General features: G+C 41.2%; 5 protein-coding genes across 6 annotated transcripts in view; 4 read left to right on the forward strand and 1 right to left on the reverse strand.

Moving 5' to 3' along the window:
- Positions 1–9,693: 9,693 nt before the first annotated feature.
- LOC145391346 (neuroendocrine convertase 2-like) lies at positions 9,694–32,465 on the forward strand. Its single transcript, XM_080265945.1, has 14 exons — positions 9,694–9,711; positions 10,374–10,535; positions 11,521–11,643; positions 13,166–13,303; positions 20,003–20,953; positions 21,568–21,711; positions 23,374–23,551; positions 25,473–25,645; positions 26,686–26,937; positions 27,283–27,383; positions 28,777–28,900; positions 30,306–30,409; positions 31,239–31,381; positions 32,278–32,465. The coding sequence occupies exons 1-14, from the start codon at positions 9,694–9,696 to the stop codon at positions 32,463–32,465; spliced, it is 2,799 nt and encodes a 932-aa protein (XP_080122071.1).
- A 4,304-nt stretch (positions 32,466–36,769) lies between these two features.
- On the forward strand, positions 36,770–48,171 carry mRpL47 (mitochondrial ribosomal protein L47). 2 transcript variants are annotated; one of them, XM_080266107.1, is made up of 7 exons: positions 36,770–36,800; positions 38,103–38,279; positions 39,783–39,947; positions 41,528–41,624; positions 42,881–42,998; positions 43,163–43,313; positions 46,886–48,171. In XM_080266107.1, the coding sequence occupies exons 2-7, from the start codon at positions 38,158–38,160 to the stop codon at positions 47,031–47,033; spliced, it is 801 nt and encodes a 266-aa protein (XP_080122233.1). In that variant the 5' UTR covers positions 36,770–36,800; positions 38,103–38,157; the 3' UTR covers positions 47,034–48,171. The 2 variants fall into 2 exon arrangements, with proteins under 2 accessions (XP_080122233.1, XP_080122232.1); XM_080266106.1 differs by having other exon boundaries at positions 36,799–36,892.
- Positions 48,172–50,718: 2,547 nt separating this feature from the next.
- On the forward strand, positions 50,719–67,399 carry Phb2 (prohibitin 2). The gene is made up of 8 exons (XM_080265975.1): positions 50,719–50,880; positions 56,135–56,255; positions 56,460–56,601; positions 59,196–59,279; positions 60,608–60,733; positions 63,663–63,770; positions 64,897–64,974; positions 66,605–67,399. The coding sequence occupies exons 1-8, from the start codon at positions 50,754–50,756 to the stop codon at positions 66,707–66,709; spliced, it is 891 nt and encodes a 296-aa protein (XP_080122101.1). The 5' UTR covers positions 50,719–50,753; the 3' UTR covers positions 66,710–67,399.
- Positions 67,400–72,883: 5,484 nt separating this feature from the next.
- KdelR (ER lumen protein-retaining receptor) lies at positions 72,884–98,214 on the forward strand. Its single transcript, XM_080265976.1, has 6 exons — positions 72,884–73,026; positions 75,276–75,376; positions 77,144–77,302; positions 90,407–90,553; positions 91,285–91,390; positions 96,726–98,214. Exons 1-6 carry the CDS (start codon positions 72,936–72,938, stop codon positions 96,758–96,760), a joined length of 639 nt encoding a protein of 212 aa, XP_080122102.1. The 5' UTR covers positions 72,884–72,935; the 3' UTR covers positions 96,761–98,214.
- A 9,025-nt stretch (positions 98,215–107,239) lies between these two features.
- The window catches only part of sNPF (short neuropeptide F precursor), a 255,613-nt gene continuing 218,673 nt past the window's right edge, over positions 107,240–144,179 (reverse strand). Inside the window, exons 3-5 of the mRNA XM_080265977.1 lie at positions 123,492–123,652; positions 120,017–120,112; positions 107,240–107,367 (exon numbers count right to left, since the gene is read on the reverse strand). Coding sequence (XP_080122103.1) covers positions 107,338–107,367; positions 120,017–120,112; positions 123,492–123,652 — 287 coding nt within the window. The 3' untranslated portion in view covers positions 107,240–107,337. The remainder of the gene's footprint in view (positions 107,368–120,016; positions 120,113–123,491; positions 123,653–144,179) is intronic.

The raw sequence follows: 144,179 nt of genomic DNA on the forward strand, positions 1-144,179 counted from the left end.
ATTTACCTGACATAGCAGTGGACGCGGTTCATTCACAGTGTTCGGAAGCTGTTTTTCCACGGAAAAAAAAAAAATAGGATCCAGAGGGATCGTATTCTAACACTGAGTTAATGAACTGTTTATAATACTCGACGCATGGCAGCCTTGGAAAGATTAACGGTTTCACTAGAAGGCTATGTTCAGATTTTGGATAATTTATGTTAACAGTGGAGTTCCTATGACTACCTTGTACCTGAATAAATGCTTCGTTGTTAGCTGCAGCAAAATGCTAGAATTGTCTTGACAGTTCTGGCGTTAGCTGGGATAAATTGCTAAAAGGACACGGCCATGAAAGGGGTTAAAAACAGCAAGTAAATAATGTATAACTACAAAAGACTGTGGTTTGGTGTAAGTCACAAGGCTTGATGAGACCTGCACGTTTGCTTGTACGCTTTCTAGTTAATGGCAGGTAAACTGTTGATCAAGGTGGCTGGACGGTGAAAGTTGTTTATGGCTGCACCTCTCAGACCAGCTCTTGATAGTTTTGTTCATCTTTCCTGGCAGGTTATGTACTGACAACAAAAAAATGTATGCGATTGCAGAAAGTCCATAGTAAAGGCAGGATATATTTTTTACCCGATAGAATGTAAGGGAACGGAATATTTTCCTCGAATGGAGAGATGAGGACAAGCGTATTCCACCACAGTCTTATGGAGGATTGATGAATTTATTCTGACACCTAATTTAAGAGAAGGCTTAGGTAATATTGTAATATCAAAAATATTTCTTGACTGAACAAATATTTTTCGATATTTTGCTTAACAAGCAGAGTTTGACATGATGTAAAATTTAATTAAACCGTGTATGAGACTTTATAGCGAACATACTGCTTAAAACTGCACATCTGACTTTGAAACGAAAGTATGGGGTGGATGACATCATAAATTTACGACATTATCAAAGACGGAAGAAATATGCTCACGTTTTAAAAATTTGTTTTAGTGGGAGACAAGACAATTTCTGCCCGACTTGGACCATCTTCAAGCATTATTCCATTTGAATGCTTCACGGCACTTTGACATCAATACACAGTTCCCAAGTCTTTTATGACCTATTCAAAGTTTGGCTATGTGCGAGCTTACGTAAATACATAACGAGAGTCAGCGAGAGAGGATATTGATATGTTATCAGTGACAGCTTCCTCTCGCAGCCACCATATCCACAAATGCAATTTATATTCCCACACAAATACACGAATAATTTATGCTTAATATCTCAGTCTTTTACCTTATCTTACCATGCATACTGAATTACGTGAAGGCGAAGTAAATAATGAGGGTAGAAATGAGTATAAATAAATGAGCAGATTAGAGTGTGGGCATCCGGAGCTCCAATCCGCAGCTTAGCATGTCAGTAGTGTTGTGTCCCGCTGTGGTGAGGATGGAGGCTGCCACAGTGATGCAGAAATAACTCCACCTCCAACAACACTACACTGTAAGTAAAATACAGTACTGTTTGTGTAATGGCCACGCAACGCAAGTCAAATTAATCATGTAAAAATTAAAGTTGGTAAATACAAATACTTGTCAAATGGTGAATCTGCATTATTTTTGCATGTCTTAATTTCGCCCTTAAATTTCGAAGGGGGACCTAACTATATGTTTTTACTCAGGCCAAACTATTTCGCTATACATATCTGACGCCAGATATTTCATCCGTCATTGGGAAATTTTTCGGGCTTTGAGTAAAGGTTGTGATATTATCTCTGTTACAGAAATTGTACCGATTTTATGAAGGGAATATTATATCGTATTATGCCAAGCGATATATTACATATCCCTGACAAAGTGGAATAGCAGAGATATTTCTTATATATACACCACATTACATAGGCGCTGCGATCACGGCATATGTATGTGAGTTTGGCGGTATAAGAGACAGCGCGGAAGATGGCGGGTGAATATATGAATACTGTAGCAAGGAACAGAAAATGACGAATCAAAAATGGTGACTAATGACAGAAATGAATGGATCAAGTATGTAAGGAAACGTATTGCACGTGACGGAGGTTTTCTTATCTCTTTTAACTTAGTATCCGATAGAGTGGTCTCTATCTAACAGACATTAAGAGGCATTTTTAAAATACTGTAAAAATAAAACTTAGGCTTCTGTGGCGGAACAGACAACTTCCAAGGCTTTAGTGATATGTAAATTGAGAATGGCGCAGTTCATCAGGAACACTATTGATAGTACTGCCATTTTTTTCGTGCGTTCCTGTCCCTGTTTCTGGGTTTCCTCCCATCCCATGTATTAACAGAGATGATGATGGAGATGATACTATGATGATGATGATGATAGCCGCCACAGCTTTGCTTCCACAGGGAAGTAACGGTGGTGAGAAATTACGTGGCTGCGAGATTTAGATAGAGGGATAAGGTGTGTTGAAGATTTAGATATGATGATAATGTGCGTTAACCACTTAACTACAGTTTTGAACTTATCATTTGATTCAGTTTACAAACAAGCGTTTTATATTCAGATGAAGGAACTTTGGCATTAGGAAGGTTGAAAAGTGTCTTAATTAACTTGTTTACTACCATTGGCTAAGGTTGTGTCCACACCAAATGCTTGCTGGTGAGGGCGGCTGGGGAGGGGAGTTTTACATCACTGTACGAGTACCCTCTAGAAGGGGCTGTACTAGACGCGGGCGATGCGAGCTAGAGCTGTGGGTTAGAGTGATGTTGAACTCCTCCCCGTGACACCAAGCATGTGGTGTGGATGCTACCTAAAATAGATATTCCATTGAAACTAAAACCATTCGATTTTATTTAGCTGAAGAAGAACAAAGCAACAGGGTTAGAAGACAGACTCTGAGACATAGTGCCATATTCCAAGTTGTATAGGAGGCTTCGTGGCACGTCTTCCTAAGAGATATAATTTTCATATTACACCTATGTTATCTGTACCGTTTTCATATAGACATGTCTTGCATAAAAAAAAAAAAATACAAGAGGATACTAAGGTTTAATGAACGGAATAAATCCCTAAGGAAAAGAAGTTAGGAAATCTTCAAAGCCACTCAGAATGCAACCAGTATTTGGAAATTAATGTGCGACCAATGTAAATGCTGGATGTTAGGGACCACTTTTTTTTTTTTTTTTTTTTTTTTTTGTTATAATCTCCATAAAATGTTTAAAATGCTTACGGGGAGAAAACTTATTTGAATAATTGAGGGATCCAGTATCGAGTTAAGGTTAGGTTAGATTAGGAAAAGCTAGTCCATGATTATATATTTTTTAACTGTAAACTAATTATCTAAGCTAACCTAACCAAACCTAACCGTAATAGACAAATACTTGACTCCAGATGTATTATCATTCACGAAATCAGTGGGAACTGGGATGAACTTCACACACACACACACACATCTCATCGGACTGAAAGGGTGTAAATATTCACTTCAGTTTTATCATTTTAAATGTCGTTAAACATGGCCGACATCATAATGTTTCTACGGTAGACTATTTTGGAAATTCTCTTGAATCCAGTTACGTAGAAAGATCATAGCGACAATTTTCTTTTCATGGGATTATGAGGAAAACATTCAACTTTTCAGAAAAAAAAAAAAAAACTACTGAGCGGCTCAAGTAGAAACGTGACTAAAGTACACGAATGATCACAGAAATAATAATATTTTCTGGTGAAACCAAAAATTTTGACTTATTTCCATAACCACAAGATCATGAAATTGACCTTGTTACTGTGGCTTCCTACTTCCTGGGTTAAGCTGTCTCAGAAATGCCTTAGGTTTGCTGGAATGAAGGTGTTAATGAAGTGAAATATCATGAATGACGCCTTAACACTCTCATGGTCGTATTTTCTTCTGTAGATTATTCCTGTTAACGCCAGACGATTTTATTAAGCTGAGAATGAACCATAGGAGTGTAAGTACTGGAATCATATAGCCTCAGCAACATAATTAAACCATTCCTTTTCTACTTGAAGTTTCTCTTTATAAATAAATAACAGTATCACTTACCAACAAGATACATTTAGAACTCAAAATCACACTTTATTTATAATATTCATTCCATGTAGCCTAATATTGTAGTTTAACCCTTCAGTCCAATGACGAAAGTTTACTTTATCAGTGCTAAATCCAAGCGATTTTACCCAGCGTAGGAAACACCTCTCGTAGTGAAGAGATCAAAGAAGATTACACCCAACCTCTTCAGTTAAAAAAAAAAAAAAAAAAAGTCTGTGAGACCACCAAGAATAAAATACAAACTTTGCCGTCGGAATAAAGGGGTTAATGAAGCAATTGTGTATAATAATGTGTTCAACGACACAAGGGAAGCAGTGGCAGCCTGACACCCTCATCAGTGCCGTAACGAACTTTGAACTTTATTTATGCTGCTACCAGTCCATTTTATTCAACTCAGGAAGGGCCTCTAATAGTGAAGGGGCTAATGTGGAGTATAGTTCAAAAAGGGTTTCTTAGGGTGAGAAAATCATCTGAAGGTAGAATGGGTAGAGCGAAGAAAAGAATGAAAGAAAGAAAAGAAGAGGCACGGGTTGGAAGGGGTTAAATGGGTAGGTGTTTTAAATAGGTGGTTGGCACTGGTTTTTGTTATTTTTCAGGAAAGTTTTATACCAAATATTATTTTTAATTTTAGGTACTTTTAAAATGAACTGTAGGTAGCACAGGTGACCGACCATATACAGACTGAGAGGTAGGCTGCTGAACCAGGCTCCAGTGACTTATTCTCAGATCGTCTGGTGTTAACTGTAAAAGAAAACAAAGAGTTGTTCTGACTATAAGAAAGTAAACACACACACACACACACACACACACACACACACACACACACACACACACACACACACACACACACGTACTGCACTGTGTCACTACCAAAAACAGTCATGCCGTAACCAGAACCTGTTATCATGAGAGAACCGGAATCGACAGGTGTTATAACGGCACTTGTGAAGGCGTGAGGGGAGGGGAGGGGAATTGGAATGTTGTCTTGAGCGACACTGAGGCGTGGCATGAAGGTATGAGGGAGGTGTAAGGGCAGAGCCGGTACTGTACGAGCAAAAGTTCGGAGACAACCCACTACCAGCTTTGTATCCTGCCTTCTATATTCCTCATGTTCCCCCGAATGCACTCCTCCTTCTCGAACTCTTCTGTTGCTTGCTTCATATTGCTATCACATGCTAGTATTTCATGTAACACCTTCTATTGCCACAACTGACAAGGAAGAGCACACTTTTGATCCCGGTGGTACAGTCTGTGAAAAAAAAAAAAAAAAATCTTATATTTCACTGCGTCTGTTTCACACTTACGGCATGGTCAGTACCTCCATCCCTGACGCTTGATTTAAGACAGAGTCACCTATGGGCAGAAAAAAAGTAACTGCTTTCTCAGCACAGGGAGATGTCCAATAAAGAGCAGTAAGAAATATAATAGATGGACTATTTGGCAAACTATAGAAAGTCCTAGACATCCATCGCCTTTTTCGACGTCCTTTTTTACTATTAAGTCCAGGGTAATTCACAGATAATTTGCTTATTAAGTTTTATTGCTACCTATAAAGCTGGTTTGCTGGTTTCCCCTAATTACAGCAACAGTTGTACGGAAAAGTTGTGATACTTGGAACGCATAGCCGACATATAGTGAAGACGTAGATCCATGCTTTGGCTGACGTAAGAGACCTCGTACCAGCTCTTCCCTTGCAGTGAATTAGGCATATCTGCAGGACCATCCCAGGGACCGGCCTAGTAGAGCCAACCACTGGCTAACTGAAGGCCCGTCTTGAAATGAGCCCTTTGCAGCCCTTGTAAAGTCTCCCGAACAGTTACACGTGACTTCCTAGGACCCCTTCGAATGATTCTCAAGGACTTGAGTCGTTTTCACAAAGATTTTTAAGTTAAATATTTAAATAAATATTTTATAATTCTTTATTAACATAAAAGCAGATTTTAAAGTGGCTCTAGGGTCTTTTGGGGCCCTTTTTGGCCAAGAACCTCGAAAACTCCGGCAATAAACAGTGTGGCTGTTCTAATACTAAATATTTTCTTGTACAGTATTCATATCCTACTGACTTAGGGATAATTTGCATCAGTAATAGCAAAGGGAGCGATATTCAGATGTAATGTGTCAAGAGATTAACTAAGGAGAAGGTGCTAGGAGACCTTTTGTACTGTTTAGAATACGACCCACTCTGTTGTCCCTGACTTTACCTCACCACCACCATCAGCCAAAGTAGTCCTTATGTCCCGTAAGAGCTGCCCAGTTTCGGTGCTGTTCATATGACCTACTCACTGTGTCTCACATTCCAGGATTTAACTCATGAAACAAATGACGTGGTTTATTGATATGCTTTTATAATCTCGAGATGTTTTTATTCATCAAAGAATAACTTTTGAGACTGGAGGCATAAGAGATTGTCTTCATTAACGACTTCACTACTTGATGCCATTCCTAAGCTGAATATAAAAAAAAGTCTCGTAAGAACGAGAATTTAGGGAAAAAAGAATAAAAAAAAAAGCTTTCGGTTGAGAAGTTAGGAGGGTTGATGTCAATATACTGCAAGAGAACCTTTTCCTAATTATGATAAATAAAGACATGATGAAACGAAGCTGCTGCTCTAGGCTCTGTCATTTTCATTATGATAAAACTACAACCAGACGACCTTCTCAATTATTTTGCCAAATTCTAATAATAAACTGCTTGATTAAGTTTGTATTTAACATCTTCAGTTCGGAAAGCCTTCCTGAGCTGAATGATATCGTCTAGCGGTGTTAGAAATAGTGTAAGAGACGTAATCACAGTGAAGGGGTTAAAGAGATAAACGCTCATTTGAAAGTCACTTGTGCAGCTTGAATGTGTTACCAGGTCTGATAGTGTAATGTTACTTCAGGTAGAATAACAGAACTGGAGGAAAAAATATCAAGTTCATGAATATTTGTCGCTGAAAGACGACACACCTGTTTATTGTACAGTGTTTTTTTTCTCTCTCTCTCTTTTCTTCTTTTGTTTTTAAGTGCTGAATATAACGGACTGAACACCGGTGAAAACTGGTGAACGCCGAGAGTGTTCATGTCTGTGGGTTTTTGCCGTGAGTGTAGACTACCGTTGTGGCAGCTGTTGCCCTTATAATGTGTGTCGGCATTACTGGCACATCCTCCGCTCTGATTTGCGACCAGACTTACGATCAATTCCCTGTCGCAATTGGAATTATTTTTTCAGGAAGGACAGGAGACATGCAGGAGATGCCGTACTCCCCTTATGCTTCCTTAAAAAAAAAAATAAATCAGTTACGAGAGGGAAGAAGGTCGACGATTATTAAGCATCAATTACATCAATTTTTGCTTAGTCTCAATCTTCCCCTACAACACTACAGGCAACGGACAGTGTTACATCCAGGTACTCATACTGCTGAGTGAACAGGGAGAAGAGGGAAGCACACTGAGTGAACTAGTCTAACGAACTCGAAAAATCATATTCGGGTTATTCTAGTTGCTAGCTGGATATGTTAACCAATGCATCGCCGGCTGACTCGTTTACAAGACGGAGTTCATTTCAAGTTTATTGGCGAAGCCGGATCCGTCGAATCCACGTCCACATCATCACGCTTCCTGGCGCCCTCCAGCGACGTCGCAAAATCGGGGGAAATTCACAGCACTGGGGTCGTATTTATAAGTTGTGCATGTACTCGTATAGGCTTTTCTCTTCTCTCATACAGCCACCAACACCTCACAACCTGCCTGGAGTGAATGATATGGTGAAGAACATGAGAAAACAATTTCATTCTTGGTAATAATTATCTGCTGTGGAGATTTGCTTATCTTGAAAATGGGTTATGAGCCTTTATAATTACGACTCCCTACTAAACCGACAAGGAGGCCACCATTGTCTGGCCTTCCCCTGTGGTTACGTGGGTCGTCACCCCTGGACACACACACACGCACACACACACACACACACACACACACACACACACACACACACACACACACACACACACACACACACACATTACTGAATTACTGAAGGCTGTACTTCATCCAACTGTTCTAGATAGCAAATTCTCTTCTGAGCTGAATAGAATCATTTATGTGTAGTTAGAACATGAAAAGCACGTCACCTAATTGAAGGCATATTCCTCTTCAGTTTTCTAGGACGAACGCCGCGGAGCACGTGACCTTAGTCACCTTCTGACTCTACCCACAAGAGGCTCCCTCCTTGCAAGCCTCCAGGTAACGACTCTTCCTCACTAAGTATCTCCGAGAGGAACGATCAACTTGCTCCAACCATAAGTTCCGTGATTGTCCACTTGGTCTCTCCATCCTGGGTCGACCCTTTCAGATATCACCCCATGAGCAGGACCAACCTCAGGGAAACGCGGCTCGTTTGTTTTCACGTAAAGGGCGGCCCTAATAAACGCTCCGCTTTACTCCGTCGGACGATATCTCATGTATTTTGGAGACGGTTCAGTCAGTATTATCAGTATCCACAGCACTGCATTTATTTATTTCCTGTCCCAGATGCCACGAAAATGCCCGAACTTGTCGACTGAGCAGTCCCTGGAACACATACAATACTGCCACGTGCGTTTGTATTGGAGCGGTATATACGGGTCATTATCATGTGTTATGTTGGCAATTGATATACAGTATGCTGGGTCAGTCTCAGCTAGTATTCACAAGTTGCAAACTCGGTCGTACCAGCGACGCATCCTAATTTGCAAAGGCGATTGGTACCAAAGGAGTCAGTTTCACGCTCCAAGGTGCTAATGAGTGTCCGTAACCTGTATTCTACTTAGTTAAGAGGGACCCCTAGCACCTCCTCCGTAGCTATTTATTTTTGGATACGGTTGATTAATACGTTATTTAAATCGTTTCAATATCACTACACTCTGGTTTAAATAACGGCTCACTCTATTCCAGATGTCTTACGGGATTAAGGAGTCTGGAGAGAGAGAGAGAGCGAGCGAGAGAGAGAGAGAGAGAGCTGTTGTTTATGCTGAGCCTATTGATATCAGAATTATTTAAATAACACGGAAGAGGATATCAAGATCTCAGTTTCGTCCCTCTGTCATTCTTTCTCTTCCATCCCGTGATTCCTTCTTTATTCTCGCTGCCTTCAGGGGATTTTATTTAGCTTACGGAGAGAAATATTTGGTAACAGTGTGCATGAAGACTTTAACCCTTACACTGAGGGTGATGCCCCCAACGGGTAACGCAAATCGTCAGGAAGCAGCTAAAGTAAACGTTTAATAAATTACGTCATAGTGAAGGGGTTAATGGCAGCAAGAAGCCACTCCCAAATGTAAAAAAAAAATAATCGTGTGGCGATAGGAAGAATGAAATTATTTGGATATAGGTCATCATCTGAGAGTTTGTGGAGAATGTTATCAATTCTGTCATAACGAGAGACCACTCCCAAGCTTAATTATATCATCTGGCGGTAGCAAGCATGAAGTACAGTAGTTGAAATTGCTCGCTACAGCCAGACGATTTTATTTGGCTTAGGAGTGGCCTACCGACACCGTAGCGTTGAAGTCTCCGCCAACCCTCCCACGACGAGGAAAATCGTAACTATTTCCTTCCTGCTAACTCCAGATGATCCGTAAATAACACTCCACTAGAAGCTCAACTGTCAGTGCCTTGTGTCATGCGGATGCGGCTCAGTCTGCTGATGTGGGCATGGGTGTGGCAGTCAGAGTAAGAAATAAACGATGCAGGGAAGGCATATAATGCCGAGCCGCCTCTGCAAAACATTAGTAACAGCCTGGCAGACTGGAAGATGAGCTTTATCTATAATTATGATATATAATTATATATAATGTGTAGGACCTTATCCTCTCATGTTCAGACCTGTTCAGTATTCACACGAAAATTGATGACGAGTAATATCAGAACAAACCGAAACGTTATAATAGTTTACCCTCATACATTATCGAGAATACTTTCTTCATATTGCGAGAATCTGAATAGCTTTAACCATATTTCCTTTTACAGGTATCAGTTCACCATTAGAAGGCTCTGACCCGAAAATGACACATTTTCATAGTCCTCAGGGGACTGCCATCACTCCCTTGACCCCCTGCCTCGTAGGCCTATAAAGGTGTGTGTGTGTATGACTGGGCGGGAGGAAGATGGGTGATCGGTGATGGGATAGACTGGCGTTGTAGGTTGATTGTTGTTGGCACCAGCTATGTTTTAACTCAGAACTTTCTCCAAGCAAAAAACAAAATAAAATAACAAGAAGGAAGTAACCACACGTCGTTCTTTTACACCTTATGTCTTTGCAGGTTAAACAAAAGAACTTGATACATGTGCAGAAACAGAGCTAAATTCATTAATCAGACACATGTATTTTACAGAGAGACGAGGAGCATGGACATGAACAGGTGGAAAACATGATAGTGGCACGGTGGGTGATGACGTGGGTGTGGGTGTGGGTGTGGGTGTTGATGGGCTCCCTGACTCTTACCCTCGCCCACAGTGCCCGCAAAGACCCATACATTGATCCAGATATCCTTCAGGTACTTTGCTATCTTCACTACGGTGATATCTTTCTTACCTCATTATCGCCACCGCCAGACGAGTCAAATGAAAAGAAACCGAAAATAGCCTAATGAAGAGATTTTTTGTTGTTGTCTTTTTAGTATTAAAGTCTGGTCACTATGACCAAAAAAAAAAAATAATAATAATAATAATACACTAATTCATTTATATTCCTGTTTATTTATTGCATGGCACAGCATAAATATACGTGCAGCAGATCTAGGTGACTGACCACGTTGCTGATATCTTCTACTTTACTATTTATTTTCATAGTTTCTACATCCTCCCTATTCCATGTGAAGGGAAAACGAGGATACGATGGTGGTGGTGATGGTGGTGGTGGTGGTGGTGGTGGCGGTGGTGGTATTAATGATAATGATGTATATTTCTACTCTGATTATTTAATCTCAGTGAGTGATCACCAGCTCAAAAGTTCATTGAAAACTACTGTACTCCAACTCTCACAATGATAAAAATACCTAATGATCATAGAAAGAACGTAATTTTAACCACTTTAGACTGAGGAAATATTTTGTCTTATATAATTGCTGTCCGTAGATTTTTTTTTGTTCAGCTCAGTTTTTCTTTTTTTTTGCGGGGGGAGGGGGGAGAGTTACATACAGCCTTCATCAACCATTCCAAGGCAAAAAGTTTCACCTGAGGTGAATAAAATCATGAGGTACAAAACATAAATAGAAAAGTATGTCCTTTGAGAATGCTGATAATGATGGTGATGAAGATGTTCAAGATGATTATAACTGATGATGGTGATGCGATTGATGATGATGAAAATATTAAAGATAATGATGGTGAAAATAAAAATGAGAGCAAAGGAATGAAAGGTATTTACGGTACTAAAGATGACGCCATTAGTTTATTATTAATATATTACAGATAAATGATGATGTTTTAAGATAATGCAGATAATGATAGCCTAACACAATTTACATACATGACGCACAGAGGGGTGAGTGGCGTAATGGTGTGGGTGGCGGGCTAAGCAACCACCTGGCCTTGGAGTTGGTCGGGGACGAGGAACAGGCCAAACACCTCGCCGCCAAGTACAACCTTCACTACGTACGCCAGGTCAGAACAAGGTCTCGAGTTCACGTGGCATTACCAAGCTTCATACCACCTATTCCTTACCGAATTATTTTGCATAGTGCATTTTAGCTTTTTAGCTTAGAATACAAAAAGTCACACTTGAACTGTATAAAATCCTTCTTTGGCACCAAATACAAAACTGGTAAAGATTCCTTTCGTTTTGAAAGGACTCTCATGGACAGTTTTTAATCTTCAGAATGTAAGAAACTATTCCTAACCTGTGTAAAATCTGTCTGCCGGCGACAAGAAAATAATATACGAGATTTCCAACGCCTTGAAAGGTTAAATGTTCAGTTGCATGTTCTTCACATCATTATGTCATCGACATACATTGCATAATATCATAAACGGTAATGTCAAGATGCCACATGTAGAAATAAAATGGGAGAGGTTTAAGGGCTTGCTCGAGAGAAGAGTAGTGGAATGATGGTGTGATGTGCGATGTTATATTGTGGTGGGATGGAGTGGTGTGATAGTGTGGTGTAATGCAGTTGTGTGGTTTGACAGTGAAGTGAAATAGTGCAGCTTAATGTAATACGACGGTGCACATTGATAATATATGGTAGTATACAGCGTGGTTCTGCTGTTTGATAGTACAGTTTAATTGTAAGTGTAATTCTGTCATCTACCCAGAGTCGAGACAAATTATTTAAATATTCTGTCCCAGCTAACTCTAGACGATTTTAGTCAGCTGAGGATGAGTTGTGGGAATCTGAGAGTGCTGATTGTCACCATTAACCCTTCAGTGCTTGGAACAACTCTAGTATTCTATTACAACTAACGCAGGAAGATTTTATTCAGCTGAAAGCAAGTATGGGGGGCTGGGAGTGTTAACAGCCTGTTGTAGTGTGACGTGATATTTTTACTGGATGATAACGCTTGCTGAGTGTGATTTGGTGGGATTGAAAGTGTAAGGTTTGATAATAGCCGTCGTTACCATTAACACTGATTAAGCCAATTAATGTGTTACTTATCATGGCTGATAACCCCAACTCTTACTCCGACGTTCAACACACATTTTCACTTTATCATTACGCTGCTACAAAAGTTCCCGGTTCCATATACAAGTATCTTCCCGTGAAAGCATCCCATACCCACATCATTCAAGAGACTGATGTACAAGTATTACCGCAGTCTGTCCCTCATTCCTACTGTTTTTCTTCCTTATGTTATGGGTATCCATCTTCTTTAAATACTTCCTTCTGTGTCCTTCAGAATACAGTATGTTTACTTTACATTCAGGGACAGGTTTGCCTTTGACTCTACTGAATCTACTCCACAGTTAAGGGATGTCCGTCACTTATAGCTCTAAAGCATCACATCACAGGTTAAAGAAGCATACTTTGCCTATGCAGCATTAGAATATTTACCAGCAAAGCGGTATTTTTCCCCGACTGTCCAGTACCTATCATCTCAACAGGTCTTTACACTGAGAAGTAGAGGAAGTGAAATATTAGTCGATTTTTTGTTTCAGACTGTACAGTGTGTATCATTTCCTCAACAGGTTTTCACAGACCCTCCCATATACCACCTCCATAAGCCTCTAGACAGCAGCAGCAGCAGAAAAAGAGGAAGAGGAGGTGGGAGGCAGAAACGGTCTACTGCCTCTCATTTGGTCCGCTTGCTGGCTCAAGAACCTGGGGTTAGTCTCGCCCGTGCTATAGACTCCTTCGATCCGATCGCGTGTTTTGTATTATTTTCTTGTATAGTTGGATTATTATATTCAGCTTAGGGGGAAATAAAAATCAGGCTGTGAAGGAGTTAATGAAGACTGCCTCTAACCTCATCACTACTAATGCTTCCTCCAAATCTTAACATGGTAGTCTAGAGTTATAAGAATAGGAGAAGTCGCTTGTACTATTGATTTTTTTTAAGGAACATCAGAATAATTACGAGACAAACTGTAAACGGGACATAAACAGTATATATATATAGATGACGGACGCTCATATCTCGGGCACCATTGGAGATATCAAGCTGATATTTTTTTTCACTCCTGGCATCATGGGGAAATAGGTTTTTAGCAATAAATCATTGAAATCCGGTAACTTTGAAATTTTGGCTGAGATTCCAGGATGCCAAAGGCCCTCATCGCGAGGATGCCCGGCGCTAGGCATCTCCGCTAGTATTCATATAAAACTGAGTTGCAATAATATTTTTTTTTTAATAAAGAAATGGCCATTGATACCAAAGTAAAAAATTACCTGCTATCTTTTATAACCAAGCAGTTGTCACTATAATTCAAACTCCACCTGAGACATGCATTTTATAATCACGAGCAAAAACAAAACAACTGCTCTTTCACTAAAAAATGACCACCGCAGTCATTAAATTATATGGCATTTAGGCTTTGTTAATAATTAAGTCCTTTTAATTACACACATATCACAGTTATAAAACTGTCTGGAGGACACTCCAAAGGAATTCTGTTATATGAAATAGAATAGTAATTGCGGTGGTTAATGACGAGAAGTATTTAACCCATTGGAGTCCGGTGTCCGGAATACTGGACAGAACCGGGGTTTTTAAAGTCTTTGTATAGTAGGGAACCCCCGGGTAGGGACCTATGAGCTTCGCGACTATGAGCTGATAGGCAGGGGACGGTACGCTTAGCACCCACGCAGCGCCCTGCCTCGCCCAGCACCCCTGGGATCCAATGGGATATATATATATATATATATATATATATATATATATATATATATATATATATATATATATATATATATATATATATATATATATATATATATATTTCCTTACAGTGCACATCTCACACACCCCTAAATAAACGCGCGCTTGCGCGCGCACGCACGCACGCACACGCACGCACGCACACACACACACACACACACACACACACACACACACACACACACACACAAAGTTGTACGTGTACACAGAACAGGCGAAACTTGGAATGTGACATCCGTAGACTTTCAGGCAGCAAAATTTTTTAGCGAATTTATAGCCGATCGAAAGTTAGGTTAGGTCACTTTGGGCAGGGTTTGGTCTGATTAGGTAATTTTTGGTTGGGTTGGGTTCAGTTCGACTAGATATAGACGGATTAGGTTAAATTGCTTTAGAATACTTCGGTTTTGATAGGTTTTGGGTTGGGTTTTATTTGGTTGGGTTAGGCTGGGTTAGGTTCGGTTGGATTAGGTCATTTTAGGCTTGACTGGGTTGGGTTAGGTCGGGTATGGTATGGTTAAGTGAGACTGGGTAGGATTAGGTAGGGTTAGATGCGGTTAGGCTGCGTCAGAATTGGTTAGGTTAGGTATGTGGAGGTTACGTGAGATTGTGAGGTTAAAAACAATAAGACTGGGTTAGATGAGGTTAAGTTAGATTAGGTTGGGTTAATTTGGGTTGGATTAGGTCATACGAGGTTAGGCAGGGTTCAGTTAGAGTAAATATAGATAGGTTAGTTGAGACTAGGCCTATATAAATTGGTTTATGCATTACGGTCTATTGTTGGTCCGTCCTTCCAAAGTCAAATATCACAGGAGGTGTGTGTGTGTGTGTGTGTGTGTGTGTGTGTGTGTGTGTGTGTGTGTGTGTGTGTGTGTGTGTGTGTGTGTGTGTGCTCGCTTCGTGTTTCGTCTATTTTATATATTTTGTGTATGCCTTGTGTAACTAAAACTTTGTTTTTACGTTTGGCTTCTCGTGTGACTGAGGGTGGACTGCTTAAGAATAGCGCCCTTTATAGTTACGATTGCCTCTTCCTCAGTATAGCATATGTTTTTTGTTTATTTAGCTCTCTCTGGACGATTGTATAAGAGCTTCGTGGAAAATACTAGAACTAGAACGATGGCAGTAGATACAGCCTTGTGTACCAGATATCCTGCCCAAGTTTCATTAGCAGATATCTTGCCCAAGTTGAATAAAGTCGTCGGAAGTAAGAATAAGCTTGAAGATACATTTCTGCACTGAAAGTCGTTGGATATGCCTTGTTTTATGTCTTTTCGTATGTGGCTGCGAGATAACAGACTCAGGTTCAGTCTTTTATGGCAAGCGTTAATAGATATATATAATAAATATATATATGGTGAGTGTAGCCTATACACTGTATATACACTGTATATGGCTAGTGAGGGAGTGATCGCCCTCTGCCTACACAGATCAAAAGCCCTCGGGAGCAGGGGGGTGGTTGCTTTCTCAGGCAGAGGAACTCCTTGAGAGTGAAATGGCTGGGAAGCATGCCGGCACGTGACTGGCTACAGCATAGCTGGGTCTTTCGGGTGTGGGCAATCAGGCAAGTTAGCTGCCTACTGCGACTGCAACACAATGGCGAGGTGTTCAGGAAGTTAGCCAAAGAAACCTTGATGGACTCTGAGAGAACAATAATGGCCCCCAGTCCCGTGCAGCCCTTAAATGGGCAGGGGGTGCTAAGAATCTCACGGTTGCCTCAATTACAATCTAATTCCTTTGTTAATGCAAAAAATACAATTAAAATTGGTAACTGGAATGTTAGAACGCTAAATCATGACGGTAAAATCGATGAGTTAGTGAAGGTTTTTCAAAATTACGGACTTGATATTTGTGCTCTGACAGAAACTAGATTAACTGGAGTCGATAAGTTGGATTTGGAGGATGGTATACGTTTATTGATATCTGGCCGACAGGACGGAATGCATTATCAGGGAGTAGGATTGTTGCTGGGTTGTAAGGCAAATAAGGCTTTATGTAAGTGGGATCCTATAGATGAGCGATTGTTATACGCACGGTTTAAATCAAATCATGGCAACATCAGTCTGTTTGTGTGTTATGCACCAACTAATGATGCACTCTATGAAAGGAAAGACACATTTTATGAAAAGTTGCAAGAAGGAGTAGGAAGGGTACCTAGACATGATGTTTTGATCTGCGTTGGAGACTTTAATGCGGTAATGGGCTGTTCAAATGAGGGATTTGAGGCATGTATGGGTAAGATGGGAGTTGGTAGTAGGATGAGTGAAAACGGAGTGAGGTTTGGAAGCTTCTGTCTAGCAAATGACTTAGTCATCTGGGGCACACTCTTTCAGCATTGCAATATACACAAGACAACTTGGGTGTCGCCGTGTGGAAAATATAAAAATCAGATTGATCACACCGCTATCAGTAGGAGGCATAGAAGTTCTCTGCTAGATGTTCATGTTAAACGGGGAGCGGATATTGGTAGTGACCATCAACTCAGCATTGCAAAAATAAGGTTTAAACTTAAAAATCAGAAGAAGGAAAAATCTGGTGTTGGTAGATACGATATTGTTAAGCTTAGAAGGGAAGGAGAAGAAAAGGAGGAATTCAGATTAGAATGCAGAAATAGGTTTTTGGTGTTGGAAACGTTGGAAGAGGGGGAGAGAAGTGTAGATGAGATGTGGGAGGATGTGAACAAAGTTTTGCATGAGACTGCTGAATGTACGATTGGAAGGAGACATAGATTCAGAAGAAAGAAATGGATATCAGAGGAAACGTGGGATATGATTAAAAAGAGAGGTGAGGCTAAATTGAGGAGTGAGATGCAATGCGTTGATGAACGAGAGATTGAATTAGCAAGAGTTTCGTACTGGAGTTTCAATTCAGAAGTAAGAAGGTTAGCTAGGAGAGATAAAAGAAGATGTGTGGATGAAAAGGTTGCAGAGACTGAAATCTTAATAAACAAAAATGATGGACAGAGTCAAAGAATAGCATATGAATAGATTAGAGAACTGAGTGGTAATGCAGGTAAACGCAAGGAAATACCAGTTAGAGACAGGGAAGGAAATTTATTGACCAAAGATGGAGATATTAAAAATAGATGGAAAGAGCATTTTGAGACAGTTCTTAATAGACCACTACCACCAGAAGAGGATATACCGTCTGCTCAGGAAGATTTAAATATAGAAACAGGAGAGTTGAGGCTTACAGAAGTGGAGAAAGCAGTAAAACAGTTAAAGAATAATAAGGCACCAGGGGAGGATGGTTTATTTCCGGAAATGTTTAAAGTGGAGGGGGATAGATTAATAATGATCTTGACCAAGCTATTCAATAAGATATGGGTGACGGGGTTACTACCATCAGTTTGGAAGAATGGTGTAATTGTTAAAGTTCCGAAGAAGGGAGACCTGAGTGAATGTGGTAATTGGAGGGGAATCTCTTTGTCACTGATAGCTTTGAAAGTTTTCAGTAGAGTGTTGTTAAATAGGTTGGAGCCGGTGGTTGAGGGTATTCTGAGGGATGAACAGGCTGGTTTTAGAAAGGAACGTGGTTGCAATGATCAGATCTTCATAGTTAGGCATTTGATGCAGCAAGTTAATGAAATGAGAGTACCGTTAAGTCTTTGTTTTGTTGATTTTGAAAAGGCTTTTGATAGTGTTTCGAGAGAGACTATGGGGAAGATCATGAGACATTATGGAATACCAGAGGAGTTTGTGAGGGTCATTATGAACATGCATGAGGACACATTTTGTAAAGTGATGGTTGATGGTTGTCTGAGTGATTCGTTTGAAGTCAAGTCCGGAGTAATTCAGGGTGGTGTTCTATCGCCTTTACTATTTATATTGGTCATTGATTACATTATGAAACGCGTTGGAACAGAAACCGGTGCAGGTATACTTTGGGGAGAGAACAGGAAACTTTTGGATTTAGATTATGCAGATGATATAGTTTTGATTTGTGATGGGCCAGAAGAGATGCAGAGAGTGTTGGACTGTTTGGTGAGTGAAGGTCGCAAGGTGGGTTTGGTTATTAATTGTGGAAAAACTGAAATAATCAATATGAATATGGAAAATGCGCAGGAATGTGTAATTGGAGGTATGGTTGTAAAGCAAGTTGATAGGTTTAAATATTTAGGTACTTATTTAGCCAAGGATGGTTCTTTGAACTTTGAATTCGAGGAAAGGTTAAAGAAGGCTAATCAGGCAATGGGAATGCTTAAAAATATGTGGAATAATAACAATTTTTCTGTGCATACAAAAATCAAACTTTATAAGGTAATGGTTAGGAGTATCTTAATTTATGGACACGAGTCTTGGTACGGCACAGTGACTATGGAAAATAAATTCTTGGTGTTTGAAAACAAAGCACTTAGAAGAATATTAGGAGTTAAGTGGTGGGAAAGGATACCAAATAGTAGAATTAGAGAAATAACGGGAGTGCAGCCGCTCGATGAATATGTTAGGTTCTCACGATGGAAGTGGCTAGGACATGTGTATAGGAGACAGGGAATAGTACGAGGTACACCAGGGTGGGTGGCACTTGGTAGGAGAGGTAGAGGAAGGCCAAAAGAGACGTGGGTGAGGACAATGAGACGGGAAGCTGGAGATGAGTGTTGGGGAGATCTTGAGGAGTTAGCACAAGATAGGATGTGGTGGTGTGAGTTCATCGAGGCCCTATGCATCCCCGAGGGTGCCACAGGAAATGATATATATATATATATATATATATATATATATATATATATTCATTCAATCAATCATATACATACGCCATATATATATATATATATATATATATATATATATATATATATATATATATATATATATATATATATATATATATATATATATATATATATATTCATTCATTCATTCATTCATTGCCAGACGCCATATATATATATATATATATATATATATATATATATATATATATATATATATATATATATATATATATATTCTTCCAGCCATTGTTTCAAACAGTATCAGTGTCAGTACCTATCAATCACTAACTTGCTTTGGAATTTAAAGGAAATCACTGGGGCGACTAACTTTTCCCCCCCGCCCCCCACCCTCTCCAGTCCCCATTCCTACCCTTGCGTTTACAGTAAATTTAGATGACACTCAAAGAACACATACTTCCGCCAATGCCAATAAGATTTATGATTCATTGTTGTACTTCCTCTTGCCAATCAGACGAATACTTTTACGGTTTCACATAGTTCATTCAACAACCTAAGTCTTCCCTGTTACACAGTCTCAGAGAGTGCATGCCTCCTCCAACGCCAGCAAAATTTATGTTTTATTTCTGCATCCGGATCCGGATCCACCTCAGAATCTTATCAACACTTCCTTGACCTGCTGCCCAACTATCCACCAGATTTGATTAAATTCTGATGACACCTTTTTGAGAGATCTTGTACACAAACAGATATAAGTGAACACATAATCTCCGTCCAGATTCATTGACAGAGGTAAAGACTAGCAAACACACATACTGTTCATGTCCTGTATTGTTACTTAAGTATAGAGAGATAAATAGATAGATAGAAAGAAAGATAGATAAATATATATAGATAATTTTATTCACTCATGCATATCAAATTTAGTAACATATACCAGTATTTTGTTGTACTGTATACCTCTGGCGTACCTTTTTGCAGGTCAGATGGGTAAACCAGCAGAAAGCCTTCGTGAGGGACAAGAGAGACGGACGTTCTCCCGCCCCTTCCGCTTACCACTACATCCCTGCACAAGTTCAGCGCAGCAGGGCCTTTCTAGACAACCTACTAAGGGCCCGACCAAGAGGCAATATTGTGGGAAGCAGGAGACGGAAAGGAAAGATGGAAACAGAGATGGAGGACTGGGCAAGGGAGGAAGAAATTGGGATGGAGAAAATGTTGGCAGAGACAGAAATACACCGCTCTGATAAGACAACAAGTGAAGAAGAATGGAGCAGAGGTAATCAGCTAAGAGAAAATTATCTGAATGGCAGTAAAACGAAAACATTACCTGTATTTTCCTCACAGCCCAATACTGAAGCAAGAATACGGGTAGAAACTGTACAGGAAGGATCTCATTCACAGTCGTTGGGGTCAAACTATCTCTGCTCAGCCAAACTGAAAAACCAGACAAACGCCTCACTTCTCAAGTCACTCACGACTTCATACGCCAGACACCAGCACTCACCGAACGTTCATAATGTTGCTAAAAGAATATATTACCCTAGAAGTGAACCAGTGTCACTGAGCGAAGAATCTAGTCTAAACGGAGAAATAAAATTTCGAGGAACCATAAATGAACCCGCGTCCTATGAAAGCGAGGATGGTATAGAATCAAGAAGCTTCCAGAGTGACAGACAAACAGAATCGGGCAGTCTCCCTTCCAGTCTTCTTAGAACCATACCTGAGCCAGTTTCTAGTAAAAGCGAGGATGGAATACAGTCAAGTAACTTCCAGAGCGACATAACAAAACTGAATAATCTCACTATTAAGGATGGCACAAAACCTGCATCTTCGGCAGTTAATAGCAGTGACATGAAGGAGAGGCTGGAGGAGCTGGTGAAGTCTGTGTTGGAATTCAACGATCCACTGTATAAGGATCAGTGGTATCTAGTAAGTGTACGAGAGAGAGAGAGAGAGAGAGAGATTTAATCTATAACACAAGATACTGTAAAAAATATAATAACTTCTTGCACTACTTTCTCTTGTCGAATACTGAAACATAACAGTATGCAGGAATGTTGTAGAAAGCAGGAAGGACTATCAGAGCAGGCTAGAATATTATGAGGTAGTAATTTTATTGTAGGGAACAATATTACAGTGTCGTAAAAGTGCTGTGAGAAGTACCCTGAGATAGTTTGGTTATTGGGAGAAAATGGAGAGTGGAAGACTGACGAGAAGAGCGTATTAGAGGGGGGCAGGGAATATTGAGGAGGGATCGGATGGTACTCTGGCGTCAGAGGAAGGTGTGACTTGGAGACGGTATGTGGCTACTACCCTCATGATTAAGGCTTCTGGTTGTAGACAAACAGACAAATGTTAAGTAGTTAAGCCTTAAAACGTCATGGATATTAAAATAGGTAAGACTATTAAAGTAGGCAACGCCGTTTCACCGGGCAATATTAATGTAACACCCAGGATAATTCTGTATATCCCTTACTCCCTGCCTTTGCCTTGCCCTCCCCCTACCCCACCCTTACCCCTGCTCTTGACTCGCTCCTCCCCAGGTCAACACGGGTCAGCTGGGTCGTGGTGGGCGGGACTTGAACGTGTCTTGGGCGTGGAGTCGAGGGCTGACGGGCCAGGGCGTCGTCGTCTCCATCCTCGACGACGGCATTCAGACCACCAACCCCGACATTGCCGAGAATTACGTAAGCACAGAACATTTACTTTGACGTTCTTCGTTTACTTTATCACACATTTCACCTTTTTTCTGCATTTTGTAAACCAGGCAATTATTTTTACATTGTCTTTCTATTTCTTAAGCTATATTCGCGTATCTTGCTGCCTTATTATTTGTAAGCCCACAGCACATCGCGTTTTTTTTTTGTAAACCAGCATTGCTGTTTACACGTAGATCCTATAATTTCACGTATTTTCCTACATTTGTCAAACAGGATTGCTATTTGGTCGTATTTTGCCATATTTTTGTGTGCCAAAAGCTCCATTTTCGTTTTTTTTTTCTTCCAGGAGAGCTTACTTTTATGTTTATTCCAACATTTTTAATAGATGAACATTTATCTTTGGTTTTTGGTGCATTTTATAAGTCAACTATGTTTTCTTCACGTACTTCCTACGGTTATGTAAACCAAGAGCACTTAATTATATTCCTTTAGTTTTAACCCAAAATCATTTTAGTTTGTGAGCCAAGAGCAGGTTTTTCAAGCCTTTCTTGCATTTTGTAAGCGAAAAGATTTGTTTGCACGTTTTTTTTTTTTTCTCAGTTTTACTTTCTGTAGGTTACTTTCACGCATTTTGTAATATTTTGTAAGCCAGGGTTCCAGCTTTTGCTTATCTCATGTATTCAGTCGGCCAGATGTAGGCTTAGTAGTGTTGCTCTTTTCGTATACTGTGTCAATGTTTCGTGTTTCGCTTAGGTGTGTAAGTCAGGAACTCTGTTCTCACGGATTTCCTGCATTTTGTCGTTTTTAATATTCGGCTATTTCGTAAGCCAGAAGCATCTATTTTCACGTATTTCCTGTTTTTCTGTTTTCACGTTATCTTTAACTTTGCAAGCCTCTACATTATTTTCACGTAATTTGTTGTATTTGTGAAAGCCAAGAGATCAGTTTTCAAGAGCCTCCTGTGTTGCCTCACTCTTGTAATGTTTCTGTAGATTATAAGCAATAATGTTTTCGCTCATATCCCGTACATGTTTAATATATTTGTTTTATTCTACAAGCCAGGTGCACAGTATCCACGTGTGTTTCTTGCTCCCTCCCCAGGTACGTGAAATGAGATAGACTTTGCAGAACAGACTGTCTGGCTTAATAATCCCTTCTAACCTCCTCACCATCATCATCATCATCCTCCTCCTCTTGTTGCTGTTGTTGTTGTTGTACTTCTTCTTCTTCTCCTACTTCTTTTGCTTCTTCTCCTTTATTATCATCATCATCATCATCATCATCATCATCTTCCTCTTCTTCTTCGTCTTCTTCATTATCATCATCATCATCATCATCTTCTTCTTCTTTCTCTTCTTCTTCTTTTCTTCTACTTCTTATTCGTTTCTCCTCCTCTTCCTCCTTCTCCAAGTACAACTACTGCTACTATTAATCCTAATCCTAATCCTAATCCTCCTCCTTCTCATCACTCCCTAACACCGGAGCACCCTTCCTCCCCAACCCGTCCATAGACGAGTAATGAGATAAAGACAGAAAAGAAAACAGTAACTGTCTGTCTTAATGACCCATTCTTCTCCTTCTCCCCCTCCTCCACCCCCATACCTCCTTATGACCCCTCCTACACCCACATACCTCCTTATCACCCCTCTTCCACCACCATACCTCTTTATCACCCCTTCTCCCCCACAGGCTAGTGAAGTGAGCTACTCCGTGGTGCGGGACAGTCAGCCCCTAGACGACCCTTCCCCCCGCCTGGACCCCCCGACTTACAGCAACTCGCACGGCACCTACTGCTCCGGTGTGGTGGCTGCCGTGGCCAATAATGGAATCTGTGGCGTGGGTGTCGCTTACCAGGCCAGGGTTGGAGGTAAATACTGTCGGTCGTATTCAAGATGCTACCATAGGCCTACTGTTTTGTTTTATTCTTATTCCTGTCCTTATTCTTATTCCTCTTCGTCTTGTTCTCCTTTAGTGCACGAGAACTGCATGGTCCGTAACATCCTTTATTTCGATTACTTTTTTCTTTAATTTATTCTAGTCTTTCTATCTCAAGACACTTTTCTTCGGCGTCTGTTAGTGGCATGATACAGTAGGCTTAACTTCTCGTTACAAGTCGTCTTTTTTACATCCTTTCTTAGTAATAAATCCACAATAAATTACAGAAAGAAAAAGCTTTAATTTTAATTGATTCACGTGAAACTGATTTGCTTATTTTCAACAGTTAACAGTACCAGTTGTACAGAGAAAAAAAATCGTGACGTTTTGGTACACATCCCTGAATTAGGATGGGAACTGCCGTATATGTGGTTCATATAGTAAATACTGCAAATTCATGCAAATGTATAGGTGAACATGTACATTGTATGATATATATTTTTGACGCAAGTCCTTGTCTCACTCAGTTCAAAGTCACTCCTAGACAATTGTCAACGCCTTTCTAGCCAGGGATAAATCACTATATATGGGACCATGTGAGAATCAAATCACGTCAAGGTCACATACTAGATACTGGCTAGTATTCTCGTCGATAAAGGAGACTTCCTAGCAAATTATCTCTACCAGTTTATTTCTGTATCTAATACGTTACTGTCTTCTTGTAAGCCATCTATACACTCTATGTCAGCATTTAAAAGATGTAGGCAGTATGAAAGGAAAAACTTTGGTGTAATGTTCAAAATAAATTGCTAAGGAAGAAGTGCTAGAGAGCTAATACGAATAATACCAGAACTGCACCGGAAACGGCGAAAGTTTGAAATACACACAATGTAGAAGGTTAATACTCTTTCTCCTATATTGACACTAACCTTAATATAATCGTGTGGCGTTAGATCGAACAGACTATTGCATTAACCCTGCCCTGTCCACGAGAGGATTATTAGTGATAGTATTAACTCTCAGGTTTCTGTGACTCACTATCAGGTGTTAAAAAAAAAAATCGTATCCCGTTAGATGCAGTAGAATACTAAGAATTATCCCGCTCATGAGAGGTTTAACAAAGAAGTTAATTCCCTCTATGCCAGTGTGTGGGAACTTTTTATTATCCGTCTCAAAACTGCCTTTGAAAGACTTTTTTAAGATAAGATCTGATCATAACTTCCAAGCAGGAAACTGTAATACTTGTAGTCAGGGAGGTAACTGTTGACACTGATGTCTGCAAAACTGACGAATACAGTGACGTTGCTGAATATAATGTGAGTGTCGGTGTGCATGTGAGAGGAGAGGATGGGTAAACACAGTGTACAGGTGGTGCTTGTGGGCCTTTTCAACCATCTCAGGGTCGAGACAGCGCTAGTATTTTATTCCAGTTACCGCCAGCCGATGGCAATATTACTGACAGTGTTATATGAGGCCGAGTGCTGATACCGATGCTTTTTACTGTCACATAGTCGGAACAAAGCTTTTTTTTTTTTTAAGCTAACGCCAGACGATTTTATTCAACTGAGAATGAATCATGGGAACTTGAGAATCCTGATGCAGAGGGAACTTGAACTTGGATGTCACTGAATGTTAACCCGTTCAATGCAGTAACCCTTTTTTATAGCTGCTACTTTCTGACGGTTTTACCACCCGTGAGAGAGACCTTTAGAATTGGAGGAGTCAGATATAACCTTCACCGATGCCTTCAATACGGTAGGTCTCTCCTTAGCTTAATAATATCGGCTGAAATGAACAAGAATAAATATAATAAACGTCATTGGAATGTTAAACATGTGCACTGGTCGTGGACGTTGATAATGTAGAGAGAATATGCAATTAAATGATGGCATTGGACGTTACTTCCTCAACAGGCGTGCGGATTGTTGACGGTACGGTGACAGACATCCAGGAGGCGACGGCCCTGTCTCGCCATGCTACAGAGGTGGACGTTTTCAGTGCCTCCTGGGGGCCCCCTGACGACGGCATCAGGGTAGAGGGACCCGGCAAGCTGGCTCAACAGGCCCTGCACTACGGAGTCACAAAGGTACCCGCGCTTTAACAATCGTTTCGGTGTGTGACTTTGGCATGCGAGTGCGAAAAGTCAGGAGTGCGAGTGGTGGAAGTGAGACTGCAGAGGAATGTGTGCGGTATGCTTAGACTAAATAGGATAAAAAAAAACATGGAGATTCGTGAAAGATGTTGAGTAAGGAAAACCTGATGTAAAACGGGTGTAAGTTGATGCAAAGTGGTTCCTCTGACGACGGCACCAGGCTGGAGGGCTCCCGCAAGCTGGCTCGACAGGTCCAACACTACAGAAGTAGGCTCGCTTTCATCGTTTTGCTCCTACTGCAGCATTCACGAACTGTGAGGCATGTGAGAGTAGGCGGTGGATACTTCGAGTGATTCACTATATCAGAGTGAGGCAAGGGTACGTAATGTTCCTATGATTGTTCAGTATATCTTATATATAAAAGTGATGTGTGTGTGTGTGTGTGTGTGTGTGTGTGTGTGTGTGTGTGTGTGTGTGTGTAAAATCGGACCAGGGAGGAGAGGGGGGGGTGCCTCTGAGTGCTGCTGAGCTCCCATTCCCCATAGGCTACGAGGATTTTAAATTTATTGCAACGAATAGAAGTGTTATTGGAGTGAGTGGTGTACAGTACATAAGACGGTGATGTAGATGGGTCGGCGGTGTTGGTTTTTGGTGTAAAAATTTGAGAGAGGAAGTCGTGGAAATGAAATTGTGAAAGGCTTAGATGAGTAAGCATGAAGGCTGAAAGATGATGGGAAGGTGCGTTGTTGTCCACATTAACGTATGAGTATGAGATTCTTGTAAGGTGTGAGTGAAAGTCAAGAGTAAGAGCAGTGGACATGGCTTCAAAGGAACATGTGTGCATTGCGCAGATTGAATACGCACAGGGGTTATGAAAGGTGGATGTAACGTGGATGTAGGGCGATGTAAAGTTGATATAAAATGAATATAAAGTGGATGCAATGTGACATAAAGTAGATATAAAGTGGATGCAAGGTGATATACAGTAGAGAGGATAAAGAGACCATACAGTGGATGTCGTTTTGGTGGTGCAGGGTCGTGATGGTCGTGGTGTGGTGTATGTGTGGGCAGCTGGCAACGGTGGTCTGCTCTCCGACAATTGCAACCTGGATGGGTACGCCTCCTCTCGCTACACCCTATCCGTGGCCGCCCTCACCGACACCGGCACCTCCACCTTCTACGAGGAGCCCTGTGCCTCTACCCTGGCCGCTGTGTACATAGGTGGCGCACACACACTGGAGGCAGCCAGGGAGCTCAAGAGGAGTCGCAAGAAGCAGCTGCGTGTGGTCAGTCTCGATTATGAATTTGCCTCTGTGTGTGTGTGTGTGTGTGTGTGTGTGTGTGTGTGTGTGTGTGTGTGTGTGTGTGTGTGTGTGTGAATAAGTACTACCAAATATTACGTGTGGATGGTCATGCCTATGAGATGGAGTCATGATTCCCAGGGCCTGAATGGAGATTGAATGAGTGTGTGACTCATTTCGCTGGACATGCTGTTGTTAGTTCTTCTGTCGTGTTTTTCTCTTTCCTTGCTTTCTGGCCCCTGGTTCACCTCATTCTTAGATGAAAAAAGAGGCCAGGAAGATAATGATGATGATGATGATGATGATGATGATGTCTGATCTTGTATACAGGTGGTGCCGGAGCTGGACGGTCACTGCAGCCAGGGGTTCCAGGGGTCCTCAGCAGCGGCCCCCCTCATGGCAGGGGTGGTGGCCCTAGCACTGCAGGCCAAGTGAGTCACACCACACAACACAACACACTACTCCACTACACTACTACACTGCACACCACACTAATACACCACTACACTATATAATACCCCAATACACACTACTCCACGACACACTACTCCGCTACATTTACTACACTACCCCACTACGCTACTACACTGAGCTCCACTACACTACTACATAAAACTGTTACTAATTGCACCACACATTAAACATCATCACACCACAGTACTCGACTGCGCTCTACTCCACTACACTGGTACACTAAAATGCACTACACTACTCAACAAGTTACAGTACACTACTCCACTAAGCTGTATTACACTCTCACATCACCACACCACACCACTCCACACCACGTACCACCACACCACGACACAACACACCGCAGCACAATACAAACACATCGTATAAATGACGACGCAAGAAAACACTGGCAGACTCTGTCACTGCCACATTTCACATTTTTGTCCAGAAGGCTAAAATATATTTATCATAGTGACTTGCTACGCAAACGAAACTGGACGGAGGTTATGCATTCACCCGTGTCTGGGTACAGGATGTCTCAAAGTATTGCCTTAATATATCAGCGAGATCTCGTAGTTAAGTGGGCAGTGGGTCATGGAAGTTTATTAAATTTTGTGGTGGATCAGGATAGGGATGCAGGAACAAATAGTTTTTATTGACTTAGGCGGAGGTATGTGCCCTCTGATACCGTGTAACAGGACTGCCTATGACCTTAGAATCAATTGATTATGCAAGTCCGTAAGAGTAGGAAAGAGGAATTACAGCAGTAAATCGTAAATTTTATTTGCGTTGGCGAAGGCAGCGTTTTCCGAATGCCCTTTTAGTTCATAGATGTGATCATTCTACACCCCATACAGTATGTAGTCAGCAACGACAGAAAGGTCGGGTTTTCTATCATCATTACGTGCTTCAGAAACTATCGTCAAAAACTCAGGACTTCCCACCATTTCGTGCTGTCAGTTTTTATGACCCATAACCTCTTACCTGCCGAGCTTTCCCTTAGTTAAACATTATCGTCCCTTAACTGCAGAACAAAGTCTAAAATGCAAAGTCAATGAGATCACGGTTAGATACAGCAAACTGCCAAAGTTAACTACTATCACAGATCAATTGTCCCACTCATTTGTATGCTTAAACATAAAATACATTTTCCATTATCACATCCAGCATTCCCTTCACAAGTAAACCGACATTAATTAGTCTGATATTTTTAATTTGTTTTTACTTGTAATGTCCATCCTGAACTATATGATTTACAGCCTTTTTCACCTTTCTCCTAACCTCTTGAACTTTTCTCCTGCTCCACCCTGCCGTGCCCACCTCTGTGGTGCCGTGGCATGGCGCTGTGTCGTATGTGTGGCGGTGCAGCCCTCGCCTGACGTGGCGTGACGTGCAACACCTGGTGGTGATGACCTCAGCACCCACACCCCAGGCACTCCTCGAGGACGGCTGGTCCACCAATACTCAGGGCCGACACTTCCATCTGTTGCAGGTGACTTTATTTTACACAAAAATAAAGAACCAAAGGATGGAAACCTGCATTTTTTTTTTTTTTTTTTTTTAGAAAATTATACAAAAGAGTCAAACTCAAGACTCTCTCTCTTTTTTTTTTTTTTTAATACTTGAACACATTGACTTTAAAAGACTGGAAGTCATTGGCAGAGGGAAATACAAATTGTAAATGACAGTTCCGGAGTTGGCATTTGCATACATTAAGGACTGAGGCCGCCTGTGAACTGCAGGACGTCACTTCCACTGTATTCTTGCCATCTCTTGAAGGTTTTATTCATCTTAGGAAAGATTTTTCGTAGTGGACGAATAAATGAAAGCTATGTTAAACCTCTCTAGTTCGAAAACTCTTTCCTAAACTTAATGAAACAGAAGAATTAATGAAGGATTTCCTCGTAGTACGCTAGCTAACGACAGACGAATTTTACGCAAGGAAGAAGGAACCAAAGGCGAGAAGCCCGCGAGATTATTCCCTCTAAGAAAAAATAAGAGCCAAATTTATTTTATTCAGGTTAAAAAAAGATCTCTCATCCGGAAGGCATTAATGAAGGCATTATGTCTAACCCTCCCGTTCCGAATTTGAATAATATCATCTGATTTTAGTAAGAATGAAACAGAAATCTGGACACATCTCTAGGTATTGGTGCTGAAGGGGTTAATGAATGGAGGACATAATCCGTCCAGTTCAAAAAGCCACTTTAACAACTATAAGGTGACTAAAATCTCCTGGTGATAGCAAGAGAAAAAAGCCCTAGTGAATAGTTGACCTTTTAAATCTATTTTTGGTTATCATTAAGCAATTTTATTTCTCTTAGGAGAGCTCTAGCGTAGTGAAGGGGTTAATGAAAACTATGTATAACCCTCTCCCTAGTATGAAATGCCGCTCTCAGGCTGAAGAAAATTGATTGGTGGCAGTAGTAATGAAATACCTTGCTGAAGGAATAATAATAAGGTCACATCTAACTCTTCCACAAGAATAAATAGATCAACAAATAAATAAATTAATGAGTGAATGAATGAATACTAAACAAATAAAACTGTCCGATGGTTGCAAGACTAAGATAAAAATGTGATTTTGTAGGGGGTTCAGTGCTAAAGTTTGGTAAGACAGCTTATACTGAAGGAGTTAATGAGTGCTGTATCTGAATCGTTGCAGTTAAGAAGCCTAAATAATTTGGTCTGGTGGTACGGTAGTGAGAATTAATTCTGAAAAAGCAACATATTCCATGGGACTGGTGCAAAAAAAATCAAATCAAATCAAATCAAATCAAATCGCCTCATACTAGCAAGAATGAAACTATATCTAACTCACCCTCCACCAGAAAGTTAAATAAAAGCTTCTGGTAATGGCAAGAATGAGATAAAACTCCTGGCATTATAATTTTCAGGGTTTCGGTGCAGTGAACGCCGGGAAGCTGGTAGAGGCTGCACTGAGGTGGAAGAATGTGCCGCCGCAGAAGATGGTTAATGCTTCGGTATTTGAAGGTTACAGGTGAGACAGAAGGGGAAGGGGGAATTGTGTGTGTGTGTGTGTGTGTGTGTGTGTGTGTGTGTGTGTGTGTGTGTGTGTGTGTGTGTGTGTGTGTGTGTGCCTTTCATCATTACATTATGTTACTCGATTTTTTCCTCCTTCATGTTCCTCTTCTTGAACTCCCGTTTTTTTTCATTTTTACTCTTCATTTCCCCCGCTCTTTGTTTTTTGTCTGCCTTCTGCCCTTTCTCTCTCTCTCTCTCTCTCTCTCTCTCTCTCTCTCTCTCTCTCTCTCTCTCTCTCTCTCTCTCTCTCTCTCTCTCATCGTCACCGCCCTTTTTTTTTTTTTTTTTATCCCAACCATCTGTATCCATCACAAACTTTATTAATCTCCATTTTGCCTTTCCACCCACGTCTCTCTTATTTCTACCATTTCCCAATCCCTTTCCTTTTTAAGATCTTGTTATAATCTTCTCTCCCTCACGTTTATCATCCCTGTCTCTCTGTATTGTCTCAACCATCTATCTCCATCATCATTTTTTTTTCTATCAAAGGATTTAGTGGAAAAAGACAAAAAGCTAAGCAGAGAAGTGTCAGTGGTGGTTGATGAAAGTTCCATGTCAAAGGTGCGCTATATAAGTTAACTTTGTTTTTAGTTAAGGTGTTTGACTTACTTCTGTGGCACTTTATTTGTATACCATGGTGCACTGGGGGTTTCTTCATCATGACCCCTACCCACTGCAACTTCTTCCTTCCTCACCACTTCCCTCTGATCTCCCCTCATCCTCTAGGCCTCTGTGCTCCCTCCCCCCACACCCCCGCTCTCATCCCACCAAACCTCGCTCCCCAGGCCCTTACGCCCCCTGGAGTGGGTGAACGTGACCTGCGAGTTGCCATTCCCCGATATGGTGGCGGTGGAGCATGTTGTGGCCACGATCTCCATCAGTCATCCAGAGCGACGCCTTCTCGAAATTTTCATCGTGTCTCCGGGAGGTGGGTTTGACACTCAGGAAGAGCTTTATTAACTCCATCAGACTCATGACCTGTTTTGTATCTTATTATTGCAACTATCAGACTATTTTCCTCATCATGGTGGAGATCCTTCGAACGAGACCAGATTAATATGTTGCCCTTTCATTAACAGGGGTTCTCCTGAGATTATTAAGACAGCAAAAATAAACTAAAAAGGGCGTCAGTGGATTTAATGATTTAATATTCAAACTGTGATTAACTCTGTGGGCATATGCTTTGCTTCGGACACTGCGGCAGATTTACATGTTTATGAGACTGAAACAACACACCTTTATCATGTGGTCCGCTAATCAATAATAAGAGATTGTTTCAAACCAGAAAAATCGAAAAGTGAAGTTTTTCATTGAAAAATTAATCCACACTTGGAAGAATGTGTTTATTTGCCTTGAACTTCATATAATTTATTCTTATTTCCCATAAATTAATGGAAAATACAAAGCAGAGTATGTTTCTCTTTACCTATTAAGATTTAATAAGTGGAGAATGTAGTGACAGCGAATTTCGTTTATGATTTGTGACATTGTAATATAAGCCAATAGCTTATTAATGTATGTATGTATGTATGTAATTAAAAGGGCTTCTAAGCCAAATTAGCCTTAGGTCTCCTGTACTCCTAGTCTGCACCTGCAAACGCCTAGGGTTCTGTGTCGTCCCTGACCATGTTGACGACCGTGGACTGGGAGAGGTATACCCAGACAGGTGCAACGATATGTTCGAGTTTCACAGACGTCAGCAAAACGTATATACAGGCAAGTGAGCTCTTAAAATGAGCTCTTGCACTAAGTCATTCTCAGACACCTCAGACACCTCATGCCTTTTTCGACGTCACCTAAATCAGACGCATGTCTCTTCCCCAGGTACTCAGTCTCAGGTCCTAACTCGACGGCCCAATGACCAGAGCACAACCGGGTTCAGGTCGTGGGATTTCGTATCGGTGCATTTCTGGGGGGAGACGCCGAGGGGAAGATGGCTGGTGGCGGTGGGCAGTGGCTCCAACCAGAGGGGATACCTGAAAGGGGTGAGACTCCAGTTATTTGGCACCTGATGGAGAGGGATAAAAATGTGAGGAAGTAGTATTAGCAATATGTATAGCTGTAGCAGAGTAGAACTGAAGTAGGAGAAGGGGAGGCAGAGGTAAAAAAGGAAGAAGTGGAGATGCAGAGGAAAAGATGTCGGGTGAAGAAACAGAAGACGGATTGAAAGTGTGAAGGAGGAGGAGGATGGAAACAAAAAGTATATGAGTGAAAGTAAAATGAAGTCGAACCAAAGGAAATGGAGTTACAGGGGTAAAGGAGGACGATTTGGAAACATGATAATATGAGAGCAAAGGGGAAAAAAGACGGAGTCAATGTATGTGGAAGAAGTAAAATGAAAGCAAAATATGGTTGACAAGAAGGAAAGATGGGAATATTAAAGAAAAGTAGCATGAAAGAAAAGGGTAAAGGAAGAAGAGGAAGAGGACAAGGAAGAATAGGAAACGATGTGACTGGTGAGTAGTGGGCCAGCTATGGTTCCGGAACTGGAGGTAACGCGACTCCAGCTGTTTGGCACCAGAGAGAGAGAGGGGGAGAGGGGGATGACGTGTGAGGAGGATGTAGAATGAAAGTAAAAATGGGACTGAGAGAGAGAGAGAGAGAGAGAGGTGCAAGTGCGGGGAGAAAGTAGGATGAATGCAAAAAGAGTGGAAGAGATGATGAAGGGAGATGAAAGCATGAGGAAAAAGTAGCATCAATGTAAAGAGTGAGAATAAGATAGAGAGAAAGGAAAGGGAGGGACAGAAGGAACAAGTGGGTAGTCAAAGGGGTCACCTGAAGAAGTGCGAAGCTATTTGGCACCTGAAGAAGAGGAGCAATAGTGTGAGGTAGCCTAGTATCGTGAAAGCAAATATTATACATATATATTAAAAGTGTGGGGAACAGCTAGGATGAGAGTACAGAGCAAAAAAGAAGAGATGAGAAGAAAGTGTGAGAAAGACGTAGCATGGAAGTGAAAAGAAGATGAAAAGAGTGAGAACAAAGTCTATATGGGCTTTTGATGAGAACAAGGCGAAGAGGAAGCTGGGAAACGACCTGACAGGAGTAAAGAAGGAACTGGAAAAGAGAGGATAAGATAAAAGAACACACACACACACACACACACACACACACACACACACACACACACACACACACACATTTATGTAGATAGAGAGATAGATAGATAGATATATAGATAGATAGGTAATAGTTAGATAAGAAGGAAGGGAAGTATGGAAAGGAGAGGAGACTAGTAAGCTGTTAATATGTAATCTTTTCGTACATTGTAATGAGCCTGGTGATATCCAAAGACATGATTTCCAGTAATGTAAATATCATCATTGTTATGCTAATTTTATTTATATGATTTTACTTTTCTTGGGGGGGGGGGGCGAGCAACTGTCATGTATTCACTCAGTCGGACGTTTGTCTCGCGCATATATCTGATATTAGGAAACCCTGAATCCTCTTTAGCTAAATCCAGCTTCCTTGCCAACATATGCTCAGTCGGTGTGTTAAGTATGGCCTAGTAAGGGTTACTGCTAAGTTACAGCCAGGGACAAAAGTTTGCCCTCTCTTCTGCTTCGTCTACTACACACAGAGCATGACCGTCACTCTCCTTCCTGACACATTATATCTAAACTCCTAGATGAGCAGAGAACAAACGAAGCTCCTCTCAGCTTATGGGAATATTAGCCAGCAGAGATGTACGAAAAAGAATGGGTGAAATGTTAGACAAACTTTTTTCTCTGACCATACCATAGGTTGATATCTCCCTCGTGAATCCGAGAGAAGGTGCACAGTGCAGCAAGACATTCACATGTCATTTAATAAGCTTTTCCATTAGAAAAGGAAGCTCATTTATGACGTATTACAATTACCTTACTCAAGAATACGTCCATGAAACTTAGAATTCTAAAACCCACACACAGAGTGAGGAAGTCGCTGAGATCTACACTCATTTTATTTTGTTTTGATTTGTAGCTTTGTAGTATCGTTCAATGAAATCCACAGTCAATAAAATCATGATTAAAAAGTCTCCTTGTGTTCATTTTATATCCCTCATTTTCAGCCTACTTTAGGATGCACCATTTGATGTTTCGGGAAAGATGTCTGCAAACCCTCCTAAAGAAGGAGTCTAATGGTACACGTACAGTCCGAGTCGAAATAATGACGTCACTGCCATGACACCCTGACAACTATCTGCTGGCTCCAAATAAACATCCAACATGTGGCTTTTACAATGTCGTCCTTTACATCTTTCTTATCTGAGGAAGAAAATTAACGGAGGTGAAAACCACTAAAGTGTGATCATGTATGATTTGTTTTTTTTTTTCAAAAGCTGTGATAATGTGTAAAGGGTAACATCAAGGAATAAGTCTACATAACTAAGGTGTCTGGAGTTTGTGTGTCAGGTTTAGCTAGAAACTTTTTCTTAACATCTTATGATCTTTCCCCTTTTTTCTCATATGCACAGTTACCAGCATTTCATGCATGAATTTGGCAGAATTCTTCTTTCCGTTGTATTTCATTCCAGTTTTTTAAAACTTAAGTTCCCTTTCAGCATTCTGTAACTGTCTGGAGGATAATATTTTCTCATTCAAGCACAGTTCATAACTTGGACATCGCTAGGACCTAGTTTAGGCTCCCTAGATTCTACGTTTTTCCTCATCCTGTGCAAGTTTTCTTATGTCATTTTTTTCTTAATTTCGTCAATAGGAAAACTTTTGTCAGTATTTCTTTTAAATTATGGGTCTGTTTCCTTCCTTGTAATAACTAAAATGACAGCAACTTATTGGCGATGAAGTAGATTTGTGGGCTTTAGTTATTAGCTTTTCCCACGTTTTACTCCCGTTTCATCCCCTTCAAAGCAAAAGAAACTCACTTCAAAGCTTCTTACTGTTTTTTTTTTTTTTAAGTCTGTAACAAATCCGTGAACCATTTTACCCCATTTGCTTTGCTGTTATTGGACAAATGGCGTCGTCTGCTGTTTGTATAGACCTTTTCCAGTGACGTCACAGAAATCACGTGGTTTTGTTTACGACCCCATATTGGACGGCAAACTCCTCACAGTAGTGGCTGTCCAGACAGGGCTGTCAGAGATTGAACTGTCTGATATATGCAGAAATCTGGCTCAACGCCACCAAGATCTGTACAGAAACATGATAAACTGTTTGAGGCTGGACGCTTACACCATATCTAGGAAGAAATTTACCCGTTTAAAGTACGAGAGAACGAAACCAGATCTCAGATATGGTGATCTCTATCACTGTACTGTATGGTGAAAACCCCATGAAAGTTCACCAGGGCATCCCTCAAAGTAAATATGTGTAATATATCTAGCTGGAATTGACATACATGTAAATCGTCTTGGTAATCAGTAAATTATTGACGTGGGGCCATGGGGGTAGGGACTCTATACACTGACTGGGAATCGAGTAGTTGATGAATGAGTGGAGGGTGGGGGCGTGGGAGTGCGGGAAGGAGGTAGAGGAAGGGTGGGGGGTTTGAATGGCGGTGGGATTGGGGTTGGTTTGGGGGTTGAAGGGTGGGGGGTGAGGGTGTGGGAGAGGGTTGGGGATGGGTGGTAAGGGGTGTTACAGAGTTGGGTGTAGGCCGTCGGCTGCAATTCTCCCTCTTCACGGCAGCTATCCACTTCTGTTGCCTTTCCTTATTGGCTGGAAACCGGCAGAAGTGTACCCCAATTCCACTTTTCTGCCATGTCCTACAGTCGAAGGCACAACAGTGGAATATCATTGTGGAATCTACAATTCTCTCACACTAGACATCCGACAATTTGCCGTCCAGTATGGCATCGTAAACAAAGGTCATATGACCCGTGACGTCACGTGGAAAAGAGAACCAGCACATGGTTGTCATGGGTACGTGACGTCACACTTCGGCACTTCGGCTCTCACGTTTCATTTCATAGTTGGTCTCCGTCCGTTCCATTGCGGTTGTTTTAGGTGTTCTTCGATATCGTTCCGTTCTTCCTCTACCGTGATTGATTTTGAAATATTTATTGTTGCCCAGTAGCCATGTGGATTGACTACGATATTCAGTAATTCATAAATAATATCGATAGTCATGAGCATGTTTCGGCTGATTCACCCTTATATTACAGGTTTTAAAAAAATTCCTTGATTAATAATACAAAGTACTGTACTTACAAAAAAAAAAGAAAAAAAAGCTCAGCTGAGGATGGAGGAACCTTGATATCACCCTAAAGGTATTCTTGAGCTAAATAGCATTGTCTGAGGGCAGCCAGAACAAGTACCCGTGCTAAACAGGTAAGTTCCGATCACGGTATTGTTTACATTAGCACGATGAGCTGAGGCTGAGCGTCATAGAGAAGAAGGAGAAGAGTTAAGTAATCGGGAATTTCTGATTCTTCTTATTATCATTATTATTCTCACGAAACCTGGATACAAAGCAACACAAGGAACAGAAGAAACTGGTAATCATTAAGTTCAGTTGCCCAGTCGTAGAAGCTAGGATTATTACACAAACCAAACTTAAGACTTACCGTACCGGTAACCAAACTGAATACTATATAGTGTTTTGGTCGTTTCAAAGTATGGCATCCTTTCCTGCTAACCTTGGCAAAGAAGGAAAAAGAAGGTAAATTTGCAATTTTGGACGGTCAAGGTTTCTCTTATTTTATTTCTAACCTGATCTAACCTTACCCTACTATATTAATTAACCAAACCGATCAAACCTAACTACCCTAACAGATAACCTAGCTTAAGTGAAGGGTGGAACTCTCTGAAACTGCAATACCAAAGCATAATATGTTGCTATCCAGTAAGGTAAGGTCTTGTTATAATTGGTTTGATATACAGTTTCTATAAATAGGCTGCTCAACTTAAGAATTACAAAAACATTTGAAGATGGTAAGAACTAACTCATGTCATACCCATAGTGCATATGTGAGTTCCTATTGACTGAGGTTTCAGTTAATACTGGTTAACAGTTCATAGCTGCATAAGTATCAGATGAAAACTGAGGAGAGCTGTGCATATAAGCCTACAGTACTGTACAGTAGTTTACAATGAGTAAATTTGCACATTTATGTGGTCAAAATTATTCTAATTTTATTTCTAACCAAATGTAACATTACCCAACTAAGTTAACCTAATTAAACTAACCTAACCAATCAGACCTAACTATCCTATCAGATAACCTAACCTAACTTACAAGCCTAACTAGCCCAAGTGAAGGGTGTGACTGTCCGAAACTGCAATGATGCCCTACAGGTATGTATGATAATGAATTAACTGTAGCCTAATGATCATAGTTACTGGTTTATAAGGTTGCAGAAATGTGTACCATAAGTTTGAAGATCCATCCATCCATCAGTCATCTAATCCTGTGTTGCCCCCTGAAGAGTGTAGGAGCCCGGGACTAGGCAGGTTGGTCCTGATATTTAAGATGAGAGTGAAATGTCATAGAAGAAAAGTACTGTAGCTATATTATATTGATGATGCCCTTCAGAAACACCATATTATTGCAGAAATGAAATAGTCATGTGTATATGTATATATATATACAGTACTATAATACCATATTAAGAAAATGAGCATCATTTTAATGTTTACCATCATGACTAATTTGTTCAGCCCATTTCAAGGCCTGGTTTCAACTAAATCACCTCTCCTTTCTTTTAGGGTACGGTAATAAAGTGGATTCATTGTAGTTTATCCACAAAAGTTTAAAGGAGACATGGCTGGGCTGAGGAGAACGTGCCCATTGGCATTCACGGTGCTGAGGTTGACAGAGCATCAGTTAACTCCAAAATTAACATATTCACCGGACCTTGTATCTACGTCCGTTAACTATTTCAAGTAAGTAAGTCAGTGCTATGAAGGCCATGGTACAAAATAGGTCTGAATATGAAAGTTGCATCAGGATTGCCTGGAGATTTCTAGTCCTCACAGTAATGTATGGTGATGATGATGATTTCACCACATTAATGAATGGTTGGGGTACTTTAGTTTTGCACAGGTCTGAAATGTCAAGAGTGAGGGCAGTGTAAATGGAATGTGTGTGCATGCATGAATATGCATGTGTCACGTGGATGGGATAAGAAATATAATGATCCATGAATGATATACAGTAGATAAGGAAGTCTGTTGATAATGGAGTACATGAGAGTATGCATAGATAGTATGGTCATATGAAGACATTGGGTATATGGTGTTGGTAAATAGAGTGGTGATATAGGCATAAATGAGTGATTCATTGGATATATGGTATTGGTAAATAGAGTGGTGAAATAGGCATATGTGAGTGAGTGTGAAGGTGGAAGGAGAATTCACAAGCCAGAAAGTTGGATGAATAAAATAAATAAGTTTATCAGGAAACATGGTATCGTATGTAGCTAAATTGAAGAAGCTAAAAATTGACATGGGATCATAATGGTTGGATGAAGTGTGTATGGAGAAACATATGACAAGACTTTGACACCCTAATGTGATAGTCAGTGGAATAATTGTTGGACAAGCATGCATGAAGTGCAGTTATAAGGAAAAATACCAGAGAAATATGGGAAGATGGATATGCTTGTGAGGTGGAGCCAAGATTCTGACGTATTTAATGGTTTGGAAATAATTGTGTTGCCCATTTCACAGGGCATGATGTTGATAGTTCTCATACCTTTATACTTTTTATTTCTTTGTTTTTGGATTCTGCTTCATTATTAGGGGGGAATTAGGGTCAATATTAATTTGATGTTACACTGTTTTGGTATACCTAGTAAAATATGAAATATTTTTTTTTCTGTATTTTTTAATGATTAAGTGGTGAGAAAAGTACTGTAGTCTGCTGTTTAAAATTATGCAGATTTGATCCTTGGCTGGCACAGGAAATATCTTGATTATTAGAGTTTCTTATTAAAAAAAAAGAAAAAAAGAAAAGGCTGCTGTAGATGAATTGCTACTGTCAACCTTGGAAGGTACTACCATGAGTGGAATGTGTCTACAAGCTTGGTAGCTAGCCTCCTAGTCATCATTCTCAGATAGGAAACATTCAGCCATGAAGACAGGGTTAAAGTTCAAACTGAGACTAATGTTGTTACAAATCTTAATATGCATCTGGGATATTCTGTTTTTCCAGCAGTTTCCACCAACTGTAGTGCAGTTGTTTTCAGCACTTGAATTATCATCAGTTCCACAGAATACATTAGCTGTATCATGGCCAGCCTCAGTATAGAGATTCATTTAAGAAAAAGCATGGCATCATTTTAATGTATGTATGTAGTACAGTACTGAATAATGCTAATGTTGAAAACAGTAACTACAAAAAATATATCAGGAATTTTACTCAGTGCTAATATTCTAATCATACAGAACAGTGAAGAGTGTAGCAGCAATACACAGCTCAGCCAGCCTTCGAGGCCTCTCTGAGTTTTTTGATGATGAAAAGAACTGGGGGGAGAGGGAGGTAAAAGTTGGTCGGGCCTGGAAAATCGACGAATTGCGCATTAAAAGCAATGAAGATTTACACAAGTTATGGTAAGAGAATGAATATTCTGTACAATGCTCAAGTCAAGATCACATTTTCTTTAGTATTCCTATTTTTCTCCCTTCCTAATTTATCATGGCTTTAGAGTTTAGGAAGCTTTCTTCATCATTCATGAAATATATGTAAGCAATAAGGTGAGATGTGTGTAGTAGGAATTTATATTTTAGGTAAACTGGTGAAATTAATCCTCAGTTACCAGTACTGCAACGCAGTTGCTGACAATGAGCCAACATGTGGTTGTTGCATCCGGGCAAAGCTAAGCAGCTGTGGCATCCTTCTGGGAGCCAAACCTTGTTTTTCCCTGTACCTTGCCATGGAAAGGACCTTGGTGAGGTGCTGTCTACCACAAAGGGGTGCTGGATCCCTACACAGCATATTTACTGTACAGTGATCCTTTGGTTGTCGTTCACTTGGTTATAGTGATTTTCATTATCACTGCTAGATGAAAATCTGCACTCCTGCCATTATCACACATTTGGGGGCTAAAAAACTACGTTATCAAGCACTTGAGTTGGGTTCTGCCAACAATGATGGTGTACCTTTTTCAGAGAAACTAAAGGTCTGTTTGGAGTATATCATGTACAGTACTGTGTATAGATCTTTATGACTGGAAAGAATGTAGGAGTGAGACGTGGTGTGGTGAAATGGATAGAGCGTATAGAGAAATTTTTAAGATGGTGCTTTGTATAGTTGACATTAGTATTCAGAGATGGAACAGACACACAGTGTTGCTCTGTCCAGTAGATATTAGTACCTGTATTCAAAGGTGGAACAAACCTACAGTGCTGAATAAAGTTTTCAGTATTGAGAATTAGGGTAACATCTGGGGAGGAAAGCTGCATAATAAGGAATAAGATATTGGAACAGTACACTATTGAGAAGGAAGGAAGATAAATAGGAATGTCAGAAGAAGTACAGTAACAGAAGCCTGAAGAGCTAGACCAGCATTAATTGGAAGTCCACTGCAGACTGGGATTTTTCAGTGATTCCCTCTGATAACTCACCCTCACCTGCCTCCTGATATTGCACAACATTTTGTTCTACCCACATTGATCATTAAGGATCTGTCTCTATTTATATATAGCCAGACACCATACTCCCGTTAGGAGTGGCAACAAATAAATCACCTTCATGTCATCCTGTCCCTTGCCATTTCACTGCCCTCCCCTCAACTTATGTCCCTCTCTATCATATACCTCTCCATTCCATCCATCCATCCATCTCATCCTTAGTCTCCCCCTCCCTCCACCTGACTCACATACACTCTCCTCATCAGTCTCTCACTCTCCATCCTCTCCACATGGTACAGTCTGAATTTTCAAGATTCAGTGTGGTGTGCTATCAAAGAAAATGGCTACAGGAGGATTACATAGGTGATTGACAATCAGCTAATGAATTGAGTGTAGTATGTTCCTTGTTAATTCATGCAGAAAAATAATAGTCCATTATTAATGTTGTTTTGACAGGTATGATGGCAGAGCACAAGTATGGAACAATCGTTGTTTTGATTTTGTGAGATAAACTAAAACATCAGAATGAAGATCCAAATGACAAATTTTCACTTCCTCAGGTTTGTGTTGCTGAAAGAGAGGAATATGTTGCTGACCATGGAACATGATGCAGCAGAAGAATACCGTCTCTTTCCCAACCCAGAACGGAAGGACAAGGTACAGTATTGCCTCCATCTACTTTGCCATTTGCCCTTTTTGTTTATTAGTGGTTGATGGGCTCACTCATCACAGCTGATTGAGATGTTGGAAGTCACTGATAGGCTCAGAGATTTCAGGATGATGGTAGTGCACAACACAGGTAAGCTGCAGTCCCTCTGGAGTGAAACTGACTGCATGTTATGGGTGCAGAGGGAGTGGCATATGATTTTGAAAATTAGCCAGTCATCCCATACCTTCATCAACACCTACCTTGCCCAGCCCCAGCCCCGATGCCTGCCTGCCCCATCTCAGTCTCCCAAGCCTAGCACCTCTGCAGCACCCCAGCTCCACACAGCCTGCCAATGATGACTGTTGAGGGAATGACTTTTAAGGGGTACCAGGCCAAGTCTCAGCCCTAGCAGGGTTAGAGACACTTCTCATTCCCCATCCTAAAGCCCTTCACCCTCAGATATCATCATCCCCAATACTCAAACATTGCTCCGTTCTCTGTCATGGTTTGTGATCATCACTTGTTACCACTGTGTAGACTCTAATTAACCATTTTTTATGCCCAGTGATGTTCCTAGAATTTGTATAGGTACCGTGCTACAGTGTTAGGTGTGATCAGGATGGGTTAAAAAAATTTCATCATCACCATCAGCATCCAAGGAACCATTAGGTATATTACTCATTGTAATCACCGGAAGTGGGAAGGAAGAGTTATAAGAGCTGACAGGAAGGATGGGAGAAAATATGAAGAGAGGACGGGAGAAGCAGAAAAAAGAACAGTTAAAAGGAAGGAAGAAGTAGACAGCACTACATCAAGTGTGTGGATGATGGTGCCTCCACCTGCCACCAAAGAGCAAGTAAATCTTGCCGGTGAATATACTGCAGGACCCATGATGTTTCTGTAGTGTAGGTGCAGTTCAGAAGTTCCATTGTAATTGCATTTCAGCACAAGAAAACTTGAAATTAAATCATGATTACCAAATTTGCTTGGATTTTTTGTGTATTTGCTGTACTGTAATGTAATATCCTTGTTTGGGATGCTCACCACACATAGTTAAAGAGGATAGTATGGTTGTTGAAATAAACGAGTGTTGTACAGTCAGGGAATCAGCTGTATTCCCAGGTTGGAAGATTATTTAAAACCAGTGAAATATAGTCAGTCTTAACAGGGCTAGTGTGTTTCTCAGATGGTTCAACTTCTGCACACTGTATCTACTAAACTTTATGAAGATACTCTGCCCTGACTGTACCTTACATTATACTAGGTGGAGGAAAGCATGAAGAATTTGGAGGCAGTAGTGAGGGAGCGGAATGAGGCATACTGGCAGCTGGAAATTGGTGAATCAGCAGACAGACCTTCAGGAGTTGAAACTGATCTCTTAGGTGAGTCATTGTGTGCCCCAGCAACTGTTCTTATGGTATAGTTAGTCGTCAATATCAGTCACCTTTTTTGACACCCTTTATTAACTCTCAGTCACTTTTATACATGCCCTCAGCAATACAGTACTCATATAATCTCATCCTTACCCATTCTTCTTTATGCCCAGGCCAGAGGTCGGTTAGAAAGTACACAGAACACTTTATACCGAAGTTTATGCACAAGTCGAGCGCAGAGAAGATACATCGTGGTGCAGCAGTTGTCAAGTTCCAACGACTTATGCGAGAGAAGAAATTTGTGGAAATGCGAAAATACTATAGGTAAGCAGTGGATGCCAGTTGAAGATTCTTTTCACCACAGACTGGTAGGGATTCCACATTGCTGACTAAAATCATTTGTTATTAGCCAAAAGTAAGTACCTCCAATTGGTGCTGTTTAGGGTAGTACTTACCATTGGCTTTTTTTTTTTTTTTTTTTTTTTTTTTTTTTCCCCCAAGAAATATTCATTGACTTACTTTTTTTTCCTTGAATTCCTTTATGCTTTATATTATTTTTTTGTGGCATTCTCATTTTTCCATTCATTTATTTTTGTTGTCTGTTTTTGTCACTATCATTCTGTTCTAATTGAGGATTTTTTTTTCCCCAAAGGCTTTGATTGGAGATATTAACACACACACACACACACACACACACACACACACACACACACACACACACGTCTACACACGTCTATTGGCATGTATCCAAGGCATATCGGTTCATGTAAATAAACATTTTGTCTTAGTGCACCATTGTTTGCATAGCTGTGTGGCCCAGGCTGGTTAAGGTTGCCATTTAGGCCTGTGCCATTCCTCCACATGGGAAATTGTGGCTCACAATTCCCCCAGTGGCAACCCCCCCCCCCACCACCACCACTCCTTTCCCCTGTCAGCCCCACCACCAGGCCCCTCACACACTCACCCCTCCTTTCTTGACCATGCATCAGTAAAATGGTAAGTCCATGTATTTGTTTGGTGTTTGTAGCATGCCCAACTGCTGTATTTTGTAAAACTGGATTTGCAATTTTCAGAAATTCATTTATGGCCAAATTATATGCACGTGGAGGTTACAGACCTCCCACCAAGTACTCATGAGGGGGGGGGGGTTATGGTAGAGGAAGCATAATTAGAAATGCCCAGCAGGCAACAACAATCAAAGTTTATGTGGATTTAATAGAAGTAAAGATTTGCATACCTAAACTTTGTTTGTAATGAGACATTTCTTAGTATGCTTCCAGTACCATATGATTTCCAGTCAGAAATGAGTGGGGAAAAAACTGTTGAATTGGAACACAGTGATAGAAAAATTGAAGGTTCACAATAACTCAATAGAAACCCCAAAACTCCACTTATGAAAATATAAAGCATATAATCATATTAGAGGTAGGCTGTACAATAATGCCGATTTTGTGTGTGCTGTATGTAGAGGAGAATGTATAGAAGTAGAGGTAGGAAATTATTAATCTGGCCAGAGAGTCTCTTAAGTGTGTGCAGGAGTTTTGTTAGCTGTTTGTAGGACATATATTTGCTGGAAGTGGGGCTGGAGCTTGCTCAGTATCAGGGGTAAGGAGTGGAGGGTATTGCTGTACTGTAGACTTAGGCAGTGAAAGAGGAAGTTATTCGTAGGCTCAGACGTACAGAGACAAGAATGATTTGATGAAAGTGTAGCGCATCCTTGAATGCTATGCCTGGGATGGGTTAGGATTGCAAATGAAGAGTTGAGAGAATTTATTAGTATTGTGATGAGAACAGGTAGATTGAGATGGTATGGGCATGTGGAGAGAATGGAGGATGGCATCTGGGTGCAGGGGATGAGAAGTTTGAACATTGAGGGTAGAGTTGGTAGTGGCATACCAAAACAGTCTTGGGACAAGGTTATAGAGTTTGACCTCAGGGATTAGTGACTGAATGTAGAGGCTGCTAGAGATTAGGCAGTGTAGAGAACTTCCATCAAGGCTGATGCATGCAGGCATGAATAAACAAATGAACAGCACTTACAAGGAAAATAATTAATTACATTATTAGGTGACCAAGGTGGACACATGCAAGCACGTTGGAGCCTTCAAAAATGAAGATGATTATTTTAAAAAATATATATATATGATGATAATGAAAAAAAATATATATGCTGGTAGGTGATTGTCCAACATAACCCTTTGTGTTAACACAGCCCCATTTGACGGTATTTATTTATTTGTTTCTCAGACAGAGAAGGATTGTGAAAGGTTTTGCACCTGTACAGTGTTGATGGTAAGCTGCAAGGTGTCATCAAAAGTTTTTATGATGGTAGTGAGGCATGTGTATGAGTAAATGGACATCTAAGTGATTGGTTCATGATCAGTGTGGGCGTGCGACAAAGTTGTGTGATGTCGCCATGGTTGTTCACTATATATGTGGATGGGGTGATGAGAGAAGTAAAAACTCAGGTAGTGGAGAGAGGGATGGCTTTGGTAATGAATGGTGATGGATGGAATGTCTCAGATTTGTTGTATGCTGATGATGCAGTGCTACTTGCAAATACCCGACAAGAGCTTGGTAGACTAGTACAGAGATTTGTGGATGTCTGTAAGTGCAGTGCTTCGAGGGTAAATGTAGAAAAGAGAGTGATGGTTATTGAGAGAGAAGGTGGCTCCCAGTGTGATGTTACAGTGAATGGAGAGAGACTGGAATTGGTGAGAGAGTTCAAATACCTGACACAAGGAAGGAAAGTAGCCTGTGTAATAAAGGCCTTGATAAGAAACAGAGGCTTGAATGTTGCAGCAGTGCGAGGCTTGCATGAAGGAGTGTTTAGTGCCAACTTTTACATATGAATGTGAGACTATGGTGTGTCATGAAAATGAAGTCAGAAGTAAGAGCACTGGAGATGGGACTGCTGAGGAATGCATGTGGCGTACAGAGACTGGATAGGATACAGCATAATGTGGTTTGTGAAAGATTCGGAGTGAGGAAGTTTTTGGACACCAGAATCAGAGAGAGTGCACTGAGATGGTTTGGTCATGCGGAGCGAATGGATGACAATAGATTAGTGAAAAAGGCATATTTGAGCGAATTTGAAAGAGGGAGGAGGCAAGGTAGGCCAAGAAGGTCGAAGGATATGGTGGATGAGTGTGTGAGGAAGAGAGGTATGGAAGTTGGTGAGGCTAAGGGACTGACAGGAAACCGAGCTGGCTGGACAAGAGACTGAGCAGGCTGGATGAATTTTGTGTGGAGAAGCTTATGACCAGGGATTTGACACTGCTTTTTAACGCGACAGCGTTTGGATTGACTCTGTCAGATAGGTATATGTGAAGCTACAGAACATGGTGAAATTTTATTGGCCTATCTGATGGAGCCAGGATTCTGGGGGCTTGAATGATGAGTCATTGGAAGTGTGACCCATTGAACTGGGCAAACATAGGCTGTCTGGACATTGCTACTCCCACCCTGCCGTAGGGTAGAGGAGAAGGTCCATATGATGATGATGATGATTAATGTATGATTCCAGATAAGGTAAAAAGTCAACAGTCTTTCCCATATCGCCTTCTTCAAAGTGAATGGGCTTGAGGCTGGGCAACTTTTGGCCAGTACATTTAAGGGTAGATGACCAACTTACTTCCCATGATGGTATTACATAATCTAAAAAGTTCATTCACCTCTTGGAGATGGAACCTGTGCAACTTAGACAAATTTTATGTAGATTAGACTTTTTGAACCTAAGTGTTAAATATAGCTGTCATTAACCTCTGCATTGTATGGTGTTCTTAAGCTGAATGAAGACCATTGGATGTAGCAGAAATAAACTAAAAATGTCACCAGACATATTTTTTATCACAGTTTTTGGCACTGAATTACTTACCGTAATTAACTCTTCACAGGCGTGTACGTGGGCATGTGCAAGGGCTGTGGAAGTTGTACCCAAACATGGATGCTGAGGCTGCCCAGAAACAGTACCCGGAGGTTGATGTTCAGAAACTTAGAAACAGCAAAAAGGCCAGGGGACACCATGATCAGAATTTAGATTGATGTAGGCATGGCAAAGCTGGAAGAATTAACTCATGTACAATGGCAGATTGTAGTTATTTTATTCTTGCTTTTTCCATTTTATATGTTTATAACCAGATGTCATAATATTGGAGGGGATGGCAGCAAACAAATCACCACCATATATTCCTATCTTCTCCCATCGGGCAGCCCTCCCGCTATTTCATATCACTTCTTTATACAGTAATCCCTCTATTATCTGGATGACCTTTACTCAGATAATCCATTAACCGGACACTGTGGTCTGGCTGTTCGAAACCATTATTCATACATATTTTCCATAATATCTGGACAAAATGATGCGTCTGGGTAGAAATTACGGTTGCTGCAGGGTATGGCACTGCAGTGGTGATTGCTTGTATGTGGTTGATGGTTCCGCTTGACCATGGTAATTACTTGGCTGTTGTTTATATGTCCGCTTGACCAGATTGAGTAGTGTTAAACAATGGGAACAAGTGTTGTACGGTGTTCTGTAGTGACCTTTTACACTGGCTTTCAAAGTTAGGGTATGTACGAAGGAGAGCCAGGGGGTAAGTCCGTTATCCGATGGAGCCATTACCCTGACGTGCCTTTGGCTCTATTACGTCGGATAATCGAGTGATTACTGTATACATCTCCAGCCCATCCCTCTGTCTTATCTGTGGATTTTTTCATGCTATAACCATGCCATTCTGTTGAGCTTAGAAGAGGCTTTCTGAACTGATTAGATCAGATATAGCATTCATTAATCTCTCTACAATTAGAAGTCTCCCCTAAGAACAGTATAATAAAATCATCTGGGGTTAGCTGGAATGTCATCAGACTGAAGGGGCTAATGACATAGAAGAATGGTTTAACATCTTGAGTCAGATCACTCTCTCTCTCTCTCTCTCTCTCTCTCTCTCTCTCTCTCTCTCTCTCGATAATTTTATGACCATTTGTAGTGAAACAGTAACAGTATCTAATCCTTAGTAAATATCTTTCCTAAACTAAACAGAATTGTCTGATGATAGCAAGAATAAATTGGAAAACTTCTGCCTGAAGAAGTTGAAGGTAAGAGCATCTTGTGAAATTGAAGAAGAGTTTATCATAATAGTTTTGTTGTATTATATGGCAGTTATAAAACTAAGAATCATCACTATAGTGTCTACTGCAAACCTTGTTACCTGGAACAGAAGTGTTATGAGGATACCTCATGCAGTTTACCTCAGTTACCTCCTCTATGTGTTGCCCTAGGTACATGTTTTGCCTACCAACCCGTAAAGAGTTGATGGACTCCTTAGTTAGCTAATTCCAGCTGCCCACTCCAGAATTCAAACAATGGTGCTAATAGGCCAGCAACTTTGCAGTCAGTGATCTTAATTCTGTGCTATATATGCAGTCTTTATTGAAAATGATGAAGATTGAATTAAAGGCCTGTCATTTTTCTTGTTGCATACCCTCAGCCTCTCTGGCCACAGATATTACACAAGGGGTATGGGTATTACCTATGGGGTGGAGGGTCACACAGGGGTGTGGAGCAGTACACAAGGGATCACAAACAGGGAACACTACACAAGGGTCTAGTATGAATTAGGACACACAGTGGCACGACATTCTGGACAAGGGGGTGGAAGGGGTTCACACAGGGTCTTTAGCACTGGGAATCATAGGGGGGAGTATTTTACAGTGTAGGCTGGGTCGCCGGCAGGTGCTAGGGGTGCACCCAAGGCTACGGCACAGATGGAAACAGGTGACGGCCCCGGTGTGGGAGGAGGGCTGGCAGGGGTGCGTTCCTGGTACAGGTCTCATATGATGTGATCAGGGGTCCGGGTCGAGCTGGAGGACGGCGTGGTGGGTGACCCTTTCCTGGTGGGGGCCCTGGGGGTATGATGGCCCTGTGGACTGGGGCCGAACAGGGCTAAGGGGCGCGTGGCACGGTGCCTGCCCTTGGCCGTAGCAGGAATCCTGGAGACAGGTCTGGGCCCCGGGTCAGCTGCTGGGCGCCCCTCATCGTCATGGGGCTTTGGGTCTCGCTTGGAGGAAAAGGCCGTCAGGGTCTGACTGCGGCCGCTTGCCCTGGGGAAGTCCTTCAGCTGCTGGGGGCATCAAGGGCTGAGCTCCAGGGACAGGATGCCTAGTCTCGAGGTGGGTCTGTCCCAGGTACTCTCCAATGGGGGCCCTGTTGGGGAGCAGTCTCCACCCTTCGTAGAGCAAGAGGAGCAGGAGGGGCATCTCGCTTGGCTGCTGGAGGAGTGGGCCAGGCAAGAGACGGCACCCTGATAGGGAGCCTCCGGGGTAGTGGAGGAGGGACAACCGGTGGTCTGTCCCTCAGTCTGGTAGGCCTGATGGTCCCTGCTGAATCTCTACTCTGGGGCAGAGGAAAGAAGTCTGGAGGACACTCCTCCGCCTGGTAGGTCCGGGGGTTGCTACCTAGGCTCCCTCCCAGGGTAGTGGTCGAGGGAGATCCGGTGGACACTCCCTCGGGCTGACAGGTCCGAGGGATGCAGCTAGGGGACCACTTGTCCCAGGGACAGTAGGAGGAAAAGGCCCAGTGGGCCTTCTGGCTTCCGCGGCAGGTCCAGTGGACTCTGCTGCCCTCCTGCTGTCAGGGGGAAACGTTCAGCTGGGGAACGACAAGTGGTCTCTTCCCCAGTGGCAGATCCGGTGGACACTACCATGGGCCTGCCACCCTCCTGGGGATCACAGGTGAAGGTCATCGGAATGACGGTCCAAGACGCCTGCTCCTGAAGGTGGGTGGCAGAAGGAGATCAGGTGGACACTCCTGTTACAGTAGATCTGGTGGATACTACTGTGCCACTGCTTCCCATGGGTATAATAGGACAGTGAGCTTTGGTGACTGCTCTGCTTCTAGTGAAGGCAGGTCTGGTGGACACAGTGTCCGAGGGCCTACTTGCGACTGTCAAAGGGCAAGTTCCACCCCGATTCTGGCAAGTGTTCTCCCCATCAGAGGGTAATGTACCCAGTCGTCGTACTTCCTGGGGGTCCGGCTGCGTGGAAGAGGGGCGTAGGGTCGCGGGGAACATGAGTTGCTGTGGCGTGGAATATCTATGCGTCTCCCCATTGCCTCCTCTTGGGGTGGGGGCCACCTCCCCATGTCCTCCTCCTGGGATGGTGATGTCGGGATCGCTCCGCCGGGTGGGTATTCCAGATACTGTACAATGTTTAAAACATCTTTTCATAATTATCACTTACCCTAAATGTAGGATTTGATAGGGAATTTAGCGGTAATACGTGAGGGGGTTTGGCCTTTTTTTTTTTTTTTTCTCTACATTCTAGCGTATTGAAGTATTTTGATCTGGGAACACTGTTCCATACATGTGTGCCTTGCTGGGTTACATCAATATAATAATGTTTAAAACATCTTTTCATAATTATCACTTATCCTAAATGTAGGATTTGATGGGAAATTTAGCGGTAATACGTGTTTTTTTTTTTTTTTTTTTTTTTAACATTCTAGGGTGTTGAAATTTTGATCTGGGAACACTGTGCCATACATGTGTGTCGGCTGGGTTACATCAGTATGATAATGTTTAAAACATCTTTTCATAATTATTACATATCTTAAATGTAGGATTTGATGGGAAATTTAACGGTAATACGGGGGTTTGGCTTTTTTTTTTTTTTCTTTTGCTACATTCTAGCGTGTTGAAATATTTTGATGTGGGAACACTGTGGCATACATGTGTGTCGGCTGGGTTACATCAGTAGCAGTTCTGGAACATGGCAGATAAACTAAATGACTTAGCAGGGAGGCTGGGCAAGGGTCCGAGAGGCCTGGGTACGGGACTCAAAGTCCTAGCTGCTGCTGGTGCTGCTGCATATGGACTATCACAGTCCATGTACACAGGTAAGTCGTTTGTCTCAGACGAGTCGTCTGCTGCTACTGGACTAAGATTACACTATAATCAGTTCCGTTGTGTAACTTTCTGTGCTTTGATTCGTGCAGGAAAGGCAGAACTTTCCGTGTATTTTGTTCTTCCCACAGAAACATATTACTAATGAGAGGAAAGTTACAGGCAAAGTTGTTTTACAGGGAGGACAAGGAAAGGAGAGTGCAGAACTCAGGTCTCATGTTTATGCAAATGACTAAGTTTGAGAGTTGAATGAACCTGCTCCTGGTGATAGGGATATCAGACATCATGCCTGAATTTTTAGCTTCACAGGATGTATGGTAAAGTACCCATGTCATCAGCAGATTTTTTTTTTTTTTTTTTTCCTCTCTGAAATTGTATTTTTACATCTTGTGTAGCCTAATTTACCGTTACAATGACCAGTTATTTCACCTTCCCTTTTTTTTTTTTAAATCTTAGCATGGATTTATTCTTTACTTTTGTTTTGGGTGAGTGCATTATTATTATTTTAATAATTATTATTATTAATGCTTATTATTATTACTTACCGTAATCTCTCAATTATCTGATGGAGCCAAAGGCATGTTCAGGTAATGACTCCATCTGGACAATGGACTCCTCCCCTGGCCCCCCTTCATACATAACCTAACTTTGAAAGCCAGTGTAAAAGGCCACTACAGTACGTCATACAACACTTGTTCCTGTTGGTTAACACTACTCTGTCTGGTAAAGAAGAATTACCATGGTCCTACAGACCCATCAACCACAGACAAGCAATCACCACTGCAGGGCCATACCCCAGTGACATGAAATATACAGCTACACAAGAAAAATGCAGTGGGCACACAAAACATAATGGTAAAATGGAATAAAATCATGGTACAGAACAGTATGCTAGAATAAAATCAACGTCGACATTCATGATTTGACCGCCCCGCATCAGTCTTACACAGGAGCTCTCATGTCTCCAGAGTCACCATTACACTCTTCCATTTCCTTGGTGGAGGGGCCATCATCGCACGTCCTAGAAAGAGGCATGCAAAGAATAGCAAGGCCTGAAGCAGGTAGGGAACAACCACAAAAGCCACCATGTGCACCACAGTAACAACTGTCGGAGAGGAGCTCTTCATTACACTGTCACCATGCCGGAACTGAGAACAACCAAAGGGGTCTCTAGTGGAGGGTGTGTGAACTACCCAGCCAGACAGGGTGGCATCACCAGGTCATTCCCTCCCAGCTGGGTGAAAATGTTCGTGTGGCTATAATTTCCACCCAGACTCATGCATTTTGTCTGAGTAAAATGGAGAAATATACAAATATTGGTTTTGAACAGCCACATCAGTGTCCGGGATCATCATATAGGTTCATACAGACCCAGTTATCGTGAAATTCGGTCAAAATTAAATTTAATTGTTAATGAAAAACTTAGGATTCAGAGCAAAAACTTGCTAAAGTTAGCAGAAGTGTTTTGCCTTTAGGTTGACAGCTCACCTTGGCAGACTTTTAGTTTGCATAAATATTGATTTAATTTGCAAATACATTTAATTGCACTGTTAATCAATATTTATGCAAAATAAAAGTCTGTCAAGGCATGTTGGCAATGGAAAGGGAAATACCCACTATCTATCTATCTATCTATCGCCAGACGCCTCAATCCCGTTTGGGGTGGCCACAAACAAATCGCCTCCAAGTCGCCCTGTCCCCCGCCATTTCACTACCCTGCTCCCAACTCACACCCCCCTCTCTCATATACCTCTCCACCCCATCCCTCCATCTCATCCTCGGTCTCCCCCTCCCTCTTCCACCCTCCACCTCGCTCACATACACTCTCTTCGTCAGTCTTTCACCCTCCATCCTCTCCACATGGCCAAACCACCTCAGTGTGTTCCTCACAACGCTTCCTATCACATCCACATCAACACCACAACGTTCCTTTATATCCTCATTCGTCAGCCTGTCTCTCCACGTGACTCCACAAGCTCCTCTTAAATAACTCATTTCCACTGCTCACTCTTGACTTGTGTCCTTCCAACAACGTCCAAGCTTCACTTCCGTACGTTAGAGTTGGTATCACAATACTGTCATGTAGTAACTTTTTTACTTCCATGCTCACTTCCTGTTTTCTTATCACTGCTTTCAAGGAACCAGCAACCTTTCTTCCCTGCTGTACCCTTTCAAGCACTTCACCCTCCAAACCTCCATCCTTACTCATCACACTACCCAAATACTTAAACGTACTCACATTTTCCAATTCCTCACCATCCAACCTCGCTATACATTCACTGACTTCACCTCTCTCAAAGACCATCACTTTACTCTTCCCTACATTCACCTTTAGGTTCCGTTTACACACTCTCTCAAACTCATCCACCAAGCCTTGCAGCTCCCCTTCATCTTCACTCAACAACACAGTATCATCTGCAAACAACAGTACAGGAGTTTCCAAACACTATCCTCTCTCACCAGGGCCACTCCAACATCCACTACCCTACCTTGTACCTCTTTTATTACCCCATCCATGTACAGATTGAACAACCATGGAGACATGACACATCCCTGTTTCAAACCAACTTTCAAAGAGAAAAATTCACTTAGTTCACCATCCACACGCACTGCAGCCTTAGTACCATCATACATACTCTTCACAGCATTCAACAACTTCCCATCTACTCCATATATTCTTAACACTTTCCACAATCCTTGTCTATCCACCCTGTCATATGCTTTCTCCAAATCCATGAAAGCCGCATACAACTTCTTTCCCTTCTCTAGAAACTTTTCCACTAAAGATCTAAGAATGAATATCTGATCTACACAACCTCTTCCCTTCCTAAAGCCTCCCTGTTCTTCTCCAACTAATTTCTCTGTTCTTTCTCTAACTCTGTCTATAAGTATCCTACCATACACTTTTCCTATTATACTAAGAAGACAAATGCCCCTATGATTACCACACACTTCTTTTTCCCCTTTTCCTTTGTACAAGGGAATAATTATACCTGACTTCCAATCCTCCGGGACTCTACCTTCCTCCCAGGCCAATCTGCACATCTTCCACATCCATTCTACTACTATCTCTCCCCCATGCTTCAGCATCTCACCACACACTCCATCAATTCCTGGGGCTTTCCCCGATTTAACTTTCTTCATTGCTTCCACAACCTCTATCCTACTGATTTCTTCCTGTCTTCTCACCTCCCTCCTTCTCCCAGCCATTCCCCAGCCACTTATACTCGCATTACTTCCATCCTCTACGTTCAACAATTCCTTGAAGTGTTCTCTCCATCTGCTCACTTTTTCTCCCTTCTCCACTAATAATCTACCATGTTTATCTTTCACTCCCCTGCTAACTTCACTTCCACCCTGTCTTACTCTTTTTCACTTCTCTCCAGAACATTTTCTTACAGTCCCTCCACTTTACACTCAAATTCCTTCCAAATTCCTGATCCACTCTCTTCTTACTCTCTCTTACTAATCTTTTCACCTCTCTCTTCCTTTCCACATATAACTCTCTCTTCTGCCTCTCAACTTCTTCCACGCCCCTATTTCTCATCCATTCATTGTATGCTTTCTTCTTTGTGCCACAGCCTGTTTCACCTCTTCAGTCCACCACGCTGTTCCTTGCACCCCCTCCGTCTCTCTTCCTTCCACACACCACATCACATGCTGCACATATTTCTTCTGTAAATATCTTACACACACCTTCCACGTCTCCCATCTGCTCCAATTCATATTTGCCCAATCGTTCCTCCACTTCTCTCTTATACTCTGCCTTTTTCTCATCCTCTTGTAACCTTTCCACTCTCCTTGCAACTACTCCTTCCTCTCGTCTTTCCCTTCTTCTATTCCTCCATCTTACTTGCATCCTAATTCTGGCCACCACCAAGTAGTGGTCAGAAAGGCCACTCCCCCAACCTCTATAAACTCTTGCATCCAATATACATCTTCGCATCCTTTCATCCACACACACATAATCAATCATTGCCTTCCTTTCATTCAGTTCACCACCCACCCTTCTCATCACTCGCCATGTATACCTGTGGATCATTTTATGCCTGAAGAGGGTATTGGCTATTACCAACCCCCTCCCAGCACAGATGTCCACTAACGCACTCCCATTCTCATCTATCTCAGCAGGCACACCCCACTCACCAACTATTCCATCCACCTTCACATTACCAACTTTACCATTCATATCACCGATCAAAAACACTCTCTCATTCCTTCCAAACTTTTCCATGCACACTTCCACATTTGTCCAGAACTCTTCTCTCACTCTTCTAGCACGATCTTGCGTTGGCGCATACACACACACAATCGCCCACATTTGTATTCCAACTTTCAACTTTACCCACTAACTTCAGCTAATTTTCTCTCTCAATCCTGGTTATTTATTATTTAAATTAAGTAAAATTTTTTAATTGGATTTCAGATAATTAGGTATATATGAACCTATATGGTGAAAAAAATGATATTTTCCTATTGAAACTGCTGATTCCGTAAATGACCGCCGATTCGGTGTTTTGTCGCACCGTCCCCATTGAACCCATTTTGTAGTTGACTCTATATACAATAAATTATGCAATGGATCATGGATTTTTTTTTCTTTTTTTTTTTTTCTTTCCAAACACATCCTGATTGTAAAACAAGGGCAGTACATCGTTTTGTTTCATTTTGAAAGACTCCAACATGCTTGCATGCATCGGCCTTGGTCACCTAATGACAGCTGTCCATGCTGCTCAATCTTCAGTCCCATGTCCCGGAGATCACAAACAGTGACCTCATCCCAGGTCTTTTTTGGTCTGCCTCTCACTAATCCTACCCCTAATGTTAACACTTCTCATTTTCTGTAGCCAGTTATCATCCATCCTAACCACATGCTGAAACCATCCCAGTCTACCTCTCCTCATCAGAACACCAATACACTCTAGTCCCATCCTACGTCTCAGCTCTTCCATTATATATGTAGTACACATGTAGTACAGGTACCTATATTTTGCTGTACTTAATACATCTTACTTCCTTATTTACTGTGTACAACAAGGATTTATGTTATTGCTGTATCTAAAAGTTGTGAGTGAAAGCATGTGATATCCTCTTTTTGTGTGTGGGTGGACTCCCTGACATCAGGAGTGGCATTCCTACCCTGCATCCATAGTTAATGTACAGTATATTACAGTAATATATAGGTGTGTATGTAAGTGCCAGTATGATCTCAATGAAACTCATAGATATACTGTATATTTGCTGCAGTGGATGGTGGTCATCGTGCTGTTATCTTCAGCCGCATTGGAGGAATTCAGCAGGATATTTATAGTGAGGGACTCCATTTTCGCATCCCCTGGTTCCAGTACCCTATTATCTATGACATCAGGTATGTTTCTACCATTAGTGATTGATGATGAGTCTCTTCAGCATTTGCTTGCCTTTTAGCTCAGAAATGCACACTAATGGTAGGAGAAGAGAATTTCATCTAGCAGGGGTATCGAAAACCATTATAACCAAGTGTGCAATAACCAAGGAATCACTGTACTTTGAAAAAAAGAAGACGACGTCTTAATGGTAGCTTCCTTCTCAGGGCTAGACCAAGAAAGATCACATCTCCAACCGGTAGTAAGGACCTACAAATGGTGAACATTTCCCTTCGTGTGCTGTCTCGCCCTGTTGACAGTGCCCTTCCTACCATCCACCAGACACTTGGCCTTGACTTTGATGAAAAGGTAAGAATTTCAGGAAAACTAATAATCTTTTATAAATGATAATAAATTTAGGATGTACTATGTATACCCTTCATAATTCTAGTAACATTATTACTGGGGGGCGCTCACCATCCACTCAATCGATGTAGTGCTGCCCTTGGGTGTCTGGCCTTTCCTCACCCTCCTTTCCTTCCTTCCTCTTCTGTCTTTCTTTACTTCATTCTTTCCTTGTCCTTCTGCCTGCAGGTGGCTTTACACTCCCTATTTTGTCTTTCTTTCCTTCATTCTTTCCTGCGCCTTCTGCCTATAGGTGACTCTACACTGAGTGACAAGCCGAATGGTTTACTCTACACCAGGAAGCCATTTACGACGCTGGGTGGTAATCCTTTAACCAAATTATGGCGCCTGGTGGATTAGTGGGTAATTGCACTATTCCAATCAGAGTGAGCCGGTGAAGGTTTATATTCAAGGGGTGCTTGGGGTTATTGGTCACGTAATGCCACTCAGGGATGATTGTGGCTGGCCACTCTTATATTAAATGTCAGGACCAACTTTCCTAGCCCCAGGCTCCTATGCTTCTTATGGAGCAACGTAGGATTGGATGATAGATAGATAGATAGAAACATTATTACTCATCCCCGTCCTGGAGGGGCACGGTGACGGGTCTTGTTTTCACTCAGTTTGTCTGTCTGTCTGTCTGTCTGTTAACAACTTTACTCAAAAACTACTGGTACGATTTTGACTAAAATTACGGGGATGATGGGCTGTGACTTGATCACCTGATTAAATATTGGGCCAAGGCCTAGGCTGTAGGACCAAAAATTGTTTTTGAAAAATGTAAAAAAGAAAAAAATCGATCAGCCCTTCCTCTACCCCTTCACAACAAGAGATCTGCCAAAAGCCAAATAAAATCATGTAGAGATTGCGGGAATAAAATTAACACCATTGGATTGAAGGAGGTTTCGACTTTTGCAATATTCCACATATTTTTAGCATTACTGACCAGAAACTTGCTGTATCCTATCTACAAATTTTCTAAGTCCATGTATTCCCAGTTCATTGACCCTTAATGTGTTTTTTGATTCGCAGTATTGATGTCCCACCACTTTGTCTCTTAACTTTTCCAGTTTCATTCTTTCACTCCTCTTACCTTCCACATTCATTTTTAGTTCACTTCAGTCATATAAGCAGATAGCATCATGCTCTCTCAATTCTGGTGGTGTTTATTGCATCCAGGCTTCCTTCCCTGTACAAGCAGAAGCTTCTAGCAATCAGTCTGATCTGTCTGTACCATGTACAGTCATCTGCTACTTTGGACGTAAAATATGAATTGATTATAGACAACTTTGATTTCAGACATATCCTTCACTTACCACCTGTTAATATTTTTACTTGTCACATTAAAGTGACCCTTTATATAATTTTCAGGATCCAAACTGTCTCTTTCATTCAGATACCCTTCCACAGATAGCTACTCTATAATTTTAGAGCAGACTATGTGGAAGAGATGGCAGGTAAATATACAGGGTGGGAGAAAGAGTCATGAGACTGAATATTAGTAAACAAAGATATTGGCCAGTGATAGGAATTATAGGACTGTGATTACAGGCAAATGGCAGCTTTGTAGTTTCTCTATGGTGTTGGTTGATGTTCAGTACTGCAACTGTTGTTGCTCGTTTAAGAGTTGTACTGATATTAGGATTAGATTGTATGATAAATATTGTAAATACTGTAGGGTATTAATGTTTACAGACAGTTGTATAAGCTCAGTTATGAAAATGCAGTGTAGCTATGCCCTGAATATGTAGATGAGTTCTGTTATGTGATACATACAGGTACAGAGTTCAGTTTTCTTGGAGACATAATTATTGTTGGATGTGGCACTGATACTGCCACCATTATAGGGCTCAAATGTAACTAAAAATTGGGGGGGGGGGGGATTGCTGCTTCTTTTGACCGCTAGAGGACCCATCCTGTGTTTATAAGATGAACTGCACAGCTTATATAATAAATGCAGTGTTATCTGGTGATGAAATATAGTGCAACAAAGAGTAGGTAAACAAATGTATTATACTAATTCAGTAAAATGAGAACGTGTACATGGATCTTTAACGTGTCATCAAGGGATAGGTTGTCCAGTTCAGATTTGAGTAGTAGGATTGGTGTAGAAAATGAAATATTAACAATCTTGTGTTGAGAGTGGCTGAGATAATTCGTACATGTGCAGAAACTGAGGGAGCATGGTTGCGTTAAGGAGTATGAATGTGGATTTAGATGGATGGAAAATGAAGGGCCATCCCAGGAATATATAAAAGGTGGTGTGACAAATAGAGTGTAGTTAAGGAGATAGCAGGATATAATGTAGCTGTACACTTCGATAGGACATGGAAGGTTCATCCTGATTGATAAATGCAAAAATGAAAAAATGTCCTAAAATACTGATGGATTTTTACACCATTTATGCAGTCACCACATTTCATTTTGACAGGTTTGATGAAAGCCATTTCTAACTATTTTTTCATCACCATTTATCTTTGTTTTCAGTGCAACCATGCTGATTCACCTACATTCAATTTGCTGCTTCCTTGTTAAGTTTACTGTACATTGTTTGTCAGGTTCTTCCATCCATCTGCAATGAAGTGCTGAAGTCAGTTGTAGCAAAGTTCAATGCTGCCCAGTTAATCACCATGAGACAGCAAGTAAGTGGTGTAGTTATGCAAACCAGTACTGCATTGTAGTTAATAAAACTGTCCAGTTTATTAAGGGCTTGCCATATGGTTATTAATTAAGTTACAGAATATTATAGTGCTTAGTAGTTTGTAGAACTGTCCAGTTGATTAAGGGCTTACCATATGGTTATTAATTAGGTTACAGAATATTATAGTGCATAGTAGTTTGTAAAACTGTCCAGTTGATTAAGGGCTTAACATATGGTTGCTAATAAAGCTACAGAATTTCATAGCTTATCATGCACTGGGGTGTTTGTTTGAACACGAGAAGGTCAGCTGTTTTTCGAGATGATTATTTGTGTTCAAGCACAGTACCATACACTCCAGAAATGTAGGTGGTCCAAATCATTGGTTCCCAACCTTGTTAACGTAATTGTAGAGAAAGCTTGTTAGAAGGACTATAAGGTGCTTATGGCATTTATGGATCTGGAAAAAGCATATGACAAAGTACACAGAGAAGGATTGTGGAAGGAGTTGCACATTTACGGCATAGATGGTAAGCTGCTAGGTGCCGTCGAGTTCTGATGGTAGCAAGGCATGTGTAAGGGTAAATGGGCATGTAAGTGAATAGTTCACAATCAGTGTGGGTATGCAACAAAGTTGTGTGATGTCCCCATAGTTGTTCAATATAAATATGGATGAGGTGATGAGAGAAGTAAAAACATGGGTAATGGAGAGAGGGATGACGTTGGTAATGAATGGTTTCGGATGTAATATCTCAAATTTGTTGTATGCTGATGGTGCAGTGCTATTTGCAAATACCGGACAAGAACATGGTAGACTAGTGCAGAGTTTTGCTGATGTCTGTGAGCATCATGCCTTGTTGGAGGGACGGAAGTCAAGAGTGAGAGCAGTGGAAATGAGTTATTTGAGAGGAGCATGTGGAGTCATATGGAGAGACAGACTGACAAATGAGGAAGTGAAGGAGTGTTGTGGTGTGGATGTGGATGTGATAGAAAATGTTAGAAGAAATACATTGAGGTGGTTTTACCATTATGTAGAAATGGAGAGTGAGAGACTGAAGAGGAGAGTGTATTTGAGTGAGGTGGAGGAGGGGGGGGGTGGCCAAAGATGAGATGTTGGTATGGAGTGGAGATATATGAGAGAGGAGGGTGTGAGCTGGGAGGAGGACAGTGAAATGACGAGGGACAGGGTGACATGGAGGCAACTTGTTTGTGGCCACCCCTTACGGGATAAAGCGTCTGGCAGTAGATAGATAGATTATTATGATGGATAGATGGATTATTATTATCATGTTATTGTTTTTATTATTATTATTATTATTGTTATTATCATAGGTATCTCTAATGATCCGACGAGACCTAACCCAGCGGGCACAAGACTTCAGCATCATACTTGATGACGTATCCATCACAGAGCTCAGCTTTGGTCGCGAGTACACTTCAGCTGTTGAGGCTAAGCAGGTGGGTTCCCCAAGATATTTAAGAATGTGAAGTTTGATAGGAATAAAATGGTAATGATGATTGTGTTTTCATACAAGCTTTAGAAAGAAGATTAGGCTAGGTTCAAGGAATTTGACTACCAGTAATTATTTATGGGAGGTGGTAGCTGATTCCATTGATAGGTGATCAGCTGTACCAACGGTTGAGGCAGGGAACAGTTTCAAGGGTTTGAATATTGTTAAATTACACATTGCTGCTCTTCCATAAGACCCACCAGTGTCATAAAAACACTCCCTCTGATACTATACACCAGTACTGTATGAAACATCCCTAACATGTATTCAGTGTGAACAACGTGTGTTAGCACTGAAGTGGTGACTTGTGGTGTATGGTACATTGGAGACCTGCTGGACCTCAGAGAATGTGCTGTTAAGCTTATTCCTAGAGTTATGGTGCCTGCAGTTTAGTGGGTAATGAAGACGCTCCAGTCGGATTGAGACTGGGCAGGTTTATATCCAAGGGATGGTTGGGGTTTATTGCTCACATAATGCCACTTAGGGATGAGTGTGGCTGGTCAGTCTCATCTATACTGTCAGGACCAACTTGCCGAGCCCCGGACTCCTACGCTTCTCATGGGGCAACACAGGATTAGATGATGATGATGAAAAGAGAAAGAGGGAGTACAATTTCAGTTTAGTAAGTTTATTAGGGTGCCTTAATAGTAACTTGTGCTGCATATCCATTGTATAGTATGGTAGTTTTATGGGTGTGAATTTTTTTTAATGCATTATGTAACTGCTCATTCAGTAGGTAACTTGAGTGAAAAAGATAAGAGTATTTAGTAAATAGGAAAATTTTTTATGTTTTTTCAAAGCATTGTAATATTTTAGAAATTATCTTTCTAAAATAGTACAAATAGCCACCATTGGTGCTTTGTTCCACTGTTCAAGAACACAAGTAGAATCATACACACATCATACATTATTTAATCCTGTGATGCCCCATGAGGAACGTAGGAACCCGGGGCTAGGCAAGTTGGTCTGGACATTGAAGATGAGAGTGACCCGCCTCACACACCCCTGTGTGGCATTACATGAGCAGTAAACCCCAACCACCTCTTGGATATAAACCAAAACAGCTCAGTCTGGTTGGAGCCCCTTAATTACTCACTAAACCACCAGGTTCATAGTTGTTTTATATGGTTACCATCCAGCATAGTAAATATTAGACTGAAGGAAGAAGAAAGAAAGAAGGAAGAGAGGAAAGGACAGTCACTTGAGAGCAACACAACATCAAGTGAGTGGATAGTGAGTGCCTCCACTCAGAAAAAGATTCATCACTGTTCCAAGAGATGAAAAACAGGAAGCTGTGGTGGCAAGCAGTACATCAGGAGTACCCCATCACAATTGGCAACTACTGTTGCGAAGCAGTGTGAGGGAATACCGAATCGGCACTTTAAATTGGAAAATATCATTTTTATCACCATGTAGGTACATGCACTCCTAATTACCTGAAATTTGGTCAAAAATTTGCGCTTCATATGATTATTAATAAAAAATCAGATTTCAGATATAAAACATGCTAAAGTTACCAGATATATATCCTTCAGATCGTCAGCATACATTGACAGACTACCATATTGCACAGATATTGATTTTAAGCACAATTAAATGTACTTGCAATGCACATGAATATTTACACAAAAAAGAAGTCTGTCCAGGGGAGTTGTCAAGCTAGAGGGGAAACACTTCTGCTGACTTTAGCAAATTTTTGCTCTGAATCCTGAATTTTTTTTAATAGTCAAATTTAACACAAATTTTTTGACCGTATTTCTGATAATTAGTTGTGGTTGAACCTATATGTTGATAAAAATTATAACAGCCTAACATATACATATTTACCTAACAGTCACCTGTCAAGCAAAACCAACCCTAGCTTTGGCTTAAGCCATTGGTAGCAATGTGAAAATCTTATTGTCCGGATCAGACTGGCTGTTACTAAAAAGATGTTCAAACATCACCAGTACATAAGACCAAGAAATCAGATAACCAGATACTCCACAGAGGTCTAGCTGTCCACAGTCAGACCTGTCTAGAAGGAAAAAACATTGAAATATTTAGGTCTTTGTGACAGCTTCCCTATGTATTACTGCCCAGTTTCAGAGCTATATGCCTCTTGAGTAAGGACCTCCCAACTCTTACACTGATTCACTTCATAAATCACTTCATTATGACTTTATCAAATCTAATCTTTGTTTACCGATTATCCTTCAGGTACCTGGTTGTCGCAAGGTTCACCGTCACTACAAGTCTCTTTAAAACCAACAAAACTCTTCACTTAAGCACAAACACTGCATACTTCATCTTTACAAGAACTATCACTCTAAGTCTTACATACCTAGCATGATAATAACAGCTGAATATCACAGAAATCTTGCCTGTGCTGGAGTATGATTCCCAAGCATTGTTGTGAATGACGGTCAGCTGTGGCCCTGGTATGAGTTATGATGTCACAGCAAGGGTGCATGTTTTGCGCGAGGTGTGACAATCTCCAACTTTGACTGGCTTCCCCCCCCCCCCCCCCATAAATATTAATCGGATGATTACGAGTGACCATTTTATTACTTAATGTAACTTGTACATGGCCATCAACCAGTCCATTATGAGTTCATGGTGTATAAATACCATTTTGAGTATGGAGACTTGATCACTGGATGAACTATGCATTAATCAATAAAAGTAGTGTTTTCACAATATCAAAGCAGTAGTGATTTTGTTGCAACATGTTTGTTCATTTGATAAATTACTTAAACCTACTGTAGTTTTCCAGTACAACGCAGTTTAATCATTACCTATGAATTTGAGTATGTGAAAGCATCAGAACTTGAAAATAGTTTCTGATTTTGTAATAAGGGCTTAATTCTAACTAATTTCTGCTATGTTAACAAAAGGTGGCACAACAAGAAGCTCAGCGAGCATCATTTGTTGTGGAGAGAGCACGACAGGAGCGACAGCAGAAGATTGTTCAAGCAGAGGGTGAAGCAGAGGCTGCCAAACTGATATCCTTTTCATACCAGTTTTATGATAATTAGCCATGATGGGAGATACTACTGTACTCTTCATATCATAATCTTTAATCAAATGATGCAATGCTTCCTTTTAAGAAACTGTACTGCTTAAAATTTCTGTGGCAGATCTTTGATTTATACAGTTGATTAAGGAAGTGAAGGGTAGGTAAGCAGAGGGCAGCAGTTAAGGGATATATTTTGGGCAGATTTATTACTTTACCAGTAAATTGAGGGAAAGAAGAGTAGGTAGGCTGAGGGTTCGTTCATTTCGTTTTTAAAGGCTCCACCATGCTTGCATGTGTCGTATTGTTGTTATTATTATCCCCACCATATTCCTGATGGTGCAGATATAAGAACTGCCCCTGTCCAGGTGTCAGTTCACCTTTCCGTCCGGACCTGTATCTCAGAAACTGCCTGGTGGATTGGCTTCATATCACACAGAAAGATGGTGCATGTGTTGTAGTTCATGCTCATGTATGTAAAATTGCCATATTATCTGTACTTTACAAGCTATGACCGTACCGGATAAGGAAAAAATCTCTTCTGGTATATTTCTGTCCAGGCCCGTATTGTGGAAGCTACCAGGTGGATTGGCTTCATATCACACATAAAGAAAATGTATGTGTTGTAGTTGATGCCTGTGTATGTAGTAGCAATAGTAGATGTTCCCTAGGCAGTCTGGCCGAACAGCCCCGAGTCCCTGAGGAAAAAAATCTCTCTCTCTCCATCTTTCCGTAGCGCCAAGCGTAAGTTCGGTTAGGAGTGGAGTAGTTAGCGGTGATGCACAGCCTGAGCTGTGGCTTGCAATCCACAGGTTAATGATGTGTGTATGTTTTATGTGGCTTTTTTCACTGGATATAATGCTCGATAGTTCTACAGTACTTCTGTGCTTATTTTCTTGGTTTCTAGATCTTACCACACCCCATCTTTTAGGTGGGTATTTCAGTCTTGTTAAGAAATGTTTGAAAGGCATTGTACACTTTGCATTATGGATTAGTTAATTTTATTTACAGATACTCTCTTCCTTTCCTTTATCAAGTTTGTTCATGATGAGATTGTATGAAATGTACTCACACAGTAGCCATTTTAATCCCACTTTTCTTTAACTCCTGTGTACCTGGGTTTGGCCATGAGCAAGAGTCCTGGTTACCTGAAGCTCCGCAAGATTAAGGCCGCAACCAACATCGGTAAAACAGTAAGTATCACATCCAGGACATCAATATTCTGTACTGTATATAAAAAGTTTTGTTTGACAGAAGATGAGATTGCTTTGTTTAAATTTTGAGAATACATTTGATAGTCATTCCATGACCTCCCATAGGGCCAGATCTAACTTTGATCTTGCTGTGCTGACATTCATCATCATGACATTCCTGTTTTCCTGGAGAAATTTAAAGCATTTTTTTATGTCTTTGGAAGTGGTGATGCCAAACACTGTAATAAAGGTGTCTTGGATCCAGAAATTGGATAAGTTGTCTTGATGAGAGTGAGAGTTGCATATGCCATTTCAAGTCAGTGTGAGCCTGTTGACATGTTGACTACAGTCTCTTGATGGTGCTCAGTCTCTGGCAGCGTCTGTTCACTCCCTTATCCCTGAGATCACGCTCTATGACCTCGTCCTAGGTCTTTTCCAGTCTCCCTTTTGCAACCCTACCCCTAGTGTTAACACTTCTCACTTTCTGCACCCATTTGTCATTCCCCATCCTCTACACATGCCTAAACCATCCCGAGCTACCTCTCCTCACCACAACACCCATACACTCCAGTCTCATCCTTCCTGTTAATTCTTCCATCATAAACCTAGTCCCTCCAGGCCTCACATTCAAGTACACACTACACATCCACCTAATCATTGTCATTTCTGTACATTTGAGTCTACAGATAGCCTCTTCCTTAACTGCCCAGGTCTCACTACCATGAAGAATTGCACTCCTAACACATGCTGCAAACAAAGGTCCCTTAGCACAGAGGGAGAGCCCTCTCATTGTCAGGAGAGGCAAAAACTCCCTGAACTTTTCCCAGCCACTCCTGGCTCTAGCCACAGAGCTAGCTCCAGCCCCACCACTGGCACATAGCATGTCTCCCAAGTAACAAAACATTTCTACACACTCAAGAGACTCACTATTAAGGTCAGTCCTTTCATGCCTGACAGTCTTCACCTGCTCTCCCCGACACACCACACACACGAAATCAGCATTATCTCTTAGTCTACCTCTCATACCACTGCATCTCTTATGCCCTCTTTTATCACAAATACTGCACAAGATGGATTTACTTCCCACACCCTTATGGCAAACTGCACATGGCTACTCTCTCTCTTCTTTGACAGTACGCTACCAGCCCTACTTTTGTTTTATCTGCATTTACTCTTAAATTCTTGTGCCCCACACCATCTCTTCGCCCTCTAAATCTTTCCTCTGCCTCCCTTTCATTCTTTGCAATCAACACCAAGCTTTCAGCATACATCTCCCATGGGAGTCCATTTCTGAAGTCACGTGAGAGGGCGTCAAGCACCATGATAAACAACAAGGCGCTCAAGACTGACCCCAGATACACAGCAACATACTGTACATGGAAAACATATCACTCAAAACTGCATCCACTCTCACCTGTGTGTAAGCACCCACATACTGTACATAGCCATAACCATTCTGGTCAGCCACTATCAGTCCCAAGCTTTCTCATTGCCCACATCACCACCTCCCTAGGAGCCCTGTCAAAGGCCTTCTTTGTTTATTATTACCATGAGTTGAGTACCCTGCAGTACATTGCCTTGTCACATTAGCAGCTTCATGTATTATATTGATTTTGCTTTTATTTCACAGATGTCTCAGACACAGAACAGAGTGTATCTTGGTGCTGACACACTGATGCTGAACATCAATGAAGAACAGTTTGACAACAATGCCAAACGTGTCACCGGCAAGTAAAGAAGCAGTGTAAAAATAGGAAAATAGGCAGGTTTGTGGGATAAGCAGTCTATGTGTAGTTCACAGTTGATTGGAAAGACGATAATGTTAGAAAAATTGAATACTAAAATTGCTTTTTCGTTTACATTTTAAGTTTTCAGCATGAGAGTGGTATCACTATTAAACTCAGGGTAGGTGTTATGATCCCACATTATAGAAGCAGTGTCTTTGTTATTAGAATCTTTTGTATTGCATATAATAAGCTGATTTCATCCATTGATAAAGGTTTTAAAGATACATTGATTGGTTCAAACTGCCATATATAGACCAAATTTTATATAAGCAGTTTTATGTATCTTAACATGGATGTCAGAGCTGCAGGTGTTTGATAAGCATTAAGATTGTGATGTTAGTCTTCAATTATGTTGGGTGTGCATAATTTGAATATCAGTTTTCACTGATGTAGTTCCACTGTTTTTTTAATATTAAACATGCGACTGTTTCAGTAACTATCATTTCCGTGTTATTGTTTTTACTTCCATATTGCCTGTTTAGCATTTAGTGTACTACTGTAAATGCTGTGCCATTCTACACAGAAATTTGTTATATATATAACCTTAAACAACAGTTGTACATTGGGGTCATTGTGGCATGTTTTCGTATATAAATTGTAAATATGCAATGACTCTTCATATTTGCCTGGAAATGTGTATCTTGTTTCTTTATTAGTAACCCATTCGCATTCTGTGAACATATTAAGTTAATTTATTTGGGCTACCTCTGTGCTGAATATGAGCCTACCTACGGTGGTGCTGTGTACCCTGGGTGGAGCAAAGCAGCTGTGGTGTCCACCCAGGAGCCAGACCTCCTCAAATTTCCATGCACCTCACCATGGGGAAAGACCCTGATCCAACCCAAGTGAGGTGCTGTCTACCACAAAGGGATTGCCAGTTCCCTGCATGGTGTATGTACTGTATCGTACACCCATCAGAAAAAGTATCATTAGATTCTCCATGACTGTGTTTGGAAATGCCAGAGGACAGGAAGAATTAGACTCTAATGTATTAGTGATGTGGTGGGAAGGGGTAGATTGAGATGGTTTGGACATGTAGAAAGTAAGAGGTAGGTTGAGATGGTTTGGGCATGTAGAGAATAAGGGGTAGAGATGGTGTGGGCATGTTGAGTAAGGGGTAGATTGTGATGGTTTGAGCATGTGGAGAGTAAAGGGTAGATTGAGATGGTTTGGGCATGTGGAGAGTAAGGGATAGATTGAGATGGTTTGGCCATGTGGAGAGTAAGTGATAAATTGAAGTGGTTTGGGCATGTGGAGGGTAAGGGGTTTGGACATATGGAGGGGATGGAGGATGACAGCCAGCTGTAGAGGGTGAGGGGTATGAACATTAAGGGTAGAGTTGCGAGAGGCAGACCAAAGAAGACTTGGGACAAGGTTGTACAATGTGACCTCAGGGATAAGGGATTGGGCAGAGAGGCTTTGAGAGATAAAGCAGCATGGAAAACAACTATTAGGTGACCAGGCAGTCCCCCTATTCAGTTGTTAATCCATAATGTCACACTCTTTGACCTCGTCCCAGATCTTTTTTGGTCTGCCTTTTGCAACCCTACCCCTGACATTCACACTTCTTAGCTTCTGCATCCAGTTGTCATCTTCCCAACCATCTCAGTCTACCCTTCCTCATCACAGCACCAATACACTTCAGTTCCTTTCTTTCACTCAACTCTTCAGTCATAATCCTAGCTCCCCCATGCCTTGCATTCAAAGACAAGCTACACATCCATCTAATCATTGCCATTTCTGTAAGTGTGAGCCTACCAGTATCCTCGGTAACTGACCACTCTCACTGCTATACAACATTACACTCGTAACACATGCCACATTAAAAGATCCCCTGGCATGGAGGGAGAGCACTGTCAGTGTCAGGAGAGGCAACTTCTGCCAACCACTCCTTTAATCACTCCTTACATGCAAGCACACACACACACACACACACACACACACACACACACACACACACACACACACACGCAGTCACGCACACACACGAGCTATGGATGAATGATGATCATGTACTCTTTTGAAACATGGTGAGAAAGCCTCCAGCCTGGAGGCACTTCTGTCATGGCCATCTCCTTTCTAGGAATTCCTGGGAGGGAGCAAAGCATCAGAAATGATGATGATGGTAAGTGATACAGACCTCAACATGGACAACAGGTGACCAAGGATGGTGATAAGAATTACACCTACAGTAATATAAGAAACAGAACAACAACAACATGAGTTAATAATAATAGTAATAAATGGAAATGAGAACACTTTACCAATAATCATCTATCTATCTATCTATCTATAGCCTGACGCCCTAATCCTGCGAAGGGTGGCCGCAGACAAAACGCCTCCAAGTCTCTCTCTCACCCACCATTTGACTACCCTCCCCCCGACTCACCCCCCCCTCCCTCATATACCCCTCTACTCCATCCCTCCACCTCATCCTCGGTCTACCCCTCCCTCTCCCTACCTCCCTACCTCCACTTCACCTACATACACCCTCTTAGTCAGTCTTTCATTCTCCATTCTCTCCACATGCCCAAACCACCTCAGTGTATTTCTCCTAATCTTCTCAACCACATCCACATTCACCCCACAACGTTCCTTCACTTCTTCATTCGTCAACCTGTCCCTCCATGTCACTCCACATGCTCCTCTCAAGTAATTCATTTCCACTGCTCTCACTCTTGACTTGTTCCCCTCTTGCAAGGTCCATTCCTCGCTTCCATACGTCAGGGTAGAGATTACAATAATGTCATGCAGTGACTTCTTAACTTCCATACTCACCTCCCTATGTCTCAACACTGCTTTCAGTGAACCAACAACCTTCCTTCCCTGCTGTACCCTTTCACGCACTTCATCTCCCAAAGTTCCATCCTTACTCTTCACACTACCCAAGTACTTGAATGCACTCACATTCTCCATATCCTCACCATCCAACCTCACTGTACATTCTGTGACTTCATTCCTCTCAAACACCATAACTTTACTTTTGTTTACATTAACTTTCAGCTTCCTCCTCCTACACACTGCCCCAAATTCATTCACCAAACCTTGCAACTCCCATTCATCTTCACTCAACAATACTGTATCATCAGCAAACAGCAACACCGGAATCTTCCAAATCTCACCCTCATTCATTAGAGCCACCCCCACATCCACTGCCCTACCTTGCACCTACTTTACAACCCCATCCATGGAGACATCACACAACCCTGTTTCAGTCCCACATTGAGATCAAAGAACTCGGCTCACCATCCACTCGCACCGTAGCCTTAGCTCCTTCGTACATACGCTTCACAGCACTGAACAATTTCCCCTCCACTCCATATATTCTTAATACCTTCCACATACCTTGTATATCTATTGTCATAAGCTTTCTCCAAGTCCATGAAGGCAGCATACACTTTCCCTTCTCAAGATACTTCTCCACTAAACATCTTAGAACAAATATCTGATCTATACACCCTTTTCCCTTCCTAAATCCCCCTTGTTCTTCTCCAACTAGCTCCTCTGTAACATGCCTAACCCTGTCAATGAGTATTCTACCATATATTTTACCAGTCACACTAAGAAGGCAAATACCCCTATGGTTACCACATACTTCTCTCTCCCTTTCCCTTTGTATAAAGGAACAATTTTACCTGATTTCCAGTCCTCTGGAACCCTTCCCTCTTCCCAAGCCAATCTACATAACTTCCATATCCAATCCACAACAATCTCACCCCCATACCTCAGCATTGCACCACACACTCCATCAATTCCTGGGACCTTTCCCTACTTGATCTTCATTACTTCCACTACTTCCGCCCTACTGATCTCTTCCTCCCTCCTCTCATCTCTTCTCCCAGCCATTCCCCAACCACTTATACTCGCACTGCTCTCACTCTCTACATTCAACAAATCCTCAAAGTGTTCCTTCCATACCCATCTACTTATCATCCAACTGTTTCTTGCCCTATCTGGTGTGTAGGGGCCAGGCTATTCAGTCTCAACATTTCGGGCAAGGATGACCAGCTCTGCTAATCCCAGAATGGCATGATGTGAGCATTAAACTACAACCATTCCATGGATGATAACCCTTATGGCCTAGTTGGGTTGGAGTATCTTATCCCGCTTAGCGACCCGATGGCCATATGGTCATATGGTTTTCAGTCGGTGTAGTAAATGGTTTCCTGAATTACAGGAAACCATTTTCTTGTTATTTAGTATTGAGTCAACTGAATGCTGTAGTACAAGTGAGTGGATGGTGATATATATGACATTTTACCATCCAAGAGTTCCCACTGCATTGTGCTACGGGTAAAGAATAGGATAATTAAACATCCATGCATTTTACTTCATCCTTTCCCAATGCGTGTAATTGTAATCATTGCATAGTCCCAGTCTCAAGATGCCTTCATGATCATTCTTTTCTCTGGTCAGTATATGATCTTGTTCGTGACTGGCTTGGTATTGTTCCCCAGCAACATCACCTCTTTCTCAATTTATGTATGATTTGATGCCTCATTGGAACCTCATTCTTGAAGAATTAATAAGCTGTTTCAGGCCAGTGGCTTGAAAGTGTGTGTGTGTGTGGAGGCCAGGTTGGAGGAGCCGGGTGTCCAGTAGATGTTGTTAAACATCTGTAGTAGTTTCTTGGTGCCGAGATGAATGCCATTATCGGAGTGTAAGTGGGTCATTGCGTCGAGGGCGGTGTCGGGGTCAAGCACTATGTGTCTGGACTGGGTGAACAGGTGGTCGCCATGCTGAAGCTCAGAAAATACTTGGGGCGGTATCCACTTGGGGCGATCTTTGTTTTGCCACTGATGTAGGAGGCTGGAGGTGGTGCTGATGGAGTTGATGGGCAGTCGGGACATTGTGTCGGCGTTGGTGTGCAACTTGCCGGGCCGGTAGGCAATCTTGAAGTCGAATTCCTCGAGTGTCTTTCTCCACCTGATCAGCTGGGCGTTGTGGGTCTGGGACTGGCGTAGCCATTGCAGAGACGGGTGGGTGGTTATGTTGGTGACGTGTGTGCCCAAGAGGTAGGTTTGGAAGTGCTCCAATGCCCATATGATGCCTAGGCATTCTCGTTTGGTGGTGGCGTAGTTTTTCTCGGCTTGGTTGAGGGTACGGCTATGCATGCGAATATGTGCTCTCGCCCTTCTTGGACCTGGGCGAGGACGGCGCCGATTGCCACTAGCGACAAGTCGGTGTATGGGCGGAAGAGCAGGGTGTAGTCAGGGAATGTAACGATCGGGGCGGTGACGAGCTTGGTCTTGAGGGTGTAGAAGGCTGTGACGGGTCCAGGTGAATGGCTCGCCCTTTTTCATCATGTCATGAAGGGACTTTGCGATGTTGGCGAACCCTTTCACAAAGCGCCGGTAGTAGGACGTGAATCCTACTTAGACTGTGCTAAAAACTGTGTACGTGTCGGGATACTACTGTTGACGTAACATTGGTAATCAGTAGTTTTTCCTGGTACCAGAGTATGTTTTATATGATAGCTTGGCTTGGATGGAATATTCTGTTTGCATACACCGAGAAACAAACGGTGTGTGTTTATTTCTTTACATCTATAACAAAGGCACATCACTTCTGTGCTTGCTATAGCTTGTTTTCTTAAATTTCTCAAATAGCAACTTTTATATTTCTGCCTCATTTGAACATCCTCATAATTTGGTTAAGTTGTACACATTTTTCGTGAATTTATAAACAAGTGCTGTATCTGAGAAATCGGTGTTTGACTCGTACATCTGGCACTGCAAAAGTTCAACAACCATGAAAGAGAACACTCCGATTCGCTTCATCACAACCGTTCAGTCTTTACGACAAATTGATATATCTCCTGCTTATTAAGATAAACTTTTTACCTGTATAAGGAAGACTATTAGCTGAAAAAAATATACTTGATAATGCCAGTAACATGCAAAAACTATTATCTAGAGATTATTTGTTCTCCTCGTGATAATAGAGCACTTTATCTGAGTATCTTGAAAGCAGTGTATACTTCCGCTTTATTCCCTATTTTACAGTACCATATATGATCGCGTTTAATTGCAAGAAATTGATGATTCTGACATCTGTTTTGGAATCGGAGTGGTGTTGGCGTGTGGTGCCATCTACTGAGGCTGGTGGGAGTGTGGGTGTCAGAGAGCCACGTCATTAGTGCCACACGGGTCTTGCTCGTCACATCGTCCAAAGATGAATATTTTTAGATTGGCTGGGGATATTTCCCACCTACTGGCAATTATCATCTTGCTTCTGAAGATATGGACGAGTCGATCATGTGCAGGTGGGCTTAGAACTCTATATAATTTTACGGGTAAACTGGGTAAAGTCTGAGTGAACCCGGTTTGTTTATAGTGTCTGTTGATAGAACGAGCGGCTGATGTTTTGACATTACTAGGCTTATCGGGTGCACAGTACACCACTTACTGATTAAACAGTACAGAGACCATGGTGCCCACATTCCTTCGTAGTCAGACGCGATATATGTTCCCTTAAGGTGCGGTTGTTTGTATGATGGGATGTCAGCATCGATGTCAATTGTTTGATGCCATTTGCTGCTTTGCCGTCCGTTATGTGTTGGTAACATTAATAATAGTTGTTGTAATAATAGCAGTTTTGCATGAATATGTGGCAAATGTAAGTGCATGCCAAATAAACATGAGGTTACACAAGCAGTGACCGTTTGCAGGGAAACTTCTACTGCAGAAAACATTCCCTCTTTGACCCGGCAGGCTAAGGGTTGATGAGTCAGTAAATTAATGAAATAGAACTAACCAGCACAGTAGGCTGCAGAGCATTCCCCATCACAGCAACTGTCACCAGCAGTAGTATATTACTGGTACATCTCATTGTGCTGTACATAGATACCGGTACTTGCATAGTGAATTCTTTGGTATTTTGAAAGGCAGTGTTCTGTGCTTGCATGCGTCAACCTTCCACGTTCATGAAGTGGCTGCCTTCCAAGATGCATGGCCAGGAAAGCTTCATTTTATACGGTCTTTGTGATTTTATAATTAGGTTATTTCCTTTTCCTTCAGAATGGCTGGACTATTATTTTAGTATTGGTATATGTCATTTTTTTTTTTCTTTTTTTTAACCATTGCCCTACACTGTAACGTTACTATATAATCTACAAAGCCATTAAAAGTAGTAAGGGCATGAAATTAAAAGCAGATAGCTGGTGTTTCTCGAACATATGTTCTTATAATGTTAGAAAGAGTAGGATATGAATGGTAAATTTTCATGATCCAAAAGATTAGTATGGTAATAATTATATATAAACAGGTGTCCCATAATAACATAAATGGTATTACTTCTACAGTATTAGTAATTCTTCATGACCCATCTAGCTATAGCCAGACACAATAATCCCATAAGGGGTGGCAGTTTGACTTTGAGTTACGGTAGTTGTTTTACGGGAAGGGGCACTAACCCTCCTCCAACCCACTTGTTGACATGTAGGGGATGTGTAGGTTGGTTATATGGTTACCACCTAGCATTGTTAATGGTTCCCTGGCTTATGGGAACCCATTAGGCTTGTCACTCAATGTAAAGCCACCCGAAAAGGAAAGAAGGGTAATAAAAAGTGACAGGAAAGATGATCGAAATAGGAAGAGTGGAGGTCAGACACAGAAAAAGAATGATAAAGGTGAAGGAAGAAGTACGCAGCACTACATCAAGCAAATGGATGATGGTCACCACCACCATTTTGTTGTAAAAAGGAAATTATGATTTTGAAGACTGTCCATCTCTTCAGTGTTTGAGAAATTGCATGTATATTTTCTGTACTGTATTTACAGATAACTTGAAGCATAATATTGTTCAGTAAGTATTATGTGGAAATGAGTTATATAAGAGGAGCCTGTGGAGTCACATGGAGAGACAGGCTGACAAATGAGGATATAAAGGAGCGTTGTGGTGTGGATGTGGATGTGTTAGGAAGCGTTAGGAGGAATACACTGAGGTAGTTTGGCCACGTGGAGAGGATGGAGGGTGAAAGACTGACGAAGAGAGTGTATGTGAGTGAGGTGGAGGGGGGGAGAGGGAGGTGGAGGCTGAGGATGAGATGGAGGAATGGGGTGGAGAGGTATATGAGAGAGGGGGGTGTGATTTGGGAGCAGGGCAGTGAAATGGCGAGGGACAGGGCAACGTGGAGGCAATTTGTTTGTGGCCACCCTGAACAGGATTGAGGCATCTGGCATTAGATAGATAGATAGATAGAAGTATTATGTCAAAGCTGTTTTCACATGGTATTTATAATTCTTAAATGCTATTAGTGCTGATACTATGAAAATTATCAGTATAGATATTTTCAACTTCCTTGCAGCCCAAACCTCACAAGAGGCCAACTCCTGTACTTTATCGTACGTAGTACTGCACAGTACTTATACGTTATGGAGACACAATGGATATTTTTTGACTGTGTATTTGCATTTGTACAGTATAGTACCTGGTTACACTGGTACTGATATAAAACTTAGTTCTTATGGAGATTTTAAGACCCAGGCGAGTGAAGTTGTTGTATTTTTTCAGGAATTTCTGGCAAGTCGCAGCTGATGTTTGCCATCACGTACACTACACGCTACCTGGATCTTTTCACTAACTTCATCTCATTCTATAACTCATCCATGAAGGTTAGTGTTGAATTCATTATTACATCAGTTAATAACATGTACAGTTCCATGGTGGACTTTGACGCCACATTTGGATGTAAATTTGATGTTTAATGGATTAACTGCTGGTCTCCTCTGTCTTCTTCTTGTGTAGAATTTGCCTGTTACATGCATTTGGTTATTTGAGTCCATTCTGGTAGTAAGAAGGAACTTTAGTAGTAGTACATTGGAAATAAAGAACAACTCTTTTAGATATTTCTAAGATTCTTATATAATAAATTTGTAGAATATGTATATATTATTGGTATTGGCCACCTTAAATACCCATTGATGCTGACTCATAGCTCTAGACTTTTTTACCTCATGTGAGGTAGGTGGGGGCACTCACCATCCACTCACTCGATATACCGGTGCTTTCAGGTGCCTCCCCTTTCCTCTCTTCCTTCCTTACTTCCTCTTCGTCTATCTTTCATTAATTCTTTCCTCTTCCTTCTGTCTATGGTGATTCTACAATGAGTAACAAGCCAAATGGTTTCCAGTACACCGGGAAACCATCTGCTACGCGGGATGGTAGTGGGTAATTAAGGCACTCCAGTCGTATTGAGCTGGTGCAGGTTTATAATCCTATGGGTGGTTGGGGTTTATTGCTCATGTAATGCCAGTCAGGGATGTGTGAGGCAGGCCACTCTCTTTAAATGTCAGGATCAACTTGCCTAGCCCTGGGCTCGTATGCTCCTCGTGGGGCAACATTGGATTAGATGGTGAATGAATGAATTAATGTTTTTATATTATCTGGCACAGTGTCTAACACAGCAGTGCCATAGCTTGATTGGTTGGTAGAGGTGTGTGTGTGTGGTCGGAGTTATATAGAGATAATTGTCATGAGTAAGATTATGAAGAGAGTGAGTGAATAAGTTTTAGGATCTGAAGTGCAGAAGGTTTAGAAGATGATAGCTTGAAAACAGATTTGGTCAGTATATTTACAGGAGACAAGTTAGCTATAGCTGTAGAAGCTGAGCATATATAAGATTTGAAGAGGTCAGCTATAGGTGAATGAGGTGCTGTTTGTTTAGAGTTCCACATTGCAAGGGATGCATTCTCATTTTGTCATCATCATCATCATCATCATCATCCAGTCCTACATTGCCCCATGAGGAATGTAGGAGCCCGGGGCTAGGCAAGGTGGTCCTGACATTTAATATGAGATTGAACTTTGCATTTAACAGCATGGCTGTATCACATAGCCATTAGTAAAGTCCTCTTAAAAATGTGTGGCTAGTTCCCTTTGGAGTGGAACCATAATTGAGTGGCTTGAATGAGTGATTGGGTGTGTTATTGCATTCTGCCGGTTTTCCATTGTTAGTTTTTTTTTTTTTTACTGCTCCTCTTGTCCTATTTCTGTATCCTACCCACTCCATTTTTAGAGGAAACTTGGTACATAGTGATGTTTGTAAAAATTCATATGTCATGAATGTGTCTTCTCAAGAACCACCCTTGTACATCCTCTTTTTGGAATACCTCATGTAACTGCATAACAGTTGTCTTTTTTCCAGTGTAATCTGTTCATTTCATGATGACACATGAAGAAAAAGCATTCTTATAGGAATTAGGTATAGGCATGAAGTAAAAGTTTTTGATAAGTTGAAGAGTATGATCATTTTTCTGTCTAGAACTCAAAATATTTCAAAGGCTTTGCAGTCAAATATTGATTGTACTGATAAGTATAGTAAATAAAACTGTATTTGCATATAAAGCACAAGCCATTCTTTAATGCATGTGGTGTTTCAGGTGATCTTCCTGGCTGCCTCATATGCTACCTTGTACCTGATCTACTTGCGCTTCAAGGCCACATATGACCATAATCATGACACCTTTCGTGTGGAGTTCTTGCTCATCCCAACAGTAATTTTGTCCCTCCTCATCAATCATGACTTCTCACCCCTTGAGGTAAGTCATCACTTTTATTGTGGAAGGATTATCATCATTATTATTATGAATGCCATAAATGTGGGCCAATTTGGTAATAAAAAATTCGTTTGGTAATGAATCAGAATGATGCATTACCAAACGGATTTTTCACATGTATGAGGATAAACAGGATGGAGTTGGTGGATTGTCTGCTGTCTCTGATTAATCTGCCAGCCTACATAGCGTGAAAATAATCAACATGCTGTTAATTACTGTATAAGGAGAGTGATTACATTTATTTCCACCTGTATATATAATTGGTGAAGAATAAATGCTAGCTTTATGAATTTGGCAATGAAAAGTTAAATTGGTAATGAAAATTGAGTGTGGTAATGTGGCCGAGCTCCGATCTGGCAACCCTGCTCCTCCCTCACCACTGGTTACTGCTTAACTGCGATCACGAGTAGATGCTTATCGCAATGGATGGTGCAAGTGCTCGTTTTTTGTGAATAAACGGTGAATAAACTGCAGTACCTCGCCACAAGATCACACGGGAATTTGCAGTGTTGTGCAGTGCTCAGAAATTAGAATTCAGAGTGCAAAGGATTAACTGTGGAGTGCAGACTGGCGGTTGAAACTGGCGTGGTGCAGTTAACAATATGTGGTGTTAAACAATTATAACTCACAGTGCAAAGAATTACTGTAAGTGTAGCATAACACTGGATTACTGTATTTGCTTCAAGAGCATTTTCACCACTGCCAAAGCCTTAGAGAAGGCTGCCACAGACGTGCTGTAAGTACCCTGGCTGAGGTACAGTTACTTCTTATTCCTTATTCTTTGGTTCCTTTTCATTTATTTCATGCTTTATATCCGTTATTGGTGTGAATAGCGTCTTAAATAAGTTTAAATAGGTGCTGTGCATGTCCGGTAGGGAGTTATTTACGTGGTTTTCAAAGTTAGGCTGGGTTAGGGTCCTTAAGTACCAGTCCAGGAGCCAGGGGCCCACTTTCCAGACGGGACCACTTTCCTGACATGCCTTTGGCTCTGTTACATCGGATAGTGGAGGGATTACTGTATTTCATCCATCACCATTCATTACCAATGCCATCCCTGTATCCATTACTCATGTTTTTACTTCTCTCATCACCCCATCCATATATATATTGAACAACCATGGGGACATCACACACCTTTCTCGAATGCCGACACCGATCGTGAACCATTCACTTAGATGCCCATTTACCTTTGCACATGCTTCACCATCCAACCATCCATCATCCAGTCCTACATTGTCCCATGAGGAGCATAGGAGCCCGGGGCTAGGCAGTTGGTCTCGACATTTAAGATGAGAGTGAACATGCTTCACTACCATTATAAATACTCTTGACGGCACCTAGCAGCTTACCATCTACACCGTACGTTTCCAGAACCTTCCACAAATCTCCGTCAACTTTCTTGTATGCTGTTTCCAGATCAATGAATGCCATAAACACCTTATGGTCCCTCTCACAAGCCTTCTGCACTATCTGCCTTACTGCAGTTATTTGATCCACAGATTCTCTACCACTCCTAAAGCCATCCTGTTCATCACTCACTAGGACTTCTGATATCTCTCTTACTTTCTCTCTAATAAATCTTCCATATACATTTCCTACCACACTCAGTAAACTTATGCCACAGTAATTCTTGCACTGACTTTGCTCACTTTTATTTTTGTACAGGGGTGCGGTCACAGCATTTTTCCATTCTGTTGGCACAGTTTCACTCATCCATGCCTTTTAACATATCTCCAACAAGCACTTCATTCAATTCTCTCCACTAGCCTGAATCATCTCTGCATACACCTCATCAACCTCAGCTGCTTTCCTATTTTTCAGCCGCTTCACAGTGTTCACCTGTGCGGGTGTTACGTTTCCTGTCACTGCATTCCTTCTCTGCACACCCCCAAAACCAATCATGTTTATAGTGGCTCTTCTCTCTCTATCTGTTCATAAGGCTTTCAAAATATTCTTTCCATCTGGTCCTTACTTTATCCCGAGGGGTTAATAATCTACCACTTAATCCTTCACACTTTCATTTCTTTCCGCTGTCACTTTTACATTTCCTCACCTCATTCCAGAATAATTTGTTTCCATTCAAGGTGGTCAGACTGAAAGAACAATACAATACAGTACAGCCCATTTTCTAAACCAGTGTGAAATTGCCTTACATACAATGGTTTGAACTTCTACAAGAGCCTGATAAAAGCAAATTCCGGTTTATTGAAGTCCGTTATGTCGAAGTTTCAATGTATTTGTATTTCTGGCATCTTGTATAAAGTGTCTGAGAAGTCAACTTCCTTTTAATATTTCCAATAAAGTGAAGAATTTGGACTACCATCAGGCAGTTTTGTTTAGCTGAGAGAAACGTCTGGCACAGAAAGCATTAAGAGTTAGCTGTGCAGCGGTAAAAGCTGAAATTGTTGTGGTCCTTATTAAGACCTCTCCATATTTAACCCCTTTATTTCCATGACATATTTTTCCAGCAGTTGAAATCATTCCATTTAGGGCAGACCTTTAATAGTATAGGAATTAATGAACTCTGTATTTACCCCATCAGATTCAAAAAGCTGTAAGTCTGACAAAATTATCTGAGGTTGGAAGGTTAAAATAAAAAAATGTATGTGTATCTTCATTGAAGGGGTAATTTTTGTGAATTTCTTAAACAGTATCACTTTATGCAGTTTTTTATTATTTCCTGCGTATGACACATTTTATTTTCGACCTCAGGTTGGAAACTGTTTGTTAGTGCTATGCTGATGAATACAGTATTCCCTTGCATAAAGAAAAGTTCATTGTGTTAACCCTTGCCGATATGCAGACTTTATAGAGGCGCAGTGAAGGTCTCTACAGGCCAAGCTGCAAGCCTCAAATGAGATCAAATTTACATTGGTTATAAAACAGTGATGCAGGAGAGGTAAACTTCCTTACAAAGAATCAGTCTGGGAGGAGTAAACACAGCATTGTAATTGTTGCATTCTTAGTCATCATGCTTTTAGAAAAAAAAAGTATAGTGCATACTGCGCTTTTTGTAACATCCTGAAAGTAGCCATTGTGGACTATTTTTATGTTGTGAAGTTGTTTAAGTATGGAGTAATTTGTAAACCAAATACAGTAGTTTGCTGATGCATGGTATATATTACTGTAACTTGTATTCAGAAATGTGTGTTGATACTCTGTAAATTTACAGTGCTTTCTTTTTTTTCTTTTTCTTTTTTTTCCCTCAACTAAAGCTGTTTTGTTAAAATACAGTAAATGAATAAGAATATAATGTCTAAATATCTTTGTTTACAATGAAGCCCATGGAACTGGAGGTGAAAGGGTATGTTGGAAGGATGTTACAGGTAAGCTACAGTAGTGTACAGTACTGTATTCTTTTAACATTGGTGTACCACCTGCAGCTGATGATGAACATAGTTGGTAGTGCAATATTGTAATGCAATGCAGTTCTCAAAATCCAGAATGCTCAGGGTCAGTAGGCATTCGGAAATCTGAATTTTTTGGAAAACTGGAATCCTGCACTCTATCATCACGTTGCCATGTGCACAGACATCCACCTGCCTTTTAATATTCTCTTCAGTAATCACTGCAGCCATTCTATAATTCATTATCTGGCAGTCATGGTTTTGAGTAAGGTATAGCCTTCTGACATGATTTCTCCAAATATCCAGTTTATTACTCCAAAATAACTTCAGTGACCCATGTTTTCCATTTCTCACCACCACACTGTGCAGTTAAGCATTGAGAGATACAGTGTACCTTTTTTTCTGCTTCAGCTGTTTGTGGACAGTTATGATCAGATGTCATCATCATCATTGTGACTTATTCCCACTTAAAAATGGATGATGTAGGGCAGAGAAGGCAAGGGAAGATATGTTAGAGGGAGAACCAATTAACAGCATGAAGAGTGAAATGAACCTCTAAATTATTAACTCAGTATCTAAGCCCCCACAATCCTGACTCCACCTAACAGGCATGAACATTCACACACCTTTGGAGGAGTTATTTTTGGTATACAGATCAAAGTATGAAAGAACATTGACAACTGGATACTTTTGAGTTAATCCAGCTGGTAGTTGGTAAGCTCAGCATAGCTGGTTAATGGGGTTGCTGAACACACAAAGTTACTTATCTATCAACTTTAGGCACCATGTTACAAAATAGTATGTACCTTTACGACTAGCAAAATTGTATTGTACGGTATTAGAAAATATTCTTGTCTCTGTATTTTTCCATACTATTCCAGAGATATTTATCTTTCCATATTTTAGCAACAAATGACAAATTATTGGCACTGTAGTTACAAATTAGTTTTTGCATAGGACGTCAATGTTATTCTGTCTTTGGCTGTACAGTATAAGAGATTAATATTTACCCAAGAACACAGTTTTTCTGAATTGTATTCTAGAGACATTTTTCAAGTTCTTTATCTTCAGTCTGTTGCAATCTAGTACCATTTGTAGATTAATTTTGACAACTCTGCACATGGGCATCCATTTCAGTCTTTGTATCATGATCAGTTGAGTAAACATCGGGAAATGACAGTTCCTTCATTCTTCCATTGTTAGAACTTTTCTAAGAGCACTTAGTCATTGGTGACACATGTAGATTCACGTGAATTATTGCTGTTTATCAGAGATTTGATATTTTCAATAGCTGTATATGTAGTGTGATGAGTAAGGATGGAAGTTTGGAGAATGAAGTGTTAACAAGGGTACAACAGGGAAGAAGGCTTGCTGGTTCTTTGAAAGCAGTGATGAACAGAGAAATGAGCAAGAAAGTGAAAAAGTCACTGCATAATAATATTGTGATACCAGCATGTGGAAGCGAAGTTTAGACCTTGTTGGAAGGACTCGTATCAAGAGTGAGAGCAGTGGAAATGAGTTATTTGAGAGGAGCATGTGGGGTTACATGGAGACAGACTTACAAATAAGGAAGCGAAAGAGCATTGTGGTATAGATGTGGATGTGATGGAAAGCTTTAAGGAGAAATACAATGAGGTGGTTTGGTCATGTGGAGAGGATGGAGAGTAAGAGACTAATAAGAACATAAGAACATAAGAACATAAGAAGAGAGGATAACTGCAGTAGGCCGGTTGGCCCATGCTAGGCAGCTCCTAGAAGAGTAACTGAACTACTAGAATGAGATAAGGATAGCAAAGAAGAAGGCTCTCCCCCGCCCTCCAAACCCTCCAGCCGAAGCCGGCAGGAAAAAGTCAGAAAGAACACCACGCCGTATAGAAAAACTGGCGTGGACATTTTACAGAAAAGTGTGAAAGGAGAATAGAGACTATCATAGTGTAACCTGAAAAGAAAATTTATTTTTGAATTAGTATTGGTTATGATATTTTCCTTATTCTATATCCACCCCTTATTTGTCATATGCTTATCTAGCCTATGCTTGAAACTCTCAATGGAAGAGGCAGCAACTACTTTACTAGGTAGCTTATTCCATTCGTCTACTACTCTATTACCGAACCAATTTCTACCGATTTCCTTTCTGAAACGGAATTTTTCTAGTTTGAAACCATTATTTCTAGTTCTATCCTGTATGCTCACTTTAAGTACCTTGCTAATATCTCCCTTATTTATACCATTCATCCACTTAAAAACCTCAATTAAGTCTCCCCTTACTCTACGCTCTCTAGCGAATGCAGACTTAGTCTTTTCAGTCTGTCTTCATATGACAGGTTCCGGACGTCATGTATCATTTTAGTCATTCTTCTCTGTACATTTTCTAACGAATTAATATCCATTCTATAGTAAGGACACCAAAATTGTACTGCGTAGTCTAAATGTGGCCTTACTAATGCTAGATAAAGTTTCAGTATTACTTTAGATGATCTATTGCTCACGCTTCTCGAAATAAATCCTAGGACCCTATTTGCTTTATTTCTCGCATTAATGCACTGTTGCCTAGGTTTAAGGTCGTTACTAATCATAACTCCTAGATCTCTCTCGCATTCCGATTTGCTAATTTCTTTGTTATCTAAGCTGTATTTAGTATCTCCAATGGTCTTGCCTACGTTAAGTACTTTACATTTTTCAACGTTAAATTCCATTTGCCAAGTTTTAGACCATTTGGACAATGTATCGAGGTCTTTTTGTAAGTAATGGCAACCGTCAGTCGAGTTAATGATACGCCCTATTTTTGTATCGTCGGCAAATTTGCTGATTCTGCTATTGACTCCTAAGTCTAGATCATTTATATATATGATAAATAATAAGGGACCGAGTACTGAACCCTGTGGTACACCGCTAGTTACTAATCCCCAGTCCGACTTAGTTCCATTTATTAATACTCTCTGCTTTCGTCCTTTCAGCCAGGATTCTATCCATTTTAAGATATCGCCTTCTATACCGTGTGCTCGAACCTTTCTAACTAACCTTTCGTGTGGGACTCTATCAAAAGCTTTACTAAAGTCCAGATAAATAACATCGTAAGCTTTATCGCTATCTACTGCCTCATAGACCTCCGAGTAGAATGACAACAAATTTGTGAGGCAGGATCGCCCTTGCCTGAATCCGTGCTGACTTTCGTTTATAAGATTAAATCTTTCTAAGTGTTCTCTAATCTTATTTGCCAAAAATTGACTCTAACATTTTTTCTACTATTGACGTTAGACTTATCGGACGATAATTCGACGCAGCTGATTTATCACCCTTTTTAAAGATGGGCACTACGTTATGCGGTTTTCCACGCCTCTGGAACTTCTCCTGAACTTAAAGAGTCATTAAATAACGTTAAAAGTGGCTGACATAATTCTTCTTTGGTTTCTTTTATAATTTTTGCATATATATCGTCCGGACCTGGCGATTTTTGAGGTTTTAACTTGTTAATTTCTTTCAATACGTCCTCCTTACTAATGGTTATTTTACTAAGAATATTTTCCGTATTCTCATGGTAAATATTTGCTGCTTGAGGGACCAGGCTTAGATTTTCCTTGGTGAATACTGATATGAAATAATTATTTAGGATGGAGCACATTTCTTTATCTTCACTGGTAATGTCACCTGATTCTGTTCTGAGTGGTCCTATCCTATCTTTATTTTTCGTTCGGTACATTTGATAAAACCCTTGGGGTTTACTTTTGATTCACTTGCAACCTTAATTTCATAACTTCTCTTTGCTTTTCTTATCTCCTCTTTTACTTCTCTATTTAAAATTGTGTATCGGTTACGTAAGTGTTCCTCTCCACGTTTTATTTTTCTATATATTCCTTTCCTTTGGCCTATGAGAGATTTTAATCTGTTGTTTAACCATCTTGGTTCTGAATTGTTAGTTCTAAACGGTTTTGAAGGAATATATCTATCTTGGCCTCCGTATATTATATTTATTAACTCGTTATACTTCTCACTGGTCGAACGTCTGTTTGGTACTGGAGCTGAGTTAATTTCCGTCACCTGGACTACATTCCTATCTACCACCTCCCCCCTCACAGACACCTGACGGACGTCCCCACGTGCTTCCTGCGCCTGACCTATGACCTGGGGATCCCCACTAACCTGACATTCCCTCAAATAGCTAATCTCCCAGTGGAATACCGTTCGAAAATAAGCTCTTAAGCCATCGAAATCTCCTAGACGAAAATTAGGAACGGTGGAGGTATTTTCAGTGGAACAGACATCCCAACAAATTTGAACTTAATTTCTTCATGATCGCTATTACCAAGTCGTCCACCAACCTCTATATCGCTAATGATATTTTCTTTATTAGCTAAAACCAAATCTAGTATATTATTACCTCTGGTGGGCTCCCTGATATACTGATAAAGGAAATTATCCTGTACTACCTCTAGAAATTCCTCTGACTCTGCATCTCCTGTCTGATTTCTCCAATCTATCCTTGGCAGATTAAGGTCCCCAACAATTATTACTAAGCTGGACTGTGATGCTTTCCTAATTTCCTCCCAGAGGTATTTACTATCAGCTCTACTTAATTTTGGGGATCTGTAAATTGCTCCTAAGACTAATTTCTCCCTATTGTTACTAATTTCAACCCAGACACTTTCTGTGTCCCTATTTACTTTAATGTCTGCTTTATTGTAACAGTTTAATGAATCATTTACATAAATAGCTACCCTTCCCCCCTTTCTTCCCTGACGGTTTGACACAAAAATATTATAGCCTTTTATCTGATATTCTGCTAAAAATTCTCGAGTGTCTGTATTCATCCAAGTTTCACTAATAACGGCAATGTCTATTTTCTCTGTACAAATTAAAGCCCTCAGTTCATCCATTTTATTACGTAAACTCCGGCTGTTTGTGTAGTACACTTTCAGATTATTACGAGTAGTTATGCCTTTACCTTGGCATTTACTGTTATTTATTTTATTACTAACTGGGAAACTCTTTACTTTACTAATATAACAATTTTTTGTACTATCGCTTATCGCCCTTCTATCATCGCTTGTTCTATCATCTATCATCGCCTGCTCAATTTGAGGTGCCTGAGTGGATGTATCTACACTATTGGTTGAACTTGTTCTTAATTTTGCAAGTATCGATGCATCCATCCAAACATGGTAATAATGATTTCTGAGTGTAGTTGCTGCATCTTCCTGTACACCTACTTCTCAATCTCGAAAAATCCCTCCAACTCCCTATCTATCATTCCAGCTAAAACAGTAACTCCTTGCCTGCTAAGATGAGTCCCATCCCAACTATACAAGGCACTTCGTCCATAAAACCGGTCCCAGCTGTCTATGAAAGGTATTGCATTATCTTTGCAATACCTTTCAAGGCGGCAATTAAACCCTATTGCCCTGCTCAACCATTCCCTTCCAACCCGCCACCTTGGTAAAACACCAAGCACTACAGGGGTTCCTCCCTCTCCCTAACCTTTTCTAACATCAACTTGTACCTTTTCCACAGTACCTCACTCTTACGGCTACTAATATCATTGCCTCCTACACTGAGGCACACAGTGGGTTTGTCACCACTTTCCTTTACGATATTTGAAATTTTATCTGCCACATTAGCCACCCTGGCCCCTGGAAGACACACATGTTTAGCGAGTGGAGTATACATGGCCCTGTTCAGATATCTCACCTGGGAGTCTCCAACAACAACAACATTTTTCTTACCTTTCTTGTTCTGTTTATACTTACCTGTACTGGAAGTTCTCTCACCGTCCTTCTCCTCTACTTCCCTCTCTGCCTTCCCTTCACATTCGTCCCGTAGTGTGTCGAATGTATTAGTTGTCTTAATTTCCGTTTGCTTTTTAAGAGTGAACTTCGTTGCACCCTTGTTTACAAGTGTCCAACCTTCAGCCTTTTTCTCTTTCTCCTCCAACATCTCCTCCAACAATTCCCTCATTTGTGCCTTCTCCTGCCTGAGAATTTGTACCTCCCGCTTCAGTTCGAGAAGTTCCTCCTTTAATTCAAGGTAGTCCTTTTCAGTACCTGCAGTGGGGACACAGCTCTCTGCCGAGGAAGCCATTACGCACTAGTTCACACAAGGTAGCACACACTATCACGGGTCACTACGGGTCACCACAACACACACACTCACGGATCACTAGCACAGCACTATCGCTGATCACTACAACACACTAACACAACCACTATCACAGATCACTAAAGCACACTAGCACAACACTACCACAGGTCTCTAGCACGTCTGAGCTGACTGGCCTCACGAGAGCGACTGGACTGGCCTCACGAGAGCGACTGGACTGGCCTCACGAGAGCGACTGGAGAGTGTATGTGAGTGAGGAGGAGGGGAAAGAGGGAGGGGGAGGCCAAGGATGAGTTGGAGGCATGGAGTGGAGAGATGTATGACAGAGACAGGTGTGAGCTATGGGGAGGGCAGTGAAATGCCTGGAGACAGGGGTGACATGGAGGTGATTTGTTTGTGACAGCCCCTTATGGGACAAAGGCATCTGGCAATATATAGATAGACGGACTTTTTTTCACTGTTGCTTCTTGTTGTAAACAGTCATAGTAGCAAAGCCTTAGCCATCACACAGCTTGCTTTCTGAGTGACCTTGGTCCAGCTTGTGTAGAAGCTCCACCTTTTTACTGATACTTAGCATTTTGTTTTCTTGCTGTTACACTCTGTATCATCACTACTATACTTCTCTGAAAAAATTTTATGGATTTAAATGTGGAAGTTTGGCAGTAAACGCTGATGATTTTTTCACCCAGGGGGCAAAACACAATACAGGTATACCCCGGTTTAACGATGCAATTGGTTAAGTAAGAGCCCATCGTTTGGCGGGGTATCGTAAATTGGGGTAGATTTAACATGTAAAGTATTGTGGTGCATTTTTGAGCCTTGGGTTTCCCCCCCAGCCAAGTCCTAAACCTACCCAAATGAGTCCAAAAACAAGTTTATAGCCAATCCAAATGGCCTAACAGTGGTAAAAGAAGCTAACCTAATCCTAACACCTGTAAATACCTCACTAAAACCAACAAATAGAATCTGAAAATCATCAAATATAAGTATATTTGATGATTTTCAGTCTGGAAAAAATCATGGTTAGTAAAATGTACTCCAAAATGACAATGTTCACCCCATGTATGGCTAAAACGCATTAATGTAAGTCTAAAAACAGTTTATAAATCACCGTAAACACAATTTAGTCTAAAATATCGTCAAAATCGGTAAAAGAAATTTGGCCATCGTTAGGTGGGGCGCTGTGGTATTTTGACCCCCATCACCAAGCCGGAGTATCGCATCTAGTGGTATTATATATTGAGGTATATCTGTAGTTAAAGCAAGCCTTTGGGTTAAGTCAGGCTAGTCTGAGGTAGCATGGGTTAGTTTAGACTGTCGCAGCAAATTTACCCTTGCAGGTTTTTTTTTTTTTTTCCCCAGTAAATTTGCATTCATTATTCTCAGTAAAATGGTATTGTGTAAGATTTAGAAATTGGGTTTTGGGAATTGCACTGTATAGTCAGCTTGCCTTTAACATGCTGGCTCATATTGCTTATCATATATAATTTGGAAAGCTGTTATTTAGATCCTCGAGGTACAGAACTCAGTTGGATCTGTCAAACGTGGACTGCAGGCACAAGTACAGCGCAATTTACACCCCATGGGCAACTCTGCTGCCAGATGACTGCTCAGAGGCTTATTGGTTTGAGAAGGTGGTGTGGGGTGATGATGTGGGATGATTATCTAGTGACATTGTGGTGTGGTAGTATGTGTGTTGGTGTATATATATTATACCATTTGATTAATGTAGTGAAGTATTACACAATACAGTACTGCAGTGGTAGTCAAAACAGTTTAAAAACCGTTCATGCGATCTGGACTAATGTGATATACGAGTATATATTGGAAAAAGTCCAGAGTAGCAGGGGGAAGTCCGTATGTCGCTTTTATCTGAATTTCGCATTTTTCAGAATGGTTTGGGCCCCAATTAGTCCATTAGTGTGAGGTCTTACAGTATATATATATATATATATATATAGAGGTCATTATTTGAAAGGACTTTCCTTGACTAAACTATTTTGGATCAAGAGAGGTTTGTCGTTAGCCAGAACGACTTTCCTTAACTGTTTTGGATCAGGAGAATTTTTTTTTTTTATGCAAGAAAGAAGGAACCAAAGGCCAGGAGCCCACAAACCATTCCTTCCAAGAAAAAACAAAAACAATACAAGAGAGCCAAATTCAACATTTCGAGATGCCTGGACACACTGCATTTGAAAGACTGAAGATCATTGGAAGTAGGAAATACAGACAGAGGGAGACAGTTCCAGAATTGACCTGTTGCATAAATGAAGGACTGGGAGTAACGGTTAACTCTTGCATTAGAGAGTTGGGCAGAAAAGGGATGAGAGTTTGCTGCTAGACGGGTGCTATGCGCTTGTCGTAGAGGTGGAGGGATGCAAGCAGACAGTTCAGAGGAGCAGTGACCATGGAAGTAACGATAGAAAAGAGATAAAGATGCAACAGTGTGGCGAAGAGATAGAGGTTGAAGGGAGCCAGTAAGAGGAGGAGAGTTGATAAGATGAAAAGCCTTTGACTCCACCCTGTTGAGAAGAGCTGTATGTGGAGAGCCTCCCCACACAGGAGAGTTGTACTCTAAACAGGGGCGAATAAAACCCTTGTATAAAGTCAACAACTGTGCAAGGGTAAAGAAGGTACGGAGTCGGCTTAGCACACCTAATCTCTTGGAAGCAATTTTACAAGAGATGCTATATGATCTTTCCAAGATAAATCCCAAGTGAATGAAACCCCAAGCAAGTTCAAGGATGATGCAGGATTAAGCTGAATATTGTTAAACATTAGTGGATACTCCTGTGGAAGATTGTGTCGGGTGGATAGGTGTAAGAACTGAGTTTTTGATGCATTAAAAATAAGATTATTTTTGCCCCAGTCAGAGATATGAGCCAAGTCAGACATTGGGTGTGCCATAGCCTCATCCCTTGTTTGTTGAAGTAACTGCTGAGATGGACATTGCGGGAACCAGATGGAAAGGTGAAGGGTGGAATTATCAGCATACGAGTGGATAGGGTTAGATGTACCGCTTAGAAGGTCATTGATGAATAAAAAAAAGAGCGTTGGTGATAGGACAGAACCCTGAGGAACACCACTGTTGATAGATCTAGGAGAAGAACGACGGCCGTCTACAACAGCAGCTATAGAACGACCAGAAAGGAAGCTATAGATGAAGGCACAGATAGAAGGATAGAAACTAAGAGGGTAGTTTGGAAATTAAAGATTTATGCCAGACTCGATCAAAAGCCTCTGAGATGTCAGGTGCAATGGCAAGGCTTTCTTCAAAGTCCCGAAAGGAGGATGACCAGGAGTCTGAAAGGTAGGTGAGAAGATTGCCAGTGGAGCGCCCCTGACAGCACCCATACTGACGATCAGAAAGAAGGTTGTGATAGGAAAGATGCTTTAAAATACTGTAATTCTGTTAAGAACTGACTTGAGAACTATTGAGACACAGGATGTTAAAGCATTTGGACGATAAAGGGTTGGGAATGGTCACCCTTCTTTGGGACTGGCTGAATGAGACCAAACTTCCAGCAAGAAGGAAAGGTACAAGTTGACAGACAAAAGTGAAAGAGTTTACCTAGGCAGGGTGTAAGCACTGAAGCACAGTTCTTGAGTACTGTATTTATTTTATTTATCTATTTATTTTTTTCAGATATTGTGGACATTCAGCATCTACCTGGAGTCAGTGGCAATCCTTCCCCAACTTTTCATGGTGTCCAAGACGGGAGAGGCAGAGAGCATTACCTCTCACTACCTATTTGCTCTGGGGTCCTACCGTGCACTGTACATCTTTAACTGGGTTGGTAAACCTAAAAAAATCTGCCTCATGTACTTGAACATAAACCAGGTTATGCAGTAATCGACCATTTTCTTCCTTCCTTTCAGTTACACTTACATTCATGTATGTACACACACACACACACAGGAGTGGGAGTTGTTGCCATTGTGTTGTTGGCAACTTGCAGCAAGGTGTTGGTTGTTGTTGCTTTAACACAGAATATTCAAGCTATCACAGTATTAGAAGGATTTACATTTGTTCATATGTCCACGGAATTGCTTAAGGCATGTTCACAGACCTGTTGAACAGTTAAGAGATATTCATTTCCCGGTAGTCCACTACAGCTACATCTCAGTGCCCCCTGCCCTAATGTTCATAAGTTGATAGAGGACTGATATTTTCTCTGAGCATAGATCACTTTCTTTAGTGTGATGGGTCAGGGAGGAAGGTAACGTACATGCCCTGATTATAAAAATATATTAATTGGAAAATTAGAAGAACTAAGACCCTGATTGTACAGTGTTCTTTACATGTCACATAACCTTCTTGCATGTGTAGTTGCTTCAGTAGAAGATGGTTTGGCATCATTTGTCATATGGCAGGCCTCTTTCAAAAATTTTCATTTGTTTTCTGAATTTATTGGGTACAAATATTGTGCTGTGATGTCTGTAGAATAAGAACTCAAAATAGAGTTCATGTTGCCGTGATTATTTAACCAAATGTCACAGTGTATTTTCTTTATTTCTCTGTAGGTTTACCGCTACTATGCAGAAGGATTTTATGATCTGATCGCCATCGTTGCTGGTGTTGTGCAGACTGTCCTATACTGTGACTTCTTCTACCTATATGTAACAAAAGGTTTGTTATGTTGACATTTTTTTTTTTATTTGGATAGATACTGGTATGTTATTGCAGAAATGACTTTGTCTAAAGTATGCAGGTATTGAATTTAATTCAAAAGTAAACTCTTAGTGCCTGGAAACAAAGGCCATATGGCAGTAAATCATTAAAAGAAATTGCACAAATAAGAAATACAAAAAATAACAGAAATGGCAGTATAATACTGTAAATAGTGTGAAAAGGAGACTCTAGTTAAAAGAGAAACGACAGTAAAAAATGTGCCAGTTTGTGGCACTTGCAGGACTGATAAAGGGATTCTTGTTTATTTCAGTTTAGGTTTTGAATTACAAATTATCAGGAAAAAATTCATGCTTTGATATTGACATACATACCATTCTTCTGCTGATTTCTGCCTTATTTAGCAACTTTTATCAGCTAGGGTTATTGTGTCAGGGTGTCCCATAAAATGTGTGCCTAACTTCACCATCATCAATAATGCAGCCTGAGTCAGTCCACTGCAGGACAAAAGCATCTCCCACCCTTTTCACTCTGACTTATTGGCTGTTAGTGTGTGGTCCATCTGTTCCCAGCAGATATCTGTCTCAGATAGGCATCTTGTTCTCTGTCTGCCTTATCCATAAGTTTGCAACTCCCTAGTTGTCCATTTGTTATACAGAGGACATGGCCTGCCCTCATCCATTTGTTTTCTGCTTTGACTGTATCTTGTACAGCCACTACAGCCTTCCTAAACCTCCGGCCAAACAATATCCTTCATGAACCTTCATCATTCAGTTACCCCTCAAAAACTGCCCTTTCCAGAGAGACTAAAGCCAACAGTCTTCTACCCAGGGGCAACACTTTGGTGCTGTACACCAGGAAACCATTTACTACACTGGGTGGTAACCATAGAACCATATGATAGCACCTGGTGGTTTAGCGAGTAATTGAGGCGCTCCAATTGGATTGAGCCTGTGTAGGTTTATATCCAAGGGGTGGTTAGGGTTTATTGCTCACGTAATGCCACTCAGGGATGAGTGAGACTGGTCACTCTCATCTTAAATGTCGGGACCAACTTGCCAAGCCCTGGGCTTCTATGCTCCTCATGGGGCAACATAGTATTTGACGGTGAATGAAAAAAATGAATGCTACTAGTTTTTCATACTGGATTCTGTTGTATGCATTTGCAATGGTGCTGAGGTGCACGCATCCCCATGCCACCCTCTTTTATAGTACACTTCATACTTGTTCCCTAATATCATTAGTATTTCACTACTTTGAAGATTCCCTGAGTTCGCATGCACTGGTAGCACTTGGCCTCATTTGGACATTTATGCTAGTCATTTTGTCTTCATTTCAGTATTGCCAGTTTTAAGGGTGTGCAAAAGAGTGCTGCTGCACAAGGCTCCTATACCTTGAGGGGTTCTACATTGTCAGTGTACCAACGAACAAAGAAAGAAGAAAAAAAATTTACACTTTAGTTGTTATTGTTGCATAACCCTGGTCCACCTGACTGAGCAGAGTTGTTGACCAAGCAGTTACCCTTATGGGGTTATTCCAAAGGTTCCTTACACTATTGACAATGTGTATGCATCTTAGTGTAGCATGTGCTCTGCAGTCTGCCATTATGTATGTGATGCTGTGTGGACCTATTCTGCATGTGGTGTTTGTATCTGTTAGTCCACCCAGTCTGAATCTAAGTTAAGTGAGAAAGGCTGGGTGATGTCTTGGTCTCCCTAGCTAGGTGAGCTCTCTCAGTTGTATTAAGGATATCTCAGGTGGTTGGATGTTGCGAGGAGGAGCTTGTAGTATTGTATTTACCTAATTGTATTATAAAGGATTTGAGCTAAGCTCATGTTGTCCCGTCTCATTTCTACAAATTTTTATTATTCAATCTAGATTTAAACACATGGATGCTCTCTGCTCACACCACCTCTCCCTCTAAATTACTCCAGTTGTCCATAGTTCTGTTTGGAAAACTAAATTTCTGTACATCACTGAGGCATCGACTCTTCTTCAGCTTGAATTCATGTCCTCTTGTTCTTCCATCATCTTTCACAAAGAGGTCCTCTCTGCCTGCACATTCTGTTCTTTTTACTTCTCTAAACATTGCAATCAAATCTCCCCTCACTCTTCTCTCTCCCAGGGTTGGCAATTTCTGCGTTTCCAATCCCTCCTCATAAGACAACTCCCTCCAGATTGATGTCAATTTTGTGGCTATCCTTTGTATCCTTTCTATTCTTTCCCCCTCTCCATTCCACTCCAAAATACTGACTTAAGGAGTGAAAATCCACTCTCCCATAGTTATATCTGTTTTGTTGATATGTCCCTTCTCTTTCTCCTGTGTCCCCACCCAGTACCTCCATCTTCATAACCAGGTGGTCACTCATTCCTAGGGGAACAATGATACTGTAATTTCTGTATATCATTACAGTGTCGTGTAAAAATCGTGTCCAATCTTGATGGTGTATCATCTCCCCTAATTCTTCTGATTGAGGTGTTGTGTTGCCCTGCACATGAAATTAGTGTATAAGCATTTCTTCAGTGCTGGTGTTGGAATTTTTAGAGGTGGAATGTTGTTGAAGAGGGCCTTGCAATGATTGCTTGGTGATTGTTTCATGTGTGTAGTTGTGTTATGTAGCTCTGTCATGTACTTAAAAAGGTGCTGTATGTTAGCACAGGCTCATCATAGGACCATGCGCCTCTCATATTATGATATTTTCTTTCAGGGAGGTCTTTAGTTTCAAAATGTAAGTGAGCAATGGGAGTGTTTTTTTGCAGCCAGTGGTGATGCACTGGGCATTGTTCTGTATGTTCTGCAATGTGTCGTACTGTAGAGAGTGTCAGAAAGAATGGGGGCCTGTGATGGGGAGGCATAGGACATCACTGATCTAATATATTGTTTGTAGTGTTTATTACCTTAAGTAAGCTACCATAATAGTTCATATTCAAATCATTACTGATTGTAGTTAAGTTAGTGTCATTAATATATTGCTATGATTTCCACAATTGATATGTGTCTGTGTCTGTCTGTACAGGTTTGTGATACTTTAGTGTACTTGTAGAAATTAAAGAGTCGTTTTGTGAATCTCCTCTTTCTACAGTGTGGGCAGGCTGGCATGGGGTACAGGAAAAGTACCAGAAGGCTGGAGAAAGCAAGTTCTAGTTCCATTGTACAAAGGAAAAGGTAGTAAGGAACAGTAAGAATTGTAGAGGGATTAGATCAGTGAGCAAATCAGGGAAGATGTATGGTAGAGTACTTATAGATAGATTATGTAGTACTGTGTAACAAAGATGATAAAGAACAGTGTGGCTCTAGAAAGGGTAATTTGGTGTATACAGTGATGATATTAGTTGAGAAATATGTTTCATTTGCAAATTTAGCAAAGGCTTATGATGAGGTGGATTGGCTGGGTTTATGGTTACGGTGTGTATTAGGTGTGACTGATGTTGGAGGGAGTTTGTTGGGGGTAAAAAAAAAATCCTTTTATGATGGTAGTAGTTGTACATGTGTTCAGTTTGGGAAGAAGCTTAGTGGTTCTTTAATACTGGTGTAGGTGCATAACTAGGGATCTGTTTGTTGCCTTAGTTGTTAGTTTGTGAAGTCCTCCTGACTTGAGAGGCAGAGGCACCATCCATCATGAGATACAAATTTTTGTCTCCAAGCAAGGCTAAACTCCCGGGCTATTGAATAGTGGCTCTTGTCCTCAGAGTTTGAAAGATGTGGGAGTTGGTACCATCAAGGATACGGGTCACAATTCAGAAGCGTGATAGTCATGTGTTACAGACAAAAACTTGCATCTAATGATGGATGGTGCTTCTCTCTCTGGTGGAGAGGCCCTCATGGTGTGTGTATACAGATGTAATAGTAAGGAGTTGAAAGTGAGAAAAGTAGACATAGGAGTGATAAAGTATAGAGGCTATTCACTTGCCTGTTTGCCAACCATACTATTTTGATGTTGGAATGACTGTGATCTTCAGAAGTTAGTTTTGTGAATGAATTTGATGGCATTTGAAAAAAAAAAAAAAATACAAGTATAAACAGAAGTAAATAATGGTGCAGTAGGGCTTTAAATACTGTAATGTGGTAATTTGAAGTGCAGTTTTTAAACAGTGCAATAGGTAAACTGTTCCAGGATTCTTCTGCCTTGGATGTGGTCAGGAACAGCTATAATGTTGCTAGAGCAAAGCATGATTCCTGTCCAGTCGAGTGTGATCTGCTTCCTTGTTTATTTTGTGTGTATATGTTTTGTATGGGTTGTGTGCATGTTTTGTGTGTGTGTGTGTGTGAGATGTTTCAAAATGAAGATGATTCCTTACACCATGACGAGCATGGAGCTGTTTATAAGTCATTGTTCTCTGATCAGCCCTTACCTATATAGCCCCTAGGTTATACAGTAAGTTACCCTCATGTATGAGGCAGTTGGCTTCTGTTGAATCTTTTAAAGGGCAGCTCCCTGTCTCTATTCAACAAACTGTGATCAGGAGAGAGGGGTTGTGGTGTATGACTACTGTATAGAGCTTAATTGTTGCCATTTCTACCAATAAAATTTGTACTGTATATGAGTGATGTCACAATACTTATACAGTAATTGTAAAACACTGAGCTGCCATGTTAACACAGATAGCTGACTCTCAGCTTGTATGCGTCACTGCGTTCACATGAGATTCTTGGAGGTGGCCGTCGCAGTTATTGTTGGAGCGAAATCTTGACTGTTTTTTTATCATTATTCCGAGGGATATAGCTTTTGCACTATCATTGCAACGATTCATCGCGTAGCAAGCAGTCATATAATGAGACGGCTGTACTTGGTTAATGCAGTTTTGGTTAGGGCAGTATTTCCCAAGAAGCAGTTAGCCATGTTACTCAAGGCCTCCCTGTATTTGAAAGAAAAGGATGAGTCAGTCAAGTTTAGCATACAGTTTAAGATACAAAGGGGAAGCACAGTAAATTGCGGGGTATAAATGGGAGGCGAGATGTTTGTGGAGGTTGGTATTTTTAAATATCTGGGAGCTGTACTGTGTACATATGGCTAAATGGAGTGTGAGGCTGGTAAAGAGACCACTTGAGGGAAGATTATTACTGTATTGTGAGAGCTTTTGTGTATTAAAAAGTAAAAAAAATAATATGTGGAGATGGTAAGACCAATGGGGTGGAACCAAGATTTTATGGACATGTATGAGTGTCTGACCTGTTTCACTGGGCATGCTGTTCAGTTTCCCTTTTTAATGCTTTCTCATTCCTGGTTTTCTGGCCTCATCCTTAGATGAGAAAAAGAGGTGTGGATGATGAGTATTTCAGTGGCCATGTTTTTCTCTGTTAATGACTGTTTATGTTGTTCATCATCTTTTCCAGTTCTGCAAGGTAAGAAGCTGCAGTTGCCAGCCTAGGCAGCTTGATGATTCTGCCTGACCCCACCCAGTCTCTTGGTGCTGTCTCATCTCACCTAGGCAGCCTTTTCTCCTCAGCTGGCCTCTAGTACACACCACCCCTCACTCCAGGCTTTTTGTTTCTATTCATGGATATGGAATGTGACTGGAGTATGAAAATAACATGCTGAACAAATGTATGTATTTGATTCCAGGTGATTCTATGCTAGTTCTGTCCATGGTCATAGAGTCATAATGAGACTAGTGGATGGAACACAGTTAATGACTTACCAAGACAGAGTTTGTAAAGGAAGTTTTGCTTTTTTAGGTGGTATTCATATTATTTAGAGAGAGCAAATAATACACTGATGTTTGAGAGATTTGAGCTGCATGCTACAGCTTGCTTACTTCAGTAAGTTAATTTATATCAGAATATTTTTCTATTATAGGGATAATTATTGTCAGTATCACATTGCTTTATGAGTAAAGTATTTGTTACATTTAGATGGGCTGATATTGAGTGTGAGAAAAGGGAAGCCATTGTTTTAAGTTTGTCTTCTAAGCATACATAGTGTGTAACTTTACAAAAACTTCTCTGGCTTGCAAGATCATTGTTACTTGTTTAGGTTGTTAGGAACTGCACAAGTATTAATTGGAAACGTTTGATTTTATAGACTTTTCAGCATAGTAAAATGTGTTGTTTTTGTACTAAATTGAATGGTATTTTGTACGGGAATGTCCTTTCTCCATTTGATGAATGTGAATACAAGTGCTGTATATTCCACAACCGTTGTTCATAGTTCCAGGAGTATGGAAGGTTTTCAGTTTCTGTTTGAAATTTGTTTTCATGACTTTTCCTATTGAATGAATGTGGCATTAGATTACCTTTTGTGACAGCTGAGTGTTTGTTGTATTTTTTTTTTTTTTTTTTTTTTTTTTTTTAAAGGCATTTGGTACAAGTTGCCAAGTGAACACCTTGTTGCAGAAGGTAACTGTACCAGTGATAATTTGCCCAGAATCATTCTAACATGTAGCATAGTCCTATTGTGAAGGACAAAACTTCCAACGTGCACATATTGAATGTCTTTAATATAAGCTTTTATTTGTTTAGGCAAAGGTTCACCTATAAACCCCCCTTTTTACTGTGTTAATGGTTTACTTGATGATTCATGAGAGCATTGTGAAAAAGGGAAATTATTGTAATCAGAATGCTGATTATGTTAAGCAGGTATTCAGTTTTATATGGTTACATACATATATATTGGGAATAAACACTGCCAAAGAAGGAAAGTATGCATTTGAATGCCAAGATACTGAACATTCATGTAAGCATTATCAAGAGGAATTAACTCTTCCAGCAATGTTGTCCCTTAATTTCCTTTGCTGTCCTTTATCATTGAGTAGCAAAGATAGCAACCATTTTCAATAACAAAATTGAAGGTCATTATATTGATCAATAAAGTTTGTATAATATATGATGTATGATTTTGACTGGTCATTGAGCCTTGTAAACTTATAGTTTACATTGTTGGTTGTTTATGCAGATTACTATATATTTATTCATCAGTCATTCATTCTTTTATTGTTGAATATCTCATCTTAAATGTCAGGACCAACCTGCCTAGCCCTGGGCTCCTGTGCTTCTCATAGGGCAACGTAGGACTGGATGATAAATGGATGGATAAGTTAAAAGTTATTCTATCTATCTATTGCCAGATGCCTTAATCCCTTATACAGGGTGGCCACAAACAAATTGCCTCCACGTCACCTTGTCCCTCGCCATTTGACTGCCCTGCTCCCAATTCACACCCCTTCTCTCATATACCTCTCCACTCCATGCCTCCATCTCATCCTTGGCCTCCCCTCCCTCTCTCCCCCTCCACCTCACTCACATACACTCTCCTCGTCAGTCTCTCACTCTCCATCCTCTCCACATGGCCAGACCACCTCAGTGTATTTCTCCTAATGCTTCCTATCACATCCACATCCACACCACAACACTTCTTCACATCCTCATTTATCAGTCTGGCTCTCCATGTGACTCCACAGGCTCCTCTTAAATAAGTCATTTCCACTGCACTCACTCTTGACTTGTGTCCCTCCAACAACGTCCAAGCTTCACTTCCATACGTTAGAGTTGGTATCACAATACTGTCATGTAATAACTTTTTCACTTCCACACTCACTTCGGTTTCTTATCATGGCCTTCAAGGAACCAGCAACCTTTCTTCCTGTTGTACCCTTTCAAGCACTTCACCCTCCAAACTTCCATCCGTACTCATCACACTACCCAAGTACTTAAACTTACTCTTATTTTCCATTTCCTCATCATCCAACCTCACTGTACTATTGCTGACTTCATCTCTCTCGAAGACCATAACTTTACTTTTCCCTACATTCACCTTTAGTTTCCATTTCTTACACACTCTCCCAGACTCATCCACCAAGCCTTGCAGCTCCCCTTCGTTTTCACTTAACAACACAGTATCATCTGCAAACAACAGTACAGGGAGTTTCCAAACACTGCCATCTCTCACCAGGGCCACTCCAACATCCACTGCCCTACCTTGTTTCTCTTTTATAACCACATCCATATACAGATTGAACAACCATGGAGACATGACACATTCCTGTTTCAACCCAACCTTCAAATAGAAAAACTCACTCAGTTCACTATCCACACACGCTGCAGCCTTAGCACCCTCATACAAACTCTTCACAGCATTCAGCAACTTCCTATTTACTCCATATATTCTTAATACTTTCCACAATCCTTGTCTATACACCCTCTCATATGCTTTCTCCAGATCCATGAAGGCTGCATACAACTTCTTTCCCTTCTCTAGAAACTTTTCCACTAAAGATCTAAGATTGAATATCGGATTACACAACCTCTTCTGTTCCTAAAGCCTCCCTGTTCTTCAACTAATTCCTCTGTTATTTCTCTAAAGTATCCTACCATATACTTTTCCTATTACACTAAGACGACAAATGCCCCTATGATTACCACATACTTCTTTTTCTCCTTTCCCATCGTACAATTGAATGATTACCCCTGACTTCCAATCCTCCGGGACTCTCCCTTCCTCCCAGGCCAATCTGCACATCTTCCACATCCATTCTACTACTATCTCTCCCCCATGCTTCAGCATTTCACCACACACTCCATCAATTCCTGGGGCTTTCCCCATTTTGACTTTTTTCATTGTTTCCACAACTTCCATCCTACTGATTTCTTCCTGTCTTCTCATCTCCCTCCTTCTCCCAGCCATTCCCCAGCCACTTATATTTGCATTACTTTCATTCTCTATGTTCAACAGTTCATTAAAGTGTTCTATCCATCTGCTCACTTTTTCTTCCTTCTCAACTAGTAATCTACCATTTTTTATCTTTCACTCCACTCTGTCAGACCCTCTCTACCTCCTTCCAGAACAGTTTCTTACATTCCCTCCACTTGACACTCAAATTCCTTCCAGATTCATGATCCACTCTCTTCTTACTCTCTCTTACTAATCTTTTCACCTCTCTCTTCCTTTCTACATATAACTCTCTCTTCTGTCTCTCAGCTTCTTCCACGTCCCTATTTCTCATCCATTCATTATATGCTTTTTTCTTTTGTGCCACAGCCTGTCTCACCTCTTCATTCCACCATGCTGTTCCTTGCACCCCCTTTCATCTCTTCACCCCACACAAAAAGAGCTAGAGATATATCCATACTGTATTCAGTCTCCTTGTATAACCACATTATTTTTGCACAGCCATCCTACTCCTTTTATGAATAATCTTCACTGCTACATTTTTCATAAATCAAATTCTTATCCAGTCCAGTTTACAGAATCCTCACACGTTCCTTAAGGTTTCATTTCTATTACTCTTTCACTGATCTTTTCACTTTTATACCATACCCAGTTCTTACACCCATGCATTAACCTATTCAGTCCAGTGATATATTTTACTTTGGTTCTTGTTATCTCATGATTTTACTCAGCCATGAATAAATTTTTTAAAAAATGAGAGGTTATATAGAGCTTTGATATACCCCTGCAATATCAGGGGCTTTTCTTAAGCTGCTTAAAATCAGATTGCTTTTTTATTTGTTTCTCCTTCTGTTCATCCGTAAAAAAAATATATATATATCTGGTGGCAAAACTTAAAAGAAATCACCCAGATTCAAGAGTTTAATGGGGACTCGAACAAGCCTTCATGCAGTACTCTTGCAAGTGAGTCAGTTCCCCACCAGAATTTTTAATGGATAAATGGAGATGTTTGCCCCCACAGTATCTGGTCGTTAACTCATCACATATATCCTGTGCTTCACTACCAAGAAATAAATTTGAATACATAAGCTACGCTGTTGTTCTTCACAGACGTAGTTATACTGAACAATATATTACCTGCTTGTTTATAATACACAATTTGTATGGTCAAGAATCTCAATATGAATGCAAGAGTGATGTAGATGTAGCCTACTCTCCAATTCTAGCTCTGTTGCATTATTCCCTCTGGAAACATCCTCTAAGGTGACCACATGGCAAAAGAGTCCCTCTGGAAACATCCTCCAAGGGGTGACCACATGGCAAAAGAGCCTCCTGTTATCCTTGTTTAAACATGCACTCCTCACATCTTAATCTCTGCATTGCCCCCTGCCCGCTTACAACCCCCTTCATATATTCTTCCACTCGGTTCTCCCAGTATTCTTACACTTGCACGTACAGTTCCAACCAGCCTATGGGCACCACAATTACATGATATACATTTATGTCCATTATAGCCCTTAAGTTGAGCAAAATTTAACCTGCATAACTGAATTAATATCTAGGCCTGTAGAGAGGAAGCAACTCTGAAAACATGAGTGTATATAATATGAATTCAAATGATGGATTATTTTGCTTATATTACAGTCAGAGCGAGTAAAATTAGAAGCACAGATTTGGTTCCACTCCCAATCTCGATCTCCATTAGGACCCTTCAGACCCACCGAGTGAGCTAGGTGGAAGGATCCACTTGTTACCATAAATGGGGAGTGCGGGTGGGAGAGTATCATAGTATATTTAAGAAATAAATAGGGTAAGGGTGGTGCAGAGGGTAAAAGGCATTGTATTGTTCAATGCTTTATATCACATACATACACACACACATCGAACAAAACAATACCCTGCCGGTCAATCACCGGACTTCAACGGCAAGGCCACTTCAGTACCAAAACCACTTCAATGTCGAGACCATTTGAACGCAACGACCACTTTACGTCGACCACTTTATGCCAAGACCTCTTCTACGCGAAAACATCATCTCTCCCGTTTATATTCCATAGCTAGCCATATGTCTTTGCTTTGACTTAGCGCCATAATGGTCTTTGCTACCTGGCGCTATATTCATCTCCTCCACTGTGCTTATATCTTCCAAATACTATTATAGTATCCAACACAGAGCCTTCATTAACGCGGGGGTGGTACTTAGGCGCAGAGTTGAACAGTAACTACAGAGTGGCTTATATTGCAAGAAGATTTAGAAAATTCATGAGTGTACGATAATTATGTACATAGATCATCTTGTCTCCCCACCGTGAGGAGGAGGAAAGGAAGAAGAAGAAGAGGTAAACATGAACTGCAGAATAAGCTCCAGATTGCTTTGTATGTTGGCTGATGTTGATCGCTGCCGCTCACTGTTTTCCCTCCACGGGTTTAATATCCACGCCTTCTAGTGTATTTGGATAAGTGGCTGAGATATGCTTGGCGGGGCTACTTGGAGTCTGCTAACTTTGCTTCGGTGACTCCGTCACTTCGTCGATCTCGATCAGTGACCGCCGGACGTTGAGAGCTCGGAGGTGTTACGCCTCATTCTTGCTGTAAGTACTGACTTTTTTTTTTTTTTTTTAATTGAAGAGAATAAGCTTCGACGCAGTGTTACCTTACTGACAACCATAGGCCAAATTAATTATAAAAATAGGTAGATGTAACAGCGATGCGAGAGAGCAGCCGTGTAAGTTACAGTACAATCGAGCTACCGCCTTGTTCCTGGGCTAAAGGTATTTTTTTATTCACTATGCTTATTATTTGTTTTTGTTTTGGTTAAATTAGTTTTGGTTTCGCTCTCGTCAATTCTGTTTAGCTTGAGATAACTAGGGGAATTTACCGCCACATCCCAACTTCGTTTCGTTTAGTATTTGAAGGCTCCAACATGCTTGCATGTAGGCTATTGGCCTTGATCACCTAATGGCGGCTCTCCATGCTGTTTGATCTCTGTCAGCCTCCCTGTTCAATCCCTTTACCCTGAGGTCACACTTAATGACCTCGTCCCAGGTCTTTTTTGGTCTTCTCACAACCCCATCCTTAATATTAACGTTTCTCACTTTCTGTACCCAATTATCAACCCCCATACTCTCCATATGCCAAAACCACCTCAATCAACCTCTCCTCATCACAGCTCCAATACACTCCAGGCCCATCCTACCTCTCAACTCTTCCATCGTAAACCTCGCACCCCCAGGCCTTGCACTCAGGGACGCACTGCACATCCACCCAATCATTGTCATTTCTGGACGTTTGAACATGCGAATATCTTCTTCCTTTACTGCCCAGGTCTCACTACCATACAGCATTACACTCTTAGCACATGCTGTATACAAAGATCCCTTAGCACGTGGGGAAAGCCATGGCGATGTCAGGAGAGGCAATAGCTCCCTGAACTTCTTCCAACCACTCCTCAGCCTAACCACAGAGCTAGCTCCAGCACCACCTCCAGCACATAACATGTCTCCCAAATAACAAAACTTACACACACTAAAGAGACTCATCAGCAAGTTCAAGCCCTCCATTCCTAACAGTCTCCACCTACTCTCCTCGCCACACCTCACACAATAGAGTCAGCATTATCTCGAAGTCTGCCTCTAATACCACTACATCTCTTATGCACCCACTTATCACAAACAATGCACAAGACGAAATTACTTCCAGTGCCCTTGTGGCAATTGCACATGGCCACCCCCTCTTTTCTTTGACTTAGACAAGCGTAGACCATTTTACGGACTTGTAATACACCTTCCTCATTACTGCAGTATCCTATATAGTACACTCGTGAGCCATACTTGCAGCTTACCCTCTAAACCTTCCACTGGCTGAAAGGAAGTTGTTGCCAGGGTTTCACATCCAATAAAGGCCTATTGTCCGGCGTTAAGGTGTTATTTCGAAACTGCTAGACTGCATGAAGTGCAATTGGCAGTGATATAGTTACTCGTGTAGAGCAGGAGCTCTCGCACGACCAATAACAGATTTTTCTTTCAAGGCAAAACCCTGGCTACTGCGTCTCTCTAGTCAGTGTCGGGTTAGAGGGTGGGCAGAAACTATTTCTCACAAGATAACACACACACACACACACACACACACACACACACACACACACACACAGCAATTATTGCAATGTCAACTGATATCTCAGTTGGTCCTCGACATGGCATGCATGCTTCTAACCTTTGAATGTGCAATATTCATTATTTTCTAGGTCTTGCAAAATATAGTTGTGTTGTGTTTTTGGCCACCAGTGAGAGACTCAGAGCCTCTGGGCCAGTGAGTTTGGATCCCCAAGAGATGACTGAAGGTTTGTCAATGATGTAATGACATTAAATTAAATAGGCTGGTCAGCTACTCATATGTACTGTACAGTAGTGAACTACTGAAGTCTAGCTTCGGAGTCTTACTCCTCGAAGGGGGTGATATGGCAGTAGCCATATCCTCCGTTTGAAACGAAAGCTTGAAGGTTCATTAAAATCAAACTCAAAATAAAATAAATTTATTTCTTCTCACGGTACATAAATTTAATGTTGCTCTACTGACAACGTAGGCTGGTATCCGCGAAAATTGAGGGACCAATAAATATGCATTATTATTATTATTATTATTATCAGATACAGTTACACATTCAACAAAACTTCTAATTATTCTCAGATCGTGTACGATTTTCGCTGGGACACAGGTTAACATTAACAGTTATTACATGATGTTACAGAGAGTGATGTTACAGAGATACAGAAGGATACACAACACACAACCTCTCAACAAACCTCTACATCCCTTACGCCCGCCACCTTCCTTAACCTCTCCAACAGGGAGATATTTAAAATTTTATTCCCCTTGACCTCTCCAATAGGATTTTCTTTTTAAATTTTATTCTTGTCACACCAGATTTAATTCAACATAGGAAAAAACTCTCACACCAGAAGGGGTTAATTGAGGCAAGATCTAACCCTTCCAGTTCGAAAAGACTATCCTAAGCTGAAGAAAATCACAAATGACAAGAATAGATTAAAACAAAAAAAAGTTCCCGAGCTTCAAGGTGTTAAGGGATAGGGCTAGGTCAAGAGTATTAATTCTCTTGACCTAGGGATAGGGATGACGGACGTGAGGGTGGCGAGACGTGCGTGGCGTGGCTGCTGCGAAGTTCATGGGGGAGGGGACTGCTGTGCCATATATTACCTTATTATCTTTATTTTTATTAGCTGTATATTCTTTCCCCAGCCTCCACCGGTATAGATATTTCAAGTGAAGGATACATCAGTGTGCAGTCGACCAAAAAGAAAAAATGAATAAAAATAAGTGAGAATGAAAATAAAGAGTACAAAAAGCGATACTGACAGAGCTTTTCTTTGTCTCATGAAGATGCTGATATCGTCTGTGTATTATTATTATTATTATTATTATTATTATTATTAATTTGGTCCACTGCACACTATGGTTACAGCGGTCCCAATAAGAGTGGGTAGAGGGGACTGGGTGTATAGTGTAAATAGGGTGTGTATGGAAGGTGTAGTATGTAGGATTCTTGGGCTGAGACATAACTGGTATTGTAGGGTGTGTGTATGTGGGCACATTACATCTCCAGACCTTACAGTGTAGGATGACAGACAACGTGACCATTCTTTGTTCAAACCCATTAAATTCGATCGGGCTTGCGCAGTGTTTTTGACTGCATGCGAGCGTCGTCTTGGAAACTGATCATCTTGTTATTCTAAAAAATGCTTTGTTGAAAAGAAAACAGTAACAGAAAAAGACACTACCTTAACGGTAAAGGTGAGTTTCATAAATTCTACAAGTACCTTCACTGAAAAGGTGAACACAAGAGTTGTGGTAAAAAAAACAAAACAATCACTTCCTTATCTGTAGGAGGACTTAGATCGCTCCTGCAAGCATTCACAACAACTGCGACAGCTGCAGAAAATAAAATGGTTCAAAGCACAACATGGCGGACTGTCGTTTCCCTACACAGTAGAAATTTCCCACAACACTGTACTTAAATGCTCCCACGCCATCTCCCGCCCACACCACGAAACTCTACCCTCTTCCTCCTCTTTACATGGCACGTTCTTCGATTCGAATCCATTATCAGTGATTCTGGATTTGTGGACTGAAGTTAAAGCAGACCAAAATTCCATCACATTATTCATAGATATACTCGCTGGTTCGTCCATTATATTAAATACAACATAAAGGGCCTTAAGCCATTCGATTTGTATCCATTTTCAGTACTTCTAGACTGTGGGCTGAAATTAAGCTGTATCTTAAATTCTGTCACATTATTCATAGATAGATAATGACTGGTTCTTCGAATGTGATAAACCCGACATAAGAGCTTCATTCTAGCATTCTCTACTCTCAAAAAAAAAAAAAAAAAAAAAAAAAAAAACGTAAGAAGTTATCAGAGTTGCTGCGGTACTAAACCTGAACAGATTAACTTTGCCTTCCACTGTCCCTCATCTCACGCCTGCCCTCCAGTATGTTGGGATAAAACTTGTTCTGGGTTTTCCTGGCAAATATGGATCGTAAATTCCTGATTACCAAATTCAACAATCGCACAAATGTTTGAGAAAGAAATCAATCTTGAAGAAGTTAGTGTCGCTACGAGGGATTAAGATGGAAGGCTGGATCAGTGAATATAATACGGAAAACCAAGAGAGGAAGACTGACTGTACTTGAAATTTGCCAGAATATCACTGTACATCGACTTATCAGAATAAATAGGTCGCCTGTTCTGGTTAGAGGCTGGTTCCTTGGTTATCCTCAGAAATTAATTTCCAAACTATATGGTGTATATAGGCTCCTATAATCAAGATGACTGAATTTATGAGAAGAGTAATTTCAAGAATAATATCCTTAACTTGTTATTAAATAACCATGAATAGGTAGCTGCTTATAAAATAGTCAGTATTATTTGTATCTAATGTACTTATACGTAGTATAGGAGTGTGATGGAGGAGCTGGCGTATTGTAATATCGATTTGTAGAATCATATACTAACAATGCTATTAAGCATTATTTAGTTTCTTACAAAACATTTTGTAAGATTCATAGCAGAATAATATACTAACGGTGTCCGTAAACAAACATGAATATATATCTGGTTATAAAATGTTTAGTACTCAACGTCTGTATATCTAGTGACAGGTGTGTGTGTGTGTGTGTGTGTGTGTGTGTGTGTGTGTGTGTGTGTGGAGGAGGGTGCAAAGCGGGGCAGGAGAGAAGAGCAGGTGATGACGTGGGTTGGTGGGGGCGGGAAACCTCGCCGTCCTCCTCCTCCTCCTATTGCGTGTCATCTGCTACTCTGCCTTACTGCTCCTGGCTGGCCAAGGCCTCATCCTGGTGACAAAAATATCATAAGTGAGTGCAATGAATACTGTAGTGGGGCATGCATCATTTTGACTGTTACAGGATAATTGTAATTGCTGGACATGTAATTAGTAGACATCCATAATTTCAACGACCTTGGGCACAAAAATATAAGTTACGATAAATTTAATCTGACGACTTTGGAATTTCCATAAAATAAAATATACCTGGATTAGGCACAACGAAATTCACTGGAAACCTTGTAAATAAAGACGAGGCATCAATCAGAACATTCAGGGTTGGATATACAGTAATACTAAAATTTTTAAGTCTGTAATCCTGTTATTACCCAGGCTGCCAGATCGACCAATAACACATGTGTAGTGACGCCAGATGCAGTCAGAGTGAAAAATAACAATATTTTCACTTATATGGGGTCTTCGTCTCACGCCAAATGTATCTTCTTCTTCCTCCTCCTCCTGCTTATCATCATCATCATCATCATCCATCATCATCATCATTCTCTCTCTCTCTCTCTCTCTCTCTCTCTCTCTCTCTCTCTCTCTCTCTCTCTCTCTCTCTCTCTCTCTCTCTCTCTCTCTCAAGCATCTATACATGGGATAAAGTAGGGTCGAGTTACAAAGGCAAGAAAACGTACGAAGTGCAGAACTGTCAGCAACATGTCCATTGAAATAGGCCACACATTCATTCACATATCATTCAAGCCCCAGGAATCATGAATCTGTCGTACAGGCCCTACCATCCGCATTTTTAATTTTAATTGTGACACCTATCGGCCCATCATCAGCGGACCCAGAAACGAACTAGAAGTTATTGTTAAGGAAGTTAATGAAGTACTTATGTGGCACACGGAATGAAGGGTAGCACAAAAATATTCTCGTACTCACAGCCAAGGAAATGAGACACACACACACACACACACACACACACACACACACACACACACACACACACACACACTTAGGAACAGACACAGGGTGCGCAATTTTGTGCTTTCTGTGAGTTATCATCAATGGCAACAACTTTTTCCATACCATTTCCACAGGTATTTAATAATAACAGAGATATGTTACTTAGGTTACATGATGGTAATGTTAGGTTAGGTACGATCTGGTTTGGTTAGATGAGGTTAGGTTAATGCTTATAGTTGTTTTCCTTACGTGCGGTCTGGTTTAGCTAGATGACATCAGATTAATGTTTTGGGGGGTCTGGGTGGACGAAGCGCCCCCAATTACGATAGATCTGGTGAGATTTGGATAGAACATGGTTTTTCGTTCATGTGCAGTTTATTCTGTTTTTATCATAATCTTCCTTTGGACATGCTTCTTTTCTTTTCACCCATCTCATCCATAACCCTGCACTCCCACGGGTCCTCATTGTTGATAGGAGATGGAGGGGAAAGGAAGAACGTGGAAACGGGGCATTTCTGCATGACATCTACATTAAAAATCAAAAGGAGACAAATCTTGTGTTTGCCTAAAAGTAAAATTTTACCTATCCGTTACAGAAAAATGGATATCTATCATCTTACTGTGTACTTGTGGCAAAACCTTAATGCAATATTAATAGTTCACCACAGGTTAGGAACTCTTGCTCCAAACAAGAGGTGTGACAAAGGCAAAATGAATCGAGGGACTAAAAATGCTCAGAAGCAAACTTGATTCGCCACTTGAAGCACGTGACATTTGGCTTATCTTTGCTACCTCTAAAATGATTTATTCGGCTTAGTGGAGGCTTTTGTAGTGGACGAGTAAGTGCAAAGTATATTTAAAAACCCCTAGTTGGAAAAATCGTTCTAGAACTGAATATAATCGCCTGAAGGTAGTAAGAATATGATGCAAAAGTAAGTCATTTAACTGAAGTGGTTGGTAGAATAATTCCCTTTCAAGAAGAGGACGCAGCCTAATTAAGAGGCAAATCTAGTGGTAAGATGTGGTGATCCATTAATGGAAAAATGCTACTCGGATCAAGGGGAGTGGAAATTTGGAGGAAAAGGCTTAGGGTAATGCCTATCGACTGCACGAGGGGTATTGAAGCAGACAGTTTTACCGACTTCCAACCTTTCCCCAGACTACGACACACAATCGTCGAAGTTACAGTCCAGGTCCCTTTTTCAGATCCAGGTGCGAACGGACTGGGGTACATGTGAAGACCAAGGTGTTCACTAGACCTTGCAGAAGACATTGCCTAAATTTCTTATGGCCGACCCGGGAATCGAACACGGGACAACTCTAGCTGGGCGGGTGTGCTTCTTATTACACCACCGTCACCACGAAAAGTAAGTCTGGTTGAAATTTTTGTTGGAGAGAAGAATACACTATGATGATGGCAAGTAGAATTTTGAGGAAAGAAGAAAACTGTCTGGTGGTGAAAATAGGGAGTGTGATGTAGAATTTTGGTGGTAAGAAAACTCTTGATGGCCAAAAGTGAAGTTGTGGTGGAGGAATATTCTGGTGATGGGATGAAAACACTGTACTGGTAGCAAGCGTAATTTTGGTGGAGAAAAAAAAAAAAAAAACTATGGTGGTGGCGAGTGTAATTTTGGTGGAGGAAAAACACTATGGTGGTGGCGAGTGTAATTTTGATGGAGGAAAAAAACACTTTGGTGATGAAGAAGTAAGTTTTGGTCGAAAGAGAGAGAGAGAGAGAGAGAGAGAACGGGATTGGCAGGGCATTCAAACTCCTCACCCAGCAGCATAATTTTGGATCTGGATGTAACCCTGATATTTGCATGTCGTGTTCTAAGGGAAGACTAGAACTTAAAAAAAAAAAAAAAAAGAATGCCTGCCATAATGCCCCCCGTGTGGTCGATAGGCGTAAATTTAGGCCTGCCTTATCCTTCTCCTCTTGCTTGGGGCTGGTCGGGGGGTGGGATTTTGATGGATAAGGGAAAGCATTACGGTAGAGAGGAAAAGTTTGGTGGATGTTTTTGTGGAGAGAAGAGATTCATAAAAAGTGTAAAATTAACTACTAGACAGAAACATTATTACGGTAGCAGTAAAAAAAAAAAATCTAATTATGAAATGCAAGTTGAGAGTAATTCCTTTAGCCCGATGACGCAATACTGATCTTATTCTGGTTCCTTAACACATCACTTGCTAGAGCGGAGACTATTGATGTGAGGGGGGATAATGAAGGCTGTATCTTAAGTCATCCAGAGGGAATAATTTTTCCTACGGTAAATATGGTCGTCTGGCCATAGATTAAAATAAACTAAAATACGTCAAGAGTGAAGTGACCATCTAAATACTGCAATGTTATATCGTCTCTTATTGCTGCTTTATAATTGCAAGTAATAATTCTAACCTGACTTAGGGGTAATGGACGGACGCACGCACTGAATATGACAGAAGCCCCTTCGATAACACGAGGAAAGTACCACAAACTAGTAGCACAAAAATCATCTCGTACTGGTGAATCATTGTTTTATTGCAGTTGTACTTGTAAATTATGTGATATTTAGGTAAGGTATCTAATATTAAATCATCCTATATAGAGCTGATTTATTTTATGCAACTCATCACATTTCTTCGCCATATATTCGTCTTTTGCATTATTCCAAACATCTGCTGTATTTCTTCTTATAAATTTATGATTCTACAATCTTGATGTCTACGCTGACCTAGTACAAGCTATGTATTTAAGTTTCCGGCAGAAATTATATGAGAGTTTTATTGCTTTTTCCGTTAATGCCCCTTCAGGAGCACAAGTGTTTGGGGTTGCACTGTTTAATCCTGACACTTAAGGCGAAATTGACCAGTGACCCATCCTTGAGTGGCATGTGAACAGTAAATCCCAATCAGCCATCAGATTTAAATCCTAACTGGTCACTGGACACTTTAAATCCACTACACCTCCAGCATTCACGTTAAAATTCGTGGTTGTGTTTTTGAAGAGGCTAGGGGATTGACAGGGGACTGATGAGATATACACAGAAAATCACAGGTCAGAGTTTGGCGCCCCATTTTTTTTACTTGACAGTCAACGGATTGACTCTCTGATAGTTGTACATGAAGCACATCTATCTCTCTATATCTAGAGCCATCTGTCTCTCTATCTAATATATATATATATATATATATATATATATATATGTATATATATATATATATATATATATATATATATATATATATATGTATATATATAAAGAGGTGCAGATAGTTAGGCCTATGAGTAGAACCAGGGCTCCAGGGTCTTCAGTGATGAATAAATGACTATCTGGATCATTTCACTGAGCCTGCTGTTGTTAGTTTTCTTACGTTAGTACATTTAATTTCCTCGTTTCTGGATCCTGCCTCACTCAATTTTTAGGTGGGGAAGAGCGTCAGGATGATAATATGTTTTTTTCTTGCTCCTCCCCTCTCTCCGTGGCAGGTGTGAGGCAGGGCGGGAGACGATCTGCTTTGTGTTGGGATTTTGATTAAGTTGTTGTGGAGCGGAAAAATATAACATGGTGTTTGTATTGTTAGTGCTCGGCTGTCTCACTCTACTCTCTCTGTGCTCTCACGATTTATGTTTTATTTCTTTCTAGTTTTTACTTATCAGACGGTAATGTACAATTTTTTTTTTTCATAAATCCTTAAATTACGTGTATTTTTTCTATGTCTGCCTAATCTTTCCTAAGTTGCATGAAATTATTTGGTGGCAGAAAAAATTATACTGAAAAAATCAGTATACTGCAAGAGCTCTTGGAGACTGGTTCTAATACATTTCACCAAGAGGCCCTTCTTATGCGGAGTGAAATAGCCTAACGATACCCATCATGATACAGAAAGACGTCATTGTAGTGAGGGAGTTACTGTATATTCTTCTTCCATTCCCTGCACACATTACGCCTCCCTCTTACCGTCCCACCCTTTTCATCTGCACCCTTATTCCCATTCCTGTCCTCCACTTCCCCTCTTCGTTTTCCCCCCTCCTCTTCCTCTTCTCTCGCCCTCTCTCACATCCCCTATGACCTCCCTCCCCCCTTCTTTTTCTCCATTCTCCTTCCTCTTTCACCACCCCCTCCCTCTTCCCCTTCCATCTCACCCTCCCTTCCCTCCTCCGTCTCTCCCCTGTTTGACAATACCGAAGGCATGTATGTGACACCGCCACCCCTGCTCTCTTTGTTGTCTCCCCTCACAGCCCTCCCCTCTCCCCCATCACACTCCTCCCCTCTCCTCCCCTCTCCTCACACAACCATCCCCATTCCCTCCTCACTCCCTCTCCTCTCCCCCTACACAGTCCTCCCCTCTCTTCTCCCTCACGTCTCATTCATGTTCCGTACACGTACACTCGCACAACTTTCATCACTTTCCTTTTATTAACCTTGAACGACAGTTTTGGGGCCGTTCAGATTCTTGGACAGAGTTTGTTTTCCACTTGTCCCTGTTCATATAGCAGTCAGTTCGGAACCTGGATGTCAAATTTGATTGTTGTGAGTCGTGTTCTGGAGGACCACTTGGATATTAAAAAACTGCCTTAACCTCTTCAGTTCAGTGACTTATCATGTATATTATAACCGTTATGTTCAGACACCCCCCTTTCTTTTTCTTTTTTTTCTTTTTTTTTCCTTAGAAGAGATTTTTCAGAGAGGAAAGGTCAAGTATGGTTTTCTTTAATCGCTTTATTCTCGACCCTAAGGTGGACATAATCGTCTGGATGTAACACGAATAGAAATGAAACATACGTGACAACCATGAATTCTGTACCCTCACCCAGTGCTCCTAACCCTCATTCACTGTACCTTCATCTACTGTACCCTCACTGTACCGTCATCCACTGTACCCTTACTTTACCCTCACCCACTGTACCCTTACCTACTGTACCCTCACCAACTGTACCCTTACATACTGTACCCTCACCCACTGTACCCCTAACCACTGCTCACAAATTCCCTCACACATCTACACCCTTCACACACACTCTTCATCCACGCCTGCGGTACTGCGTTCCGTATTAAATTTGGTTCTGTGGTGTTTTAAGGGTTTGTTGCAGACTGACCCTTTCGTGAACGGAACAACTCTAGCATCATATTCCAGTCGATTTCAGTCAGCTTAGAGTTAGTCAGAGGAACCAGAGTGTTAATATTGTCACCATTAGCCCTCTCATGATCGCGACAACAGTGGCATTCTATTCCAGCTAATGTTTTATGATTTTATGTAGTTGGGGGTGAATCATGGGTACCTGAGAGAGCTAATCCTGTACGTTCCATTTGTATTAGAAATGAGGATTGTTTCAGGATTTGTTTTCGTAAGTTACTGACGCCATCCTTACGCTCCTTCCCAATCTCTCGTCCTCACTTCCTCACCACACTTTCCTAACATCCCTCTCCTCCCCACACTCTCCTTCCCACACTCTTCTCCCCACACCCTCCTTCCCTCACTTTCCTCCCCACATCCTCCTTCCTACATTCTCCTCCCCAAACTCTCCTAACAACACTCTTCTCTTCACACTCTCTTACCAATACTCTTTTCCTCACACCCTTCTCCCCACACCCTCCTCCTCACGCCCTCCTTCCCACACCTTCCCACCCACACCCTCCTACCAGTACTCTCCTCCCCACGCCCTCCTCCCTACGGTCTCCCTCCCCCTCCACACACACACACATCCTCCACTCCTTTTCTCACCCTTTTCTACTTTCCTGCGTAGTATTTTATTCTTTGCTAACTCCAATAATTTTAACACCACCAATTTTTGTCCTTACAGCTTTCAGAATTCTGTCACTGTATAACCCCAAACTCCATATCTTCACCTGTGCTTTTCGTCATCCATTCCTGTGTGTGTGTGTGTTGTGTGTGTGTGTGTGTGTGTGTGTGTGTGTGTGTGTGTGTGTGTGTGTGTGTGTGTGTGTATTATAAGTTATTGTATTGCACGCTAGTATTATGGAGTGTTATGTGTCTCGTTCGATAAATTTGTGTTTGCGTTTTTTTTTTTTTCTTGTGGTAAAACTACTGGATGCCATAACACCAAATTTTGAATAGTGATTGAAGGCCATCAGACGAATAAGTGATTAAATTTGGGTGAAACGGGTTTAAAGTTAAGATCACATGACAAGCCCAGTAATTCGGCTCATTGACCGATTGTCTGAGTATCAAGTATGTAGGGCGTAGGTACGGGAATCTCCGAGTGCTCCTTCTTGTTTGGCTTTGTCTTGTGTTTACTTTAAGCATCATTCATCAGAGGTATGTGGGTTCCTTATTCAGAAATTTCCAGTATACGACACGCTCGGTACTTATAACGAAGTATATGTGTACACAGTTGGCTTTCCCTCTCCATCCTTTTCTCATAAATCTCGTGCATTGCGAGAGTGACCTTGTATTCTCAGGGTTTGTGGTTCTCATGGGGACACGGACGTCATTTGCCCCGCCTCCCAAGGAACTGATACACTGGGTGGTCTGGGGAGGCTGTGTATTATTGATGGGTTGGTGTGTCCGCAAAGCAGTTAACTCCTTGACCCCTATACTGGTACTGGACAGAGACTTCTATACGCGATGGCACTAATATACGAGTAACATTGCTCATGTATACAAAAGCCCCTGCACTCCCTTCATGTTCGTGGAAAGTAGGTTGGTGAAGTGCGCTGTAGGAATAGGACAGCCTCAATCAGCAGTCCACTGGGATCACGTTGAGATGAGCCTGGGATTAAAATAACAATAACCCATCTACACAAACGACGCGTCTTTGTAGTTCATTCATACTGCCCCCAGACACTTTGACTTTATTTTGGGGAAACATTTCGTTGTGATGAGGAAAGAAACATCACCATTAAAATCATCCACTGTGATATGTCCCCCTAGAGCTAAATGAAAGTATGACAGAAAGAATATATCGAAGAATACGTCCGCTGGGTGAAGGAGCTAATCCAGTGACGTACCGTATTGTTTACTTTCATTCCTACTGTTGCCTGACTATAGTAGAGAAGAAAGTTAATGAAGGCTATATCTTTTCTTACCACTTCCAAAATCTCTCCTAAGACGAATGACTTTGGGCAGAGATTCCAGGAATGTGCTACATATAAGAGACGTACTTTGAGTGCTGTTTCAATACTTTTTTTTTTTTTTTTTAATTAATGCTGCTACCTTTTGACAACTGTATTAATTTTAGAAGCGGCTTTTCGAATTTTGGTGATCACTGAAATATCTTGTAACTAGAGGCCCCCCCAAAGGGGAAGTCACACCAGCCTCGAGCCGATACATATCTAGCGCGGCTCGGAATATGACCTTGACGTTGACCTACTTTCACCAATCTCGAGCTCGTAGATTTTCATCCCTGCTACAAACCTGAAAAATTTTGTGATGATATCTTGAGCGGTTGCGAAGTTATTGTGCTAACAGACACACAGACCTTGACCTACTTTCACCATTTTCGATCTCGTAGGAGATTTTCATCCCTACTACACGCTTGTAAAATATTGTGATGATATCTTGAGCGGTTGCGAAGTTATCATGCTAACAGATACACAGACAGACACACAAATTGAAATATAAAATCCATGACCGAATCTTGGCCCCTTCAACCCGAATACTTACCTATATATTACTTGCTACCTTCAGACGATTTTATTCAGCTTAGGAGGAGTTTTCGAAATGCAGGTGTTATATATTGCAGCCCTCCTTAATTCCTTCAGTGCAAGGCATCTTCTCGAAACTGAATTAAATCGTCTGGAGATAGCACGAACAGCATGAAAATGGGTCGTTGCAGTGAAGGGGTTAAGCTAATAGGTAATCGTAGTGAAGGGGTTAACATTAATGTCCCCCAAGTAACAGATTATAATGCCTTATTATGCCTCATTGATTATTAGGTATTGTCCGTCACTGAGGCTTAACCAACCTTGCCATTTTACAGCAACTTACGAGATCCATAAGTCAATATTGTCCAGTACCTGACCCACTGGCAGGAGGAGGAGGTGGAGGACGATGAGAAGGAGTATGAGGAGGAGGAGGACGATGAGAAGGAGTGTGAGGGGGAGGAAGAGGAGGAGGAGGTATATGCGTATCGACTGCACAAGGTCCATTCACTCCATAACTGCAGCAACGTCTATTTGTTCTGTAATCTTGTTACCTACACATTAATTTTCCTAGGATGAGAGAGGATTCGTATTTTCCTCTGCGCGTTGATGATTCCCACTGATTTGATTCGCCTGGGAAGAAAAAAATATATGGGCATACCGTAAGTGTCAAGTGGACGCGGTGGAGCAGTAGGCGAACTTTTGTCCCCGGCGCTACATATGAGGTTCAGGGTTTTGTATGTATGTATGTGTGTGTGTGTGTGTGTGTGTGTGTGTGTAATGTCATGTAATGTGGTGTGTGACAGTTGCTTGACACGTGCGGTAATGAGCCCTCTTTTCCATTATTCCTGCTCTCTCTCTCTCTCTCTCTCTCTCTCTCTCTCTCTCTCTCTCTCTCTCTCTCTCGCATGGAATACCTGGGCCATCCCATTATTTTAAAGAAGACCTAGATGAATGCCTATCGACTGCACGAGCGTCATTAAGGTACACAACCAACTTTTCACCAAGCCCCAGTCTTCCCCTATAATACGACCCGCAGGAGTCGGTTTACATCCGGGTCCCTCATTGTTTTGCTAGGTGAACAAGACTGAAGGAAAACAAACTTAGTCCAAGAGTCTGACCGAAATGAGAATCAAACTTGGGCTCTTCCAGCTGCGAGCTAGATGTGCTGACCAACGCAACAATGACCCCCGCCCCTCACCCTGCCAACTATGCTTCGTTTAACTTGCTTCGGGTGAGGGGAAGAAGCACTGCAGTTTCGAAGCACTGACATATTTTCGTGTCTAGCCCTTGGAGTGGAAGAAGGTTGAAATTATAACATTGGGTAATAATTGTGGACATAAATACTGAATCACTTCATTACGATAAATGAGGAGACTGAGCAATGATCGAATTCCTGAGATGCGTTATTCGTACACAAACAAACTTTCCATAATACAGGCCGTAGCTTGGAGGGGATGGAGCCCCACCCCCTCGCAAGCTTTAGAGTTACACCTATCTGAAAGTCAGTTATTTTTAAAATTATTTAAATTGTTTGGAGACTTTTTTTCCTCTAATATAATTTACTCTCCAGTTTAAGAATATTATGAATAATTTAATTCAGTATATCTAACTTTATTTGGAATTTATGACAAAATAATTGCGGATTTCTGCAGATTTTTCTGACATGCAATAACAGATTTTCCGAAAATTTTAGTGGCATCAGTCATATTCACATAAATGCTAACACTGTAATATTTTTCACATTTAGCTCATTGATAGCTATAAATCTGGGAAAAATTTGTTTCGATATACCTTACAGTATTGCTGGAATCAGCAAAATAAACGTATAAATAATTTTTTATAAAATCGGGTATTTTACTTACGTTATCCCTAAATGTCTTATGAGGAGTGATATCAGCTATCTTAGAAAATGGTACACTGAGCTGATTACTCGTAAATTAATATTAAATACTTGCCCATAGCCTCTTATTAATAACGTATTTCTCATGTATTACGTGCACTGTTATTTATACCAGTACAACGACAGTCGTGAAAGTATAATTTTGTTCAGCCGAGCATCATGACGTCAATGTGGGAAAGAATTGTGGCAACTAGTAGAAGGTGTTATGATGGCCGCCGCGCGAACGGGAGAGGTTGTCGGTAGGCCGCTTTGTTTATTTTTGTGTTTGTGGCGAATTTCAGAATCTTTTGAAGAACCGAGTGTCATCCAAGGACTCTTCAACATCCCCTGCTCAGCGTTTGGTAAGTGCAGACCCTGGAAGCAGTTATTTACTCCGTAAATGACTACAATCTAAAGCTCATTCAAGCTTTCGTAGACCTAACCAGTCTTTTTAATTCCGTTCATTCCCCTTTAATTCTGAATCTGAAAGCCTTTAATTTTTATTCATTGGCATTTAATTTCACTGGTTCTCTCTCCCTTTTTTTTTTTTTTTTTTTACTACTCCGGTATAGTTGCTACGTGTGTTATTGAGTTAATGGTTGTGTTTTGATTTTCACGAGTGCTTTGCTACGGTAGTCACGCAACCCCCATGGTAGGTTTGTTTTCATCTGACGGAAGTGGGTCCCTCCAACAGATTGAACACCAAGCCGTGGTTGCATGAAATTCAGTGAACCTTGGTTATGAGAGGGTCAAAAATAATCAGATGAAAAACCAACTACAACTCTTTCCACTTACTCCCATTTACTCCAGTATTGTCAAATCTAATACCATTTACCGTAGTGTTGAATGATCTATATATATATATATATATATATATATATATATATATATATATATATATATATATATATATATATATATATATATATATTCATTTTTTAGCAATATCATACCATTATACCATGTTTAGGCTATTTTATTATATCTTTCATTGCTGCGGAGCTTTTAATCGTTTGATCCAAGTCGGTTTATCATTGATTCTAGTATTATCAAACCAATTATCTTTTATAGTAGTGTTGATAAGCATAATTTGCTCAAACACTGTCACGTTTATAATCCCATATTCCAGTGCGCCGTGATTATTATACTGTACTATTTTGATTTTTGCCTTTAACTTGGCCCAGATTTTCGTCCTTTTGTACTGTATTTCATGAATCTCAGTGAAAGACAGTACCACGTTTCTGCTTCCTTCCCACAGCATTTCCTCGTAATTAGCATCGTATTGAAGTGTTACTCAGCTGCAACAGTTTAGCATTAACCTAAAGTTGGAGAGATCGCAACTGAAAGTGTCCTTTTGATAAAGATAGCGAAAAATGAAATTGTAAGTTAACACAAGCAAAATTCTTATGGGTTTTCATAATAGGCCTATAAAGATCATTATTACATTTCTCTGTAACAGATTCTTGATTAAATAAGAAATATATATCTGAAAAAATTTAAGTACAGTAATGTAATTGCTTCTCTTTCGATAACTTTCTCCATTAGTTAATTACATGGACGTTCCGCTCACCCCCCCAACTGAATTTCCTGGATACGGGCCTGGGTTTCATAGTCGTTCTGCTAAAAATTGACGTGATAATTGTTCAAAAGTAATGGAGACGTATGTGCGTGTAATAATGGACTATGACTATTGTAGGAAAGGTATATAGGAGAATAATGCTAGAGAACACAATGAAGATATAAAACTGCCGGGTGGGTGACGATCAGGGTGGTTTTATGAGTGGCAGGGGATGTGTGGATTATCTTCAGTAAGGCAGATATAGTGGAGAAAATATTTTGTGAGGAGGCCTGTAAACTATTATGTTGCGTATATATCAGGAAAAAGCTTACGACAAATGATCAATAAAGGACTCCATAAAGTGTTACAGATGTGGAAGGAAAAGTTAATACAGTAAAGACGTTAGCACCGTATGATTGTGAGGCATTTTGAGTGACATGCCAAATAGTTTCCTGTACTCCAGGAAACCATTTACAACGTTATTTAATAAACATCACCATTAAACACCTACCACTATCACCACTCCGACGACCATCACCATTACTACCATTATTATCACCACAACCACTGCTGTGATCATCACTGTTATCGCCACTATCACTACTACCGGTATTACCACCATTACCGTGACCATCACCACCACCGTCACTGCATCTGCCACAGATATGACCACTACCACCACCATCACCCCTTCTCTCCGTGCCCCTCTGTTCTCCGTACTCACCTCCCCGTAAGTGGTGTCCCTCTTGCCAAACCTGAGTCTAAGGGCGGGCGTGCGGCTGTCTTTGCGCACCAGCTCGTGATCATACAGTGGCTCAGCCTGCGGGGGAGACAGACAGGGATGCATCATACGGTATTTAAGGTGGAACAGGAGGCGTCGCAGCGTCTTTTCCTTAGCGATTAATTTTGCGTGTTAATTCCTGACATTCCCTTGTATGTTATTTATTAAAGTTTGCATCAGTTACACACGAGGGTACTGAACTGTAATAAGAGGATACCGAAGTGAAATAAGAGGGTACTGAAGTGTAATGAACAGAATAAATCGCCATGGAAGAAGTGTTATGAAATCTGCGTGCCAGTTATGTGACAAACAGGCGCATATAGATATTGCTATGTAATATTGTTAGAAATAAGTATTCAGTGTGTGTTAATATTAGAATGTAATATACTAGAAATTAGTATTCAGTGTGTTTTAGTATTTAGTGTGTGTTAGAATTTACTACTGCAAGTGTGTTAGAAATTTCTCCGCAGTGTGTTTGATACTCATTATTTTTTATTAAACACTCAATATGTATATGAATTTAGTATCTACTGTATGTTAGAATTTATTCAGTGTTTGGTAGAATTTATATTCATTGTGTGTTTGACTTTGAATTTACCAGTGTGTTAAAATATACTGCTGGTGTTAGGATTGGCTGGTCAATTAAGTATGTGTTAGATGTTAGTAATCACTATATAGGTATGATAGAAATTACAACCCACGTATGTTTGAAACTGAATGGCTTATAGCAAGGCAGACTCACTTTTGTTAGACCAGAGAGAAACTTGACTCCTTCTGTAGTGACGCATTTACTTACCGTATTTTTTATATTCATTTAGCCAGATAATTTTATTCAACATAGGATTTTCAAACTGGAAGGATTATTTGTAGCCTTCATTAACCCACCCAGTACTAGAAATCCATCCTGATTAGTCTCCTAGTAGGGCAAGAAAAATAAAAAGTTCATTGCAGTGAAGGGGTTAAGTCCTAAAATAGACATGCATAAACTCAACCCTCATTCAATATTTATTTATTTTTACTATAAAGCAAGTTAATCCCTTTGCTTTCTATGGACCCCTTATTTTAGGCTATGACAACACGATTTAGCTCACTAGACGGAAACTCCATTATTCCAGAGGTTCAAAATTTTCTTAGTTATCTTTTACAATGCTCTGATTTACCTGACCCGAACAGATTAGTCTGAATTTACCTTGAATAAAATACTTTCAAGTGTGTTCATGGCGGGGAAAGAGTTAAGTACCGTATAATTGGCCCGGTGCTGGATAATAAAAACAGGAAAAGGGAAAAAAAGAGGACCCATTATTTTGTGTTCCTATGCCATTTAAAATAAGCCCATGAACACGAAAGAAAAACAGCGGTAGTATTACATATCCTTAACCCCTTCACTGCAATGACGTATTAGTTTATTCTTGCTACACATAGATTATTTTATTCAGTTTAGGCAGAGCTCCAGTAGTGAAGGGATAAGTGAAGCCTTTATGTTACCCAGTCCAATTCGGAAAAATAAATCTTAGTAACATTGCCCGGGGATAGAAAGAATAAGCTACAAAGGACGTAATTGAGTTGAAGAGATTAATAACAGTAATTGCCCTTTGTTACGATCTGTAATTACCGTAAATTACCTAAAACTCATGGGCCGCAAATGACCTAAAACTTATGGGAAAGTGTGTATTCCTGTGTAATCCCCGCCCAGTATCTTTCGCAAATCTCCCCTGTAAAATAATAATAATAATAATAATAATAATAAGACTCAAGGTTTTTCGTACATTTCTCATTGTATCACCTAGTGGAAGAATATTCAGAATCTCATGTTAATTGTCTGCTTTATTTTTATTTTTATTTTTTTTTTTATTATTGATGAGAACTGGTAACATGATTTTATAAGCTGTTGATTTATTAATATTTGCCCGTCAGTCATGATGTCCGATTTTCTCTCTCTCTCTCTCTCTCTCTCTCTCTCTCTCTCTCTCTCTCTCTCTCTCTCTCTCAGGCTTGGCAACTAATCAGTGAAACGTGTTAACCTAAAAGAAACGTGCCAGTCAGTCAGTAAAACGCGTTGACTAAATGATAAAACGTGCCATTCAGTCAACGAAACGTGTCAATCTTCAATCAGTGAAACATATAAGCCAAGCCATGAAACGTGCTAACCAGTCAATCAGTGAAGCATGTCAGCTATCCGTGAAACGTGGCAACCAGTTCTTCACTGAAATCCTGTCATCCAGTCAGTGGAACGTTTCGGCCAGTAAATGAAACGTGTTAACTGATAATGACATGTGTAAAGCAATAAATGAAACGTGTTAACAAAAAAATGAAACGTGTTAGTCAGTTAGTGAAACATGTCAGTTAGCTGAAGAAACGTGTCATTCAGAGAAATGTGTTAAATCTCCTGGTCGATGTTCCTATTCGACACTGACATACTTGATCGACGTTCAGTTCCTACATGTTTGGATGCACTGTAACCTATTTGAGCTCGTTTGAGAAGAGAAAAGGCTTAAGCTTCTGAAAACTGGCACATGATTGGCTGAGTGCATTCATTAGTAACTGCATTTTAAATATTTTTTATTATAAGGGTTACAGTAAGCGTTTCTGAGGATAAGATTCCTCAGGTAAAATATAAGCATCGTTATTTGCATAGATTTAAAATCAGGCCTTGCAAAGTCTATCAAATGGCGTAGACACATGTGAAAACTTTACTTCTGCCAAATCAGCATTCTCGGACAAAGTTTTACGAGTTTATTTTTTCCCATGTTAAGACAAATTAAGGTAGATCGTCCGTCATTATTAAGACAGTATGTACATTTGGCAAGAAAACAAAATTTCACACGTATCTGGGTCAGCAAATACACATTGTCAAAAATTATTTTTAAGTTAATTTATGTAACCAACGATACATATATTTTATTTAAGCACTTTTATCATCAGAAATGTTTATTGTATCATATTAAGAATTATTTGAAATTCATCTTTACTAATGAATGCACTCGGGCAATTAATCAGTTGTCAGATTTCAAAAGCTTAAGGATCTTTTCTTCTCAGATGAAATAAAATAGGCTGTACCACCGTATTTGACATGTTGAAGTTATAATTATTCCGTCCAGCGTCCATATTCGACGTGTTGGAGGGGCTACATTCATAGTCGACCTCAGTAATCTTGTAGTTTAATTTACATCACTTAACTCATCCAGTTCACTGACGTATGTATTTTGCTAAGATCTTAAGGTACGATTAGAAATTAAGTTGTAAATTAGTTAATGGAGACCTTGTAGCCCAATCACTACAGTTGGTTCTTTCAGTCAACAAAATCATCTGGTGTTAACAAGAATAAACTAAAAATTACGCCATTGAGCTCAAGGGGCATATAAGCGTCTATAATCGACCTGTAGGAGGATCTAAGTCAGTACTCGACCTGTACACTCACCTGGTCAACGGTCCTCTTTCCGAAGCGAAGCCTGAGTGACGGCATGGACCGCTGGGCCACCTGCCACCCCATGTCGCGCTTGCCGAACCTCAGTCGCATCGAGGGCGGGGCGCGGCGCTCCAGACCATGGTCCGTCAGCCAGTCGTACACCTCGCTCAGCGCTGCAAAGGAACGGAAAGTGTGGGTAGTGGGAGCGTGCGGTTAGTGGGGATGGGGTATGTGGGAGTGTAGGGGTAGGTTAGGTCAGGTTTGATTTGTGGAGGTATTGGGTTGGGTTAGGCTGCGGTAGGAGAGGTTAGGCTGGGTGATATTTATGACGGTGTGGGGTTAACGGGGTGTGAGGTTAGCTTGGATTTAGTCAATCAGTCGTGCACCTCGCTCAGGACCGTGGCACAGAGGGAGGTGTGGTGGTGGTTAGTGATTAGTGATTGTATATGGGATAATTAATGATTAGTGAGGAAACGCTGAGGGATAGGAGAGGTAGCACAGCATAATCATCATCATGTGTCAGTTGCAGAAATTAGCTTATGCCTTTCTAAGAAGCGCTCAGGTTGGTTTATGGAATAAAACCTAGTGTTGTTTTAATGGTTTGTAATTTTAAAAAAAATCGTGGTATATTTACTCACTGCATGCAGCGGGTAAAAATATACCGTACCGGTCCTTTGTCTAGCGTCCTGAATAAAGGGGGGTCAAATGGCCATGGCTACCCCCAGAGGCGTCGACACACTACCAAGCTTCAGTGACGCACGTGTGTGTGTGTGTGTGTGTGTGTGTGTGTGTGTGTGTGTGTGTGTGTGTGTGTGTGTGTGTGTGTGTGTAGATTCATTTCCTGTGCCTTTGTGTCATGATGGAGTGACTGTTGTGCAACATTACCACGGCTGTCCTCGCCGCTAGTCTTGCACACAAGCGCCGGACAGAAGTGGACTCGAGTTTGTGAAGAGTCATTGAGGTGAACGGTGTGTTGTGTGCCCTCGTTACCATTTTGGCAACACAGAGTCAGGTTTGGAGGGCATTGTGGCTCTTTGGTGCAATCCCCGTCGCGTCTGTTATTTCTGAATATATGCCATACATGGGGGATTATTATACATTACCATAACATCAGCTTCTTGAGAAAATAATACCAGGAATTATTGTTTGCACACTTCTTATACAGTTTTCTTCGACATTATTTCTTTTGAAATTAACACATTTACTCTAGAACCAACACCATTGATGAGTCTTCATAGATGACCTCGGCTAATTTCAACGATAAAGATATTTCTGTATCAGAGATATTATCAAGAGCCACTTTGTTACATTTTTTTCCATTTAATATTCCCTGGTTGTGGAAAGTGGACGCGCCCACCATCCATTCACTCGATGTGGAGATACTTTTAGATGACAACAGTACACTGTGTGACAAGACAAATCGTTTCGTGTACTCCAAGAAACTATTTGCACTGTAGGGTGGTGACCATACATAAACAAGAGCTAAATTCCTGGTGGTTCATTGAGTTAGGGAGTTCCAACCGAGTGTGGTCCCTAAGGATTTTAATTCAAGGGCTAATGATGATGATGATAAGAAGAAGGAGGAGGAGGATTTTCACTGCGTTTTGGCTCCAAAGTATGTGTGGTAAGTGTATGGGTGAAGATAACAGTATGAACGAACAACCTTATACAAAATTTAGGCTCAAGAATATTTATGAATACGTGCCCTGTACTTGGTCAGGTGTTCCCAGTTTGCTAATAGCCGGCTCATGGTGGGAGTAACTCTAGCATTCTATACGATTTTTTTTTTTTTTTCCAGTTGAGAGCGAGTGTAGGAGCCTGGGAGTGTTAATACTGGTACCGTTAACCCTCTCATGGTCGGGAGAGGTTTATTGTATATTCGATTTCAAAAGTACCAAACGATTTTTAGCAGTGTTAGTCGTAGGAGTGAGTATGGAATGGATCTCTCTCTCTCTCTCTCTCTCTCTCTCTCTCTCTCTCTCTCTCTCTCTCTCTCTCTCTCTCTCTCTCTCTCTCACCTGTCTATCTGTCTGTCAGCTTCCCTACTTACAGCCCTAATGAACCTGTCATTCCCCCTTCCTCTCGTCTCACTCTCTCCCTCAGTCATCTCGTGTTGTCGTATCTCTGTCTTTGGGCCCTGCTTCTTGTACCTCTCTGGATGCAGCGTTTCAGCGCAGCCCTACCCCCCCCCTTCTCTCTCTCTCTCTCTCTCTCTCTCTGTTATTTATGGGGTGTACTTGGTGGCACAGCGGACTTCGTAGCTCCTCTGTCTTAGCGATATAATGTGAACAGAACACCCTTAAAGTTTTTCAATATGTCGCCGATGGAAACTATTTACAGAGATATGACTGATCAGCGAGAGAGTTTAAGTTGTAATACCCAAACTGGATCGCTGACGAGGAGTTGCCACGAAGTCTCCTGTGGCAACGAGAATGTGCTTATAAATGAATGCAGTTTAGGTAAGGTATGGGACGCTAGTTTTGTGTCTCACGGACTGAAGGAAACAAGGTGGTTGGTGTCTTGCGTAGTTCACCAAGGCAACAGTTCTTCTTAGGTGTGCACTAGATAAGCAAAACATGCAAGGGAAATGAAACAAGCCTCGCGTAGAGAAGGCACCACCAGGTCATAGGTTTTAAAGACAGTGCGAAGTGCGATCAGATACCTCGGTATAGGAAGTTATAGAACCCCATGATTTTATGAGATTATATATTGAAAAAAATATAGGAACCACCCCTCCTTCTCCCCTACCCATATAGCCCATACCTGATTCCTTTCTTTATCAGTTTTTAGCCCGAGATATTCTTTAAGCCCAACTACTATCAGATGACTTTTTTTCTTGCTATCTCTAAGTGATTTTGTTTGGTTTGGGGGACTTTTTTTTTTTCTTTACTGGAGAGGATTACAATACAGTAGTCTTCTTTAATCCCTTCAGTATTCACGCCCACATCCACATGTTTACAAAACACGCACATCCTCACATACATACCCACCCACACCCACTCACCCCCACACTCACAGCCACCCATACCCCCACATCCGACATCATCCATCACAAAGTTCGCCATAAACGACTTCTCGAGAAGCTTAAAATCTTTGGTATCAGAGACAATGTACAAAAATGGATTGAAAAATGGCATACAGAACGTAAACAAAGAGCTGTAATTAATGCAAAGGAATAAGACTGGATGAATGCTACAAGCAAAGTACCACAAGGTTCATTTCTGGGTCCCATACTATTTGTAATTTATACTGACGATACTGATAAAAGTTTGTGCTGTAAGTCCCCAAATTTGCTGACGATACAAAATCTGAAACAGAGCGGAGACACCCCAAAGTAGGCTGATGATTCAAAGAGATCTTGATAAATTATTTAACTGAGGTCAAATGTGGCAAATGGATTTTAATGCTGACAAATGTAAAGGCCTTATTATTGGGAGTAAAAATGAAAAGTTAAGGTACGGTATTAATGATATTCACTCAAGAATATTCATTTTCATTCATTCATTGCCAGACGCCATGTATCCCAGACGGGGTGGCCAATGGCTTAGAGTTAATTGTTTTACAGGGAGGGGCACTAATCCTCCACCAACCCCACTTGACACGTAGGGATGCCAACAGCATCTGGTGTTCCCAGGCGGTCACCCATCCAAGTACTAACCAGACCCAACAAGAATATAAACCAAGAAAAAGATCTTGGAATAATAATAACTAACGATTTGAAACCAAGCTGACAGTGCACAGAAGCAGCAAAGAAAACTAATAAACTAGTTGGAGTCTTATGAAGAGCATTTGAATTTAAATCGAATATCGTTCTCACTTTGTACAGTTCCTTAGTACGCCCTTATCTGGATTACGGTGTTCAGTTCTGATCACCTTATTACAAGAAAGACAAGGAGAAATTAGAGAGTGTAACGATGAGTTTTAAAAATGTTTCCCAGATTAAGAAACAAACTATATAAGAAACGTTTAGAAGGGCAAAAGCGATATAACTTGTCAAAGTGCAGACTACGAGGGGATCTGATTCAAGTATATACAAATTTTAAAGGGCCTGACAATATGGAGGTTGAGGAGCAATTCACAAAAGACCAGTCAAATTACACTAGAGGTAAAGGTAGTAAAATCATTGGCAAACGTTTTCACTCCAGTGAAGCAAAACACTTTTTCTTCAGTAGAGTTGTTAATATATGGAACAAATGGCTAAGGAATGTGGTAGATTAGTGTACAGTAATGGCTTGAAGAGGTGTCTGACTTCGAAGCCCCAGTTAAGCGCGCATTCATGGCTGAATAACCCAAAAGTCTGAAGAAGTTACTTTCGTCTCTTTCAGATAGTGAAGAATGCAGCAGTAGTGCAATGTTGATGACAAATAATTTTACTTATCCTTTGCAGATTAAGTTATTGTAGATTGTTTTTTTTTTTTTTTTTTTTTTTCAATCTGTTCTTTGAAATTTCAATGGCAGTTTTTTTTGTGCTTCGGCTGGAGGGTTTTGTGGGCGGAGGGGAGGCTTCATGCTTTGCCATCCTTATCTTCATCTCACAGAATTATCTATCATAGTCATAGTGTTCTGTAGCCTATGAGGAACAGCCGCTGAAGGATCATTACGTCTTTTGCTGTTTGTTGTCCTCTGTGCTCCTTCGTACCTTACACCCACACCAGCACCAACTTCCACACACCCAAAACGACATGTTTACACCCACATCCCCACACCCACACCTAACACGCACACTCACCGTAACATCATCCAAACCCACATCCACACCCAACCACACCCACCCCGTTTCACCTACATCCACATCCACCCACTTCGTCGCACCAGCACCCCGATCTTCCTATGCACACTCACTCCCACATCCATACACCCATACCCACATCCACAGCCACACACCCATGCCCACATCACACCCACATCCTCACTTCCAGCCCCCCACACCCACATCCTCATACCGACACCCACCCACACTGTCACCCACCTTCACATCGACGTCCATCCGCACCCAGCCACCCACACCCCCACCCCAGCTCATGGCACAACGTTGTCCTAACACAGTAATTGACATGCTAATGGTGTGATGATGGAGGGAAGCCAAAAGTTCACAAGGACAAAATTATAGGGCAGGGAAAAATGTGGCTGAGTTATGAGTGCCATTTTTTTTCCCATCTCTCCTAATTAGTTTTTTTTTTTTTTAATGGAAGGACACAGGGAATTGGAAAGTAGTTAGTTTATGAAATGGTATAACTCTAGGTCGTGCACTGTGTAAGAATAAAGAATGGATAGTGCATTAAGTCTGATAATAATCCCGTGTCTCAAGCTAGCATCTTTTTCATGTAATTTTTCCTATCTCTAGACGAGTTTATTAATCTTAGGAGAGACTCTTCACACTGAAGGGGGTAAATATAGCCTTCATTAACTAGCTACTTCATTGCAAGAAATCATACTTAAAGTTGATTAAAATCGTACGGTGATGCTTCGATCAAAATAAAAAAATACGTCATAGAAGTGAAAGAGATGAACCACTTTGCTCAGGTGCCGTCTCTTACATCATATTCCTGCCAACTCGAGACGATTTTATTCGTCTTGGAGACTTTACGAATTGGAGGGGTTAGTCGCAGCCATTAATATCCACCACGTGCTAACTCTGCCCGAGCTAAATGTAGTCGTTTAAAAGAAGCAAAAGTAACTTACCGGAATGAAAGGATAAATGAGAATCAAGAGGGAAAGTAGAGGATTAATGTGAGGAAATATACGAGTTTGAGGCCTTCACCCCCGAGGACGTCACCTATACTTCTCTTCCACCACTCGATTTCAGACTATCAGATCTCCCCGATTGGAAAAGTCTCTCTCAGTATTAATAACACTGTCTGGGGGTAACAAGAACCAAACAGCCTTTTAACAGACCGTCAGTGTACAGTATGGATGAACAAAGAAACGCGAGAAGATGGAAAGAGAAAGTGAAGATGTAGAATTGCCACTGATAAAGAGTGATGAATTCTGCCTTAATTTCCTCAATCGCAGGTCGCATTTTCCATTTTACTTTTGCTATAGCCTGACGATTTCTTCCAGTTTTGAAGAGGCTTGTCAGACTAGAGGGGTTACACATGACCATCAAAAACCCTTCACTATCAGGAGGTATTCTAAAGTTGAAAATATTTTGGTCTGGTAGGAGCATGCATAAACTACAGTACTGCCTCATCGTAGTGAAAGAGGTAAACATCTGGAGCGAGTAACTTAACCCCGAGCGTCTACCCTCCTGATGGGGCAGTGAAGGTGTAACAAACTGCAAATAGCTGCGATATGGTACGAAACTGACGGCCAAGTAGACTTCAGTGTTTCATGATTCATGGTTGCCGAAAGAAAACGGTCTGATACGGGGATGAGATACAGCTGCCGTACACTTGGCAGGTAACGTCCTGTTGCTTCCCCTGTTTTTATTATATTCATTATATTTTTATTGGGGTTTGGAGAGACTTTTCGAACTGGAGTTATATTGTATACACACACACACACACACACACACACACACACACACACACACATTTTTTTTTCCTCTCTCTCTCTCTCTCTCTCTCTCATCACTAACTCTGTCAGGATGCTTTGCTACGCTGAATAAAATCGTCTTGTACCAGCAAAACTAACCACGGATGAATTCGGAGAAACAGCCAGGTGATTCTGTATCACACGACATGATTCGGCTTGGGCACAAATCAGTATTATCAGTTTGGGTTGCCGTGTAGTCACTAGGCTGACAAAAGTTCATAGATAGAAACAGGAATGACCACGACCTTTTGATGGCAACTGTACACACGTGGATGAAGGTTAGAAAATATATTTTATTGCTTAAGTAACTGACTCAGCCGCTAACATTCGTTCTTGTTTGACAATCTTCATTTAAATCGTATAGAATACCAATGACATCAGCACTAATATAGCGTTTTTTTTTTTTTTAATCATCTGTGAATACGGGAACATTTATAAATTTAGCCCATGTGAAAATACTCAATTCGATATTGATGCACACAGTCGAAAAGAATGGAATAGGTAATGTGTCGAGTAACAGAATTATGACACCTCGGAAATATCACGGGATGGCGGATAAGCAAGTGCTAGTGTAATGGTCTCTTATTAGCTTCCATTTTTAATAAACTGACAGTTTGATGGAAAGAATTAAAAATTATATAGCCTGCTACACATGTTCACTCTTACTTAAAAACTTCACACATATCTCTAGTACTAATAATTTCAGCTTCAGAAGGTGAACACTGAGGAGAGTGGTGAAGGGAATCTGTAAAAACACAAGTAACATCACCTGAGTAACTATGAGGAAGTGTGATTGTGAGTGACAGGTAAAAGATTAGGTGCGTGGTGGGAAGATGGTAAGAGGGACGTTGGGATGGAGGAGATATATTTTTTTATGTGTCTGTTCCCTGAGACTCGTCGATCCTCCTACGTGCCACACACCTTCAGTTGTCATCACTTTGGCACCAATACCCAACCGTCGTTATTAAACACATGCTAAGGCTGTTTCATTAAGGCATGCCATAGGTGTTTGTATGCCATGTCAGTGGGTCTTGTGGAGGATCCGTTAAATGTTTTATGATATCCATATTCTCATATAGTTCTTGTCCCAGCCTGGGATGGAACTGGCGTCCTATTGGTTTGGCAGAGTACTACTGTAAACCCGAGGAGTATTGACTTTACCACTTTTAATCCCTTCAGTATGAGACTGACCAAAGTTGTTGAATAAAATCTTCTAGTGGTAGCGTATTTAAAATAACATATCATAGTCGTGACGTTTTCCACTAAAGTGCTCCCAAGCTTTTTCGATCTGAGAAGAGGTCATACGTTTTTGCCTTTCGCCTGGGTGAATCATTACAGCAGGGCGTCAGTATTTGGCAAGTTTCAATCTTCCTACCCAGTATGGCTCACAGTGGTCGGTTTGCATCCAGCGCCCCAATAATACTGCTGGGTGAACAGGGACAAGGGGAACAGCCGAAGTCTACCCGTCTGACTGTTCTGACTCGATATTTTTTCCTGCCTTGAATGAGGATCGGCGTTGCTGGTAAAAACTGGTACACCAACACTGCGGCAAAGAGGAAGGGTGTGTGACTGACAGGGGAAGCACCAGAGGGAGGGACATTTCTAAACGCTGATATTTGAGAGGACATTTTCGGTGAGGTGTTTGCTAGTGGTGTTGCGTTAGTAGGTGACGGTGATGCCCAGTGGAGGTGGAAACGCTGGTGCAGTGGCCAACATGAATTTATCTCTCTTCTCTGATGCCTTTTCTCCTCCCCTTTATAAGATGGAATGACTCAGGGAATTACGGTTTAACACTACATTTTATTAGTTAGAACAGAGACTTAATTATCAGTTTCGTATAGTATTTTTTTTTTCTTATGAGCTCCTGATGAAGAAAATACTAGAGATGGAAAGGGGCTTCTTGAGACTGGAGCTGAGAGAGAGAGAGAGAGAGAGAGAGAGAGAGAGAGAGAGAGAGGGAGGGAGGGAGGTGGACATAAACTGTTGATATTTGAGAGGACGTTTTCGCTGAGATGGACACAAGTTTTCTGGCGGTGGCCTCGTGCGTCTCGGTGTTATCTGGCGTCGTTACTCTCAGCCGGGGAATTACCTCTGTCCTGAGTCCTTGCTGACCTAGACCCGTATTCCAGTCTCGTAAGGAGGCTCCCTGCTATCTCCTCCTTATCAGTATATTTCTGTATCTAAGTTAGTATAAAATTGCTTGCTGTTTATTACGCCTGTCGATGAAAAAGCGGTGTATGTAACGTGCAGGTCAATAGTTAAATGTAGCATGGAAGGTACGTCGATAAGAAAAGGTGCTAGGAAGTTCCATATGTTGACGAGATGATTCTACCCGTAGCGTCGGAGTAGGGGTGTTGAGAGACAGGCAGTTACATGAGTTTTTTTCCTTCTCCCCACTGACAGACGTTTTATTCAGCCAACATCGTGGTCGGGGCTGGTGGGGGTTGTATCTGACTCCAGTTCAAAACATTCATCCCAAGATTGATATTGTTTTGAGAGAGCATGAATTAACACTACGTCCCCTGGCTGAAGGGCTTAATATTTCTTAGGGCAACGTGAACCTTCTAACTGTCTCTTCTCGTATTATCTTCCAGCTTACTCGAGACGATTTCATTTAGTTGAGATTGAGTCATAGGAGACTGAAAGTAACTAGAAAGCACTCACAGAATGCATACCTCTGCCAGCGCCAGTGAAATATAAGATTTACTGCAGTGATTCCTCTTTCCTGCCAGACGAATACTTTTACGCTCTCGCATAGCCAGTTAATTATACGATGTTAGTTTGCCCTATTACACAGTCTCAGAGAGCGCATACCTCCGCCGACGTCAGTAAAATTTATGATTATTCCTGCATCATAATCCTTGACCCACTGCCCACCTCTTCACCAGATTTCATTGGACGCCGATCACAACTTTGGAAAAATCTTGTGCGAAAAGAAACTGACAAACAAACAGACAGCCACGGACGAATGCATTATCTCAAACTTCGTTGGTGGGGTATTAAGAAAAATAAGATGGGTGAATAGGAAGAGAAACACGAAGAAAGCATAAGAGAAAGATTACGAAGATTAAGAATTCGAAACAAAAGAGACGGAGAGAGAGAGAGAGAGAGAGAGAGAGAGAGAGAGAGAGAGAGAGAGAGAGAGAGAGGAGGGGGTAGAATAAAAGTCAGGAGACCTTTGTGACTCGTATAAGATCACGTATAAACATCCATTCACTCTCCGTTATAAACATATCCAGGTCTAAATTATATACAGCGAGAGGATACATTATGGCTTTGGATGTTGGCCTCTGCTCCTTTCTATAACAGTAAAGTGGATAGAGGAATTATTATAGACCCAGCCAAGCCATGTATATATATATATATATATATATATATATATATATATATATATATATATATATATATATATATATATATATATATATATATATATATATATCTATATCTATCTATCTATCTATCTATCTATCTATATATATATATATATATATATATATATATATATATATTTTAGTCACCTTACCACCTGGTGATTATTTTTAATTTAGGGAAGACTCTTTGTAGTGAAAGGGTTATACTGCTTTCATTCTAACATTGGCCTAACATTGCCATCTTTCTCTTTTGAGTACTAAGTTGTAATACTAGACTGATTCTATAATATGCTGGTAGTCATGAAGAAGTACTAGGGAAAGAATGTAGAGCCATAGCCTTCTTTCTGTCAGTGTGAACTATGTGAAATAAGCTACAACAGGACGAAAATCGGGCTAGGTTAGTGGAAAAAACATAAAGTAAAAGATATATCTAATCCCTCTAGTTGTGCAAGTCTCTGGTAACCTGAATCAATCTGTTATTGGCTGGAATTCAGTAGAAGAGACGTCCTCGTAGTGAAGCGATTAAAGCCATTTCTCTCTGACATTCACAGCGGCGTGTTTGTTGTTTTTGTTCAGTTCTTTATATTGTCGGGGCTTTTATCGTTTTAAATCCTTAGTCAATTATTTGTGAGGGACGGCGGTATTTCAGTGTTGGGGACGTGAGGGGGGATATGGATGTGAATTTTAGGACGTGGTGGGGAGAAAAGGGGCAGAGGGACGTGGAGAAAAGGGGAGCTTGTGTGGGGGCAGAAGAGGGAGGGGTTGAGAGGGGGCAGAGGAGGGCAGAAGAGGGGTGGGGAGCCAAGCAGAAGGGGCTTGTGAAGGGGAGCGGAGAGGGACTTGGGAGGAGACAGAGTGGGAGTTTGGGAGGGGACGGAAGGGGGCTTGAGGAGTAGAAGGAGTCTTTGAAAGAGGGAGGAGGGGGGGGGCTTGGGTAGGGGAGAGGGAAGGTTGGGTGGGGGGGAAGAGGGGGGCTTGGGTGGCGGATAGAGGGGGAGTTTAAGAGAGGGATAGAGGGGGGGCTTGAGAATTGGGGCATGGCGGGACAACATGAGCCAGAATCTAAGAGTGTGCGTTGGAAGCTTGAAGAGCAGCTTAACAAGGAACCTGAGAGCAGAGCACGGCTGAGACCTACAAGATAACTAAGGTATATTTTCTTTTCGTAAATATGAATTTTTGTTGCAGGAAGTATGGGGGACGTGAGAAGAAAAAACTCACCTTCGAAATGAAAAAGAAGACGAGGAAAATATGTCGGGGCTGGGATTCGATAGTGTTATTTTATTCTGTTTTACTGTATATTATTATTATTTGAGAGAGACGAGGTAGACTCCATGGGACGTTTGTTTTCAATTATTGTTTCGGCTTCCTCCCTCCATTCAGGGGAAAAAAGTGATATTGGGACTGAGAGACAGGCAGCGAATGAATGATGGGGAGGTTAAAGTGGAGTCTGGAGAAGGGTATATTCAAAGTGGTGCACTGGATAGCAACTGAGGCCTTTTTTTTGTGTTTTTATTTAACATCATAGGGTCTGGATTGATTGGCTGGTGTGTGTGTGTGTGTGTGTGTGTGTGTGTGTGTGTGTGTGTGTGTGTGTGTGTGTGTTTGTGTGTGTGTTTTAAGCGATATATGTGTGTTGGTGTGAAGGTGAGGGTGTGGGTTATGAAGGTGAAGGTGTGGGTGTAAAGGTGTGGGTGTGGGTGTCAAGGTATGGGTATTGGTGTGAAGGTGTGGGTGCGCGTGTGCGTGTGAAGGTGTGGGTATTGGTGTGAAGATGTCGGTGTGGGTGTGAAGATATGGGTGTGTGTATGGTGTGGGTTTGAAGTTCTGGGTGCCGATGTAAGGGTGTGAACTTGAAGATACCAGTGTGGGTGTGGGTGTATGTGCGGGTGAGACAGGACGAGTGTCATAACAAAAAAACAGAGGAAAAGTAAAGTGAATGTTAAAAAAAAAAAAAATCCGAAGTTCCATCTAGAGACGATCTGCTGGAAATCCTCAAAATCCATCTTAGTTATCAGAATGTCACTTCGCACAAGAAAGATCAAGACGTTTAGACAGGGGTAAAATCGACCAGTCCATCAAGTTGCTCGGAAGCTAATTAATCCGGAGTGAAAATACAATCAGTAGGAAGAAAGTTACAAGGTCTTGGAATTATGTAACTGTAGAGGAGACCTTAACCTCTTTGAAGCCGCGTGACGTAATTTTTTTAAAGACACTGCCAGGTGTTTTTATGGAACTTGGGAAGGTTATCTCGTACTGAAGGGTTTTATTAAAGGTACGAGTATCTCTAACGCTGCCAGTTCAGAGTCTACCTTTTCTTGATAAATCGTTCGGAGAGGGAAGGAATAAAGTGAAATGTGTTAAGGTGCGTGCGTGTGTGTGTGTGTGTGTGTGTGTGTGTGTGTGTGTGTGTGTGTGTGTGTGTTATCATAGTGCCGCGAACTGCTCCAAGGGAAGAGTTACACCCATATATGGAAACCGTTCACAGCCTCTTCAGCCCACATGTCTTGTACTGGAGAGGGACGCCTTTATGTGGCAGTACCGATATGACCGCATAGATGAGTTGCCCAATTATATAAACGTCCTTCAGCTCCACCCCTATCCCCCGAAAAGAGGATCATGGATTGCAGGAGAAGGGCAGCTCCAGCCTGTAGTCCACGGAGTTCACATTCAGATGAGCCGGGGGACAGCAACATAAACTGATATCTGTCGTCTCTTTATCTAGTTGTCTGTTCATGTAGCTATAAATATCTATCAGAATAATGTGAGTGGATATGTCAGACCGTCAAAATTTACAGTTGGCCTTTCACTCAAAGTACCGTATTAAAATTTCAGTCCCCCTCACCTACTGAAGGGCATTAATCTTCCAGCGGGTCTAGTTATAAAGAAGATATAGTGGTTGGGTATTTTGACCAGTCCAGATTTATAGATCGGCTTTCGCTGAACGCTACAATCCTTTCACCGCCATGACGTGTTGGTCGAGTTCATCCTAGTTACCTGAGACACTGTTATTGCGTTTAGTGAGAACGTTTAGGAGTTGCATGAGGCTGTATATATTCCCTAATGTTCGAAATGTCTTCCGTAAATTGAACGAAATTGCTTAGGGATATCAAGAACAAAACAAGAAGCCTCCAAGTCAAATCCCTCCACGCCCACCAAAGGAATCCAAGGGCCGAACACTTGCTTTGTCCTGTAACCTAGACTGATTGCTTTTAAAATCGAATTACTTGATTTATATCTGATTCATAACCCAGCCAAGTTTGGTCTAAATCGGATAACAACATTTCAAGTCGACGTTGCTAGGTTAGACTTTGACCTCGCCCTGTGACCTCGACCTTTGATATCCTGAGAAAAAAAATGGTCATCCCACTGGCTAACCCTCATTCATTCCACGAAGCTTGATGAAAATGAGATAAACACTTTAAGTAATTTTGCTCACACACACACACACACACACACACACACACACACACACACACACACACACACACACACACACACACACACACACACACACACACACACTGACCTACACCCTTTCCTGGCTCATACTTCGCCAACATGGGGAAGGGCAAATTTTCTGGCTATCACTCTCCCTCTGAAGATACACGCATGGACTGAACAGATATAGAGGGGAGATGCTTTCACTCGTGGATTAAACCCTGCACTGCGATGACGGCATAACTAATCAATTAATTTTGGCTTCTGGCAGATGGGAGGATTTCTTGGATTTAGTGGATTTGAAATTATCTTCATTAGCGGATTAGCGGGTGTGGGGACGTGCAGGGAAGGTGGAGTGTGTGTGTGTGTGTGTGTGTGTGTGTGTGTGTGTGTGTGTGTGTGTGTGTGTGTGTGTGTGTGTGTGTGTGTGTGTGTGTGTGTGTGTGTGTGTGTGTGTGTGTGTGTGTGGTATTCAATTTGGAAAAGACCACTCGTTCTGAAGGTGTCTATTGAAGGCGCCTCCTCCAGTTCGAGAGAGAGAGAGAGAGAGAGAGAGAGAGAGAGAGAGAGAGAGAATAAAGACAGGACACAGCCAAAACGAAACCAAAATTACTTTCTCCCTGTGAACGATTTAATCATGCAGTTAACTCGAGAACAACGAAAATTATGAGCGAGAAATATTACCAGCACCGATCGACATTTTTTCCCGCCAAAATCGAATCGAAAATCACGCTCCCTGAAAATCCCAAATACCATCACACCTCCCATCACACCAATATACCATCTTTTAATTGTTCCTGGTATTTTCTCACTGGTATGGAGGTGGATTCATCGCTGGCGAAGCTTTTCTATTATATTTTTTTTTATTATTAATGCTGTTGGGGTGTTTTACGTCGGGATGGGAAATGTTTTAGGCTTGTTATAGGAATTTGTGTCGTTGGTTGGTTGGTTGGTGGGATGGAGAGAGAGAGAGAGAGAGAGAGAGAGAGAGAGAGGAATGATAAAAGGCATAACGGGAAGAAAAATACCTAAGTAAGAATAGAGGAAAAGATCAGGATATTAATAATAAAAAAAGAGGCATACGAGAGATTAGAGAGAGAGAGAGAGAGAGAGAGAGAGAGAGAGAGAGAGAGAAGATATTAAAAGCCAGGGTAATCTTCACTCCACCCTAAGACTCTCTTCATCTCGGCTTACACGCCCTTCCGCCTTGATTGTGGTGACAGACGGAGAGAGAGAGAGAGAGAGAGAGAGAGAGAGAGAGAGAGAGAGAGAGAGAGAGAGAGAGAGAGAATATAGTAATAAACGACAGTGAGAGATAAAAATAGATAAATAAGGCAACGTAAGTTACGGAAAGAGGACATGAGAAAAGACAGATTAAAAACTGTTTGATAGATAGGTAAATAGATAGACAGATAGATAGATAGACAGATAGATAGATAGATAGGCAGAGAGAGGGGAATGAAAAGAATAAAACTGAATGGGAAAGTTGCATACAGTCAGCCAGACAACGAGAAGTATGGTTAAAAAAAGGAATGTGAAAGTGAGGAAATGTGTGTGTGTGTGTGTGTGTGAGAGAGAGAGAGAGAGAGAGAGGAAGGGAATGCAACTGAAAGTGAGAAAATAAAGTCAGGCACACAGCGAGAAATTTGGTTAAGAAAGGAAAAAGCCAAAGCGAGAGAATAAGTGAGCAAGAGGCTGCGAGGCGGAAATAAGAAAGTGTGTGTGAGAGAGAGAGAGAGAGAGAGAGACAGAGAGAGAGAGAGATGAAACTGACTGAAGACAAAGTAGGGCAGAAAATAAAAGTTTGATGGATCAGGCACCAGGGTAACGAAAAAGATGACGATTTAGAAACAGTTGACCCTCTCTTGATGGGAAGAACTCTAGTACAGTCCCGCTAACGCCAGACGATTTTGTTCAGTCAAGAGCGAGAATGGGAGCCAGGGAGTTTGATAAAGGAATATTGGGCGAATGGAGAGTGAGAGACTGAGCAGGAGAGTATACTAGGGTGAGGTGGGTGGGATGAGATGAGACGAGGGAGTGGTAGGTGAAAGGGATTGTGGGTGGGAAGAGGGGTCCTTTTGTCCAACCCACCCTTCTCAAGAGGCGGCGTTAGGCAATGGATGGACGGATGGATAGATTGGGAGACAGACAGATATTTCGAAGGATAGATGGGTAGATAGACACAGATATAGAGATAAGTACACATATATAAGTTGATAGATACAGACAGACAGATAGATAGATAGATAGATAGATAGATAGATGGATAGACATATTGATAAAATGATGAGATAAATATGAGGAAATATTACATTATATAGTATTTTGCTGAATCGAGTGTCTCATAGCTGAATAAAATTACTTGGTGCTACTCTGAATAAATGTGTCTAGAGCAATGGAGAGGGTAAGAGAGGGACTAGAAAGACAGACTGAAGGAAATATTACCGGGAAGGATAAAAGTAAGACCCCGCACATCATCCACTCACTCGATGTGGTACTGTCCTGTAGTTTCTTGTGCCTCGGGAAACCATTTACTACGCTGGGTGGTAATCATGTAACCAGTAAGAGGACGGTTGCTGATCTGATTAAGCTGCTGGAATCAGATTTGGCTCATAAGGGTCTGAGTCTGGGAATGTTTGGGTTGGTGTTTACATAGCGCTGAGCAGGAGTGTGGTGACTGGCGAGTTAGAATGATGGGATATTCAAATATAATAGAGCAAGAAGTAATAAGCGTGAGAGAGAGAGAGAGAGAGAGAGAGAGAGAGAGAGAGTATCTTTCCCCGGTATTTGCGCGACCAATGAGGGAAGGGGAGTAAGCTAGTGATGGGGAGGGGAGAAGGGAAGGGAGGGGAGAGGGGTAACGAAGGAGTGCTGAGAGACAGAAGAGAAATGGTAGGGAAGGAGAAGGGGAAGGGGAGGTAAGGGGAAGGGGTGAAACACGCAACACAGATACATCATTAAATAACATGGGTTGAAATTAGAGGATGAGCATAATTTGTTGAAGGCTGCACATTGTATAACTTACCGGTAGGGAGGATGGCGGAATAGGGGAGGAGTGTGGAGAAAGAGAGAGGCAGGTAGGGAGTAGCAAAGGGAGAGGAGAGGCAGGTGGGAAGTGGAGGGTAGGTGGGGAGGAAGGGGACGGAGACGAGGAAGGGGAGGAGGGACAGGAGAGGTAAGGGAAGTGTGGATGGTTTGAAGAAGAGAGAGAGAGGGTAGTGGAAGTGGAGAGGAGAGACAGCAAGTGGTAAGGGGAGGGGAGGCAGGGGGAGGGGAAGGGGGACAGGGGGGAGGGGATGGAGGGGTAGAGTTGGGTTATAGGACAGGGATGGAGTGTTAGGCTGGACTGACCCTGTTAAACCGGGGATCACAGCACACTAACACCGTCACTTTTATGCTGGCTCACATACTTCAGAGAGAGAGAGAGAGAGAGAGAGAGAGAGAGAGAGAGAGATCCTTTCCCCCCTTTTCTTCATATATTTCCGTTCCCCATTATTTTCACACACCCTTCGCTTTCTGAGATTACCTCCCTGCATCCTTATTTTTTCTGGCATGTAACATCACCTACTGCAAGTCTTATTCTAGGTGACGATTATGACTTACCAAAAAATTACTGTATGCTCTAACCCCTTCAGCCCACGGACGTCTTTTCCACTTGACTGAAGCCACTGAGAAAGATCACTTGTTCTGAGGGGTTTATACGAAGGCTGCCTCTAACCTCACTAGTTAGTTTAAAGGAGGTGCCGTACTGATGGGATTACTGACACGTGTAGTCGATAGGTAACAGTGTAATGCTCCCTCCTCCTCCTCCTCCTCCTCCTCCTCCTCCTCCTCCTTCCTCTAATTTCTTTCATTTCTCCCCTCTTCCATTGCCATTTGATTGCCTATTCTCCAGGCACTCATTCTCCCTCGTACGGATTCCTCCATCTCATTTATTTTCCTTCCCCATCTCCATTACTCCTTCCCTTTATCGTCCTTCCATCCCTCCTATCCATTCCTTTGCCTTCCATCCCAGCTTATTCGTACCTATACCCGAAAGAAGGACCTGGATTGGTAATTAGATGGTTGCGTGCCGTAGTTCAGGGGAAGATCGGGAATTAGCAGATATTGAATGTTTGCTCTAATGCCCCTCGTGCGGTCGATAGGCATGATCCCTTCCTCTCTCTCCACCTCCCAATTGTCAGTTTTTCTTTTCTTCATTCTTCGTGTCTCCTGTAATTTCTTTCTCAGGCTTCTACAGCACACTTCCAGGTGAATAAAATCGTCTGGCGTCACCTGGAATTGAATATTAGAATTTCTAGGACCGTAAGAAGTTGATGGTGATTGTATTAGCCCTCTGACTCCTATGACCCACTCAGCTGAATGAAATCGTCTGCAGTTAAAGAAGACGTTACAGTTCCCATAATCTTGCCTTACTGTTCCTTCGCACCATCTCCAATTTCTTCGTCTTCCAGTTCATTAGTTTCTTCTTTTTTCTTCCTATCCCTCTATTTTATCTTATTTTTTTCTTCCTTGTTCATCTTTCTTTAATTTTTTCGTCCTTCTTTATCTTTCTTAAACCATTCCTTCACATCATCTTCAGTTTCTTAGATTCCCTCTTTTGCGTTTCCCATCCCTCTGCTGTTACCTCGTTTTTACATATTCCATCATCCCCCCGCCTTTGTTTTGTTTTTTTCATTCCTTCGCATCATCTCTTGCTTCTCAGTTTCTCTTTCATTCATCTCTTCTTCTCCTTTTTATTCCTGTCTGTTATACCACTGTTCCATTTCCCTCCATCCCTCCTTCCCAACACCTCCTTCTCCTTCGGTCTTCCCATTCTTTCTCCTGTCTTCCGTTTACTCCATCCATTCTCTCCATTATCTCTCCTCCTCCTCCTTTCCATCGTCATCTCCTCACTCCTCTTCCCCATCTTTATCTCCATACTCCTCTCCACTGCCATCACACCATCCCCTACCTCCTATTCTCCAGCCTTCTCCCCCACCCCCTCACCCTTACTCCCTTGCCCTCCCTTCCTACACCCCTCCTTCTCCCCTCCTCCCCAACCTCCCTACCTTACACCCACGCCCACCCCAAGGCCAGCAGAAGACTATCAACGTTAACCCCATCACTACAATGACGTCTTCCTCTCTCTCTCTCTCTCATAGGCTTTTTTAATCATACGTGTTCTGATTTTTTGACTGCGTGATGGAGGGAAAGTTAAATTGCCATCTGTTTTTTAGTGGAATTCAAATTTTCTTATTTATTTATGTATTTATTTATTTATTATTATTATTATTATTATTATTATTATTGTTATTATTATTATTATTATTATTGTTCATCCGGGCCTTTTTACCGGCTGAAGATGTGGGGAGGTTCTGTATTTGTGTTTTATTATTAATTATATTGTTATTAATTTTTTCAGTCAATCATTTACCTGTTTCCCCCTCTGAGGTAGGGTTAAAGATGATGATGATGATGATGATGATGATGATGATGATGATGATGATGATGATGATGATGATGATGATGATGATGGTGATGATGATGATGATGATGATGATGTGGTGGTGGTGGTGATGATAATGATAATGTTGTGGTGATGATGCTGATGATGCTGCTGCTGATGATGAAGATGATGATGATGAATTTACTTATGTTTATATACCTTCAATATCTCCAAGGACGAAGGCAATGAGTACCGACCACGTATTCCCCTCGTGTCGTAAGAGGCGAGTGGAAGGCGTGGGGTTGAGGGGCTGGAAACATCTCCGTTTTATCTTGGAGGGGGACTTTTACCTCTAACCCCCTGTCAAAAAAAAAAAAAAAAAAAAAAAAAAAAAGAGAGGGAGGGGGGGGGGCAGAAATGTACAGTAAGAGACAAAAGTTCGCGTATTGTTTCACCTCTTCTGGTTCACATTTCCCTTTACTGGCTGATATTTTGTGCCGAGAGAGGCTTGGTATGTTTCTCTGACCACCGCTGACTCTCTCTTATACGGTATACGACAGGGAGGAAAGTGACGGACATGCCCAAAGTTTGAAGTGGGCACAGCGGAATAATAGGCCAACTTTTGTCCCTCGCTGTCTGGGGCTTTCTTCTTCCTCTGATTCACGTCCCCAGTGAGAGCGAAGAGATGTGGTGCGAGTCTGACAGTCCCATGTCGCGAGGAAAATGGGCCTGGGTGATGAGCAGGATATAGAGGAGATTTAGGCTATTTTCGAGTGCAGTGTAAGACTTAAACACACACACACACACACACACACACACACACACACACACACACACACACACACACACACACACGCACTCTAAATGTCAACACTGGGAAGCAAATGGATCAGGTGTGTGTGGTGTGATCCCAGGGTGCTTATGGCGGATCCACGTCAAATGACAACACAGGCTGGCCACAGTGTTTATTTATTTATTTATTCATTTTTACTGGTGTTCTCTAGTCCCTTTCAGCCCAGTTCATGATCAGGTGTAGTCAGAGTGAACGTTGCGATTTGGCTAGCAACCAAGGAGATTCACTTCCTGTTGTGCATTTTTTTTTCTTTTCTAATATGGCGAACCTGACTAACTACTTTCAGCTCAGTCGATGGCTAAATGTAATCAAACTGGAAGGTTGATGTGAACTTTGCGTGTGTGTGTGTGTGTGTGTGTGTGTGTGTGTGTGTGTGTTTAACTTGATCCTTAGCCACATTGAGCCCAGTTAATGGATATGTTCTGGCCTAAAACTGCCATTTCTCCGTCTTGAATACTGAACTGTAACAAGAGATTAACATTAGACTGCGATGCTAGTCACGAAGGAGTGCAATGGAGCGAATGTAGAGCTGCAGTATTTTCTCAGTGTGTCATACGGGAAATAATACTGCAAAATGATAAATAAAAATCCCCAGTTTAAGATGGACGAAGTAGTAACCAAGGAGACTCAGTGGATGGATGAATGGGTGGATGGATGATAGGACGGACGGATGGATGGATGGGTTGGTGTGTGGATGGATGGATGGGTGAATGAATGAGTGAATGGATAGATGGATGGATGGATGGATGGATGAAGGAATGGATGGATGGATGGATGGATAGATGGATGGATGGATAGATGGATGGATGGATGGGCAGGTACATGTTGTACAGTAGATGGATAGATAGACAGATGGATGGCTAGATGGAAAGACCAGGTACAGCCTTGGAGATGGAAGGCAGTAGGGATTGATATAGTTGGATAGATAGATAGACAGATAGATAGATAGACAGATAAATAGATAGATTGACAGACTGATTGATAAACTTTCTTTTTTTTTTATCACAGGAGGGATAAGGGGAGTGCAGAATTCAATAGTTTGACCAAAAATATGTTCAAGCTTATAATTACCA

Source organism: Coenobita brevimanus, chromosome 18 (assembly GCF_032717465.1).
Source record: "Coenobita brevimanus isolate Jiangsu-jjx chromosome 18, ASM3271746v2, whole genome shotgun sequence".
Lineage (NCBI taxonomy): Eukaryota > Metazoa > Arthropoda > Malacostraca > Decapoda > Coenobitidae > Coenobita > Coenobita brevimanus.

What these genes read in the sequence shown, in the direction of transcription:
- KdelR (XM_080265976.1), top strand. Translation starts at nt 72,936, where the DNA reads ATGAATATTTTTAGATTGGCTGGGGATATTTCCCACCTACTGGCAATT. An exon ending in GACGAGTCGATCATGTGCAG is followed by an intron (nt 73,027 to 75,275) that starts GTGGGCTTAGAA and finishes GTATTTTTTCAG; the next exon opens with GAATTTCTGGCAAGTCGCAG. An exon ending in CACTGTACATCTTTAACTGG is followed by an intron (nt 90,554 to 91,284) that starts GTTGGTAAACCT and finishes ATTTCTCTGTAG; the next exon opens with GTTTACCGCTACTATGCAGA.
- mRpL47 (XM_080266107.1), top strand. Translation starts at nt 38,158, where the DNA reads ATGGCTGGGCTGAGGAGAACGTGCCCATTGGCATTCACGGTGCTGAGG. An exon ending in ACGTCCGTTAACTATTTCAA is followed by an intron (nt 38,280 to 39,782) that starts GTAAGTAAGTCA and finishes CTAATCATACAG; the next exon opens with AACAGTGAAGAGTGTAGCAG. An exon ending in ACCCAGAACGGAAGGACAAG is followed by an intron (nt 41,625 to 42,880) that starts GTACAGTATTGC and finishes ACATTATACTAG; the next exon opens with GTGGAGGAAAGCATGAAGAA.
- LOC145391346 (XM_080265945.1), top strand. An exon ending in TCGGTATTTGAAGGTTACAG is followed by an intron (nt 30,410 to 31,238) that starts GTGAGACAGAAG and finishes CTCGCTCCCCAG; the next exon opens with GCCCTTACGCCCCCTGGAGT. An exon ending in TTTCATCGTGTCTCCGGGAG is followed by an intron (nt 31,382 to 32,277) that starts GTGGGTTTGACA and finishes TCTCTTCCCCAG; the next exon opens with GTACTCAGTCTCAGGTCCTA.
- Phb2 (XM_080265975.1), top strand. Translation starts at nt 50,754, where the DNA reads ATGGCAGATAAACTAAATGACTTAGCAGGGAGGCTGGGCAAGGGTCCG. An exon ending in ATCACAGTCCATGTACACAG is followed by an intron (nt 50,881 to 56,134) that starts GTAAGTCGTTTG and finishes TATTTGCTGCAG; the next exon opens with TGGATGGTGGTCATCGTGCT. An exon ending in CAGCTGTTGAGGCTAAGCAG is followed by an intron (nt 60,734 to 63,662) that starts GTGGGTTCCCCA and finishes TGTTAACAAAAG; the next exon opens with GTGGCACAACAAGAAGCTCA.